The 144,179-nt window shown below is 38.7% G+C and overlaps 1 protein-coding gene and 1 long non-coding RNA gene across 3 annotated transcripts; both read left to right on the plus strand.

Moving 5' to 3' along the window:
• Nucleotides 1–6,981: 6,981 nt before the first annotated feature.
• LOC104587719 (uncharacterized) lies at nucleotides 6,982–8,342 on the plus strand. Its single transcript, XR_016077612.1, has 2 exons — nucleotides 6,982–7,432; nucleotides 7,563–8,342. It is a non-coding gene; the product is annotated as an uncharacterized LOC104587719 (long non-coding RNA).
• A 17,676-nt stretch (nucleotides 8,343–26,018) lies between these two features.
• On the plus strand, nucleotides 26,019–85,314 carry LOC104587718 (SMAD/FHA domain-containing protein). Of its 2 annotated transcripts, XR_016077542.1 has the most exons (6): nucleotides 26,019–27,103; nucleotides 36,031–36,095; nucleotides 36,199–36,259; nucleotides 36,684–36,830; nucleotides 77,512–77,641; nucleotides 84,911–85,048. XR_016077542.1 is itself a non-coding variant. In XM_010245430.3 (5 exons), the coding sequence occupies exons 1-5, from the start codon at nucleotides 26,842–26,844 to the stop codon at nucleotides 85,036–85,038; spliced, it is 663 nt and encodes a 220-aa protein (XP_010243732.1). In that variant the 5' UTR covers nucleotides 26,028–26,841; the 3' UTR covers nucleotides 85,039–85,314. The 2 variants fall into 2 exon arrangements, 1 of the variants encoding a protein (XP_010243732.1); XM_010245430.3 differs by lacking the exon at nucleotides 77,512–77,641 and having other exon boundaries at nucleotides 26,028–27,103; nucleotides 84,911–85,314.
• The last annotated feature ends 58,865 nt before the right edge of the window (nucleotides 85,315–144,179 follow it).

A 144,179-nucleotide genomic window follows, 5' to 3' on the forward strand; every position in this document is an offset into this window, starting at 1 on the left:
CAGTCCTCTCCTTGCTCCATTACCCAAACCAAGCAATTCTAGAGGGGGAGCAAGATTCCCTCTAGAAGCATTAGGAGTTGCCACCTAACATGTCTTATCTCCTTTTTTCCTCTCCTTTCTATTAGGAAACTATCCCCCACATTCTCCTAAATTATCTTTATCTCTCCTTAATTCCTATTTATCTCCTAAATTATCTCAAATTCTTATTTATCCTCTCCCCCACTTGTCATCTATATATATCTAAAGAAAGTTTCAATTAAAACATTTAACAATTATTTAAATATTATAATGAAAATATGTTAATAGCTTTAAAATATTATCAAAAACACACAATAAAATAATTAAAATAGGTTTAATAATATTCATATTATTAATAATTTTATATTTTTATGAATTTCATAATGAAATTATGTAATAACAATATAAATCACAATTTTATGGATTATTCAATTTAATAACTAAATAATATTTAAAAATATATATTTAAATAACAAATTATTAAAAATATCTAAATAATTATGTAACAAAATAGTTAAAATTACATAATAACTTTAAAGAAATAAAATTGAAATAACAAAAAAGATTAAATATTTTACATATTATTTAAATATTTAAATAATGAAATATTTTACATATTATTTTAATATTTAAATAATGAAATATTTAACATATTATTACAAATTTTATATTTTTATGAAATTCATAATGAAATTATGTAAAAACAATATAAATTATAATATTATGGATTATTCAATTTAATAACTAAATAATATTTTGAAAAGTTTATTTAAATAACAAAATATTAAAAATAGCTAAATAATTATGTATCAAAATGTTTAAAATTACATAATAACTTTAAATAAATAAAATTTAAATAACAAAAAAGATTATATATTTTACATATTATTTAAATATTTAAATAATGAAATATTTAAGATAACTAAATTTTAAATAGTTAAAATAACGAAATTATGTAATAAATTTAAAAAACTACTCTTAAGAGTAGAATAATAATTATAATAGATTTCATAACTTTTGAATTAATAATAATTTTATATTTTACAAAATTAATAACAAAATTATGTATAATAGTATAAATTATAATTTCATGTATCGATTATTAAATTTAATAAATAATTAAAAATTTTAAATTTTAAATAATGGTATTATTTAAATAATTAAATATTATTAATAACTAAATCATATCTTATATATTATTTCAAAAACAAAAAATAGATTAAATAACAAAATTATGTTATAACTTTAAAAAAATATCAAAAGCACAAAAGTAATTATAACTAGTGAGGCCCCATGCGATGCACGGGATGTGGCACCCCTCCCTGTCCCTCGCCCCCGTAGTCAAGACACTCTATCCCATCCCCGCCCTATCCCTGGTGGCGGGGCAAGTTGGAGGTAAGGCATCCATTCCCCGTTGAGGATGGGGAATCTCCAAATTTTCCCCACTTCGAGGCAACCTACTAAAAATAATCTAATTTATGGATATTTTACAAATAGAATTATTGGAATTTGGGGCATTTTAGGAATTGGATTATGAAAATTTAGGGTATTTTATAAATGAAATTGTGGGATCCTACGATTATAAGAATATGAGGAAAAACTTAGAGATATTTTACTAATTTACCATTGGGTTTGGGAAATTATATGCAAACCTTGTCCCTTCCCTGTCCCTAATTTGGAGCAAAAATATTTTCCCCATCCCCACCCTATCTCTTCCTCATTCCTATTTAAGATTCGAGAAAACTTGCCCCATTTGGAGAGGGGCAAGGTATTATTTATGTATTATTAATAACTAAATCATATCTTATATATTATTTCAAAAACAAAATTATGTTATAACTTTAAAAAAAATTATCAAAACACAAATAATTATAACTAGTGGGGGCCCATGCGATGCACGGGATGTGGCACCCCTCCATGTCCCTCGTCCCCGTAGACCGTAGTCAAGACACTCTACCCCATCCCCGTCCGTCCCTAGTGGCGGGGCGGGTTGGAGGCGAGGCACCCATTCCCTGTTGAGGATGGGGAATTCCCAAATTTTCCCCACTTAAGGCAACCACCTAAAAATAATCTAATTTGTGGATATTTTATAAATAGGATTATGGGAATTCGGGGTATTTTAGGAATTGGATTATGACAATTTGGGGGTATTTTATAAATGGAATTGTGGGATCCTAGAATTATAAGAATATGAGGAAAAACATAGAGATATTTTAAAAGTCAATATTAAATCTACTGATATTTTACTAATTTACTATCGAGTTTGGGGAATTATATGCAAACTCTGTTCCTTCTCTGTCCCTAATTTGGAGTAAAAATAATTTCCCATCCCCATCCCTATTTAAGATTCAAGAAAACTTGCCCCGCTTGGGGAGGGGCAGGGTATATTTATTAGTTATTTATTGTATTTTCATTATAAATATACTTTCAACAATTATGTATTTCCGCTATAAATTTCAATAATTATTGGAGATTAAAATATTGTTATTTGTTAAAGACTAGCGGGACCCGTGTGGTGCACAGGAAAATTTGAAAGATTTAATAATTTTATTTACTATTAATTAATATTAAATTAATAATCAAAATTTGTTGCTAATTAACTAAAAGTATTTAAAAGTTATTGTTAATATCTAAAATTTTAATAATTGTATTTTTCATTTAATGTTGATTTACAAAAAATAATTATTGTTAATTTAATATGAACAAATATTTTTTAATAAATTTAGTTTTATTAATAATTTTTAGTAATTTTAATAATTGCTTTTATTTTTTTTTTGAATAAAATTTTGATTAACTTTAAGTAAATAAAAATAATTACAAAAGCTAACATTTTTATTAATTTCACTAATAATTGACAATTATATAGGAATGACAATGGGGTGGGTTCAGGGCAGGGCACCCCATCCCTCTCCCTGCCGAATAGTCAAGACACTACCCCATACCTGCCCCGTCCCTAGTGTTAGGCGGGTTCAGGGCAAGGCAACCACTCATCAAGGATGGGGAATCCTCAAATTTCCCCGCCTCGTCCCCAGTATTGGGTGGGTTCAAGTAGAGGTGTAAATTGGGTTGTGTTGGGTCAACAAGGCACGGCCCACATGCCGTGTCGTGCTCACCCATAGGGTGTCCTAGGCCGTGCCTCCCTCCCTTGGGATAATTTGGGGGGTTGGTTCGACACAATCCATGGCCCGAGTTCACATGGGCTCGTATTGTGCTGTGGGTTGGGCTAGCATATGGGTCAAGCCTTGGGTCGGGTCAAGCCAAGCCATGGACCAAGCCAAGATATGATAGGTCCATTTAAAAAAAATGAAAAAGATGTTTAAATTTTTATTTCATATGATTTTTGGTGTATACAATTGTTTATATATACAATTAGACCTATTCATGGGCCGAGTAGCCCAACAGCCAGGCTCAGCTTGACCCATTATTTTTCAGGCTTGGATAAAATTTCAGGCCTGTGGGCACGAGCTCGGGCTTTCTTAAATAAGCCTGGCTTGGTACTATTACATATATAAAAAAGTACTTATGTTATATATAATAATTATAATATATATATGCTTCTTAAATTATTAATAAATATCAATTTACTATTAGGAAATATAAATTAGTTTATTAATTTATTAAATTATTACTAAATTAATCTAATATTAGTTTATAAACGTATACTGAAAATAAGACATTTTATGTACAGATTGGGCTTCAGGCTTTATATAAGGGTTAGGCTCGAGCTCAAGATCTAGGCCTCGATGGTTGGTCCAGGCTCAGACTCAAGCTTGCACATTTTTTGTTGATAAAGATGCCCGTGTTAATTATAAAACTATGAGTTTTTACAAATTAAAATTTTATTTAATTTTAGTGTAGTATAAAAAATATATATAACATTTCTCTATATATTAATATAAAATTTGTTATTTAAATATTATATAATAATATTTATCATATATGTATATAACTTCCAAGTTGAGCTTATTAGGGGTTGTTTAGCTTGGGCCCCATCTGCTAAAGCCATCATTGGACTCTAAAAGTTTGATACCCAATTAGACTTCAAATCTGATTATCCCTGATAATGTGTGGGCATGGTGCATATCTCAGCTAGACTTAACTCAAAAGAAAATAGTTGCTTGAGCCTGCAATTTGATAGATATAATTGGGTTAGGTTAAGTTATAAACGATTTGTTACTTTTTATTATTAATTATTAAAATATTGTACTTATTAAATTACTATATTTATTTAAAATACAGTAATTTCTGGAAATTATCATATTTTCATAAATATTGCTAATTTCTTGGCTAAACCTAATTAAATGTAACTTTCTGGTAATTAAATATATTTTTTTACTATTTATAGCTTAAATTATAATTACTATTAATTATAGTTTAAAAAAACTATTGTTAATTATATTACTATTAATAATTAAAATACATTTTCTATTTCATTATTATTCAGTATTTTTTGCAAGAAAACACAATTAAATTAATTTTCTAATTATTTTAAGTATTTTAATTAATCCTTAGGTTTTTCAGAAATTTTGGAATTTTAATTAATTTTTGGTGTTTTTTCATTATTATTCAGTAAATTTTGCATATGAGTATTTTTTTCAATAATTTTCAGTATTTTCAGCATTTATTTTGGCATATTAGTCACTACAAAATTAATTTGTATTTGCTTTTAGTAAAAATATATTGATAATGAAAAAATACAATAATTACAAAAATACAATAAGTACTAAAAATATATTAACTTGGTCAATAAATAGTATAATCTCAAATAAATATTAATTAATCAATAAGTTATGACAAAAATACAATAAATTAAATTTAAAAAATTCAATAATAGTAGTTCAATCTCCAATAATTATTGAAAGTTTTCTGTTAAATAACAAAACAAAATAAATTTATACATAATCATTGAAAATACATTTATCACAAAAAACAATGCATAATTAATGAAATACAATAAATATTAATTTTAGTATATATAATTATATAATAAATGCAGATTAAGAGTTCAAAATTATTATTAATAGAAATTAATGTTTTTGAAAGTTATTTTCTCGAATTATTACTTGATATAAGTGAAACTATTTATTTACAAAATTATGTAAAAGTATTAAATTATTATTAAATTCATATTATGTTACAATTACTTTTCTACTTTTCAGAATTTTCTTTTAAATTTATTACATAATTTCTTTATTTTAACTATTTAAAATCTAGTTATGTTAAATATTTTGTTATTTAAAATATTTAGTTATTTAAATACTTAAATAATATGTAAAATATTTAAATTTTAAAATATCAATAATTTAATGAATTTAATTATCCATAAAATCATAATTTATACTATTATTACATAATTTCATATTAATTTTGTAATATATTAAATTATTATTAATTTCTATATTATGTTATAATTATTTTTCTACTTTGAAGAAATTTTTTAAATTTATTACATAATTCTATTATTTTAACTATTTAAAATCTAGTTATGATAAATCTTTAAATAATCTATAAAATATTTATATTTTTTTGTTATTTGAACTTTATTTATTTAAAGCTATTAGATATTATTAAATATTTGAAACACATTTAAATTGATAATCTGGAAAAACATAATTTAAATTGTTAGTACATAGTTTCGTGATATACTGTGTAAAAATATAAAATTATTTTTTGTGTTTTTAATAAATATTTTAAAGTTATTATATAATTTTGTTAGAGTATTCAAATAATTGTTAAATTTTTAATCCAAAATTTCTTTAGATAGATATAGATAAAAAGTAGGGGAGAGATAATTTTGGGGATAAATAGGAATTAGAGATAATTTAGAAGATACATAGGAATTATAGATAATTTTGGAGAAAGTGGGGAGGTAGTTTAGGAGATATTTTAGGAGAAGAGATTATTTAGGTTATGGGAAAGTGCATCTCATTGGTTGTTTTATCTAATCAAGATAAGCAATGATTACTATTTTTATATTTAAAAAATAAGAAAAAATACAAAAAATGGAGAAAATAGATAAATAACTTCTCTCAAATGAGAGATATGCTGACATGGATGGACCAATTTTAATATATATATATACATATATTTATATATATATATATATATTAGGCTATTAATTTAGCTAAAATTAGGAGTGTTCACTAGGCAATTCAATTTGGTTGGAGATTGTTTCGCCGGCCAAACTGATTTGGTTGGATTAGGGAGTTGGTCACTCAAAACCGATCAACCATTAGTGAAAACTAACCATTAGTTAATTAATAAATGTTCAAATTTTTAATGTTTAACATAATTTACATTAATCATTGTAATTTAATAATTTTTCATTAAATTTTTACAACAATTATTGATTCATAAAAGATATTACTAATTGGCGTAATTTACTAATTGGCGTAATAATTACAACAATAATTATAGTTAACAATTATCAAATAATTTAGAGAAACTCTTTAACTAATAATCCATACTTTTTTAAATAAAAAATCATTAAAAATTTATGAAATTAATCTACGAAATAAATATTCTCCAAAACTATTTAAATAATAGTCCATTATTATTATTCAACTAAATAACTATTAAAAAATAGGAAAATTAAATTAGAAAATTAAAAGAAGTGAAGAAATTGTCTCTGTTTTCGAATTTTTTTTTAATACATGTTTTTATGAATTTAACCAATTAAATTCTTACACTTGAGTCAAATGGCTTTCAAAGAGCCATGTTTCATCACGGTTCTAGGAGGGTTTTTCACATCTGAAACCTCCATGGTTTTCAAAACAAGATCGGACCGGACGGTCGGACCAAAAAAACTGGTAACTGGTCACCCCCCAGGTCCGGTTTTACTAAAAACCAGAATTTGGTAAAAAACGTTGAAAATGTCAGAAGTCACTGACTCGGGCGATCAAACCGCTAAACCGTTCGACCCGGGCAGCGGTTCGTGGGTTAGTTTTTAAAATTTTTAATGTTTTAAATAAAAAAAACAAAAAAAAATAAAATTCCTATTATATTCCAACCCAGTTCGAATCCCTTATTCCCTTTAGCTTTAAGGTTAGAATTTTAACCCTTCCCGAGTTCTATCCTCAGTCCTCTCAACCCTCACACCCTATCGACCAACCACCTGCGACGGCCATCACCTCCGGCATCTGACAGCGACACACACCGACGGCGACCGGCGAGCTTGCAGCGGCGAAAAGTCACTCTCACCAGCACTTGCAGCAGCGTCCGACAGTGAAAAGATTCACCAGCACTTGCAGCGGTGGACGGCGAGCTTGTAGTGGCACTCGGCACTCGGCACTCGGCATTGGGCATTGGCGAGCAAGCCCACTGTCAACTTCTTGGAGCAGCACTTGCAGGCTTGCAGTGGCAACTTGCCTGCAACCAAGCCTGACTGCCCGAGCCCACTAGAGAACTTGATTAGGCAACTTCTTGAACTTGTTTGTAGAGCCTGCAACTCTCTTTAATTGTTTGATACAGTTACTTAGGCTACACTAGGGAACTTGATTATTTCCTCTCATGCTCCACCTGATTGTGCTTTCCTTTGAATGCAGGTTAACTTTTTGGTTGTCGAATTCAGTTGTTTTAAGGGCAATTATTAGCCTGGTTTTGGGGGAATCTCAACTATCAATTTGTGATGATCCCCAAATTGAAGCTAATGGTGGTAAAATGGGAAACGAAAAGAAATCTTCCCCATTAAAATGGAATGAAAGTTCTCTGAACAAGAAAGAGAAGTTTTTTTTTCTAATGGTTTTGATGACTGGGAGGATCTGTAGACATTTGTAACTACACTGGAAAAGGTTGAACCCTGGATTTTCTCCCGAATAATTGAATTTTCAGATTTTTCTAGATTAAGCATCCTGAATTACTGCTAGCTTTTTTACCTGGCTTTCTGTTTGTTTCTCCATACTCTAACACCATACATGCAGTCTGCCACCGGGATAGCAAATGCTAAAGTAATGGCATCAAACTCAGGGAGTTTGGGTGACCAAGAACAAGGGAACTTTTCTTTACACATTTGGAAAGAAGCTTTCAAGGATGCTTGTGAAAAGCTTTGCCCTGTTCGAGCTGGAGGCCATGAGCGTGGTTGTTTACCTGTGCTGGCTAGACTGGTAGTCTATATTTTCATTATCTGTTACTAATGTACTTGCACAAATCAAGTGCCCCAGCTGCCATTTGTAATTGGCCTTTATTATCCGGTGCTAATCTGGGTGCATAAGCATTAAGCATTGTATGGATTGACCATTGCACGGATGTTGTTAAGTGATAGTTTAAGCATGGACCCTTTTACATGTAGAGTGAACATGGAATTCCTTTATAAGTAGCCCCCTTTTTTATATGTTTCTAGAATTCGCTTCCTATATCATACTCAGGTATCAGTCTTTCTGCAATGATATTCTAGTGGCTGTTCTCCTTCGCCCTATCAATATATAGTTAGGTCTAAGCTCTAAATATGACATGGTAATCTTTTTTTCTCGATAGCCAGGTGATGGAGCAATGCATGAATAGATTAGATGTGGCCATGCTTAATGCTATTCTTCGTGAATCAGCTAATGAGATTCCAACAGATCCTATCTCTAACCCCATAGTGATTCCAAAGTTCTTCCTCTCCCAGCTGGAAAATCAAGCTTTGGTAATGGTGCACAACTGAAAAATGCTGCAAGTAATTCACATGTTGCACAAGTTCATGTTCTATGACTGGACATTACATATTCTTGCTTACATATTTTTTTTCTATATTGTTTGGAATTTTTCTATATTTTTTGGAATTTTTTTGTATTTTGTATATTTTATTATTTTATATTTAGATATTTTTATTTTTTTCATATGTTGTTTTTTCCCTGTATTTTTCTGTGTATTTTTTGTATTTCATTAAAATTTCTATGATATTTTTTATTATATAAATACTTTTTGTTTTTTTATTTGTTTATGATGTCACGGGTTGAACCGCTCGACTCGGATGGTTGAACCGCCAAACCAGAAAACGGTGCCCAGAACGGTTCCATTTCTGGGTCAGTTTTAAAAACCATGGAAACCTCTCCTAAATCGCGTCCAACTTAAACACATAAACTTTGTTCTTCTACTTTTGGAGTCAAGTTTTCCCCATTCTTTTTTCTTCCTTCTATTCTCACGATCAACACCTATATTTCTTTTTTAATTTTTGCTATGTCTTTCTTTATGTCATACATTTCACAGTGTTCTATTTTTAGAGAGAAAAAGAGAGGCGGAATGACACCAAATAGGTAAACCACTTCACCATCTCTTTTTTTCCTTCTTTATTCCGAACCCAGTTTAAATTTTGCTATTTTTATCAATAAAAACAAGGGGTGGGAGGTGCTATTTTGGACCAAAACTATGTTTTGGACAAAATAATAGGGGCAGAACTACTTTGATTCATCGCCCAACACAGGTAAAACTCCTTCCCTGCCTCCATTATTCTTTCTTTGTTACCAATCCATATTAAATATTTTTGTTTTTTTGACTGAAAATATGGGCAAAAAGACAACTGTTTTGGAGGGCGAACAATCACTTTTGTTCTTAAATCTGGGTACTTTTATCCATCTTTTTGTATTGAATATATAGTGAAAAACACTATAAGTTGATTAATAAGATCTATATAAATATATTAAGATGAAATGTGTAAGAAGGAAAGCCTAAGGATGTAAGAAATGGAATCTAACAGTAACTTTTGCCTTTTTTCCTTTGAAATTATAGGAATGTCACATAAAGACAAACCATCCTTATGTAATTTACTTGTAATTGCCTTTATGGTATTCGAAAATTATAAGACTACCTACCACATATAAGACAAACTTTTCAACTTGTAATTGCCTCTATGGAATTCAAAAATTACAAGACTATCACATATAAAACAAACCTTACAATTTAATTGGCTTTATGATATTCAAAAACTATAGGAGTTGTAAATATAATTATTTATGATTATGCCATCCAATAAAATAAAATGACATCCCTCTTCTTTCTCACCTAATTCTCTCTCTTCTCCTATTATTTATCTCAACTTTTATTTATTCATTCATTTTTTTATTATTATCTAAGCATTTATTTGTTTTAGGGAAATTGTCTAAAACTCACCATGAGTTTTTAGCAATTCTCTTAATCTCACCACAACTTTTCAAAATGTCTAAAACTCACCACGTCACTAACTTGGCGTTAAACAGACTAATAGACATTAATATATTACCATTTTAACCTTCATATATAAAATATATACAAAATAAATTAACGGGTGTTAATATATTACCAGTTTAATATTTAGGCATGAAAAAAAGGAAAATGTTCAAAAAATATTTTCAAATATAAAATACATAAAAACATAGAAATTATAAAAATATAAAAATTATAGAAATTGCAAACAAAATAAAAGAAATATTTTGAAATTATAGAAACTATAGAAATTGGAAAACAAAATCATAAAATAAAAATTGTAGAAAAAAACAAAAAATTATAGATTTTAGAAAATAGAAAAATGTAAAAAAAATAGAAATTATAACAAAACATTAAAAATGCAAAAAAACAAGAAAATTGAAAAATGAAAAAGATCATTTTTCCTCTCTCACCATTTATGGGTAATTTGGTCATGAAAGTTGTTATTTATGCTAACATGGACACCTCTGTTAAGAAGCACTAATGGTGCACTAATAGAAGGTGAGTTTTGGAAAATAAAAACTTACTGACATGGTAAACTTTAGACATTTTGAAAGTTGTGGTGAGTTTAAGAGAAATGTTGAAAACTCATGGTGAGTTTTAGATAATTTCCCTTTATTTTATTATTATTTACGATTATGCCATCCTATAAAATAAAGGGAGAATGACCAATCAGCCCAAATCATAATTTTATAGCCCCATAGTACAGGGGGAATGCATCCTGACCGTGAATTGATGCCAAATTCATGAGCAGGATGTGGTTTATAGTGGGGGAGAGGGCTAGAAGTAGGGGGGTTGGAATTCAAAATTCTGCATCGAGTGTATTCGTACTTCCCCGTAAAATAAATTGCCATCCCTCTTCTCTCTCACCTAATTCTCTCTCTCTCTCTTATTATTGATCTCAACTTTTATTTATTTTTTATTATTATCTAAGCATTAATTTATTTAATAAAATTGAATAAATTATTTATAAAACAGTAAAATAAAGGAGATTTGACATTGAGAGAAAGATTTTGATAGACATTTATTTTATTTTACTAAATTATTTATTTAATTTATTATTATTATCTCAACATTTATTTATTTAAAAAATAAATAAATTATTTATAAATTAGTAAAATAGAGGAGATTTGATATTGAAAGAAAGATTTTAAAAGATATTTATTAAAAATAATTTACTAACAAATTATTCTCTCCCCGAGCCCAATATTTATGAGGGGGGCCTAAATGTAAGTGGAATGGGGGCCCATGGCTTCCTTGGGTCCCCTTGGCTCCACCCCTGGGGTTGGGATTAAACCTATTCACAGGTCATGTCGGGCATTGCCTTTATATCAATAGAACATATTCAAGTCCAAGTTTGAGCATGACCAGACCATCGGACCTTGATCTTGAGCCCAAACCCAACCCCCATATAAAGCCCAAAGCCCAACTAAGATTGAGGAAAAAGATTTGTATTCTATTTTTAACAACAAAATTGATTTATTTATATTAAATTGACTTCAAAAGTGAAAATTTTAATTAATTAATTATTATTTTATTTTATTTAATTAAATATATTATTATCCATAAATTTTTATTTATTTAATTTGACATGTCAATGAGTCAAGTTTGGTTCTAGATAACTTGGACCAGTCATGTCCCAATAGTAAATAAATATTTCATTTTTTATTTTATTAAATTAAATAATTGGTTTATTTATTTTACAAAATTAAATAAATTATTATCCATAGATTTCTACTTATTTAATTTACTAAATTATTCAATTAATTAATAATTTATTTTACTAACAAATTATATCTCTCTCCCTGAACCTAATAATTTAGGGTTATCAATAGGTTTGGTTTGTGTTGAGCAGGGGTGGAGTTAGGAATTTTTTATGAAGGGGCTAAAATCTAAGTGATTGGTGGGTAATTTAGTGCTATCAATAGGTTAAGTTTGGGTTGGGCAGAGCAGCAGAGCTAGAAATTTTTTATGAGGGGTGCCATAATCTAAGTGGATTGGGGGGGGGGGGGGGGTAGAGGGAATAAATATGGATGGCCATTGGGGGGTGTGGTGGGGGGGGCGCAACCATTGGGGTGGGGAGTGGGGGAAGGGGGAAATATTGATGAAGAGTGGGGATTTATTGGGCCATAGGGCGGCCATGTCTCCTTAGGGTCCCCTTGTTTCTACCCCTAGGGTTGGGATTTAACTTATTCATAGGCCATGTTAAGCTTTGCTTTTTATATCAATAGAACATATTTAGGCCCAAGCTTGAGCATGACCAGACCATTGGGCCTAGATCTTGAGCCCAAGCCTAACCCTCATATAAAGCCCAAGGCCTGACTAGGAAATTGAGAAAAAATATTTGTATTCTTTACTTGACAACAAAATTGATTTATTTATATTAAATTGACTTCAAAACTAAAAAATTTATTTATTTATTATTATTTTATTTATTAAATTAAAATATATTATTATCCATAAAATATTTTAATTAAACAAATTACCTTTTGCAAATTCATTTTTTTCTATACAATAATTTAACTTTTGCAAGCACTACAACGTAGGCAAGGTTCAAAGTATTGGAAACACCAAGTGTATTGGATAGGCAATTTTAAGAGACGCATCATCAGGATACGCCTTGGATACGCATGTGTATCGGAGAAAAACTAAGATACGCATAGATACACTTGGAAACACTATAAATACTTTAACAAATCATAAAAATATAACAACAACACTAAATATAAGACCCCAACGAGGTGTATATACAATAAATTAATATATTTTAATGGTTTTATAAAGAAATATATTATAGTTAATTATAATTTCATTAAAATCCTAGGGTTAACTATAATTTATACAATATAATTCTTAAGTTTTAATGTTTATGGGATGGAAAAAACCCAACTCTCCTATCCAACCATAAAACATGCATTCCACAACTTCTAAGTGAAAATATAATTAATAATTATTTATTATTTATTTTCAAAAATTATAAAAAATAAATAAACATTATATAATACATTCAAAAAATAGTTATTAAAGAAGAAATTTCAATTGCTTTGTGGATATGATAGATCATCCATAGAATTATAATATATTCAATCATTATGATCAAATGATAAAATATAATTAATTATTTTTTTTTAATTCTAAAAATATAAAAAAAATTGTTAAAGAATAATTTCAATTGGCCTGTGGATATGATAGATAAATCCATAGATCTAAAACATATTTAGACTTTATAGGTAAAGAAAAAATTACATTTTCAAATTCTTTGTTAATTTATATTTCCCCAAATATCTTCATGAAATTTCCATAAATGTACTAATAACACAAAAAAGTTGTGATTTTGAATGTAAGAAATGTAGATCAACATAAATTTATACATTCAAGAAAAAACGAAATCACAAGATATTATAAAAAAATTGAAAAAATTTACCTACTTTTACCATGTTTTTTCAAAATTTGAAAAATGTTCAAAAAAAATCAATGATTCACACTTGTTTCTTGCAAATTTTTGCAAATCTAGCACTGTAGGAATGAGGTTTGGAGTTTTAGAGTTATTTTGGGGTAAAAGAAAGCTTATTTCAGGGAAAAGAAGCTTGCTTTTCCCTTTTATTTATTTTTTCAGTTTTTGGTCGTATCTTTTTTGTCAATATGCTATTGATGCGCCCTGATACACCCCGGTACAGGTTCGATACGCATGAAAAAAGATGAGACGCCCGATTTTTATGCATATCCCATATTTGTTTTTCAAAGATACGATACAATATGCCCCGTATCAGGCGTATCATATTGAAATTTTAAACCTTGAACGCAGGGTCCCTTTGCTAGTAAAACATTAAGAAGAAAACCATAAAAGGGGGGAGGCTGTAAAAATAACCTGTTTTCTATATTCGTGTGAAGAGGACAATCAAAAATGGGTTCGTTGACCCGTTTTCGATAAAATATGTAATGGGTTGACGATGACCTATTTTTTATCCAGTATTTTATTTACCATGTCATACATGGTTGTTAGATTTACCATGTACAACACGATTACATAATGATTAATATTATTTGTTTAACTAATATTATTTTTTGTTTAATAATAATAACAACAATAATAATAATAATAATAATAATAAACAGTTACATAATGTTTATTGTTTATTGTTCATTATATTATTTGTTTAATATAGGACGGAAGTTAATAATTACTAGTATTAACTTATCAAAAACATATAAAAAATTGTCATAAAGTACCAATATTTCCAAAAATAATATGATAATTTGTAGAAGTCAATAGAAAAAATAAAAATTTACTTTAAGAAATTGTCATAAATTAGTATAAAATAAGATAAATTAACCAAGACATAATACCAATATTATATTTAAGAAAAATATCATAATTACTAAAAATGAATTAATAATATTTCCAACAAATATGATAAATTACCATAAACTAAATTATTATAAGAGATGAACAAAAATTAATCAAGAAAATAACCAAATATGGGCTACCAATATTTCAAAAACAATGATAATTCCTATGAATTAATAAAAACAATAGAAAGTTATGATAAATTACCAAAGATCAACATAGATAATTATTAGTAATCTTCAAAAATTTTAGTAATTATAAAAAATTACTACACATAGCAAAAACTTACTACCATTAATTGTCGTAAATTATTATAGATGAACAAAAATTTACCAATAAAACAACCAAAGTTAGGTTACCAGTATTTCCAAAAATCCTATCTAAACCGGATTTGACCCTATATAAATATTTTAAATTTTTTACATCATAACTATTTTAACGAAATTACATTTAATTAGTAGAAACTTACATTACTTTACCAATATTTCTGAAAATATATTATCAATTGATTGTGTTGGTAATTGATTTTATTGTGGTTACATAGCATCTCTCTCTACATAGCATTTGTCTTCCATGTGTTCATTATTGATTTTAATGTGATTATATACCATATGATATGACTTGCATACATTGGTATTGATTTTGTTGTGATTCCATACAAAATTTGTATACATTTTTCATATTACCAAATTCAAAAAAAAATCAAAAATTGATTAATATTATTTTCAATAAACTGTCATAAATAGAAATTTACAAAAATCAGATTACCAATATTTCAAAAAATAATATGATAATTTGTAGAAGTCAATAGGAAAAAAATAAAAAAAAATTACCAATATATAGTAATAATTTAAGAAAGTGTCATAAATTAGTATAAAATAAGATAAATTAACAAAGAACATAATAAAATATTTATTAGTATTATAAGAAAATATGCTAATTTCCATAAACATTTACCAATATTTAAGAAAAATATCATAATTACCAATAATGAATTAATAATATTTCCAAAAAAATATGATAAATTACAAAAATACACAAAATAATTATCAATAAGTACATAATTACATATATTATCAGAATTTTTGATAAATTACCAAAAGTTATCAATAATAGTAATTACCATAAATGAATAATTTATCAAAGATTACCATAAATTGTTATAAATTATTATTAGAGATGAACAAAACTTAACCAAGAAAATAACCAAATATGGGCTACCAATATTTCAAAAAAAAAAAAGATAATTCCTATGAATTAATAGAAACAATAGAAAATTATCATAATTTAAAAAAATTGTAAAACATATCAACTCGGGTCGAGTTGGTTAGTTTCATCAATTTGATGAAAAAACTTAATTGAAATAAATTATTGTTATTTTTGTATTATAAAAATTATTAAAAGTAATATATAAAATATAAATAATTATTAATGATATAAAAATTAAAACATAAAACAATTGTATATTCTTATATATTTTTATTGTTTAGCTTTGGCTTAATAAATCCCGTGCACGCATCCCTATCTCCCCACTAGTAGATAATATATAATATATAAACTAGCGGGGACTCGTGCAATGCACGTGAATTGTTAAGGAAAGCTAAACAATAAAACACATAAGAGTATACAATTATTTTATATTTCTATCTTTTTAAATAATGATTAATTATTTATATTTTATAATACTTTCAATCACTTTTTACAATACAAAAATAACAATAATTTATTTTCAGCTAAGCTTGTTCATCGAACTGATGAACCCAACCAACCTGACCAACTCGACCCATATCACTCAGTTTTTAATATTTCTGGTTGAAATTGGGACCAGTTTCGTTGTGGCCATTTGTAAATTGACCAAAATTGAATGACCCAATTGCATATATATATTAATATTTTTTATATTTTAAATATAATTTTTAATACAGGAAAGTGGGGAAATTCCCATATTTCATAATCTCAAATATTTTATATTATAAATTTATTTTTTAATAATGTCAATGTAATTTTTAAAATTTAAAATAAGTTTTCAACCCATACCAATACAACCCGATTTAGTTGGTTTCCACAAATGGTCACTAGATTTCGGGTGACCAACTCCCCAACCTGACCAAGTCGATTTCGTTGGCCAAATAGCCTACAACCGAAATAAACCAGGTTGTGATCAACATTCTAATCTCATCCAAATTAATATTTTAATCTCGTAAAAGTAGTTTAATATCCAATAATTATTAAAAATTATAGTGAAAATGCACAATAATTCAAAATATATTGATAATGAAAATAAAATAAATAACTAATAGAATAAAATAATAAAAATACTAAAAAATATATTAAGTTAGTCAATAAATAGTGTAATCTCAAAAATACAATAAATACAATAAGTATAATAAATTAAATTTAAAAAGTTAAATAACAGTAGTTTAATATCTAATAATTATTCAAAATTTTATATTAAATAACAAAACAAAAATAGATTTATACATAATTATTGAAAATATATTTATAAAAAATTATAAATAATTTCTGAAAATACAATAAATATTAATTTTAATATATTAAATATATAATAATAAAGATTAAGATTTAAAAATAATTATTAATGAATATTATTTTTATGAAAGTTATTTTTCTAGAATTATTAATGGATATAAGTAAAATTGGTTATTTAAAATATTATTTAATTATTTAAATAATATCCTTATTTAAATTTTATAATTTTAATTATTAATTCAATTCAATAATCTATAAAATTATAATTTATTCTATTATTATGTAATTTCATTATTAATTTTGTAAAAATTTTAAATTATTATTGATTTTAATATTATGTATGATTTTTTTATTGTAATTGTTTTAATTTATTGCATTTTTTCGTTATTTTAACTATTTAAAATATAGTTATGTTAAATATTTCGTTATTTAAAATATTTATTTATTTGAATATTTAAATAGTATATAAGATATTTAAAAATACTCATTATTTGAATTTAAGATATTTAGTTATTGAAATATTTAAATAATATTTTATTTTCTTAATGTTAAATTTCTATTATTTGAATAACATTTAATTTGAATAATCTAAAAAATCATAATTTATATTGTTAGTACGTAATTTCGTGATGAATTTTGTAATTTGTAAAAATATTAAATTATTATTAATTTGAATATTATGTGATATTTTTTATTTTTTTTGCATAATTTTGTTATTTTAACTATTTAAAATATAGTTATGTTAAATATTTTGTTATTTAAATAGTTAAATAATATATAAATATTTAAAAATAATCATTATTTGAATTTAAGATATTTAGTTATTGAAATATTTAAATAATTAAATATTTTTTTACGTAATTATTTAGCTATTTTTAGTATTTTATTATTTAAGATATTTAGTTGTTGAATATTGAAATAATATTTTATTTTTTAATGTCACATTTCTATTATCTGAATAACATTTAATCTGAATAATCTGGAAAATCATAATTTATATTGTTAGTACATAATTTCGTGATGGAATTTGTAAAAATATAAAACTATTAATAATATGAATATTATTAAATCTATTATAATTATTTTTTGTATTTTTATTAAATAGTTTAAAGTTATTATATAATTTTTTAAAATATTTAAATAATTTTTAAAATTTTAATTTAAACTTTCTTTAAATAGAAATAGATAAAAAGTGGCAAAGAGGATAAATAGGAATTAAACATAATTTGGAGAGAAATTCTATAGTAAATTAGATATAAGTTAGGAGATAAATATGAATTGGAGATGATTTAGGAGAAAGTCGGGGAGGTAGTTTAGGATAAATTTTAGGAGAAAAGATTGTTGGGGAAGGAGAGCATCTCATTGGTTCTTTAAAAAATAACATGGAATAAAAAAATAAAAAATTCAAAAAATGAGAAGATTTCTTCACCCAAGTTTTAATATATACTAGCGGGGACCCGTGTGATGCACGAGATTATTAAGCGAAAGATAAATAATAGAAAGGGTCATATACTAAAATACTCTTATAGTTTCATGGATTTACTAAAATATACCCTATAGTTAGCATTTTACTAAAACACCACTTATAATTTGCAACAGATTTAATCAATCTTCCATTAGATGATAGTGGAAAATGACAGTGTTGACCCTAATGTTCATTTAAATAAATTTAATCAAAAGAAAATAGAAATAAAAATACCATTCTTGCCCTTAATAAGACATGAACAACAACTTTATTGGCTATATTTGGCCAATTTTGTTTTCTGTATAAAAAGTTTTAAGGGTATTTTTGGAATAAAAAATCATGGGTCTAATGGCAAAACAAACACTCCTTAATGAAAGGTTGATTAAGTAAATAAGTTGTAAAAAATATGGGATGTTTTAGTAAAATGAGAAGTATAAGGTAGCTTTAAGTAAATATGTAAAACTATAAGGTGTGTTCTAGTAAATGACCCTAATATAAACACATAAGAGTATACAATTGCTTTATATTTTTAACTTTTTAAATAATTAATAATTATTCATATTTTATATATTACTTCTAATAATTTTTTTATAATACAAAAATAACAATAATTAATTTCAGTTAGGTTTATTCATCAAACTTATGAAACCGACCAACCCGAGTTGGTCGGTTTTCTAGTATTTGAGGTTGGCTTTGGTTCAAAGTTTTCCCAATTCGACCAGGTTGGATCATTTCACTTTGGCCATTTGTAAACTGACCAAAATCGAACAACTTAACCATGGATATATATATATATATATATATATATATATATATATATATATATATATATATATATATAATATTTTATATTTTAAATATATTTTTTAATATGAAAAAGTAAGAAATTTCCCATATTTCTTAGTCTAAAATGTTTTATTTCATAAATCTAATTTTTAAATTTATTTTTTATTAATCGCACAGTAATTTTTAAAATTAAATTTAACTTTTAAATTTAAATCTTTTGAACCGACTGAACTTTTATGAAAATCGATCCAAACCGGTACAACTTGAGTGGGTCGGTTTGGTTGGCCAAATTGCCTATGACCGGATTGAACCAACTCATGAACATTCAGAATTTTAGCTAAATTAATAGTCTTATCTCTGATAAATAACAACAGTTTAATCTTCAATAATTATTAAAATTTTATAGCAGAAATACACAATTATTGAAAATATATTGATAATGAAAAATATACAATAATTACAAACATTCAATAAGTACTAAAAATATATTAACTTAGTCAATAAATAATATAATCTCAAATAATATTTTAATCTCTAATAAATATTAATCAATCAATAAGTTATAACAAAAATACAATAAATACAATAAGTACAATAAATTAAATTTAAAAAAATAAATAATAGTAGCTTAACCTCCATTAATTATTCAACGTATTCTGTTAAAATAACAAAACAAAACAAATCTATACATAATCATTGAAAATACATCTATCACAAAAAAATATTAATTTTAGTATATATAATTGTATAATAAATATAGATTAAGAGTTTAAAATTATTATTAAAAAGTATTATTTTTTTGAAAGTTATTTTCTTGAATTATTACTTGATATAAGTGAAATTAGTTATTTACAATATTATGTACAAATATTAAATTATTATTAATTTCAACATTATGTTATAATTATTTTTCTACTTTTCATAATTATTTTTTAAATTTATTACATAATTTCTTTAGTTTAACTATTTAAAATCTAGTTATGTTAAATATTTTTTTATTTAAATACTTAAATAATATGTAAAATATTTAAATTTTAAAATATTAATTATAATGATCTAATAATTACTAAACATGATTAATTAATTAAAATGATTGTTCCAAAAAAAAGAATATGATTGAATAAAATGGTTAAATAATTGGATTAATTAACTTCATTAAGTTGCCTTAGATTTATTAACCAAATAAAGCTAATAATTTAATTTAAGTTAATTAAAATGTGATAGAAAATTGAAAACAACTATTTAAGTAAAAATTAATTGGATATGTATTACATGTATAAAATGTAATTGCCTATGTTAGCACTTCCTCTTCATCCTTCTACACTATTTATCTAAACTTACTTCTTCTTCTTTTTTTTTAATTTTTTAACATTAACTATAATTCTTTACTCTCATAAAATACTCAATTATCTAATGCTTCTCTACCTAAGATATCTCCACCTTCCTAAAATACTCATATCAAACTTATCATACAAGTATTGAATCTCAAACAAAATAATAGTTGCCCTGTAGTTAGGATTTTGCCGCACCTACTATCCATAGGTTATTAAAAAGAAGAAAAAAGCATAAATTGTTAATTACAAATTAAACATGATTTAATTTTCTAAATTGAATAAGAAACCAAAATCAAATTTATCATATAAGCATAAGTTGTAAATCTCAAATGAAATAATAAATGATGTGGACCATTCCTCTAGATAAAATAAGGTGTCTCTTAAATCAAATAATAATCTATAAAAATGAAATAAAAAACTAAACTAAAATTCTAATATAGATGATTTAAAAGACTAAAATAGTTCAGATTATGACCCGTACTTAGTACGGGGTCATGCCTAGCTTGTGTCATGACCCCGTAAATGATTATAGCCGAATTAATAATTAATTTATACATTAAATGATAATTAATTATTATAATTATTAATTCGGATACGAGCAATGAATATTTATATTAATACTTGTATTTAATTAGATATTGATAATTAATTAATGATAAATATTGATAATTATTACTAATAATTAACATTAATTAAACCAGTTTGATTTTAAAACAAACCCAGTTAAATTAAACACGGATAATTAATAACATTACTAATAATAGTTATTTTATTTTCATATGAATTAATAATAATTAATTTATAATTATACAATTAATGTTAATTATTAAATGTTAATCATAATTAACATTAATTAATTTAGTTTGTTTTTAAAACTAACCCGGTTTAATTAAATACTGATAATTAATAAAGATGTTAATAATTAATATTATTATTCTTAGTTAATAATTATTAAAATATTATTAAGTGCATACATAATAAAAATAAATTAATTATTAATTCGGCTATAATCATTTAATATTTATATTAATTCATAAATATATAAGTAATGTTAATTATTAATATTGTTATTATCAATAATAATAATTAATAATAGTGTTATTATCCATTAATTAATTGATTTATAGTGAAAGTTAAATTATAAAACTTTCAATTATTCAACATTGTTAACTAAACTAATTATAAAGGCAATTATTATTTCATTAATTAACTAAAAAAATTAATTATAACAAATTTATTACTTAATATGCACATTAAGTGCTTACATAATAAGAATATATTATTACTTAATAATAATAATATTATTATTATTTCTGATTTTATAATTTTTAATATATTAATAATACTGATTTTTAATAAAATTGATGAGGGTGGATTTGGCCCTCCAATGATATTGTGACACATGGCACCTCGGAACAACTAGGTGACACCCGGAACCACTTTGGCAACAACTTGCCTTAGCCAAGTTGATGGTGTTCCACCTGGCGGCCCAGGCGCGGCCTCGTGGCCTGGCCTTGGCGCGACCTGGCCTTAGCGCAAGCTGGCAGCCTAGCACAGGCACGACCTGGTGGCCTGGCACAGGTGTCGACTTGGCGACTTGCAAGATGTGCTCGCCAACGAATTCGGCATGCATATCCAAACACTCCTACGATCCTTGGAAGTTGGCCCACGTGCCGAACGATCCGGAAGGTGGTCAATGTGCATGGCGGTTACTTCCAGGAATCTCGACCACTTAGACGACCTCGTAGAAATCTTGGATATGATGCGTGAAGCCCATGCCAAACAATGCCTATATAAAGGCACCAACCCCAATGGCAAGTAGGCGAGTAAAAAAGTAAGCAAGTAGGCAAATTCTAGCTCTCATACTTTGTGATTTTTAGCTCGCAGTCTACTATGAGAGTACTGACTTAAGCATCGGAACGACCTCGCCGAGTTAGCCACCCCAGGTCCTCTGACATTTGGTTCCTTGCAGGTCTCTAAAGAGCAATGAAGCTTATCAATCCAGTTCGTCACCAGGCAGCTCGACACCTCACAGGCAGCCCAACGCCTCACAAGCAGCTCGCCACCTGGTCAACCCTACACCTGGTGAGCTCGGCGCCTCACAGGAAGCTCGCCACCTGGTCAGCCTTGCACCTCACAGGTAGCTTGACACCTGGTCATCCCGGCACCTCACAAGCAGTTCGGCCTGGTCAACTCGGCATCCAGGTCCTCATCTAGCAAAAGTTCTCCACTTCGGCCTCTGAATCATCGACTACTTGGAAGCAGACCAAATGACAAGGTACTTAGCCAAAAAATTGGCCATCACCAAAAATCGATTCATCAAAAATGTTGGTAATAACAAACTTTATTTACTTAAAATTATTTGTTGAAATTACCCATCTTAATTCGAACTGATAATTAAATATTAATTTTAATTACTTCAAATTATTATTTACTGATAATAATGATACTTATTAATTCAGAATGATAATTAATAGCAAGTTTAATTATTATATTTATTAATTCGGATACAAGCATTGCATATTTATATTAATTAATGATAAATACTGATAATTATTACTAATAATTATCATTAATTAATTCAGTTTGGTTTTAAACCAAACTTGGTTAAATTAAATACTATAATTAATAGCACTATTAATAATAATATTTTTATGTTCATATTAATTAATAATAATTAATTTATAATCATACAAGTAATGTTAATTATTAAATGTTAATCATAATTAACATGAATTAAGTTAGTTTGTTTTTAAACCTAACCCAATTTAATTAAATACTGATAATTAGTAAAGATGTTAATAATTAATATTATTATTCTTAGTTAATAATTAATAATAATAATAATAATAATTAATAGATTATTATTATTATTACTATTATTATTATTACTACTACTAACATTAATATTATTAATTAAAATATTATTAGTATTACTACTATGATTATTATTACTAGTTTTATAATTGTTATTGTATTATTAATATATTATTGAAATTATTATCAATAATTATTATTAATAATATTATTATTATCCAATATTTATTTGTTTTAGTGAAATTCAAATTATAAAACTTTCAATTATTCAATATTGTTAAACTAAATTGATTATAAATGCAATTATTATTAATTTTCTAATGAAGACTATGAATTCATAAAACTGATATTATCAAATAGTTTCAAAATTGAAAACTTAGTCTACTCAAAAACTGTGTGTGTGTGTGTGTGTATGTATAGAGAAATGCTCTAGTAAATTAGAGATAAGAGATAAATAGGAATTGGAGATGATTTAGGAGAAAGTGGGGGAGATAGTTTAAGATAAATTTTAGGAGAGGATATTGTTGGAAACGTGTGGGTAAAAGAGGGAGAGATTTTAGATAAATTTTCATGAGAAATGAGAGCATCTAATCGGTTCTTTAAAAAATGACATTGAATAAAAAATAAAAAATGAGAAAATTTCTTCACCGCTTTGTTTTAATATATACACACACACACACTAGTGAATGATCCCGTACTAAGTACGAGGAATCAGTAATGTTAAATTTACATTATGGAATCAATAATGTTAAATTTATATTTATTATTATTTTAACTAATTATTAAAATTTCAAGAAATATTTATTTCAAAAAATAGCTTTTCAATAATTATTAAAATATGGATATTTTTCTTTTGTTATGATACGTAGAGGGTTAATGATTAATTGAAATTGATAGAATGTAAGTATAAGTGGTTATGAATAACCACTTTTGCATTTTCTGCATTTTTTAGGAAAAGTGGCGGGTTGTCGAAGCCCTCAAAATTAATGCTAGTCCCACAATAAAATTTTTGTAGTAATAGTGGTATTAGGTCGAATCCCACAAGGAGCTAGGGAATAATTTCTCAGCCGAATGAGTAATATAATGGAGTGGGAAAATTAATTAATTAAAATTTCTAAAAGAACAAGAAAGCAATAGCAAATTCAACTAACAAGATATAATCAGTCTTATCGAATTCTGATTCAAGGGTTCAGGTTAGTCAATTGGTCATCGATCATAGGTAGACTTCGGCAGTCTTGCAATTCAAGCATTTAACCTTAGATTTATTAGGATAGCCATAATAAACCTTATGTTTTCCTAAATCGGCTGACCAAACCCAACATTTGATCAACACTTATCACTAATCGACTGGGTACAATAGCGCTCCATATTAACTAGTGATAGCATTAAACTTTGTGAAAACAGTTAAACCAAAATAACAATAATTGAGATAGCTGCAGTTATCGAATCTTGTTCTATTGATTCCCTTTAGGTTAAAACATGTCAATACATTGGTCAAAGGCTGTCACGAACAATTGATCTATAAAGATATTTACCTAATTGCTACTTGTACCACTATTCATGACAATTATGGATCACTGAACCATGGATAGCAGTAGGAAAATCAACATTAATTAATTTGTCAGACTAATTAACATTAACATCCATAGAGAATAAGCACAAGAATCAACAAATACTTGAATTAAAAAGCAAGATATTGAATTAAATACAGAACTTCACGATGACACAAACGAACCTCCCCCCTTGAACTAAAAGAGAAAGCTTAGTTGCTCATGATTTTCGAATTCTCCAAGCTTTGCTTCTCAGAAAGCCGAACTGATATTTCTTGGTTGAATTGCTTGATGCTTGATTGATGGATCGTTGGATTGATGCCTAAAGCTGGTCCCCCCCTCCCCCCTTTATATAGCTTTAGGAAGAGGGGCTCTCTCCAACTCCCTTTAGGAGATTAACTTTTAAAATTAGAAAGTCCTAATCTGATCTACTTCTGTCTTATCCTATCTAGTAATCTCAATCTCTTATTTTTTTAGGATTACAATTGAAATTTAAATCTGATAGGATTCTTCATTATTGAATTCGAGTTGGGTTTTTTTAATAACTTGGGCCGCTACAAGACTCTTATGCGAATTTGGGCTTCAGTTGTGGGCTAGGCTTTACTACAAAATTGTTTCGACTTAGGGTCCGATTTTGACCTTGATGACCAAATATGTCAAAACCCAAAACATGAGAGTTGTGGGCCTTTCCCTTATATTTCCAGTGCATCTTGAATCATCCAAATCGGAGTCCGGGATCGAGAATTAAGCCCAGATTATTGAATAATGCCGAAACTGTGCAAAATCATCCAATTAGCCTTATTTTCTTCCAATCGCTTTCTTGCTTGCCCTGAATCGAAATACAAGAGTAATGAGTCCAATTGAGTGCTAAATTAATGTAAAAAAATGAATATTTGGGGATAAAAATATGATACTTTTTGTTCTCATCAAATAGATTGAAAATTGTAGTAGTGGGAATAAGAAAACACTGTTTCAAGGAGAAGAGAAGAGAAAGTGAGGGAGAAGAAAACACTGTGTCTGTGAATGTATCTACGAACCCAAAAGAAGAAGAGAGGAGAGAAAGGGAGGAAGGGAGTGTCTTCGATCTGTGTCTGCGAACCCATGGCAAAACTTAGATCTGTGTCTACGAACCCAGATATGTGTCTGCGACTGTCTGCAAACCTAGAAGACGAAAGAAAAGAAGAGAGGAGAGAGGGAGGAAGGGAGTGTCTCCGATCTGTGTCTACGAACTCAGATCTGAGTTCTACCATGGCAGAACTTAGATCTGTGTCTGCGAACCCAGAAGAAGAGATGAGAGAGGGAGGAAGGGAGTGGCTGAGAGGGGGTGCCGCCACCGTTGCTCTGTTTCTAGGTTCGAACGGGGAATGGTACCGTCGTCACTGGTTTCGCCGAAAGAGAAAATGAATGGTTTCTTACATTTTTCCATTGGGGTCGCACGGTTTTGGTGCGACTCAAAATCCATTTCTAATATCCCACACTTTTCTCACCCCATCCCCCTCTTTCTCTCAAACCAAATACGAGAAAAGAAAATATTTTTTGGGATCAAATATCCTACTTCTCAACTTTCGCACGTTATAAGTGTGAGGGGAGAGAGAGGGCAGAGTCGGAGGACAGAGGCCAGCCGTCCCGGCGTCCCCCCATGCGAACGATACCGGTTACCCCAGTGGTCATGGGTCATGGGCCAAAGCGTCTTGTCATTGTCAGCTTCTTCTGTTGTCGCATCTCAATTTCTTTTCAAGCATTAAATGTTTGCCACATGGGCTTACCACCGGAACTCCTTATCCGCTGAAATCCCATATCTCCATCCTCGAATTCCCTAATGGCTGTTTATTTCGCAATCTTGGCAGATTTTCAAAACCAAAATCTCCTTACCAAATGGCCGCAACAACCCAATCTTTTGCCAATATCATTATCACAAAGCCTCTTTGCTGTTCAACTCCTCGGGTTCACGGCTTTTTTACTTCCCAACACCCAGTCTCTACTTCATTCGCGTCTGTGAGCTTTAAGTTCTTCCCACAAAAGCTACAAAATATCCAGCTTAAAGGAATTCAATTGAGGAAGCTCAGACCTACAAATGCTTCTGCTGCTGAAACGCCTTCATCAGAAAATGCTGAAAAATGGCTTCTTGAACCTGTAGGTCCGTTTTTACTGTCCTCTTTTCTATAGAATTGCTACATGGGTATGACAGAAAAAATGCACAATCTTAAATTTGATACTTGTGGATGTGGCCGAGATGAGGAAAAAGTTTTTTGGATATGTCTGTATTTGCCACAGGCCACATGACAAATTCATCGCCACGCCATCGCCGATTCCTATGCTTTGAGATGAGGAAAAAGTTGAAACTGTAGCAAGCGTTTTTGTTTCCTATCTGGAGTTGTCTTTATATTCTGTTCTTTTCAGCAAGCAACTGAATTTTTGAAGGTTAATTTTATTCATATTCCTGTGAAACAAGTGGAAAAGAGAAAAAGGGTCAATTACTCCAGTTTAAATAGATCACAATGAGTTCTATTTGAAATTTTGTATCTTCTTGAATTTCGTTTACATTTCCACCCAATATTTTTTGAGCATTTTCTCCAGGCCCGCTTATTAGATGGAATAAAGAGATGCGCGCCATCATAATTACATATTATTGTTGTTCAATGAATATCTCCTTCAGATTTTTGTTTTCATACTCCAACATGTCTGTAGCACATTATAGCAATCGTACGATCTAGTTTTTACATGGGAGCATGGTTCTGTTTTTCTTTTTCATAGCGACTAATGTGGAACAAGTTCTGAATTTGTCATGTTTATGTGGTGCATATTTAAAAGTTGTAGTTAAGAACAATCTTTTCCTTGTAGAATCCCCTTTATAAGTTAACAATCTTTTCCTTGTAGAGCCCACCTAAATTTTGATGGATGAAGCTTGGGCAAATTGGGCCTTCAGAGATAGGATGGGTGTTGAGAGATGACCAAGAAAATTTTGTAGTAGTATTCCCTGGACCTATAGAGGTTGATACCATGATAAGAGCAAAGCTCTTAGCTTCTCTACAGGGTGGCTAGGATACTGAACTGTTTGAACTTGGTGGACTTGTTTTTGAAGAATAAAGATAAAAAATTTCATTAAAAGATAAAGAAGCATTACAATCCAGGTGGCTGTCAACTGTTAAGGTGACACCAATGTTTTAAAACGCGGAAGCGTGTTGGGAGGCGTTCCACTACCTAGAGGAGTGAGGTGTAGTTCAGAACATAAGAGGTGTAAGCCTCCCAAACACAAGGAGGCGTAAGGAGGAGGAAGGCGGATCTCATTTTTCTTTATTTTTAATAAAAATCTTTTATATTAAGAAGAATGAAGCTGCATAGCACTAGTTGAAAGGGGGGCTGGGGCCCCCATCCGAAGGGGTCTAGGGGCTCCGCCCCCTGCCCACTTTATTTCCCCTTATCTTTTCTTCCCTTCCCTTTCCTTTCATTTTCTTTATTTTTCTCCTTTTTTTCTTCTCTTTCTTTCTTTTTCTTTTCTTTTCCTTTCCTTTCCTTTTTTCTTTTTTCTTTTTTCTTTTATTCTGTCTTTTTATATGAGGTGTGCATGAGGTGCATGAGGCATACGCTTCTAGCACGCCTCATGAAAAAAGCGTATGAGGCGTACACCTCAGAGGTGTCAACGCCTCTGGCATATGCCTCAGGGCATTTTGGGGGCGAGGAGGCACACCTCCAGGTGTATGCCTCCCACGCCTTTTAAAACACTGGATGGCACACCAATAATGCTCTAATCAATGAGAACACTTTCAGCATTACATGTTTGAATTTCAAGCACATCCCAAAAGCTTTTCCCCAAATCTGCTCTATCAATTTGAGCAAAAACTGGAAGGATCCAAACCCAGTTTGTCACTAGTTTTCCAATTGAAGCAACGTGACACTCAATACTCTTGAACTTATTCTCCAATGTCCTTCTGTTTCTTTCATTCCAGATGATCCAACAAACTGCAAAAGGGATGCAGCTCCAGACTATCCTAGCCTTCTCACTTCCTCTGAATCTTGGTCAAGATGAAAAGATTTCAGCAGTGTTGCTTGGCTGAAAAACTCTAACCCCAAAAAGTGAAGCTTTCCATGCTGCCTCCTCTTCCATCTTGTACATATAATAGAAGCTTGCCATGCTGAAGCCCCTATTCTTCAAGTGGTCTGCTGTTAAGGGAAACCAGCCATGCAAAAGCTTCCACCCTTGGTGGGACTGGATTCCCCCCACACCTTCTGCCTGTACTGTGGTCATATGATCTCTAATAAGGGTCAAGTAGAAGGATTTCACTGAAAATTTTCCATCCATGCTCTCCTTCTACCATAGGCCATTCCTAGATGAGGTTGAAATGTTGGACTGCTCCAATCTTTCCAGTAATAAAATACATTCTTCCAGTTCTTGATCCCTCAGTGGCCTTCTAAATCTTGGGCACCATACCACCTGATCACCTCTGACTTCATGTCATTGATCGATCCTTAATTGGTGTTAGACAGCCTATACAACCTTGGGCACGCCTCACACAACTTCCCTACTCCATTCCACTCCCCTCCCCAAATCTAACTCTAGCACCTTTTGCCACCTTGAATCTGACCAAACTCCTAAAATCCTGATTAAACTTAATTATACCTTTCCATACACTCACCCCATAAGAATTAGACACCTCAATTGATTCCCACCCAAACCTCACCAGCCCATACTTCTCTATCACCATCCTCCTCCGAAGAGAATCCCTCTCCCTCTCCAGCCTAAACCTCCAAAGCCATTTTCTCAAAAGTGTCTTGTTGAAAATCTTCAACCTTCTATTGCTCAATCCTCCCCTTTCCTTTGGCCTGCACACCTTGTCCCATTTAACTAGATGAAACTTCTTGGTTCCCCCAACTCCTTCCCAAAGGAAATCCCTTTGAATTTTCTCTACCCTCATGGCCACCTTTGATGGGATTTTCAACAATGAAAGGTAATAATTAGGAAAGCAAGATAACACACTTCTTATCAAAGTAATTCTGCCTCCAATGAGAGGCATTTTGCTTTCCACCTCTCCAACCTTTTCTCCACTCTTTCTACTAGATGCCTCCATCTATGACATGATTAGCCCAAGTGGAGGGAGGTCCATATAAGTCATAGCAAAAATTGGCTGTATGCCCTTAATGGACACAATGGAAGCACTGATAAACCTCTATAGAGTCACCACAACCACTCTTGCCACCACCTGTCATATTACCACCATCTCCACTAGCACCTTGATTGCCTCTAAATCTATGACTAACACCTTTGGAAAAACCTGTACGGCTCTACCTTGCATACTTCTATCTCCACCTCCTCCATGAGCTACTGCTAAGGTAGATCTTTCTGACATTGTTGCATTCTCAACATGTGAGCTGGATGCTCTTCCAATACAAGAAAACGAGATGGAAGCTCACTACTAGCCAAAATCTGGGCTCGAACTACTTCAAATGCTAACATTAAGCCAGATAAATGCCTCCCTTTGTTCCTATTGTGTCTTCAAATTGGTTGTGAGTGGCTGGTACACATTTAATTCATTTGTCAAACTTTTCAAGGTTGCATAATATTCCTCCATACTTTTATTACCCTGTTGGAGGGAAAAATAATCCTAATATAACTAATAGATTTGAGTCACACTATCCTGCCCTGAATACAAGTGTCTAGCATTCTCCCAAATCTCTTTTGCAATGTCCAGGAACTAGGGCTGCAAACGGATCGGGTCGAATTGGATATAGGCATATCCGAATTTGATTTGTTAACATTCGAATCTGAATTGGATTTAATCTATTGAATATCTAGCGGATTCGAATCTAATTCAGATTATAATCAGATATTAAACAGTATAAATAAATTAGACTAAAAATAACCAAAATATTATATATTATTAATAAGATGAGCTAAAAATGACTTTAATAATATATTTTATGAACAAAATGATTTGAAAATTACTTGTATAAAACTTGAACATATGACAATTTAGTGAAAATGCAACATTACGACCAACTTCAATGATAGATATAATATACTTTTTAAGTATATATGAACATATATATTTAAATCGAATAGGATTATATCGGATTGGATAGGGGTAGATCTATATTTGATCCAATTATAAACTGATCAAATTTGAATTCGGAATCGGATACCGTTTGCACCCCTACCAGGAACATAAGATTGACACTGATATGATTTTCCATGCTATTTCACAATGAGGTCATAATTTGTGCGTTATTTTGCACCCATTCACTATACCCTTCAAACCCTACTTTTGTCTTATCCTTGGTGACATATTTCAATTTTCCTCTCCCAGTCAAGGAGACTTCAACAGATTTGGCCCATAGTACATAATTAGTACCATTGAGTTATAGTGGTTAATTGAACATTCATTAGGTCAGATCGTATCACTACAGCTGAGTTGGAACTACTTGCAGAAGCAGCCATGAGACAATTTTCTTAGTTACCAAGTAGAAATTGACTACTAAGAAGAAGAAACGAGACCTCCAACCAAATAATCACCACTAGATAGTTGCGACACCAATTTTCAGCTTGGAAATTACCAAAGAACCCGGTTTACCACTCACCTAAATCAACCACCACTGTTACTTTCTTTCCTTAACACCTCCTTGATAATAGATCTCTTTCTAGCATTTCCAGCACACAATCTTCATGATTATTCTCAATTGCTTACCCCTTTCTTATTTCCCCTAATTAACCCCTCTTCTCCTGCCCTTTCTCTGACTGAATTCCTTATCCCCCTCTATATAGCTTCAGTTAACTTCCTCTTTCTAGCCTTACCTTCTTCCTTCTTTTTTAGGAAAGCCTTCAAATCATTAGGGTTCTTGAGCTTACATCATAGTTTTTTCAAGAAATTCGGCTAATGAGTCTTCCTCAGAATTTCCACCATTTGTTTTTGAATTTTCCTTTCCCACAATGCCACTAATCCTGTCCTTCAGATCTTATTCAAATTTGCTGATCCTGCCATCTCTCTACCTTCAGTAGAGACCTCCTTCACCAATTTCTTTCTTTTTTAACTATTCCAACAAGACCTCTATTGGCTCCCAAATTCTCCTTCCTCTTTTCTCATCATCTACAGATCTTGATCCTCCCTGCTTCCTTCCACTTAGTACCCAAAACTGAACTTAAAGGGATACTTGGCACAAAAAGGGGCATCTGTTGCTTTTCCCTGTTCAGGATATTGGGGTACACTGGGCACTCCAGGAAGAGATTGTTGAGGGCCGCTTTCCTTCTTGGATTCAACCCTTTGACTACTTCCACAGATCTGTTGCTCGTCCTTGTCTAGACACTTCCTGTAAGGCCTCTGGTTATTTCTTTCCATCTCCTTACAGATGCCCTGCCAATGGTCTTGATTTGGGTTTAGATCCCCCTTCTTAAGCCTTCGAGTTTCCTCCCCATTACCAAGCGTACCCTAAGTTATCACTTCCACCTCCTGTAGGACTAAGAATAGGGGTAAGATTTGCCTGTTTCTTCCCTTCATCGAAAAGTATGGAAGTGCCAAGAAAATCCTCTCCTCCTTCTGTCCCAACCTCATCTTCCAAGCTTTCTGTCTCAGAATCGGACCCTGGATCGGAATCTTCATCATGCAACAGCTGAAGGACAACCCATCCTTCATCTTCAAGATCAACATCTTCTGAACGTGCCCTCGAGTATTTGGGATTTGGCTGATCGATCTGTCTTGTTTAGTCCCTTTATAATATTTTTTCCTAGGAACCTATTGAAGTGATTATGCACATAATTTCAAGCCTAAAGATCTTGTAGAGGAGTCAACACCTTGTTGGGATGATGATAGACAGCACTTACTGTCCCCAAAAGAGGCTACAATCAAAGGGCTTACATGACTATATAAAGAGTCACATGGACGGCGTCATCACTGGTTCAGTATTCAGCCTACCTGAGCCTGCTACAGAATTGAACTAACACTTGGTTGGTTCAGAAACCACTTGTTGATCCATAAGTTTTTTTGGGCCCCACACTGGTTCAGATAAAGAACATTTTCTAACCACTTCCACAAGAGATAGCTCTTTTACATTTTTTCTTCTGAAGTTTAAACTTTTTTGAAAACCTTGGTCTAACCATCGACTTCTTCATTTGAGGTTTAGTAGGTGATTGTTCATCTTCCTCAATTATAGCACCCACCACACCTCTCCCTTCATCCTCTCTCTTCTCGCCATGTGTGCACCATCCATCCAAGTCAATGTTGTCTTCAGCCTTGGAACCAGACCTCCACAGTGATGCTTCCAATTACGAATCTATAAAAAGATCTCTATTTATTTTGATAAGTAAAAAGTACCCATATCCCAACGGATATGGATACTCTCAACTTGTTGACTCATCTTTTATGTAATAAACTTTCAAAAGAAGGGGACATTTTTATATCCCTGGTTACAATAAGACCAAAGTAGACAAGGAAAATAGAGTACAAAAGGACTATTCTACCTTTTTTCTAAATACACTTTAACAACCTTCAACCACCAAACTAGAAAAGGAGTGAGACTTGGCAATCCTTAAGCCAGATAACAAAGCTTTAGTCCATGCTTTTGATGCATTTGCTACTGCTATAGGTCCACTAAAAGCCTGCAGTAACTGGCCTCCAAATTCCAAAAGGCACCCCAAACTCTTATGGATCCAGTGCTTTTTGGGGACCTTTTGAAGAAACCATCAAACTGCATGATGAAAGTAGTCTCCAACCCAGGAGTGATCGTATGTCTTGTGGGGGAGGGGGGTGTGAAGGGAGAGGATTGTTAGATCTATAATTAGTTTCTTTCCAAATCACCAAGTCTCAAGCCTACAAAAAGTTTGCTGGTCAGCACTTAGGAATTAACAATCATCATAATTCTCCTTTGAAGATCTTCAAAAGAACAAGCCTTCTCTTCAAATATTCTTTGTTCCTCTCTGAACTTTCCCACATAACTGCATGATGATCAACTTTCTATTAGAGTGTACCCCTTTCTTCTAGCTTGTGACCAGTCCATTGCTTAAGAAAACCACAAATAGAGTTTGGAGTTATCCAATGGAAACTACACCCTTGAATCAAATCTTGAAAATGTTGCGAGAGCCTACAAGTAGTGATGCGGGGGTAGACACAAACCTAGGAAGAAATGTACATTTGAACGATCCACTTCTTTTGATAATGTCACAACTGATAATGCGACTGCACCTCTTGAATGAAAAAAGAGATTTGAGGAGGAATTGACAAAAGCCATATCCTTCTTACTAAAATAGGGGAGAGAGGAGATCTTGCATCTAGTTGATCAAAATAGGATTTTGGTAGAGTTGTTTTTGGGCTCACAAACAACCACCCACAGGATAAAACCACAAAGTGTTTGAAATGAAAGAGCAACCAAGAGAATCCAATACAAACAAAAATTAAGAAATCTAATCAAAGATGAGAAAAGCAAGCATCACCAAGAGAACAAAGGATTTACGTGGTTTATCCTTACTACCTATGTCCACAGGATAGACGAAACTGTTTTTCACTAAGAAAGAAAATGAGAAATAGTACATGATATCTTGTGATTTGCAACAACCTAAACCAACCTTTAATCCTTTTACACATATTCTCTCTTTCCTCTCTCAATTCAAAGAATTCATATAGAGAAAAGAACCCACTCTTACAAGAGCACCCTTTTTCCTCAACTTATCTTTTTTCTTCTTCTTCCCTGAAAAAAGAGCAAACCCATCATACAAAAGAGGCCTTTTATATAGAGAACCCACCTTACCTAAAGGAGGGACCACAACTGTTGTTAGATCACAAGCTAATTCAATAGTTGAAAAGTAAGACACAAACCCAATAATCTCCACCTCGGCCTATTCTTTTAGCTACCTTGAAGATCTTCCATTTGTGCCTCCATGGCTCCACCTATTTGCAAGCATTATAAACATTAATTAGCCTTAAGAAACATCACCAGCTATACATAACACAAATACTAAATAACTCCAAGGAGGGACCTTGATCCTTACTCCCTTTTGGTAGGAATTTTCCTTTCACCATCATCTGTACCCTAGAAACATACAAACTTGTCTTTGCCCCAATTACTAAGGAGACACTTCATGTGGCCAACTACTTTGTGCATTCCATTTCCAATAATCCACCGAGGTCATGGGAACTATTGTGTTCCCAACTAGATGATACAAGTCCCTGCATTTTTCTCCCTTCATCAGGACCATATTGTTGCGTATGGTTTTCATGACTCTACTTGCAACAAAGATCTTATAACCTTTGCAGTCCAATTGGCTAGGTAATATTACATTTCTATGCATCTTTGGGACATGCCACATCAACCACAGTGTGGACCACTTCATAAAACATTTTGATCTTCACTGTCCCAATACTTGTGATGTCATAAGTAGTTGCATCATCCACGGAGACAACACTTGAAATCCAAAACCTATTCATTTGGAAAAGTAATGCACATACCTTTGGAGACTGTGAGAATATCTCCATCATTCAATGCAATTGCCACACTACTAGATTCATTCCCATTTGTTTTTCCGTATAGGACAATCTCTCTTCATGTCACTAAATTCCTTGCATCTTTAACATTGTAATTTACTCTTTTCCCTTACCTTGGATCTAGACCTACCATTCTTAGATCCCTAATCAAATGAACTTATTTTCTAAATTTGTTCCCTGTATAACTATTGCAAAATCCTGCTTATTCTCATACTTGGGCTTCCTCCTAATGTCATTGGATAGGAGAGCCATAGTAACTTTATTGTATCTCCCATACAACAATGTTGTTACCAAGTCTTTGCATGAATTAGGAAGCTATTTAAGAAATGAAAGGGCCCTGTCTTCTATGCATATGCATCACACATGCTAAAAAAAGATATTACCCAATGTCGGTCCCAGCTATCTGTGGTTTTGGGAGGGGTAGACTGGATATGAACCTAACCTTTGACACTTCTTTTGTGTAAAATGGATGCCTTAGACTTGATCCTGTATTGTTATGTATGTCATCCTAAGATGCTACCATTACACCAAGCAATGGCCCCTATGCATCATAAATGCTACCTGTTATGAGATACTCATTCTCTGGTCTAATTTAGTACAGGTGATGGTGATTCAAGGCACATTGGTTTTAAAGTTCCTATGCCAGATGCTTTTGAGATAGCTTCAGTAAGTACTTCCATTTGACAGATTCAACTGTTTTGATGAATCAATTTGAGGATGTACCATGCAAATGCCTTCTTTTCCTTTTCTGTTTTTCCTCAATCTCCAGAGTGTGGTGACGGTTGGTCGTCTTCCAGAGAAAGCAGATATGGTAATTCCTGTTGCAACAGGTATTTACAAAGTCCAAATTCTTAAGTGCTTACTGTAGCCTATTTCAAAGTTCTCCTTGCCATTCTCCTCAAGGATTACATGGTTGAGTAGGAGAGGATGCTAGAAGCTCTTCTTCTTGTTCACTTTTCCATACATGTGGAGCATGTCCCACCAATAAAGAAGTCTCAAATGGGATTATGTGAATCAGGTTTCTGGTTATAAGAACATGTTTTCTACTGCTTGAATCTTTTACATTAGACCTAAAAGATTAAAAACCATTGTTTTCATAATGATCTGCTAGATCTCCTGGGAACATGTAACTTATGGGTTCTAAATACAAAGCATGGGAAAACCATGATTTTGCCATTTTGGACGATAACATTATGACCAGTACATTCAATCGGTCATCATTAATATAATCAATTTTCTTTTATCCCTTAACAGTGTCTGGCCTACATGCCCGGATTGAGAAGAAGGAAGGGAATCTAATGGTCACAGACTTGGAGAGCACTAATGGGACATTCATTGACGATAAGAGGCTCAGACCTGGTGTAGTTGCTATTCTATCACCTGGCAGCTGTATTACATTTGGTACTCCATCTCCAACTTATTCTCAACCATTGATATTTGATTGATGCATTTGGAGGCAATGTTAATCTCATATAGTAAAAAAATTCGTGTTTTCGGCAGTGTTATGTGGACTTGGACATGGGAATCAGAATCTGACACATGTCCAGGAGTCCAACTTGGTAAACCCCAAAAAGTAGGAATTATGGACTGTCTCAAATAACCTTTTAATTTGTAAATATTATGATTTTTAATGTTATTCTTAAAATTCTCACATAAATGATATTTTAATTTGTGGAGTGGATTTTGTGTGTTGTGTCCTGGTTTTCTGGGCTTGAGTTGGTTTTTGGCCCAAATGGTGTGTCTTGGTTTCTTCTGGATTTGTTCTGTTGGATGAGCCTGGTCCTTTTTACATTCTCCTTTGCTTTTCTCTTTTCAATGCATATACCTTACCTTCTTCCAAGAAAAAAAATATAAGCATAAAAACTTAGGTAGTTAAATTATAATTTAAAATTGATGTTTAATTGACAGCCTTTGCCTATTTGCCATATGGCCAGTTGGTCACACCAGTTGTTTTTCATTGTTTTCCTAATCCCAATGTTAATTTGAAAAGATGCTATAAACAATGGATCATAAATTATGTGTCAATTTCAAGAGTCCCATATTGGATAGCTTAAATGGTTAGATCACTGTTACATAGAGGCATTTAGAATGAGCCAATGAGGATTTGTAATTTTGGAGAGTTGATATGATGTGCATTTTGGTAAATCTTCCTGATTTGTACTGTAGCTGAGTCTGACACATAGTTTGGGGAGTCAGACATGAATTGACTTGTAGACACATGTTCACTTGTGAGTCTCCTCCAAAGGTGGGGTATCTGTGCAAACACTGTCTTTAAGATCTTGAAGCCTTGCTGGATTCTGCTAGGCACCCAAAGTTGGGTTAATTACACCCAATTGATACATGGTTGAAAATTTTCTTGTATTTTTTTTTCTTTAAAAGCCTGAGTATTATCATATAAAAAAAGTCCCATGGTATGAAATGAATCTATTCATGAACTAATTCACAAAGGCTCAAGTCTCCCTTTATAGACACCAATTTCACCTTGGAAACGGTCTCAAAACAAATTCTATCTCCTAACATAACCTAAATATCCATTATTATTAAAACTAATCATAGACAATAAAAATTACTAAAAATACTAAGGTAGCGTTTGATAAAATTGAAATCTGAAACCTGAAAAACAAATAAGCTCTTTTAAAGGTCTGATATCTAGAAACAACAAATATGCTTTTTTCTAGAGCCTCTGAATATAATATACTGCTTGGATTGTTTGGATCCTATAACGTGTGATAACTGTCATTTTTACAGTTTTACCCTTAGAAACAGTCTATTTGATAAAATCTGAATTCTATTAGCACTGAACATCATTTATTTTGCATATTTTGTAATAAAAATGAATATGTACAATATATGTTTTCATGAATAATAATAGAATGTTTTCATGAATCTTTTAATAACTATTAATAAATATTAGTATTTACTTATTTTTAAAATTACAGAAAAATATTAAAAAGGTTTTTAAAATATATTAAAGATCATGGGAAATTATGGAAATAATTTTTAATTAGCAATAAAATTATGGAAATATATGTTAAAAATATATTAATGAAACCTAAAGTATTATACAAATAATATTTAATTAGTATTAAAATTATGGAAGCTATTAGCAAATTTAAAAATATATTAAGAAATTATAAACTATTATATAAATAATATTTAATTAATATTAAAATATGGAAAATATGAACATTTTTAAAAATACATTAATAATATATACTTTTCAAAATTATTATTTAATTAATATTGAAATTATGGAAAATCTTATGTATATAAGACTATCTTAAAAATTATAAAATATTTAATTATAATAATGTAAAAGTTTATAAAATAATAATAAAATATAGACAACTAGCAATACAAAATTATGGGGATATTGACTATATTTTTAGGAGGATGTGGTTCAATATGGATCGGAAGCAGTGGATAGCTGGTTGTATTTTGTATCCCATGTTCTTAGTGATTACCAATGAAGCTTTTGAGGGTTATTTCAAAGGTGAGAGGGGCTTGTGTCAAGATGATCCCATATCTCCCTTCTTATTCTCACTGGTAGTGGATTCGTTGGGGAGAATGATCAACAATGCAGTTGAGGGAGGTTACATTGAAGGGTTCATTGTTGGTGATGGTCGTATCTTTGTTACAGTTTGCTAATGACACCCTTATCTTTTCTAGGGAAAGCCAGGCTGATTTGATGTTCCTTAGGTGCCTGTTGATTTGTATTGAAGTTGTTTTTGGCTTTTTGGGTTGAAAGTTAATCTCCTAAAAAGCTAGATTATCCTAGTGGGGAGATTCCACATCTTGCCGAGTTTGCTAGCACTCTTTTCTGCTGGGTGGGTGCTTTGTCAACTAAGTATTTTGGACTTCTTCTTGGAGCCAAAATAAGCCTAGATTGACCTAGCTGGGTGGGTGCTTTCTAGGGGTGCAACTTGGCTGGGACCAACATAAGCCTAGATTGACCTAGCCTACAATTTTACATAGGTTGGGCTTGGATTTTATCCTCTGGCTAGGCCTGGGCCCAAGACTTTGGGCTTTTTATTTTTCTAGCCCAAACTTGGCCTGACCTTATCCTTATGTGAACCCAACCCGAGCCTGGCTTGATTCTATATATTCGTACATAAATGGATACATTCACACGTGGACATGAATGTTAAATTTTATAGTAGGCTCATTGACCAACTTGAGCCCAGCTTGGGCCTAAGCCCAACCCAAGTGCACTAAATTTCAATGCGGGTTGGGAAGGTCAGGCTTGACCTCGGTCTCAGACCTTGGGTAATCTTAGGACTGGGCATGAGTTGACCATAAACCTGGCCCAGTTTGCCAGACTTGCACACCTATATATTGCCCTATGGAACCCAGTCATAGAGAAGTGCAAGATAACTAGAGAAGTCTCTCAGGTTGGAAGGGACAATTTTTGTCAAAAGATGGAAGATTGACCTTAATTCAAAGTGTCCTTTCAAGCTTTCCAACTTACTTTCTCTTTTCTCCTTACCAGCCTCAGTTGCTAACACTATAAGAGAAATTGAGAAGGGATTGCTATGAGAAGGCCCTAATGATTTTCAATGACAACTGCCCTCTACTTTTTCCTTCCTCCATGGCTAGCTTTTTTGCTTCAATCATTGGCTCCTCTCACCATCTTATCACTGGAACGAAAGCTTCTTCTCTCCCCTCTCGCCATCTTTTCTCCCCTCTCTCCCTATGTTGTAACACCTTCTTGCCAAGGATAGCTCTAATTTTCCAGTCTCTTAGTAAATCGAATATACTTCCTTTGGGAAATAAGGATTCCCTTATTAGACTGAGCAACTTCCATACCAAGGAAATACTTAAGAGGGCCAAGATCCTTCACCTCAAATTGTGAAGTTCGAAATTCTTTCAACTTATGAATCTCTTCTTCCCAATATCCGGTAATCACAATGTCATCCACATACACAATCATAATGGCAACAAGATATCCCCTTCTTTTTACAAACAATGTGAGGTCAGTGTGACATTGCACAAATCCAACCATCATCCACCTCATCCATTGTCATCTGAATGGCTTCTGGCTTACCTTGTTGATCTACTTTGTGAAAAGGAAAATCAACTCTTTTATTAATTGGGGGATATGAATTTCTACAATGCCTACTCAATTAACATGTAGGACACACCAATGATGACAAAGAAATTGACTTAAACAAATGCGAAAACAAGACCTTCAAAGAAGGAAAGGATAAATGACCAAAATGACAATGCCAGAGGTAAATTTGGTCTTTATTACACTGACCTTGACTCTGACTCAAAAAACTGGTTCCCTTCAAAGAATCTGAAGCTATAGAATCCAAAATAGTAGCCATCTATCATATGTCCTCTAGCAATCATTCTCCCCAAAGTCAGTAGAAGTCTGCTGAATTGAAAAATATAAAAGAAAAGTAGTTTCTTGAAGAGAGAAGGAAGAGAGAAGGAGAAGAAGAGAAGAAGAGAAGTTGAAAAGAAAAGAGAGCAATAATCTGGCCGCCCCCTTCACTTATCATTTATACTAAAATAATAGAACAGTACAAAGACAACTATGCCCTTTTTTTTTGATCAATAACAACACTTTTATTAAAAGAGATAAGTAAGATACAACCAGGAAGGAGGGGTAAAATGTCTTAACCCTCCCTTTCAAACCCGAAAAAACATATTACAGAAACCCAAAACAAATTAGATCTTCCCACCCCCTGTTTAGCCAAGGTGTCAGCCATGGAGTTGGTACTCCTCTTAGCCCATTGAAACCTTATGGTCATGTTCTGAGTTAGTTGCTTGATTTTCTTTCTTTCATTTGAGAACTTCCACATGCTGGACTCTTCCATCTACAACCATCTAACAGTCAGTTGGGAGTCACCTTCCACTAGAAACTTGCTAATATTCAACTGCTTAGCCCTTTTGACTCCTTCTACAACTGCTAGGATTTCAGCTCTCAGAGAATCCCCCCCAGCCTATAGGTCCTGAGAACATAGCAATAATTTGCCTTTCTTCGTTCCTGAAAATACCACCAATGCCTAAAGGGCCTGGATTTCCTTCACTACTACCATCAAAGTTCAATTTGATGAAACCCAAGTCTGGTAGAGTCCACACAGGTCTGATATCACTAGACATAGGAGCTGACCGAGCCACTTCTTCCCAGCTTCTAATGATGTCTCCTACTGAATAGGCTTCAAAAAACTTCAAAGACTTGACCCAATGAGCCACCCTGACATATACAAGTTCTACGAGGGCTTCCCTACTTTTCTCTTTTTCATGAAATAATCTTTGATTTCTTTCTTCCCAGACCGTCCAGCAAACAACAACTCTAGCGCATCTCCACAAAATTTTACCTCTCTTCTTTAGACCCCTCATTGGAGTGGAGCTAAACAAGCTTTGCACACTTGAAGGGGAGGGCCGCCTGCAACCAAATAAAGAAAAGAACCAACACCAAATATCTGAAACAAAAGGGAAAGAGACAAGCAAGTGATAGCAGCTTTCACCATTCTTCTTAGATAAGATGCACCAGTGGGGATAAACACCAATTAGGCCTTTTCTTTTGAAGTAGGTCACAAGTGTTACACTTTTCTAGGATTGCTTCCCAGCAAAAAGCACCTACCCTAGGAGGGATGGGGCTACCCCAAACTTCCCGAACTGGAAAAGGAGGCCCAGGTACCGGACTAGACTGTGTCAATGCTTTGAAGAAGGAGCAGGAGAAGATACCCGAGGGAACAAGAGACCACACCCTGGAGTCCACAATGGAAGGTTCAAGGACTACTTCATCCAAGATTTTAAGTAGATTCGAAATGGGTTCCAACTCAGAATCTTTGAGAGCCCTTCTAAGACCCAAGTTCCAACCAGTAGCGGAATTAGACAAGTTAGCAAATGTTGCTACTAGTTCATTTTTAAACCTAGACAGAGCAAACAAAGAGGGAAACTGCTCTTTCAAGGGAAAATCCCCCCACCCAAGTGTGTTCCCCAAAAAGTACAGACAAACCAGAACCAAGACCGTACTTGATAAATGGAATAAAAGACTGTAGGACAGCATGAATCGACTTCCAAGGGGAGGCTCTTGAATCCCTAGATGATAGTCCCGGATCCCAGCCATCTGCCTCTTGCCCATGAATACTTAGGATTATTTTAGCCCACAAATTTTCTTTTTCTTTTGACCATCTCCATAACCATTTCCCTAAAAGAGCTTCGTTCTTCTTCCGTAGATTTCCCAGCCCCAGTCCCCCTTTACTTTTAGGTCTTGTAACTAGATCCCACCTAACTCTATGGTCCTTTCTCTCCTCCCCAGGTTCCCATAAAAAGTCCCTCATTAATTTTTCCAACTCCCTACAAACTCCTTCTGGGATTTTGAACACCGACAAGAAATATACTGGAAGGTTTGCCAAAGTTGACTTAATCAGTGCTATCCTGCCCCCTAGAGACAAGTAGTTCTTCTTCCAGGAAGCTAGCCTTTTAGTGAACCTATCAATCACCGGATTCCAAAAGCTCCTTTTTCTGGGATTGTCTCCCAAAGGAAGCCCTAAGTACTTCAGTGGCCAATGAGCTATCTCACATCCAAACACTCTGTTAGGAACTTGCCTAACTCAGGGCTCTTTGAGGGGCCAACCTCTTGAATTCTTGGAAGGAGAGAGAGAGAGAGAGTTTAATGCTGAAAGAGTCATTCCCTTATTCCTTTTCTGCTCTACTACTTATAGTTTTACAATCTTGATTGTTACAGTTGTTACAAGTGGATGGCAGTTGTTGTTACAAGTGGATGGCCGTTACAAGTGGATGGTTAGTTGTGCTGATGTGACCTCCTCTTGTAAAACTGATTAATTGCTGTTCCTCTTGTAAACTGATTAACTGCCTTCTGTTGGTCTGTTCTAGCAGTCTTGACACACTCGAGCCCTTTCCTCCACCTCTCCCTCACTCATATTAATACCAATCACACAACTCTTACCCAAATTTACCTTGAGGTTGGTCATTTGTTCAAACACCCTAATTGCCATCTTCATATTGCACACCCAGCTAATCTTCTCTCCATCACAAAACAGAATTGTGTCATCTGCAAATTGTAGGTGAGTGACTGGAACCCTATCCCTCCCCACTCTCCAACCACTTATCAGATTTCTGGAGTCTGCCCTCTCAATAAGCCTCTCTAGCACTTCAGCAATTAGGGAAAAAAGAAAAGGGGAGAGAGGGTCCCCTTGCCTAATACCCTGCATAGCTGGAAAGTGATTCACCACCTTGCCATTTACTAACACAGAATAATGGCAAGTCCTAATGCACCCTTCAATCCACTTACACCACCTCTACCCAAAACCACAAGACTCTAGCACTTCCAACAACAGAGATCAATCAACCAGATCATATGCCTTCTCCAAGTCCAACTTACACACTAGCCCTTTCTCACCTCTACTTCTGTAGTCTTCCACACTCTCATTTGCAATTAAGATTTGGTCCACAATTTGTCTATTCGTCACGAAGGCACCTTGGTTATGGGAGATGATCGAGGGGAGCACCTCTCTAATTCTTTTGGATAACACCTTAGCAATGATCTTGTAGAGGCTGTTAACCAAACTGATGGGTCTGAACTCTTTAGGATGAGAAGCCCCAACCTTCTTCAGTATTAAAGCAATAAAAGTAGAATTCAGGCCTGGGTTTATCACACCTCTTTCAAAGAATCCAAGAACACTGCTTGAATGTCAGCCTTAATTATCTCCCAACAATCTTGATAAAAGGCCATCGTAAAGCCATCAGGGCCCGGGGCTTTGGATCTATCCATAGAGAAAATGGTTTCTCTGATTTCTTCCAAGTCAAACTCTCTTTCCAGCCACAACATCAACTCATTAGGGAGCTTAGGCCAATCTAACCCTTCAATCCTTAATCTCTTCTGCAAAGGCTTTCTAAAGATGGATTTAAAGTGTTCCACAAAAGCCCCAACAATCTCTTGCTGTTGTGTTAAAACTGTCCCATCAACAACCAACTTAGATATGGTGTTCTTCTTTCTTTTGCCATTGGCTATTGCATGGAAAAATTTTGTATTCCTATCTCCTTCCTTCACCCATTTGTGTCTAGATTTTTGTCTCCAACTTACTTCTTCTTTGAAGATTATGTCCTCCAGGCTCTTCTTTAACTCCCACCTCATTTCTTTATCTCGGTCCCCAAAACATCCTCTTTCTTCCTTAGCATCTAACTCCTCTATTTTACTTATCAATTGCTGCTTCTTCTCTTCTAGCCTACCAAAGTGGAGAGAATTCCACTCCTTAATTTTGACCTTGAGCTCTTTCAGCTTCCAATGGAATTTCATCCCTTCCCAATTGACTTTCGGGTTACTTTCATTCCACCAAGTTTTCACTTTGTCTTTGAATTCAGGGTGAAATAGCCAACATATTTTCAAACCTGAAGGGAGATGGCCCACTACCACCAACATCAGACTTACCAATCATTATTGGCCAATGATCAGAAGTAACTCTAAGTAGAGGCCTTGACACCAGATCTCCCCAATGCTCCTCCCAGTCTATGGTGAACAAGAATCTATCTAATTTGGAGTAGATGGGTTCAGCTTGGAGATTAGACCAAGTGAAGCTATTATGAGAAAGGTTCAATTTCTTTAACTCAAAAGCATTAATGAACTCATTGAACTTCCTCATACTGGTACTGCTCCTTTGTCTCACCTTATTGCTCTCTTCAATGAGCCTTATCACATTAAATCCCCTCCCACACACCACGGTCCCTCCCACAGACCTCTAATATCTCCTAGTTCCTTCCAAAGCTCCTTCCTTTGTTTGTAATCATTTGGACCATATACATTGGTAAGGACCCACTCAAATCCATCTGGCACTTGCTTAAATTTGACAGAAATTGAGAACCTTCCCACTAATTCTTCCACTCCCTCCACTACTTCATCCTTCCACAAAGTAATTAACCCTCTAGATGAGCCCCAGGAGGGGCTCATAACCCACCTCAGTCCATTCACTCTCCACACACTTCTAGCCCACCTTTTGTCAAAAGTCATAAGTTTAGATTCCCGAATTAAAACAATGTCTGGATTTTCGTTCTTTAAAACTTCCTTTATTAAGGCTCTTTTTCTTACACCCCCAATCCTCTCACATTCCAGCTTATAATCTTCATTCATTCCACAGCTCTGCCTAGCCCCACTCCCTTTCCTTCTAGTAGCCTCCTTTTCTTCCCCTTCCTTTCCTCACTCTAGCCTCTGTGCTCACGTCCACTTCCAACTTTAATTTCTCAGCTTCACCTAACCTTCTCTTCCTCCTATTCCCACCATCTTTTTCAGCTCGTAAATACCCTTTCAACTCGTTTAGGTTTTTCACCTTACAACCTAACTTTTCTACAAATTTAGCTAATGGCTCCACTTCTTCCTCTCCCTTTTCCCCCCTACCTCACTCCTCCTATTCCTCTCCTCCTCCATCTTACCACTGTCCTCCTTAGTTTCCCCTTTGGTTATAGGGCGGCAAAACATAAAACAACATATATAACACTCAAAAACATAATAGCAGTTGGACTCACATAACTACTATGGTCCCCACCTCCTATCTAACAACTAACATAAAACATCTACTCAGAAAAACATCATAAAACTAATTAATCTTCAACACTCCTCCTCAAGTTGGGAGTAAATGTCACACATTCCCAACTTGCGTAGATTATGTTCAAGCTTGTTCTTTGCCACCCCTTTAGTGAGAACATTAGCCAACTGCAACTTCGAAGAGACATAAGGCAAACAAACTTCTCCGTTTGTTACCCTTTCTCTTATAAAATGTCTATCAACTTCAATGTGTTTTGCCCTATCATGTTGAATCGGATTGTGGGCAATATTGATTGCAGCCTGATTGTCACAGTATAACATCATAGGTTCCTTTGCTTTCACCTCAATCCCACTCAAAAGAGATCTAACCCAAAGAAGTTCTGAGACACCATGAGCCATGGATCTATACTCAGCCTCTGCACTTGACCTTGTCACAACCGCTTGCTTCTTACTCTTCCAGGAGATCAAGTTTCCACCTACAAAGGTACACACTCCTAATGTAGACCTCCTGTAATCTAAGCATCCTACCTAGTCTGCATTTGTATAGGATTCTAGCTTCAGATTCTCATGATTTGAGAAAAGAATGCCTCTGCTAGGGTGCTTTTTCAGATATGCAAGTATTCTCTCAATAGCTTCCTAGTGTTGAACCCGAGGTGCATGCATGTACTGACTCACAACACTGACAACATAAGAAATATCTAGTCGTGTCATACACAAATACAGCAGTCGGCCCACCATTCTTTGATATCTCCCCACATCCTTTACCAACTCACCATCTACACCATTAATTCTGTGATTTGGATCAATAGGAGTGTCTGCTGGTTTGGTCCCCAGCTTCCTAGTCTCCCACAGTAGATCAAGTACATACTTTCTTTGTGAAATGAAGATCCCATGATTGGATCTTGCAACTTCAATCCCTAAGAAGTATTTGAGCTCACCAAGATCTTTGATCTTAAATTCTGCTGCAATGATTTTTTGAGATCATCACTCTCCTCCAGATCATTTCTTGTCACTACTATATCATCCACATACACAATCAGAATTGACACCAGAGCATCTCTCCTCTTCACAAAGAGGGTGTAATCAGACTGTGTCTGTGTGTATCCAAAACGGATGATTGCCCCTCTGAACCTGTCGAACCAAGCCCTAGGTGACTGTTTCAGTCCATGTAGAGATTTTCTGAGTCTGCACACCTTTCCTTTACCAACATTTTCATAAAAGCCTGCTGGAATGTCCATATATACCTCCTCCTGTAAATCACCATTGAGGAAAGCATTTTTGACATCAAGCTGGAACAAGGGCCATGAATATGTGGCTGCTAGAGATAAAAAGATACGAACTGAACTCATCTTAGCTACTGGTGCAAAGGTTTCCAGATAATCAACACCATAGGTCTGAGTATACCCTTTTGCTACCAACCTTGCCTTGTACCTCTTTATCTTGCCATCAGCCTTATACTTCACTGTGAATACCCATCTACATCCGACTGTCTCCTTGTCTGGGGGGAGATCAACTATTTCCTAAGTTTGGTTTTTGACCAAAGCATCCGTTTCATCTTGCATGGCTGTTTTCCACTCAGGTTTGGAGAGAGCCTCAGTAACATTCCTGGGTATAGACACAAAATCCAGGGAAGAAAGAAAAGCACGGTATGAGGGTGATAAGGCACTGTTGGAAAGATGGTGTGAAATGTAGTGGGCTGTACACTTTTTCTTCCCCTTACGAAGTGCAATGGGAAGATCAAGGTCAGTGGGATCAGCTGCAACAATGGTGTTAGGGACAAAAACATTATCATCAAAAAACATAACAAGCTCAGGCTCAAGAGGAATACCTGGAACTGTATCTGTCGAATCTGGAGTTTCAGAAGGACTGACAGAGAGATGTGGGTTGAGGATGTGTGGAGTCAACCATCATCAGCTGGCGCTGATATTTCTGTGAGGCTGCCCTTAGTGGCTTAGGTAATGAAACTGGAGGTGCAGGTGCTGGCTGAATTGATGGAGGCACCACAGAAACAGGAAGAGGAACAGATTGTGAGTTCTCCCCAAAACTCTCCCCCTGAGGAGAACCACTCGAGAAGAAGAATGTGGATTCAAAGAAGGTAACATCCATAGTGACAAATTTGCTCCTCGACATTGGGTCATAACAGCAATATCCCTTTTGGTTCTAAGCATACCCAAGAAAAACACATTTCTTGGCCTTAGGATCCAATTTCTTGCGATCAGGGCCAAGAATGTGAACAAAAGAAACACAACCAAAAACCCTTAGAGGTATATGAAATATCTGTCCATCTGGAAAAAGAAGGCTAAATGGCACCTTAAACCCCAAAGTCCGTGAAGGAACACGGTTAATCAAATGCACATCTGTAAGAACTGCACAGGAATTGAAGCACACACCATAAGACTCCTTGCCACCTCCACAATGTGTCTGTTTTTCCTCTCAGCAACTCCATTCTGTTGCGGTGTATATGCACAACTGCTCTGATGAACTACACCGTGTTCTAAGAGATACGTGGTCGGGTCCTTCTCAAAGTACTCTCTGGCATTATCTGATCTAAAAGCCTTAGTTCTCACTCCAAATTGTGTGAGAACCATCTGGTGGAACTGTCGTACCAAGTTAGGAACCTCATCACGTGATCTCATCAAATATATCCAAGAATATCGTGTATAGTCATCCACAAACAAGAGAAAGTAACGGAATCCTCCCATGGAAGGGATATGATATGGCCCCCATACATCAGTGTGAACAATATTAAAAGCAGAAGTACTTTTATTACTTGGTTTAAAAGACTGTCTACAATGCTTTCCTAACTAACAACTCTCACACTCCAAAGTAGATAACTGAACAGATTCAAACAACTTTGGGAAAAGACATTTCAAAGAACTAAAAGAAAGATATCCCAAGCGATTGTGCCAAAGCATAATCTGGTTCACTGACTCTGACCCATCACTACTGCTGCTGCTAACATGATGGCCCTGATGTCTCAGAATCTCATCCAGAAGGTAGACTCCATTCACCTCATGACCACTCCCAATCATTTTCTTTGACTCCAGATCTTGCAAAACACAATTTTACCAGGAAGAAAGGTCACGGAACAATTCAAGTTTTTTGCAAAAGAACTAACAAACAGTAGGTTGGTATGAAGTCTAGGGACATGTAAAACAGAAGACAGAGTTATATCATTGGTCACTCTAACTGTTCCCTTCCTAGCAATGGGCATATGTGAACCATCTACTGTAGAGACTCTGTCTCTACTAGAGCACAACTAATATGAACTGAAAAATGGTAGGGGCATGCTCAAATGCTCCCGAGTCTATAATCCAGGGAGGTCTCTCCTTACCTGAAGTGGATGCAAGATTTGCAGTTGCATATGAACTACCTGTATGTGCAAAGGAAGTGGTGTAGTTGGCTCCTGCATTCTGCTGTCCATCTGGGAAGCTAGAGGTAGGTGAATATTTCTTACTCATAAGCTGTCCAAACCTCTCCAATTTTGTTCTCACTGCTGCTATTGCAATGGATTCCCAATTAGTTTGGGAGAGAGGGGCTGAAGAGTCTCCTGTAGTGGCTACATTTGCATTTCCCTTCTTGTTTCTTATCTGAGCAGGCATAAGATTTGGATGAAGCTTCCAACAAGTGTCCCCGGTATGCTTAGGATTCTTGCAATAATCACACATCAAGTCCTTCTTATCTTCCCTTCTAGTCTCACTACTCCCCCTGTCTCCATTCGGCTTAGGTTTTGTTGTACCAACCATAGCCAACTGGTCAATCCTAGACCGTCTCATCATTAAATTCCTCCTACTCTCCTCTCCAGAGACAAAGGCATAGGCCTGAGAGAGTGTCACACCCTCCCTAGAAAGAATATGCTGCCTAGCAATGTCAAATTCAGGGTTCAACCCTGCCAAGAACTCAAAAACCCTATTCCTCTCTACCGGTCTACGATAAGTTGCTGCATCATTTACACTTTCCCATACCACAATTTCTAAGTGATTTATTTCTTGCCATAGGGTTTTCAGCATGGAGAAATACATGGCAAGAGGTTTTTTTCCCTATTTCATACTTATCACCTGATTTCTTAATTGATAGGCTCTGGCTTCATTTTGCTTATGAGAGTAGGTTTCGGTCACTCAATCCCAAATCTCCTTAGCAGTATTAGCTCATAGGAATTTTTTTGCAATATGAGGTAACATAGAATTATATAGCTAGGACATTACCATGCAATTCTCCTGCACCCATTGGGAAGAGTCTGTATCAGGTTTCTTCTCCTCCCCAATGAGATACCCTAATTTTCCACGGGCACCAATAGCCATCTTAGTCGATTGTGCCCACTCCAAATAATTTGTGCCATCAAGTTTTATTGTAGTAATGATCCCAGACCCAAAAAAATCACTACTACCTCCAACACCCAGTCCCACAGTACCGGTAGATTTCATCTCGGTATTCTAACTCTCCATCTTACTTCAAACAGTTCAACAATAAGAGAGAAACCAACCCTTCCGGAAGAAGAAAACCCTACCGGTAGATTTCATCTTGGTATTCCAACTCTCCGGTAGATTTAATATCACACACATAGAAACCAACCCTTCCGGAAGAAGAAAACCCTAGCTGGAGGGAAATCTCTCTCCTTCCCATGCCTCCCAACAGAGAGAAAAGTGAATTGATCACTCCGGGAGGCCCAGAAAATTCCAAAAGCCAAACCGCCCTCTTTAGAAAATCAAAAGAAAACTAACAATACCTGGGCGCCCAAGATCAGATCAAAAACAAAGAGTCCAACTTTTCTGGGACTCTTCCCTGTACTCCAGTTCTTCCTGATTTTGATGCCGAACAGTAGATCACCCTCCTGATGACTAGATCCCACCAAAAACTCCAAGAACTGTGCAATCTATAGCAGATCGATCAGCTCTTTACTACTTCATGCAGTCGGTTGATCTAGGGCTGCATGAGAATGCTTCAAGAAACCCTAGCCGATGCTCCGATACCAAGTAGAAGTCTGCTGAATTGAAAAATATAAAAGAAAAGTAGTTTCTTGAAGAGAGAAGGAAGAGAGAAGGAGAAGAAGAGAAGAAGAGAAGTTGAAAAGAAAAGAGCAATAATCTGGCCACCCCCTTCACTTATTATTTATACTAAAATAATAGAACAATACAAAGACAACTATGCCCTCATAGGACGGCAAAACATAAAACAACATATATAACACTCAAAAACATAATAAAAGTTGGACTCACATAACTAATGTGGTCCCCACCTCCTATCTAACAACTAACATAAAACATCTACTTAGAAAAACATCATAAAAGTAATTAATCTTCAACAAAGTCAAATCTTGGAAAACACAAGAATCAGGGAAAAAGGTTATTGAACAATTCACAGACTTTGTTATACAACTAATAGAAAGAATTTTGAAGGCATTTTGGGAATATGATAAACATCAGGAAAATAAAGGATCCACCAGCAAGTTTAACCTTATCCTTACCAGATAAAACACAATAAGATGAAAAAAGTGAAAACTTACCAGTCATATGGTTTGTGGCCCTTGAATCGATGATCCTAGGTGACAGAGGGGAAGGATGAAGCGTGGAGGGCATGGGCTTGGTTACCTGAATTTATTGTGTAATAAGTGGAGGGAGTAATAGAAGTTTCCTTCAATTGCCTAAGGACACACCCAAATTGCTCAATCTGATCACGCATAGTACTCAGAAGACCTTCCTTGGGTACAGATGCCACTAGCTGAACTGGAGAAGTGTTACCCTGAGTCAATAGTTGTCCATCTTGGATAGGTGTGGAGGAAGCAATATTATTTGCATTAGATAATCTATTCTGCTTCCCCTAAAACTTCTTAGGTTACCATGCAAGTCCCAACAAAACTCTTTTGTGTGACTGGATCTCCTGCAATTATTGCACCATAACTTATCCTTATCACATCTGCTCCCCCTCAATGGGATTCATAGCTGCCCTCCTAGTTTCTTCAGACTGAACTAGAGCGAAAACTTCTTCAAGGCCTGGAAGCTCTTTACCACCTAAAATCTGAACTCCAATTGGTTCATACACTGGATTCTGACTTGCCAAGAAAGCATACACCCTTTATTGACAGAGTAACTTCATATAGGCTGCTGATGCATCCCCATCACTCTTCCAATCAATAGTCTTGTAATGATGCAGCTCCTTCCACATAGAAGTAAGAGCTCAGTAATATGCTGGTAGAGACTTTTCACCTTGTTTCAGGGCTGAGATAATACTCTGATACCATGTAATCTGTTCAGAAAACCTTAGTGAAGAGAGAAGAGAAGAGAGGAGAGAAGTCAATGCAGGAGAAAGAAACCTCATGGGTCAGTGGCAGTGCCCACTGTACCCTATTATATTATTAAATAAAATATTTACAGGGAGGTCTCTGAAGTAAAAGAAAATACAAGAAACCCTCCTTTCTCATTGACACTTACAAAAACATCCCTCAATTTAGTGGTGTTAGTATAAATGATTGTTGGAAAACGTGGGGTTACTGGTGCAGATCTATATTTGGTAGTTGTGTAAAAATAGAATTGTATATATTCCTAGGATTGTGGAAGGATTGATTTAGAAAGTTTTCTTTCTATTTCTTTCTTTCTATTCTTGTAATTTCTATTTTCTTTTCTTTCTATTTTTCTACTTTCTATTTTCTTTTCTTTCTATTTTTTCTTCTTTCTATTTATTGCAGCAGCTTACTGTATAAATATGCCGATTGGCAATAGAATGAAATACATCAGTATTCTACCATTCCAAAACATGGTATCAGAGCTCTAGGTTTGTCAACCTTGAGTTTTTTTCGGCCTTCAATGCTAGTTTTTCGTGTCTTTCTCTTCTGGCCTTCAGTGTTGATCTGTAACCAGATAACCAGAAGTGTTCCTTTATTCTCCTTTATTCCGGCCAGTTCTTCCCTCCGTTATTCTCCTTTCCTGTTGGCCTTATTTTTCCTCCATTAACAATGTCCGACATGACTGCAACAAGTGCTCCTGTCCAAACCGATGAAGGAGCAACAAATTCTCATCCTCACACTAGTGATTTGCAGAATATTCAGACAACATATAGACTGAATGGCCAAAACTACTTGAAGTGGTCACAACTAGTGGGTACCTATTTGAAGGGAAAAGGAAAAATTAGTCACCTTCTTGGAACAGGGCCAAAGTTGGGCGAGCCAAATTTTGATGCTTGGGACGAAGAGGACTCCATGATTATGTCATGGTTGTGGAGTTCAATGACACCCGAGATCAGTGATACTTGTATGTTTCTTCCCTCTGCAAAGGCTATTTGGGATGCTGCCCGACAAACCTACTCCAAAGTCCATGACTCTGCTCGTGTCTATGAGGTCAAAGTGAAGACAGTGGCGGCTAAACAAGGGAGCAGAAGTGTTACAGAGTATGCAAATCTGCTGCAAAATTTATGGCATGAGCTTGATCATTATCGGATTCTTGAGACAAAGTGCCCTGATGATGTTGTGATCTTGAAGACTTTTATTGAAAGAGATAGGGTGTATGATTTTTTTGGTTGGACTGAATGCTGAATTTGATCAGGTCCGAATACAAATTCTTGGCAAAGAAGAAGTGCCTCCATTGAATGAAGTCATAGCCCTTGTCAGAGCTGAGGAAAGCTGCCGTGGAATCATGCTTGAGCCTAAAGATCCCGAAGGCTCAGCCATGGTGGCAAGGGGAGGAAGTTACAGTGGTTCAAAGGGTGAGAACAATCACAACTTGGCTCGTGATACAACTACCCGTGACTCTAACGGTAACCTCTGGTGCACCTATTGCAAGAAGCCCAGACACACAAAAGATCGATGCTGGAAACTTCATGGGAAACCTCCCACATCCAGCAAGGAATGGGGAAATCGAGGAGTTTCAAAAGGAGTTCAACAGGCCCATAATGTCTCCACAACCCCACAACAAGAACACTCAAGTCAGGGACCATTTAATGATGAAGAAATTGAAAGGCTAAGGAGCTTCCTGAAATCCTTGAAACCAGGAAGTGGTTCTACCTCTCTTGCTCTCTCAGGTGAGTCTTTATCTCTAGGATTACATGCCTCGGCTAGTGTTTTTCCATGGATTCTTGATTCTGGAGCTACTGACCACATGACACCCTCTTCACTACATTTTCTCACCTATACACCCTGCCCTAGTAATAGAAAATTTTTTGTTGCTGATGGTTCTTTCACCACAGTGGCAGGATTAGGAATATTCAAATTACTCCATCCATATTGCTTAAAAATGTGCTTCATGTTCCTAAGTTATCCACTAGCCTTATCTCTATACATAAACTCACCCAGGATGTGAACTGCAATGTTGTGTTCTTCCCTTCTTACTGTGTATTTCAGGACCAGGTTTCGGGGAAGAAGATTGGACTTGCTAAGGAAAGAGATGGACTCTACTACCTTGAAGCAACCAGCAAATCATCTCACACTGTTATGCATGTCACACACGAGTCATTCTTATCTACCTCCAATAAAGATTTAATTTGGCGTCATCATTTCCGTTTTGGTCATCATTCATTTCCTATTTTAAAAACAATGCTTCCTTCCTTGTTTAAAGGAATTGATGTTGAAACCTTTCATTGTGATGTTTGTGAACTTGCTAAGCACAAAAGGGTTTCTTTCCCAATCAGCAATAAAAGATCTTCAACTCCTTTTTATTTGATTCATTCGGATATATGGGGCCCTTCTCAAATTCCCAACATTACTGGTTATAGATGGTTCGTCACCTTTATTGGTGATTGCACTATGGTCACATGGATTTTTTTTCTTAAGTCTAAATCTGAGGGGGAGTGTTGGAAAACGTGGGGTTACTGGTGCAGATCTATATTTGGTAGTTGTGTAAAAATAGAATTGTATATATTCCTAGGATTGTGGAAGGATTGATTTAGAAAGTTTTCTTTCTATTTCTTTCTTTCTATTCTTGTACTTTCTATTTTCTTTTCTTTCTATTTTTCTACTTTCTATTTTCTTTTCTTTCTATTTATTGCAGCAACTTACTGTATAAATATGCCGATCGGCAATAGAATGAAATACATCAGTATTCTACCATTCCAAAACAATGATATGTTTGAGAGAGTAAAAGATCATAGCAAGCTTTCAACCCAGGCTACCTCAAAGAGTGGAGTGGCAACCTCCAGGGGCAGGGAGATGTAAGCTAAATTTTGATGGGTGCTGTTTAGGGAATCCTAGATCCTCTGGTGTGAGGGGAATGGTGAGGGATAGTGAAGGTGTTATTGTTCTCAGTTACTTGGGCACAATGGGGTTTGGAAATTCCTTAAGAGCTGAACTATTCGCCTTGTTACAAGGACTAAATTATGTTTGCAACAAGGTTTGAGGTTTTTAGAAGTTGAAGAAGATTGTCAAACTGTTATTCAGTGGCTGAATTCCCAAGACTGCTCCCTGGCAGTTTAGATATTTGGTGAGATTGGTTCACTCTTTAGGTGTCTCATTGAATGCTTCATTCAAGAGTCTAATTCTTTAGTCTAGAATACTATAGAGTAGGAAGTACCAACTTCTGCCCACTTTCTGTCTAGGTGTTCTAACTAATTAGAAACTTTCTTAGGAGTGCTAATAACCAAGCCATGAGCTACTTTTTGAAACCAAACTAGTACCATTGGTTTTTGGAAAGCCTTGAATCGAAACCAAACTGAAACCAATCGATTAACTGGTTGATTGGTTCAGTTCTTCGATTTCTCAGTTTTTTATATTTTCAATATATATAAATAATATATAAGAAGTAAGTAGTCGATCAAGACTACAATCAATCTTGAATTCAAAAGAAAAGAAAGAAGAAATTTCAGAAGAGAAGAAGAGAAGAAGAGAGGGAGAAAAGAAGAAGCACACGAAGAGATTTTGAAAAGAGAGAGAGGGTTGATCAGTTGATCTGCCGACCCACTCTTAATATTTATATATGTTGACTAATTGTAAAAGGGCTAAATTGCCCTTATTGCTTACATGGCAAATAAACTAATAATAAAGCTGAAATAACAAGCTGTAATAACAAACTGAAATAATTACCAACTAACACTGACATAACTAACAAAAAATATGCTGCCATACGAACACAGTGGGGACCACAGCAGTGGGGTCCACATCAGTGTTCTCTACACTTCTCCTCAAGTTGGGAATATATATTTGTCATTCCCAACTTGCATAGGTCTGCCTCTAACTTCTTCCTTGGAACAACCTTGGTGAGAAGATTTTGGAGCTGCATGCTGGAGGTGACATACGGGAGACACTTATTGAGACGAAACCCTTTCTCTGACAAAATGTCGGTCGACTTCGATATGCTTAGTTCTGTCATGTTGTACCAGATTATGAGCTATATTAATAGCAGCCTGATTATCACAATACAACATTAAGGGCTTCTCATAAGCAATACCCAACTCCTCAAATAATGACTTCAGCCATAGGATTTTAGCCACACCATTAGCCATAGATCTATATTCAGCTTTAGCACTAGAACGAGAAACAACACTTTGTTTCTTATTCCTCTAGGAGACAAGGTTGCCTCCTACAAAGGCACAATATCCAGAGGTAGACCTTCTGTCATCAACACTCCCAGTCCAATCAACATTTGTATAAACCTCTATCTTCACGTGATCATTATTCTTGAATAATATACCTCTACCTGGACATCTCTTCAAGTATGCTAATATCCTCTCAACTGCAAGGAGGTAAGTAGTTCTAGGAGAGTGCATATATTGACTGACAACGCTGACTGCATAACTGATGCCGGTCGTGTGAGACAAAGATAGAGGAGTTTTCCAACTAACCGTTGGAACATAGCTTTGTCTTCAAGTGGCTTTCCACCCTCTGCACTGATCTTGTGATTCTATCCAATAGGTGTATCTGTAGGCTTAACACCCAACTTTTCAGTTTCTTTCAATAGATCTAGAACATACTTCCTTTGAGAAATAAAAATCCCATGTTTAGATCTAGCAACCTCAATACCCAAGAAGTATCGTAGCTCTCCTAGATTTTTCACCTCAAACTCTTGATGAAGGAGTTGTTTAAGAGACTCAATCTCATTGTTATCATTCCCTATCACTACAATATCATCCACATAAACAACAAGCAAAATCAAGGAAGAGTCCACTCTTTTAATGAACAATGTATGGTCTGACTGGGACTATACATAGCCAAATTTTTAAAGGGCTTGTCTGAATCTATCAAACCAAGCTCTGGGGGACTGCTTTAGTCCAAACAAGGCTTTATTCAACCGGCAAACCTTCTTTCCTATCTCTGCATCATAAAATCCAAGAGGTAACTGCATGTAGACTTCTTCCTGTAAGTCTCCATTGAGGAAGGCATTTTTAACATCCATCTGGAACAAGGGCCAAGAGTAACTGGCTGCAAGGGATAACAAAATTCTAATAGTGGTCATCTTTGCTACTGGAGCAAAAGTCTCCAAGTAGTCTATACCATAAGTCTGAGTAAATCCCTTTGCAACTAACCGGGCCTTATACCCACCTTTCAATGAAACCATCAGCATTATGTTTCATAGTAAATACCCATCTACATCCAACCGGTTTCTTTCCTTTAGGCTGGTCAACTAGCTCCCAAGTATTATTCCTCAGAAGAGCATCCATTTCAACCTTCATTGCATCTTTCCACTCAGGAACTGGCAAGGCTTCTTGCACTGTTTTGGGAATAGGAATATCAGCAATGGATGTGAGAAAGGACCTGTAAGAGGAGGACAGGCGATCATAGGATAGGAACTGGGAAATGCAATGAGTTATGGATGTGGTGCAACACCGTTTGCCTTTACCGACTGCAATGGGGAGGTCAAGGCCATCCAAAGGAGGTAAAGTAGCAATAGTGGAAGGTATCTCAATGGGACTTGGATCTGATAAAGGGACTGTGGTACCTGGATCTGGATCCGCAGAAGGAACTAGGGCTGGCCTGGACTACTGATGACTGAAATCAACCTGCCTCCACCGCTTGTGATAGACTCTCAAATCCTGACACCTCTGACAACCCTCCCTATTACATCCCTTATCACTCAATGGAACAGGTAAAGGAACTTCTGATGAGTTAACCCCACTCTCACTACTCTCTCCCTGAGGAGAAACCCTATGGTAATAGGGCACCTTCTCAAAGAAAGTAACATCCATCGAGACAAATCTCCTCCCAGAAGTAGGTTCATAGCAGCAATAACCCTTTTGAGTTTGTGCATAACCGAGAAAAATACATTTGGAGGCCTTAGGATCAAATTTGGAACGATGAGATCCAAGAATCTGAACAAAGCAAGTGCAACCAAAGGTTTTAAGGGGAACAATAAACAATTCTTTATCGGGGTATAGAAGGGTAAATGGAGGCTTTATGTCAAGAACCCATGAAGGAACTCGATTAATGAGATACACTACTGTAAGAATAGCATCTGCCCAGAAATGAATAGGCACATTGGAGTTAAACATAATGCTTCTAGCCACCTTCAATATGTGCCTATTCTTCCTCTCAGCAACCCCATTCTGCTGTGGTGTATAAGGACAAGTACTCTGGTGAATAATCCCATGATTAAGCAAATAAGAGGCTAATGGGTTGGTAAAGTATTCTTTCGCATTATCGGATCTGAAGATTTTGATTTTGACCCCAAACTGGGTTAAAATCATCTGATGAAAGATCTGGGTCAAAGCAGGGACCTCATCTCGAGAACGCATAAGGTAAACCCAAGAAAAACGGGTATAGTCATCAACAAACAACAAGAAATATCTGTACCCCCCCCCCCCATAGAAGTGATGTGATACGGGCCCCAAACATCGGTATGCACAATATCAAAAGAATTGCTACTTCTTTTATTACTCAAGGAATAAGATGTTCTACAATGCTTTGCAAGCTCACAACTCTCACATCTCAAATTTGACATCTGAACAGACTCAAACAAATTTGGAAACAAACTCTTCAAAGACTGAAAGGATAAATGATCCAACCGATTATGCCAAAGCATAACCTGACTAACAGACTGAGAAACAAAAGACTTCCTATCTTCACGATCTTCCCAATGAGAACTCTCTCCAAGCAGATAGATCCCATTCGCCTCACGGCCAGTCCCAATCACCTTCCTTGTCTCCAAGTCCTGAAAAACACATCGGTCAGGGAAAAAAGTTACTGAACAATTCTGATGTTTTGTAATACTACTGATTGAAAGCAAGTTAGTATCAAGCTTAGGAACATGCAGAACTGAAGATAAGGAAATGGTATTAGACAACTTGATGTCTCCCTTGCTAGAAATGGGAACAAGGGAACCATCAGCAATGGACACTTTATCTCTACCAGAAGATAAGTGATAGGTAGTGAACAGTGATGGCAAGCTAGTCATATGGTCAGATGCACATGATTCTATTACCCAACAATGTTCAGTGTTACCTGGAGCTGAAGCATGGTAAGCTGAGGCCCGAGTACTTGAATGAGAAAAGGCTGATGTGGGAGGAGCTGATGGTGGCTGAGATGATTGAGCTGAATTCCCAACTTCCTTTTCCAACTGAGTTAGGGCAGCCCAAACAGCAGCTAGGGTGTCTAGAGGCGTGCCTTTTGTGCCCGATGAGAATGCAGAATTGGTATTAACAGCCATATGAGCATTACCCCTTTTGTTCCTCAGTTTTGCTGGAACTAGATGAGGGTGCAGCTTCCAACATGTGTCTTTAGTATGCTTAGGTTTCTTGCAATGTTCACACTAGATCCCGTTTATCTTCCTTCTTTATATCCCTCTTCGTATCACCCCCAGACTTAGGTTTAACTGCTGCCAAGGCTGGTGGGAAGGGTTGATGCTACATCATAACCTTTCTCCTAGTCTCTTCACTATGCACCAAGGAGTAGGCTTGAGATAAGGTCACACTGTCCCTTGTTAGTATTTGCTGTCTCACAATATCATAGTCAGGATTCAGACCAGCTAGGAATTCAAAAACCCTATTAGTTTCAACTTGCTTTCTATGAGTCTGTGCATGCTTCTGACTTTCCCACTCAAGTGTTTCTAGGTGGTCAATTTCATGCCACAAAGATTTCAAGGTAGAGAAGTAAACCGGACTGGTTTCTCTCATTGCTTAAGGTTGTTAACCTCACACTTTAATTCATAATCCCTAGCAACATTAAGGGGTTGGGAGTAAGTCTCTTTCATGACATCCCAGATTTCCTTGGCTGTTTTTGCCCACAAATAGTTCCGGATAATATGTGGCTGCCTAGAGTTGCAAAGCCATGTCATAACCAAATAGTTCTCCTGAACCCATTTGGTATAAGTTTGGTCCTCCTTAGTTGGTTCTTTCACATCTCCCAACAAGTAGCTGAGTTTTCCTCTACCCCCAATGGCCATCATGGCCGATTGAGCCCATTCTAAGTAGTTTGATCCATCAAACTTCACAGTTGTAATCTGAAAGGCATTCTCAAACATGTTACCAGAATTGCTAGTCCCAAAAACACCTCCCCCCTAGTTCTTGAACTCCATTCTTGATCAAGAATTAATAATAAAAAACCTTTTAAGCTACTGTAATAGAAAACAACACCCAAACAACTGATAACAGCTGGCCTAGGTCTTCCAAAGAACAAAGAAAACATAATTCTGTATGAAACCAGTTCAAAATCTTATCTGAAACCAACAACAGTTCTGAATTTTAGGATTTTCTCTCAAAACCCTAAAGGAAAAAACAGATTTTCCAGCCGCACCTCTCAGAATAGACCAAGATGATTTTTTCAAGGTTATTCTCAAGAAAAAACTTACTTTATGAAAGAAAATCTCTGGCCGCTACCTTCTGTCTGATGCAAAACCCTAGTCTTGAGGATCCAAAGCCTTTTCTAATTCTTTCTGACTACTGGAATTCTCCCAGCTTTTACAATCTTCTTAGTAGTAGCCGCACACTACCAGTAACCTCCAAGAATCACCCAATCCTCATTCTTTGTTGAAAAACTTCTAAACCTAGGAAATTCTCATGTAGTCAATCTAAATAGACTAACATAAGAGCTCCTAGGTCGGCTCTGATACCAAGTAGTCGATCAAGACTACAATCAGTCTCGAATTCAAAAGAAAAGAAAGAAGAAATTTCAGAAGAGAAGAAGAGAGGGAGAAAAGAAGAAGCACACGAAGAGATTTTGAAAAGAGAGAGAGGGTTGATCAGTTGATCTGCCGACCCACTCTTAATATTTATATATGTTGACTAATTGTAAAAGGGCTGAATTGCCCTTATTGCTTACATGGCAAATAAACTAATAATAAAGCTGAAATAACAAGCTATAATAACAAACTGAAATAACTACTAACTAACACTGACATAATTAACAAAAATATGCTGCCATACGAACACAGTGGGGTCCACATCAGTGTTTTGTACAAGTAGTTAAAATGGTCCCGAACTCATCTGTGTGTGTGTGTTTCTATAGGGGGTAATCCCCTCAAAGAGACTCTTCAAGTGAGAGCATCATGCTGACCTTATGGCTTGCTGACGTTAGGGCATCTTGCCCCAACACCAATTCTAATGCTAACAGGCCAAGGTCAGCTTGATGCCCTAAAGGAGAGGGAAGAGCAAGGGATGCTCAAAAAGGTGGGGGGTGGGGGGTGGGGGGGAGGAGAAATAAGACAATAGAGAACATGAAAAAGTTTTCAGGTGGGGCCTACATTAAATTGAAAGGTCAAAGGTCACAAGAGATAAAAATAGGTTGGAGGGGACGGGGATTTTAAGAGGGAGGGGCATAATTGGAAAAAAGACAAAATTGTTGGGTTTTTTAAGTAACTTGACCAAAAAAATTGTAGTAGTTCGGAGATAGAAATCTAGGAGCCTAGGAACCCAAAAGAGGACTCTGTTTGGGTGGTGACAATGTTCGAGAGTGGTAAGAAAGATTCGAAGGTGTTGAGAGAAGGGAGACTGGTTCGGGAGCTTGAGAGAGATTGATTGTTACAGCAGAAAGAGGCCAAGGATGAACCGACGAAGACAAGGGCCCTGAGGTTTGTTATGACTGTGATTTGCCTTGGCCTATCGAAGCAGGAGGTCTGATTGGGGGAGAGTATTTAGCATCAGCCAATTCAGCAAGAGGTTGTTGACAGTCCTAATTCCTTAGAGATTGCGATAGAGGAGAAAGAAAAAGGAACAGGGGAAGAAGGGGGGGTGCTCCAAAGGAGTCATCTACCTGTGGTTTGCTCGTTAATGAGGTAAGTCTATCTAATTCTGATTCTCTGGATGCCTTGGACAAGCAAAGGGAGGAAAGGACGAAAGGAAATAAGAAGGTAGGAGAAGGAAAGAGTGAAGGAAGTGGAAAGAGAAAGGCGTTGTTTGAGGTTGAAGGGAGTGGTTCTCAATGTAGGGTTTATAACAGGAAAAGGAAATTTGTGGGTTTAGCGAGTGGTGAAACTGGAGAGTGAAGGGGGGAAGGGTGAGAGAGGGGGAGAAGGAGGGAGGAGCAAGGAAGAAGAAGAGGTGATAGAAGTCAAAGACCAAGATAGCACTGAAGTTATTACAAATGGAGAAGTGGTGGTTAATATGAAAGAATGGTAGGATCCATCTAATGGACGCCATAAAGATTGCGGAATGGGTGGGCGAATTTCAGAAATTTTCCTACCTTCTCCCAACTGGGAATCGTATTCCCTAAATTTAGAATACAATATTCAAGGATCCTACTTGAACCATAATCGAACCAGATCTGAACCAAAAGGGAAGGGAGGAATTATACCTGATCCAGAGAAGCAGTATCTCCCAAAGTTGGTGTTCACGCCCAAAGAGGACACCAAGATCCGCTCCTACTGAAGATGACACAGCTGTATGTGGAACGGAACCAGCAGAGTGCGTCCTACACACTGGATCCTTTTCAAGAATCCTCTGGAAACTCTGAGCACCAAATCTTTTTCAGTCTTCCCTGCAAGACTGATGTCAAGAACTGATTTCTTGACTTCTTTCTTCTTCAAAGATCGAATCTTGTCAAAAAGAGTGGTGACGGCTGGAGGAGAACTCCTGGGACGAAGATGGCTGAATTGCTTCTCTTCTCTCTGGAGTGTGAATGAGATCTAATCTCAGTTCACAGGATGCTTTCTTGCTTTTCTTACAACCCTTGGTTCGAAATTTGGTATATTTCTCTTAGGGTTTCTCCTCATTTGTTCTTGATTAAGAAACCTCCTAATTAGGAGTTAACCCAATCCAAATCAGTATTTGGATAGGGGATGATCTTAATCCTTTCTGCAGATTAAGTTAGCTTACTCCTGATCTTATCAGGAGGTTACCAGATTCAAATCTGATTTGTATTTGGTCTCCCAGAGTGGATAAGGTTAAAGGTCCAATCCTTTTACTAACATTAATCTCAGATCCGCCCCATAGATGGGTGATCATATCAGCCCAGATCGAAATGGGCTTTTGGCCCATCAAGTGTTCAGTACTTAACTAGTTTCCAATTTGCTGCCCAGTTGGGCTTCTTTGTATGGCGTGGGAGCCAAGCATTGTGGGCAGGTGCAAGATTAGCCCATCAGGTACTATCCTAAATGGTCTTACACTTAACCTCTCAGCCCTTAATGATCAAGCACTGCCCGACAAGAGAGGACCTCTCCCTCGGTTACAAGGAACAGTGCCGCACTCTCTACTCACATGGATCCCGGGAATTAAAACCATTTGCAAACATTTTGAAACCGTACATGTATATATCATATATAAATTTTGCAAAACAAAATTCCAACGATTGAAATCAACTACTGGCAGTTTGGTTTCCATCAGAGAGAGTGCATTCCCGATCATTACCTTTGTCCGACAAAGGGGCTGATCCTGTCACTATGATCACCCACTCGGATGAATTCTCAGACTGCCCCAACATGCCCAGGTTTTGACCCCCGCTAAGGATCTCACTGATTGGCATATCAAAGACAGCCTGATCCCACCTAGTGAAGTATCATAATCGAGTCTAGGGGTCAGGTGTAACTTTCCAGTTTTGCCCATCTGTCTCCAAGGTCCAGGGCAACACTGGAAATCTGGTCCGGTTCAAGGATTCGAGTAATCCCATACTACATGTGCCTTGGGTCTTACCCTGGTGGCCGAGACAGGCCATCCCAACACTTCGTGGCACACCAATATCAGCCTTGGCAGGATAAATCTCCCCAGACTTATCCAATGGCTGTGAACATTTAAAACTAACACGAGTCTCTATAAGTGTCCAGTTTTAGGGTCTTACACAGAATTATACCAAACAACATGAATCAAACATGCACTTTATTTATTTACACTAAATGTCAAAAGTACATCAAATCGGATTGAAGATACAAAACTGTCTAACATAATAAACTAGTGGAAAGGGAGGTGACAATGGGGAACTCCTTGGGTTTATTCTTCTGGGGAGGGGAAGGTTTTCCAATGGCTGCTTTTGAGCAGTTTGAAAAGAAGAGATGAGAGAACAAGAATAGTGAAAAGGAGAGGGTAGAGAAGGAGAAGGGTTGGGATGAAGAGGGAGGTGAAGAGGAGTTCTTAGAAGGAGAGGAGTGAGGGGCTGAAAAGCTGAAATCATGGCAGCTGTTAGAAGGTAGGGGGCAAGAATGAAGTTATTAAGTTGGACTGTGAGGGGGCTAAGGGAGAGAGCAGAAGGGCAGGGGGGGGTGGAATTTGATTAGAAAAGACAGACTGGAGATAGTGTTGGCTGCAACAAACAAAATTGGAAAATTTTGATGTGTGCATGAAGGAAGAAGTCTGGGGAGTGAACAGTGGAGAGTAGTTAGATTTATAGGAGGAAGGGTTTCAAGGGGGCTGGTCATACTGTGGGATCCAGGGGTGTTTAGGAAGGCAAGAATCGTTAGGAGTTGCATTCCATTTGCAGTGATCTGGATCATTTGAAATAAGAGGAACAATTGAGAATAAGTCCAAATCATTGAGTTGTTAGTGGATTTGGCTAGTAAATTAGTGTCTGATTGGTTCTTGGTCCCTCCAGATTTTGCTGAGGTCATTTCAGAAGCTTGGGGGAACAGTTTGTGGGGCATTCTGGAGCTTCAAAGATGTAATGTTGTTTAATTCTGTTAAGATTTGTTTTTTGGGGTGTCTCCTTGGCACCTATTTAGATTGCACTATCTTTTTATTTATTCTTCGAAAAAAAAAGATGATATGGGTAGTAGGTCGCACACAGTAGAAGATCAAGACTAATCAGTCTTGAATCCTAATAGGTTTTAGGTTTGCAAAACAGAAGAAAAGTGAGAGAAAGGAGAGAGAATAGAAGAGAAACAAGAGAACACAAGTTGTTGAAAGGAGGGACAGATTCTAAACTGATCTGCCGCCGCCACTCTCTTAATATTTATAGGTTATGTTTAGTACATAATGGAAAGGACACATCTGCCCTTAGTACTTACATAATAAATAAAGTAAATAAAAGCTGAAATAAATAACAACTGAATTAACAAACTGACTCAAACTGACACTACTATAACTGAAACAAATAACTACATTGCTGTCCTACGAACACAGTGGGGCCCACATCAATGTTCTCTACACTCCCCCTCAAGTTGGGAATAGATATCTATCATTCCCAACTTGGATAGGTCTGTCTCTAACTTCTTCCTTGGTACAGCCTTGGTGAGGATATCTGCAAGCTGCATATTAGATGTGATGTACGGAAGACACACTTCTTGTGATGTGACCCTTTCTCGCACAAAATGTCGATCAACTTCGATATGTTTAGTTCTGTCATGCTGCACTGGGTTGTGGGCTATATTAATAGTTGCCTGATTATCACAATACAGCATTAAGGGCTTTTCATAGTCAATACCCAATTCTTCAAGTAGTGACCTCAGCCATAAGATTTCAGCCACTCCATTAGCCATTGACCTGTATTCCACTTCAGCACTGGAGCGGGAAACAACACTCTGCTTCTTACTCCTCCAAGAGACAAGGTTACCTCCCACCAGGGCACAATATCCAGAGGTAGACTTTCTGTCATCAACACTTCCAACCCAATCGGCATCTGTATAGATTTCCACCCTCATGTGATTATTGTTCTTGAGCAATATACCTCTACCTGGGCATCTCTTCAAGTATGCTAATATTCTCTCTGCCGCAAGAAGATGAGAAGTTCTAGGGGAGTGCATGTACTGGCTAACAACACTAACTGCATAGCTGATATCCAGCCGAGTGAGGCAGAGATATAGAAACTTTCCAACCAACCGTTGGAACATAGCTTTGTCTTCAAGAGGCTCCCCACCCTCTGCACTAATCTTGTGATTTTGTTCGATGGGTGTATCAGCCGGCTTAACACCCAACTTTCCAGTTTCTGCCAACAGATCTAGAACATATTTTCTCTGAAAGATAAAAATCCCCTGCTTGGATCTAGCAACCTCAATACCCAAAAAGTACCGTAGTGCACCAAGGTCTTTCACCTCAAACTCTTGATGAAGGAGCTGTTTGAGGGACTCAATCTCATGACTGCCATTTCCTGTCACCACAATATCATCAACATATACTGCTAGTAGTGTCAGAGAGGACTCCACCCTCTTGATGAATAGTGTATGATCTGACTGGGCCTGTACATAACCAAACTTTCCAAGGGCTAATCTGAACCTATCAAACCAGGCTCTAGGTGACTGCTTCAAACCATACAATGCCTTGTTCAGTCGGCAAACCTTCTTACCTGTCTCTGTATCATAGAATCCAGGAGGCAACTGCATGTAAACCTGTTCTTGTAAGTCTCCATTCAGAAAGGCATTTTTAACATCTATCTGAAACAGGGGCCAAGAATGATTTGCTGCAAGGGATAACAGAACTCGGATGGTGGTCATCTTGGCTACAGGGGCAAAGGTCTCCAAGTAGTTTATACCATAAGTCTGAGTGAACCCCTTTGCAACCAGCCGGGCTTTGTACCTTTCAATAGAGCCATCAGCATTATGCTTCACAGTGAACACCCATCTGCATCCCACTGGTTTCTTTCCTTTTGGTGGGTCAACCAATGCCCAAGTATTATTCTTCAACAGGGCGTCCATTTTGACTTGCATTGCATCTTTCCATTCTGGAACTGATAAGGCTTCTTGCATTGTTCTTGGAATAGGGACATTGACAATGGAAGTGAGATAGGACCGGTAAGATGGTGACAGACGATCATAGGATAAGAACTGTGAGATGCTGTGAGCTGTAGAAGTGGTGCAATGTCGTTTCCCTTTGCGAATGGCAATAGGGAGATCAAGGTCATCCACAGGAGGGGAAGTGGGAACAGTGAGAGGTATCTCAGTGGGCTCTGGATTTGGATCCGCAGAAGGAACTGGAGCTGGCCGGGATTGCCGAAGACTAGGATCAACCTGCCTGCATCGCCTGTGATAGACTCTCAACTCCGGCTCCCTCTGACCACCCTCACCACTACAACCTTCATTACCTAGTGGAATAGGTAAAGGAACAGCCCCACTTCTACCAGCCCCACTTCCACTCTCACTGCTCTCCCCCTGAGGAAAGAAACTCAAAACAGCCCCACTCTCACTGCTCTCCCCCTGAGGAGAAACCCTAGGATAATAGGGTGTCTCCTCAAAGAAGGTGACATCCATGGAGACAAAACGTTTCCCTAAAACCGGATCATAGCAACAATAACCCTTTTGAGTTTGTGCATAACCAAGGAAAATGCATTTGGAGGCCCTAGGTTCAAACTTGGAATGATGAGACCCGAGAAGCTGAACGAAACAGGTACAACCAATGGTTTTAAGGGGAACAATGAACAACTCCTCGTCTGGGTATAGAAGGGAAAAGGGGGTTCTCATATCAAGGACCCGGGAAGGAACTCGATTAATGAGATAAATTGCCGTGAGGATAGCATCACCCCAGAAGCGAATAGGTACATTGGAGGTAAACATAATGCTTCTAGCCACCTCCAAGATATGCCTATTCTTCCTTTCGGCAACGCCGTTCTGCTGTGGTGTATAAGGGCAAGTGCTCTGGTGAATAACTCCATGGCTAAGAAGGTAGGAGGTCAATGGCTGAGCAAAGTATTCCTTTGCATTATCAGATCTAAGGACTTTGATTTTGGTCCCAAACTGAGTGAGAACCATCTGATGGAAGTTTTGGGTCAGAGCAGGAACCTCATCCTGAGAACGCATAAGATAGACCCAAGAAAAACAGGTATGGTCATCAACAAACAGTAGAAAATATCTGTACCCACCCATAGAAGAGATATGATATGGCCCCCAAACATCAGTATGCACAATATCAAAAGAGGAATTACTCCTTTTATTACTTAAAGAATAAGAGTTTCTACAATGTTTGGCAAATTCACAACTCTCACACCTCAACTTTGATAACTCAACAGACTCAAATAAAGCAGGAAACAGACTCTTCAAAGACTTAAAAGACAAATGACCTAATCGGTTATGCCAAAGCATAACCGAACTCACAGACTGGGAAACAAAAGACTTCTTATCCATTGACTCCTCCCGACGAGAACTCTCTCCAAGCAGATAGATCCCGTTCGTCTCACGGCCAGTACCAATCACCTTCCTCGTCTCCAAATCTTGAAAAACACATCGGTCAGGGAAAAAGGTTACTGAACAGTTCATGTGTTTGGTAATACTACTAACTGAAAGCAGGTTAGTATCAAGCTTAGGAACATGCAAGGCAGAAGATAAAGAGATAGTATCCGATAGCTTGATGTCCCCCTTGCCCGAAATGGGAACAAGAGAGCCATCAGCAATGGATACTCTATCTCTGCCAGAGGACAAGTGATAAGAAGTGAACAAAGATGGCAAGCTAGTCATATGGTCAGATGCACCTGAATCTATTACCCAACAGTGATTAGTATTACCTGGAGCTGAAGCATGGTAAGCTGAGGCTCGAATACCTGAATGTGCAAATGCAGATGTGGCAGGAGCTGATGGTGACTGAGATGGCTGAGCTGAACTCCCAACTTCCTTTTCCAACTGTATGAGGGCAGCCCGAACAACAGCTAAAGTCTCTAGGGATGTGCCTGATGAAGATGTTGAATCAGTGTTCACTGCCATATGAGCATTACCCTTCTTATTTCTTAGTTTTGCTGGGACCAAGTGAGGATGTAGCTTCCAACAAGTATTTTTTGTGTGCTTGGGTTTCTTGCAATGTTCACATACCAGATCCGGTTTATCTTCCTTCTTCCGGTCCCTTTCTGAGTCACCCCCTGGCTTAGGTTTAATAGCTGTCAAGGCTGGGAAAGAGGGATGAGGCTGCATCATGACTTTCCTCCTGGTCTCTTCACTATGCACCAGGGAGTATGCTTGAGAAAGGGTCACACTATCTCTTGTCAATATCTGTTGTCGCACAATGTCATATTCTGAATTCAAACCAGCCAGAAACTCAAATACCCTATTCGTCTCGACTTGCTTTCTGTGAGTCTGTGCATCTTTGGGACTCTCCACTCAAGGGTCTCTAGATGGTCAATCTCATGCCACAAGGATTTTAAGGTAGAGAAGTAGACAGAAACTGGCTTCTCTCCTTGTTTAAGGCTGTTCACCTCACACTTCAGTTCATAGGCTCTGGCAACATTAAGGGGTTGGGAATATGTTTCTTTCACAACATCCCATATCTCTTTGGCTGTCTTTGCCCACAAGTAATTTCGGCTGATATGTGGCTGCATAGAATTACACAGCCATGCTATAACCAAATAGTTCTCTTGAACCCACTTGGTGTATGTTGGGTCCTCCTTGGAAGGTTCTTTCACATCTCTCAAGAGGTAACCCAGTTTTCCCCTTCCTCCAATAGCCATCATGGCTGATTGAGCCCACTCCAAATAATTTGACCCATCAAATCTCATAGTTGTAATCTGAAACCCGGTTTCAGATACACTACCATAACTGTGGTTTCCAAAACTACTTTCTCCCTGACCCTTAAACTCCATCTTTGATCAAGATTCAGTGGCTACAAACTGTTAGAGCCACTATACCAGAAAACAGAGTCAAACAAGCAAGTCTGGAATCTGATCCGAAACCAACACAAATCTGATCTGATCTGAAACCAACCCAAATCTGATCTGAAATCAATCGCCTATCACAGTATATGCAAGAAATCAACTCAAATCTGATCTGAAATCAATCGGCATGCACAGTACCAGGCAGCCTATCGATCTGAGGTGCTATTTTCTGAAATCACTACTGTGGGGCCCACTGCTGCGAGAGCAAAATTAGGGTTTCAACTGTAGGTCTGAAGTAAGTGCTCAGCTGCACTCTCCAAGCAGTCCGCACAAGTGGGACTTGTCGTAGGGCAATATGAAACCCTAAAAATTAATCACCTTTAAAGAGGGGGGTTCGGCCCAACAATCAAACCCTAGAAACAAACTTAAACACAGTTCGGCAAGCCAAACCTTAGAAACAAACTTGAACACAGTTCGGCAAGCCAAACCCTAGAAACAAACTTGAACATAGTTCGGCCCCTCTTTCTAGATAGGTCCAACCTATCTTGACTGATTGCTGTCTCTGAAACTCAGTAAAAAAAAAACTTACTTATGTACTTCGGTTTACTGTCTTCTAGGGTTACCTGAACCCTAACCTTCGCTGCCTCTTCTTGATTACCAACTCTCTGCAAGTCGCGACAAGTCTTCAACTGCTGCGAACTTCTTCTGGTAATCTCCAAGATTCAGCCACCGAAAACTTCTTCAAAGCTTCCAGCCCTAGCTAGTCCTCATGTGGTCGGCTGGACTAGACACACATGAGAAGCCCTAGATAGGCTCTGATACCAAGTAGAAGATCAAGCCTGTAATCAGTCTTGAATCCTAATAGGTTTTAGGTTTGCAAAACAGAAGAAAAGTGAGAGAAAGGAGAGAGAATAGAAGAGAAACAAGAGAACACAAGTTGTTGAAAGGAGGGACAGATTCTAAACTGATCTGCCGCCGCCACTCTCTTAATATTTATAGGTTATGTTTAGTACATAATGGAAAGGACACATCTGCCCTTAGTACTTACATAATAAATAAAGTAAATAAAATCTGAAATAAATAACAACTGAATTAACAAACTGACTCAAACTGACACTACTATAACTGAAACAAATAACTACACTGCTGTCCTACGAACACAGTGGGGACCACTGCAGTGGGGCCCACATCAGTGTTCTCTACACACACCATTTAGCGTGGCGATATGAATTAGTTTTGTGGTAGAAAGAAAATGAAATATGAAAGATTAGGAACAAAGTTGGAAAAGGAAAAGAGTGGAGAAAGAATAAGGTTGTGTCTAATAAATGTAATAGTTCTTGCAATATAAGCTCATTAGTATATGCATGATGATTTACAATTACAAATACGCCCTTGATTAGTAGAAATCATTACATTGATAAAATTACCCTTGTACAACACATATATCGTCCCTCATGGCTGCATTGGTGTAAATGAGAGGAAATTATTATGAATGTTTCTACAGAGTTGATCCATAAAACTTTTTTCTTCTTTTTTAAAAGTATATAATACATTTTGCTTTTCCTAAATGAAAATCAAAGTAGTTACATTGTAAGAGCAATTTGTTGACCTTCGTGCTTTTGACCGTTTTTACAAGGAGTAGAATTGTCTTTGTTAAGGATAATTATTATGTTATTTATATTCTGCCAACGAATTTGTCCTAATGGTGCTTCCATGAAATAATAAAAATAAATAAAACTTGAAAGTAGAAAAGGAGAAATGAATTCACCCCTTGCTTAACGATCTTTGGAACACTTACTTGTTAGTCAATAGCTCTCCATCACCAACTGGGATCTTATGATTCATAACAATAAGAGTGGAGGCAGGTTTAGCACTAAGCTTCCCAATCTAAGTGAGAAGGTCTGGCACATACTTCAATTGGGAAATGAAGATTCCTTCGTTGGACCTAACAACTTCAATGCCCAAGATGATGGCAGAACTGGATAAAATGCTTGTCCACTTCAATGTGTTTCGTCCTATCATGCAGAACTGGATTAGCAACAATATTGATGGCAGCTTTATTGTCACAGTAGAGTGACGTAGGATTGCTTACTGTGAAACCCAGTTCACCTAACAGATTTCTTATCCACATGATTTCCGTAACCTCATGAGCCATCGCTCTATACTCTGCTTCAGCACTGGATCTAGCCACCACACTTTGTTTTTTGCTTCTCCATGTGACAAGGTTTCCCCCTACAAAGGCACAATAACCACTGGTAGACTTTCGGTCATTGACTGCTCCTGCCCAATCTGCATCAGTATATACTTCCACTTTTAAGTGACTGTGTTTCTGGAACAACAAACCAGCTCTAGGAAACTTCTTGAGATATCTCAAGATCCTCTCTGCAGCCTCAAAGTGAGTTGTTCTCGGGCTGTGCATGAATTGACTAAGGACACCCACTGCATAGGCAATATCAGGCCTGGTCATAGACAAATACAGAAGTCTCCCCACGAGTCTCTGGAACATCTTTACATCTTTCAAAAACTCTCCCTAACTGTCTCCCAGATGGTGATTAGGTTCAATAGGTGAATCAGATGGTTTTACCCCCAACTTGCCTGTATCTTCTAGTAGATCTAGTACATACTTCCGTTGGGAAATAAAGATGCCCTTGTGAGAGCGGACAACTTCAATTCCAAGAAAGTATCGTAAGGGGCCTAGATCCTTCACCTCAAATTTAGTGGCTAAGAATTTTTTTAGTCTCTGGATTTCAGCCTCCCAATCTCCTGTGATCACTATGTCATCCACATACACAATAAGAGCTGCAATTTTACCTTCACCTCTTTTTACAAACAGGGTATGATTTGACTGGCATTGTTTGAATCCCATCTGTTGGACTGCTAAATGGAACTTACTAAACCAAGCCCGAGGTGATTGTTTCAACTCATATAGGAACTTTTTTAACCTGCACACCTTTTGTTCACTGCCTTTGGCACAGAACCCTGGGGGTTGGGTCATGTACACTTCCTCTTCCAAGTCACCATTCAAGAAGGCATTCTTGATGTCCAATTGGTGAAGATCCCAGTCAAGATTTGCTGCCAAGGAAAGGAGAATCCGGATAGAGTTCATCTTCGCTACTGGAGCAAAAGTCTCTACATAGTCCACTCCATATACCTGTGTGAAGCCTCTTGCTACCAGTTTAGCCTTGTACCTTTCAACAGTTCCATCAGCTTTGTGTTTCACTATGAACACCCACTTGCACCCCACTGGTTCCTTTCCCTCAGGAAGATCTACCAACTCCCACGTATCATTTTTGTGTAAGGCATCAATTTCTTCCTGCATTGCATCTGTCCATTCAGGTTTTGACAAAGCTTCTGCCACGGTCTTAGGGATGGGGACACTATCCACAGAAGAGAGAAAGGCACGATACGAAGGTGAAACATGCTCATAGGACACAAAGTTAGAGATAGGATGATTAGTGGTACAAGATCTAACACCCTTTCTCTTAGTAATAGGAATATTAAGATCATTGGGGATAGGTGAATCAACATTTAAAGGAGCAATGGGAGCAAGTGTACCTGGCTGATGAGACGGATCTGCCTCGGGTGAATCCGATGATGTTGGTTGCATAGTGTCCGGCTCCACGGCTCTTGAACTCTGCTAGCTCTTATGGCGATGATGAAAAACCCGGAACGGAGGAGGATTGGGTAAAGGAGGTAGTTGAATCTGAGTCATCGCCTGTTTCTCCTCAACCCTACTCTCCCCCTGAGGAGAAACCGAGAAGAACGGTTGACTCTCAAAGAATGAGACATCAATGGAAACATAGTATTTGCGGGCAATGGGATCATAGCAACGATACCCCTTTTGAGATGAAGGGTAACCAAGAAAAACACAAGGAATAGCCCGAGGGTCAAGTTTACCACGAGTAGGTGATAGGTTGTGGACAAAACAACGACACCCAAAAACACGCATCGGAATGGTGGACAGCGGGGTTGTAGGGAACAAGAGCTCATGTGGGGCCTTATACTCTAGTAGCCGAGAGGGCATGCGATTGATGATTTATGTCGCACACAATACTGCATCCATCCAGAACTGTTTTGGCACATTCATATGAATCAGCAAGCCACGAGCAACTTCGAGAAGGTGACGGTTTTTTCGTTCAGCCACACCATTTTGTTGGGGTGTCCTGGCACAAGAGCTTCGTTGAAGTGACCCACTCGAAGCAAAGAACTTCGTGAGATCACTATGGAAATATTCCTTTGCATTGTCCGACTGGAAAATATGAATTTCCGTTTGGAACTGAGTGAACACCACGCGTTGAAAATCTTTCACAATTTGTGGCACTTCATCTCGAGATCGCATAGGGTAAACTCAAGTGTATCGAGAATAATCATCAATCAAAGTAACAAAATACTTATAGCTAGCCGCAGTAGGTAGAGTAACAGGGCCCCAAACATCAGAATAAACAATATGAAATGGAAATTCAGATCTTTTATTTCTTAAAGGTAAAGAACTTCTACAATGCTTACTCAACTGACAAGTTTGACATTGTAACTGACTCACTGACAAGGACTCAAACAACTTTGGGAACATAACTTTTAACGACTCAAAAGAAAGATGACCTAAACGACTATGCCATAAATAGGCCTGACTCTCACTCGACGAACTTGTGGACTCAGTCGCCACTAGACCAACATTATTCTCCAGCACGTAGAGACCATCCACCATGCTTCCTCTACCAATCGTCTTCCCCGAGGTCAAATCCTGAAACACACACGAAGACGGAAAAAAGGTGACTAAGCAGTTCAAAGAGTGAGTAATACTACTAATGGACAGCAAATTAATAGGTAATTTCGGAACATGCAGGACATTAGGAAGAGTAAGGCCAAGTGGGAGAGATATGGTGCCTCGGCCAGCTATGGTAGAAAAAGAACCATCAGCCAGTCTTACCTTATCTCTCCCAGAGAGAAGGTTATATGTCTGGAACAAATTTGACTTACCGGTCATGTGATTTGAGGCTCCGGAGTCAATAATCCAAGGTGAATCAGTAGTATGAGATGACACATGGAAGGCTGTGGCATTACCTGATGTAGACGCAAATGAGGTAGAAGGAGTAGGCCCAGAATCCACCTGGCGGAGAGTCCTACCATACAATTCCAAATGTTCACGGAAGGAGTTGATAATATCTTCCTTAGGGTCAGAACCGGGATGTCTCTCCTGAGTTACGGAAGGACTAGTCTCTGTCGATGCCATATTAGCTGAGTTATACCTTTTTTGATTCTGCTGGCCTGGTTTCTTGCCCTGATCCGGTGCTGACTTCTTACCTAAATCCTGTGCCCATTTAGGTTTTCCATGGAGATCCCAGCATGTATCTTTAGTGTGTCGTGTCTTCTGGCAGTGAGTGCACCAAAGCTTGCTTTTATCTTCTGATTTTTTCTGAGTGTCACCCCTTTTAAAGCCACCTCCGACATTTGTATCTGAATTTCCCCAGACCGCTAGGGCAACTGACTCCCCTTCTACACCATTCATCACACTTCTTCTGCTTTCTTCTGATTGCACCAAGGCATACACCTCCTGGACTGATGGCAAGTCTTTACTACCCAAGATCTGTACCCTGATGGACTCATATGACGAATTCAGCCCTAGGAGGAAGGCAAACACGCGTTGCTGTGATACAAGTGACTTGTAGGCCTTTGCATCTTCATCACACTTCCAATTCACATTCTGATAGTGATCAAGTTCTTTCCATATTGATGTCAAATCAGAATAATACATCGAGAGACTCCTCTCCCCCTGTTTGCAAGTAGAAGATTCAGCTTGTAGTTGATATATCTTGGCATAGTGTCTCTGTTCTGAATAAGTGGACTTCGCTTGTTCCCATATCTCACAAGCAGTTTCAGCCCACATAAAAGTCTTCCTTACTCGTGGCAGCATTGAAACCAAGAGCCAAGACATCACCATACTTTGGTTCCTTTACTCTCCCATTGATGTATCCTATTCGCCCCCTAGCAGTGATGTAGAGTTTTATCCCCCTAGACCACTCAAGGTAATTCAGACCATCAAAGGGAATGACAACCATGGGAAAGCTCATATCCGTTCCCAAACACCGGACTTAGGACCCCTCCTTACTCCACAAAACAATGCTCCACTCAGTTCACACCCACACACTCGGGTTTACCAACCAGATTGAGCACAAACAGTACCAAATTCCGGACAAAAACTGAGGTAATATTCGGCAGATTTCAGGCCTGTATAGTTTTATCAGTCCCCACCTACTAGAATTCCAGAATGTCTAACAGCCACTAATCAGTAGGAGAGATCCTTCTTACTTATAGTCAACTCAAACCATTGAGAAGACGGGTCAGCATTGACCTACAGTTGTCTTAACACATGAACAGGATCACACGGTCCAAGAAAACTAGGGTTACACAGGTTCGACAGCATTCAGCCGCCCCAGATTCATAGGGTTTTCACTCGGCACATGACCAAGGAGAGTAAAGAAGAGAAAAAAATAGGGAGAACTGTACCAGTTGTAGCTATTCTGTAGTCCAGAATCAGATTTCTTTTCTGCTAGTCTGTTCGATTTGTTCTTTGGGTTGATCGATCTTCTCTTGACAGTAGGGTTGATTGATCTGCTCTCTTTTAATCAGCATTCCCGCTCTGATACCATCTTAACAGTGTAGCCGGCCAGAGAATAGTGGAAGAGGAGAGAAGAGAAGAGAAGAAGAAGAGAAGAGAAGAGAGGAGAGAAGAGAGAAGGTTTGCAATGTAACAGTATTGGCGGCGCCAGTGTTTATTTTACTATATATAGGGCGACAGAAATAACAAGGGAAAAGACCCTTGTGCCCCTGAGTACAATAACAGACATAACAGAAATAAAAAAACGAAATAAAAAAACACTTTAATTAGCCAAACAGGCCCTAACATCTGCAACTAAGTTATTTTAACATTATTCCAACAATATTCATGGAACTTCTGCACAAGTGTAGGCACCTCAACATGAGAGAGCATAAGATAGATCCAAGTACACCATGAAAAATCATCAATAATCAAAATGAAATATTTATAGGCAACCCAGGAAGGGCAGGTATAGGGAGTGTTATTAGAAATCATCTAGGTGAAGTTGTGGCACTCTTCTTAGGATCAATAGGTATCGGTGACTCAATACAGGCTGAATCATTGGCTCTACTTCAAGGCTTAAAGATGGCTGAGCAGATTGGGACAACAGATTTTGAAATAGGAGACTCACTGCTGGTCATTTCTTGGGCTAAAAACATTACATCAGCACCTTGGAAGCTCAAATTTATATACAGAGAAATTGACATAATTGCAAGGAGGGTCAACTCTCAGTTTGGTTGGGCCAAAAGGACTGCAAATGGGTTGGCAGACACTCTAGCAAAACAGGGGGCAAATAGATCTACCTTGTACTGGGCAGAACTGTAAATGCTTTGTAGTGTTTGCAGATTGGGTTAATGCTTTCTGCAACCTATAACTATTGTATTTCAATATTTCTCTGTTATTAATAAAATCTTTTTGCTGATAAAAAAAAAACAAAATGAAATATTTATAACCACTCATACAAGGCAAATGGTAAGACCCCCACACATTAGTGTACAATATTAAAAGGAACAATAGATCTTTTATTACTTGTAGGATAAAGACTAATAATGTAGAATTGACAGACTTATTTCTTTAAATAGTGCTGGAAATAATAGATTCAATGAAAAAATGACAAATGACCCAAACGATAATGATATGTGCATTCCTACCTTTCCCACTCTCATTCTTTTTACCATTGTTTCCATTCTTGAATCAGGTAGGCATGAGCTTTGGGTGTAACTTCAACAGGTGTCCTTGGTGTGCTTGGGCTTATTCACACACAACATCCTTCTTTCTAGTATTAACCTTTGGCTTCATCCCAACATTAGCATGGTGATCAACTTGAGGTTTCACAAACTGAACCTATCTTTTACTCTCCTCACTACTAACTATTAGGCTTAAGATAGGGTCATCTCATCTTTTGCTAAAACATTATGTCTCACAATATCATATTCAGGATTGAATCCAGTGAAGAACTAAAAAACTTGATTTCTCTCCACCAACTTCCTATGTGTCTCGACATCCCTTTGTACACCCCCACACAACAGTCTCTATCAGGTCAATCTCCTGCCAAAAAGATTTCAGCATGATGAAGTAAACAACTAAGGGCTTCTCCCCATGTCTTAGATTGTTCACATTACTCTTTATTTTGTAGGCCCTGGCACAACTTTTGGAAATAGGTCTCCATGACATTATCCCACACCTCCTTCGCAAAATCCATCCACAGGTAGTGCTGGCTAATATGAAGTTGCATGGACTTTAGTAATTTTCTTGCATCCACCTCTCATAGGTAGAGTCATCTTTCGTAGGTTTCTTCTTGCTCCTGATGATATACCCCCACTTCTCTCTACTAGACATGAATCTTTATAGATTGAGACTATGCCAAACAATTGGTTCTATCTAACTTTACTGTACTTACTGCCCCTAAAAGTCTCCACAAACTTCCCATGGCTAAACCCAAAGTCCGTGGAGTATTTTGTTTCACCTCCAGTTTGCTCCATCGATTGAACGAACAAAAATCAAAATAGGACACTACTAATTAAGAATCACTGGTTTGAAGCCAAAACTGCTCAATCACCCAAAACTAGGGTTTCACAAACCCGACAACTTGGGAGGAGGAGAGAAAGTCCAGATGCTCCTACCAGAGATTGCAAGACCCTTTCCAACCTGGATCAGTCTCAAAGAGGGTCAAAAAGCTTCCCTTCAAGCCCGAAATGCTAGATTCGAAGTGTCTCTAGAACCCCTAACTCAATTTCTCTAGTTATCTAGGTCTTCGAGAAAATCTCCAACATCCTATCTTGGGCCTCAAACAAGAATAAATTCCTCTCTAAAAACCCTCCAATACTAGGCTGTATAAGCTGCCAATCAATTAAACGAATAGTTCTCCATACACACTATGTATGGGCCTAAAAGAAGAAATTGTAGAAGGTGGGAACCTGCTCTAATACCAAGTTGTAAATCACACCAACAATAATTCTGAAAAATAAAATAAAGAAGATTGAAAAGAAGAAGAAAGAGATCCACTTAAGGGTAGCACATTGGCTGAAATTCATGGATCTGTTTATAGATTTTTTTGTGGATGATTTGTTGAGAAGTTGGAAAGAAATAGCAAACTCAGCCCAAGTTAAAAGGGTCACAAGTCCTTGGATCCCCCTCCTGCTGGTCATATAAAGTTGAATTTTGATGACAGTAGCATTGGGAATCTAGGGCAATCAGGTATTGGGGGGATTTTCAGAAATGAGGAAGGGAATGCTCTAGCCCTATTCTTTGGCCCAATTGGAGAGGGTGAATCTCTTAGGGCTGAGATATCAGCACCCTTGGAAGGGCTTCAAAGAGCAAGAGACCTGAATATTAGGAGGTTGGTTATTGAAGGGGGTTCAGAGGTGGTGGTAAGCTGGTTAAAGGAAGATAAGCCTGCAATGTGGAAATACAACAATGAGAAGAAAAAATTTAAATGGTTGGCAAAGGATATTGAAATGAAGTACAGTTGGGTTAAAAGAACTGCAAATTCTTTTGTCGACAGTCTAGCTAAGCAAGGGGTGAAGAGGGATTCTGTCAACACTCTTGGCCCAATAGAGAAAAGAACAAGAATAATCTTAGAGGTGTCAAGAATGAATTGACCCCCACCTCAAAGAGTCTTTTATATATTAAAAGATATATACAACTACAAGAATGCCCATATAGGGCTGAAAGAGAGAAGAAGAATAAGATGTATATGTAATATACAACAGGAACTATACTAATAAGATACATCAAGTTACAGAGTCTCCACACTCCCCCTCAAACTGATGCCTAGACATAAGCATCAGTTTGTCTATAAGGAAGAGATGTCGAACTCTAGTCCTAGCTTTGGTGAAGATATCATCAATTTGCATATTTGAAGCTACATGAGGAAGCAGTATAGACCCAATAGTGAAAAGATCTCGGATAAAGTGGTAGTCAACCTCGATGTGCTTGGTCCTCTCATGGAAGACAGGGTTAGATGCAATGTTGATAGCACTCGTATTGTCTGCATAGAGAGGAATAGGAGTAGGAAGCTGAATGCCAAGATCCATAAAGAAAGATCGTAACCAAACAATCTCACTGCAAACCAAAGACATGGCCCTATACTCTGCTTCAGTGGAAGACTTGGAGACTGTTTATTGTTTCTTACACTTCCAATAGATGAGTGAATCATCCGTAAAAGCATACCACCCAAAAGTGGACCTATGAGTGTCTGGACAACCTTCCTATCCGCATCAGCATATGCTCTCAACTAAATTGGAGAGGAAGAGGAGAAGAACAGTTCCTGAGAAGTTGTGCTTCTAACATATCCAATGATGCGATGAACATCAGTCATATGAGGCTGACGAGGAGCAGAAACAAATTGACTAACAACCTGAACAACATGAGAAATATCAGGCTGAGTCATAGTTAGATAAATGAGGGACCCCACAAGCTGGCGATAAAAGGCAACATCGGAAAGTAATGGACCTTCAGATTTAGATAGCTTAAGATTTAGCTCCATAGGTGTATCAACATGCTTTTCATCATTGAGACCAGCAAGTTTAACAAGGTCAGAGGCATACTTATGCTGACAAACAAAATACCCTTGATCACTACGATGCACTTCTAGTCCCGGAAAATAGGTGAGAGGCCCCAAGTCCTTCATGTGAAAGGAATTATGAAGTAATAGGTTCAATTCACGAATGCCCTCAACATCATTCCCAGTCAACAACATGTCATCAATATATAGTAGGAGAATGGTAATACCCTGAGGTCATCGCCTAACAAAAGTGATCAGAAGAACTCTGGCTATATTTAGCAGCAACTACAACATCGCGAAAGCGTTCAAACCATGCCCGGGGAGCTTGTTTTAGACCATATAGAGATTTTTTGAGGCAACATACTAAAGAAGGATCACTGTAGTATCCAGGAGGAGGCTTTATGTCATCGCCTAATAATTATGAATAATTATTAATGAAATATGACTATGGTACCTAGGGAACTACCCTAGGATCTATGTTTTCTATATAAAAAAAATTGCCTAGGCGACAAGGCGCCCCCCCTGACGCCCAGCCTCGCCTTGGCGCCTTGAAAACTATGATTTGTGGAGGATAGGACAGCAGACAAAGAGCTATGGTTTAAAGGAAAGCCATACCGGTCAGGAGGTCTAGATATACGAGTAGAACGACGAAGAGGAACAAAAGTATGAAGAGTGTTTGAAGTAGAGGTATCACTTACGGGAGCAATGGTAAGATGATGATCTGAACCAGGAGGAAGGAGAGTCGCAAGCGCAGGGGCTGGATCACGTAACCGCTTGTGAGAGAAGACGAGAAGGTCCTTCTCAGCAAGAGATGGAGCATCCTGTGAATCAAAGTTTAGCAAAATAGAAACAAACAGTCTAGCAATTCCAGCAAAAAAGGAAATGTGCTCAAGGACAACAATATTACGTGACATACGAATGCGACGAATAAAGGGATCATAACAAAGAAATCTTTTGTAGTCAGGACTGCAACCTACAAAGGCACTGTAACCTACAAAGGCACACATGACAGACTGTGCAGACAATTTAGAGCGTTCACAAGAGGGAAGATGAACAAAGCACACACATCCAAAAACATGAAGCGTAGATAAATTTGGAGAACAACCAAACAACTTTTGAAAGGGAGACATATTACCAAGAACAGAGGAAGGAATATAGTTGATCAAAAACATAGTTATATTGGCTGCCTCTACCCAAAAAGAAGGTGGAGTATGGGACTCCTGCAATAATGTCCTCACACCACTAAGGATATGTCCATTCTTGCGCTCGGCCACACCATTCTGCTTTGGAATATCTGGACAACTTTTTTGCACTTGTATTCCCTGATTCTTCAAATAGGATAAAAAATCTCCATCAGTGTTTTCTCCCCCTGAATCCAAACAGAGAATACACACTTGTAATTGAAACCAAACCCATACCATAGCATGAAACAACTTAAATGTTGGGAACACCTCAGACTTGTGGCGAAGAAAGTATATCCATGTGTACCTGGTACAATCATCAATTAACGACATAAAATATTTGTATCCAAGCCGAGAAGTGACAGATGCAGTCCAAGCATCACTATGTATAAGCTTGAAGGGAAAGGTAGCATGCTCAGATATGTGAGGAAAAGGTAAGGTATGACTCTTACTTAAGCAACAAGAAACACAAGAAGTATCAAATGTGTGTAAGGAAGGAACTCTATTCTTAATAAGGCTTGAACCAAACAAAAATTTTATTTTTTCAACATGTAAATGACCCAAATGTTTATGCCATAAGTCCCAAACATTATTTCTATGACTCAGAAAGGAATTAGAAGTGGAGGAACTGAAATAAGTTGATGATGTTGTTGTTTGAGACTTCTCGAACTCTAATGCAAATAGACGGCCCAACCTATGCCCCTTCCCTTTCACCTTCCTAGTGTTTCAGTCTTGAATCAAACATCCATCCTGAGAGAAGATGAGCATGTTACCTTCATCAACTAATTGGCCAACAAAAATCAAATTTGTAGTGAGATTAGGAACAAGAAGGTTCTTGGTAAGAGGGAAAGATGGAGTGGGTGAAAGCTTAAGAGACAAATCACTACTACCAATGATGTTTAACTTTTCACCATTGGCAGCAACAATATGTTTGTGATGGGTTTTAGTAAGGTTACTTGGTTGGTTAGGGTAGGCTCCTGTCATGTGGTTGGTAGCTCCATAGTCGATGACCCAAATATGAGAAGGAGAAGCACAATAATCGGAAAACTCATCAGGTAAGCCAATAGCAGAAAGAGCAGAAGAAGTAGTAGATGTTACCAGTTGTTGAATGTTTTCCTCTACCATAGATGCTAGAAAATCACCTTTAACAAAAGAATCACCACCAGTAGTAGATTTCTTACTCCCATGTGCTACAGCAGCAGTGTCAATTCCATAGGTAGATCCTCCCAATTTTATAGAAATAATATGATCTCTATTGAAGGCCATTTAAGCAAGAAAACAGCAGTCCAGGCACAAGGATATAAGAGAACCAAATTCAGCAATTAAGAACTCAAGAAGACAGTCCAAAAAAGGCAAGTTTTTAAGACTGTCGAGTCTAAAATATGAATCTGAAGTCTGAATCAAATAAATGGGAAGCAAGAAAACCCTAGGACGCACCAGATCTAGGGTTATTGGTTGATCGAGTCATCCGATTGAGAGAAAACTGTGATTTGCCAACACATTAGGCATCTTCTTCAAGAACAAGGAGGTATCTTGTGCTGATCGAAACAGTCCTTAAAAATCTCTAAACCAGAAACTGAGTGTAGGGTTAAGAAGAGCTTGAGAGAACCCTTCAATTTGGAGAGAAAAACTCAAATCGTAGGTTGATGTAGAAGGCCTGAAGTCCAAAAAGGAAACTGTACAGTGTTGCCACCCCAAGAAGATCAGAACTCCTTCGAAAATTTCACCAAATCAGATGTTGTTTGTAGGTAGAATAGATCAAGTCTAGGCGACACAAGATCTAAAGTCCAAAGCTGTTGCAGTCTAAAAAAGGAAACTGTACAGTGTTGTCGCCCCAAGAAGAAGATCAGAACTCCTTCGAAAACTTCACCAAATCAGATGCTGTTTGTAGGGAGAATAGATCAGGTTTAGGTGACACCAGATCTGAAGTTTGGCCTCGAATCATTGTCTCCCAAGAGACATCTAATGAAATCTCTCCTGCTGGTTGCGCAAAGAACACTGAACAGAAAAGGGTTGATCAAAACAGCCCTAATACAACAAGATTACTGCTTCTAGTGAGGTTCAAGAGAGAAAAAATAGATCAGAGATCAACCTGCTTTGATACCATGTCAACACTCTTGGCCTAATAAAGAAAAGAACAAGAATAATCTTAGAGGTGTCAAGAATGAATTGACCCCCACCTCAAAGAGTCTTTTATATATTAAAAGATATATACAACTACAAGAATGCTCATATAGGGCTGAAAGAGAGAAGAAGAATAAGATGTATATGTAATATACAACAGGGACTATACTAATAAGATACATCAAGTTACAGAGTCTCCACATATTCTTTGTTTTGGGGGGAGTTAAGACAGTTTACTTCCCTCTAATTGTATGTAATCTTTTCTTAATTGAATTCAATGAAGTTTTTGTTATCGATCAAAAAAAAAAGAAGAAAGAGAAGTTCAGAAAAGGATTTAGAAGGAAGAGAAGAGAATGGGAGAAAAGAGAAGAGGAAGAGAGCTGTTTGATCCTCTCTGTCCCTCAATTTGATTATATATGTACTGAATATTAAAATATTGTAAAGTTACATGAGTGCCCCTAGTTGGGCAGCTAACTTGAAAAAAAAAACATAAAAAGAATAAGTATTAAGGCCCATAAAGAAGGCCCATTACAGCAGAAATAAAGCTACTAAAAAATAAATGAAACTAAGGCCCACTCGGCTCATTCTCTCTACAACGAGGTAGGGACAGATCGAAAAAGGAATTAATTGTAGTAAGAAATTATTTAAGCACTTAAAATTTAACAATGGGTATGGCACTAAACAGAACAGAAAGGCAAAACAGGATTCATGTGACCAACCCTATATGGTGTGTACAAGGCTTAGATGATGGTGATGATACTAAATTTGGATTGGTAACCTGCTACAATTCCTTTCAAACAGATAAAATAAGGAGGGTGGTGGTTGGGGGGTGGGGGTGGGGGTGTTGATCCTCGTGCATTGGCCATATTGGTCAATGTAGAGCTCTAACAATGCTCCCAACCCCACAAACAATAACTAAATGAAAATAAAACAGAGAAGAAAAAGACCATTTAGGATATCTTCATCAATCCATAGTTGGGCCATGCCCGGACTGTATTGTACATAGGATGAATTGTCTCTCAATGATGCAAAACGAATTCACACCTGTGCCCCACATGCACATCTCAGCGTGCATTGGGAACATCTTCCATAGTTGTCATTCGGAGATGTTCTCAATACACAAGTTGGGATGTGCTGTGGGACACTCGAGGGGTGCACTCTGTGGGGCACAGATGTGAACTCATGCAAAACACGTTTAAATTTGCAATTATTATGATAAAACTGGCTGAAAAAATAGAGCTTCCATAATGCAAAATGTGTCAATGCTTTCTCTTTGGTGATTTTAGGGGACACCCATCTGGCAATGTTTCGTGTTTCAAAGCTGGAAAATAAGGACCTTCCAAATAAGCCAGAAGATTCTGAGGTCAACCTTGAGACTGTTACTCCAGCTGATATTCCAGAAGCCACAAGTTAAAAGCCAGAATAATATCTTAAGAAATTTGAAGTAACACGAGGTATTCATAATCTTTTATTTTGGGAAAATTAGTCATATTTACTTGGATAATTCAAGGTATCAGTTTTGTCAATTTTGTTCTCATTGTAATGTTATACTTATTCTGAAATTAACTATTCTCGTATAAAAAGGAAACAAGTGACTTCGGTAGAGAAAAATCCACTGCTAGACATTGTCCTTGAATTGCCTTTAATAGAAGTTGCCAAGATGAATAGATTTTAGAAGTTTCTCTTTCAATTCCACTATTGATTCCGAATTTTCTTTGAATATTTCATGCATCTTTGGTTTCTTTGTAATGTGTAAAGTAATTTCTACATCCATTATAATGGGGGAATTTATTTGTCCATTGTAGAGTAAACCTCTGATGCTGAAATAAGCATCTTTAAGCAAGACATGGCGAACCTAATTGGCTTTTAGGCTCAGTTTGGGAGGACTACAAATACAAATATGTACAGTACAAATACATACAAAATAATATAAAATAGAAGGTTTGTGCTCTACATATTTGTATTTGTACTCCTTCCAAATGGAGCCTTAGTTTCACAAGAGAGAAAATTGGCCTTTGCAAGTATTTTAACCTGATAATTTTAACAGGAAGTTCAACCTTCAATTGCTCAAAAACTCAACTATTTGATATAATTAATTCTTAACTTCCAGCAGAGAGCATCGAATCCTTGTACAAAAATCACCTAAGCATAATTGCTATTGCTTGGGTAAGGGACAAATATAAATGTTTTTTCCTATAGTCCCCACCCAAGAAAATGCGGAAGACAGTTCCATCAGTTTTTGAATTTCCCTTGTCCAGCTTTAGCTGATTTCAAAAAAGTAGCTGGGCATCCTCATATGGTCTATGGAGCAACAACACCTAACCTGAATTTTTTATTGTCAAAAGAACACTGGTCAAATAAAAAAATGGATGTTGGGAGCTAGCCACCCTTTCCATGCAGTATCACCTTTTTAAGCATACACCATCTGTTTTTGCTGAGGGCAAGTGAAGATCATGAAACTAACTGTTTAACCATTCAGATAAAGACTCTTATTTAGCTTCTCTCAGGAACAGGCCACATCAAACTAAACATGCAAAAACAGGTGGTGTAAACCTATAGTTGATTAGAGGTCTGTGGAATCCGAAGGTTGGGAGACTGGACGCTAAGAGGGTGTTGAGCGTTCGAATTTTCTGCTCGGAGTGTATGGAGGTGTATATGTATGCTCCTTGAGGCTTGAGGGGGATAAACTGTTCAGTGATTTGCTGCTCTAGTGAGTTATTAGATCCCATGTTTGTAGGGGAAAAATTGATCAGGTAGGTACGTGTAACCTTTTGTGATATTCTTCCGCCATTTTAGGTTGTTTCGGTGGGTACATGCATGGAGTGGGGGAGTCCAGATCTGCTTCTCACAGAAGGCACTTCACATCAACCTCACAGCATGTCTTGACCGTACATTGGGAGCATTTTCCGTACTCGTTTTTATTATTCATGGGGAGATGTTTCCCATACACGGTAGGATGTGGCTATGGTATCGGTGTGAGGCACACTCTGAGGACCAAATCCCAATTTGGAGTGGGGGACCAAATACTCGCTTGTGTTGGCTTTACTTGACCACATGGCACAACCCCAGGACAGGGAGTCTACTCGAGCGTATACGCGTTGTCTCTTGCTATTGCAAGTCATGCTTTGGCAAGGTTGGGATCAAAGGGGAGAGTGAGGTCTCGAGGGAGGCCATTAGTTGAAGCTGAGGGTTGGCGAGTTCAAGTCTTCCTCTTTGCCCGTCTGGGGAAGAAAGGAAGTAGCGAGTTCAAGGCTCGTGCTTTTGGGTGTGCAGGCAAAGCTAGGAGTTAGTAGATTTGTGGTTTCGAGTCATCAACTCTGACTTTCTATCTTCTCTACCTGCACCTTACCCACTGCACTGCAACCGCACATCTCACAATACAAGATGGTGATCTGTGGCTGCAATTCAGGGTGGATAGAGAGTAGTGGGCAGGAATGTTCTAGTTGAGTCTGGTTTGAAGTAAAAAGTAGGAAAAGGTAGAGAAATTTTACAAACTTATATATGTTGTGTTATGTGTCTTAGGAAAACTCACTCCTAAAAGCTAACTGTTAGAGGGAGGGAATCCAAGCACATATAGACCCTACAATAGCATCCCATACTACCAACGTGAGATAAATAGATCAGAATATTCCACCACGTTCCATAGTCCCGGCACCCACGTAGGCTATCTTTGCACTAGTCCACCTAGTCTTGGTCGAACACTACGTCATCACCTGTGCCACACGATTGCAACTAGAAAGCATAGTGTAGGCTTTAATACCATTTGTTATGTGTCTTAGGAGAACTTACCCCTAAAAGCTAGTTAAAAGAGGGAACTCAAAATACATATATACTCCACAATATCATCTCATACTATGGATATAGGATACCTCAGATTAGCATCCCATACTATAAATGTGAGACAAATGGATTGTAACAGATTGCCCTACCTTTTCCTTCAAATCAAACATTACCTAAGAAGCGTCAGCTTCACCTGTGGGCCTTGAGCTTTGAGTTTGTAAGTATCTATGCGTGCGGGGTCGAGATTCGTGGTGCTCGATTGAGGTACTGTAGCCAAAGTGTACGCTCGTGCTTACAGGTGGAAGGAGTGATGTCAGGAAATACCCCTACATATCTGAGCTGTTATGGCTATTGCATCAATTAAGACCTGGCACGGAAAAAAGGTTGACATCCATCTAATATAAACTACTAGATATTGGTTAGGTTCTATGTTTACTTTTTCTATGCCGATTCATGTCAGTTTTCAGTATGGTAACTAAGTTTTTAATACGATTTAGTTAAGAAATTGATATTGAACTGACTATAAAAAACAAAAAGAAAAGAAAAGAAATAATATCAAGCACACTACAGCAAACATTGGATGGTCAGGATTGTGGTGTTATAATTTCGTATGGAAGCCGAGTTATGGTCAATGGGGCAGAACAATGGGCAATGAAGAAATGACAGTCTAAATTTGAGCATAGTTTCTAAGGATTGGTGATTGCACAGGCCAAGGTCATCATTGTGCAATAAATTTTGGCCTTCTAGCAGATTAGGGCAACTTTTTGCCTTGAATATCAATAAAAAATAATATTTTATAAAATAATTAAAATATGGTAACTTTTAAAAAAAAATACCATAAAAAGGGCATTAATACTGTTCATTGTCTTCTCCACTGCTCTCTCAAGAGGAAGACGATGGAATGATATTTTTGCCTTGATTAAGGGCAGTGGTTGAAGGCTTTCTTGCAAAAGTGATGCGAAAAATAGGTGTAGCCGATGAGTATCTGCATGGGAGTCGGTATCCAATACTGGGTACCCACACCTACAACAATATTTCTGTCTCCCACCATATCGTTTGGTTTCGTGTACGTGGAGCAACTCGAACTATTAGGCAACCCAATGTGTAAGTGTAACGCTACAGTGACGCCATTCCCATCTTCATTGTCGGCCGTGTCATGATTTTCATCTCTTGCTGGTGTGGCCAGCCGAAGCAAGCAGCTGAGTAATGGTAGAGGCTCCACAGAGTTTTGGGTTGTATTATTTGTGTCTGGACAGAGAGCACAAGATTCATTATCCTTAGCAAAAGAGTTAGCCACGGGATTTGAGTCATCACGACAATCTACAGAAGACTCCATGTTTAATACTTTAATTCTGATCTGATGTATCTCTATCTACACTACTCTTCATAGACTACACTTGTCTCGAAATCTCGGCATATATATGTTTGTATAAATTAAAGATCACAGTGAAAGTACAAGAAAAATTGCAGCATTTCAATATTATTACAGAGCCCTCAAACGAATACAAGATCAACGGCCCACTGCTCTCAAACGAATTGGGATTGCTATAAAATATTTTCTTGGGTGAAAAAAGAAAAGGAAGACGATGAAGACAAAACCACTGCCTTTATTCAGGGCAAAAATATCATTCTATTGTCTTCCTCTTGAGAGAGCAGCAGAGGAAAACAATGAACAGTATTAATGCCCTTTTTTGGTATTTTTCTAAAAAAATACCCTATTTTAATTATTTTATAAAAATATTACTTTTTATTAATATTCAGGGCAAAAAATTGCCCTTATCTGCTAGAAACCCATAAATAATTTTTGAGGGATTTGATAAGCATTATGCAAGTTGGAGGCTTTAAAAGGACATGAATTTGGTGGGTGAAAAAATATTTGAGGACTTATTCTTCAGAATATATGCTTTCAGATAGAGACATAGAGTGCAATGGACGAATATGTTTCATATAACTGAACTACAGGTTTAGCCTATACTTAAGAAGATAAGTGTCAACTATGATGACACTAGAGTCTAGAAAACAGTGCCTATTTGTGCGCATATGAATAGTGTATGCTGTGAATGTTATTTTTCAACGGCATCAGTTTCACGTTTGTTCTTTGTTTCTTCTTAATCACAAAATGGATATTCTTACTAATATTTATGGTGGCCTCAAGTATGTAAGATCTTTGTTGCCATAAGCTCTAATCATCTTCTAAAGTCTTCCAACTACACGGCTTCTCTGAAATCTAATCTGTACAAAACTCCTTACAACTGACTTTGCATCCATGGGTCCATCTCTATTTTCATGTATCAGAAAGACTCTTCTCATTCATTTATCCAGTTTCCTAATGTTTTCTATATATTTTAATGTTAGCATTTCTTCAGGCTTATTGCAAGATTGAAATCCTCTTAATAGTCTGGGAGATTTGGAAAAAGCGCTGCTCTAGAAGAATGGAAGGTAAGGCTCATATTCGGGGCTAATCATAAATAAAATTATTGAGTGGCTCCAAGAACTCTAGTGGTCTCTACCACTACGGAATCCAATATTTAATTATGAGATCTTACTCCTTAATTTGAATGTGAATATAATCAGACCGAAAACTAAAAAATCCCAGCTAGTTACGTTGATAATTTCAGAACATAATTGGTGTCAGCACTTAATTTTTACTTGGTCCACTGTTGGAAACCCAAATTCATCCCAAATTCCTGATCAGACCCTTCCAATCTATCTGAAACACATAAAAGCCCCCAAAACCTAAATTTTAGCCCAAAAGCCCTTAAATCCACCATCAAATCTATCTGATACTAACCCGAGGGTCCCGATTAACCCCCATCTATCCATTGACCACTAGATCATACACCACCATTAGACCCAAAACCTTCTAAAACAATCACCCATGAAATTTCAACCCAAGTTCCTCTTTTTACCCTTCCATCGCACTAAGATTTTATTTCGAAGCCCTAGATTGACTGAACCACTACCTTTCTAGATTTGTTTGATCCAGGCCTATTTGGTCCAATCCAACCTTACAAATCAACCCAGAATTCTCAGAAACCCTACCTGTGAAATTTCAACCAAAAAAATACCCTTGTTTGTCTCTCCATCACACAAAGATTCTATTTTGAGGCTTCGGATCAATCGAATCATACCCTTTTTCCAAATCTATCCGATTTGGGCCTAATTAGCCCAATCTGACCCCACCAATCAAATTAGCATGTCCGAAACCCCCGCCTTGCCAAATTTTAGCCAAAATACCCTCATTTACCCTTTTATCTAAAAAGATTTCAAGCCAATCTTACTAACCCGTACATGTAAAACCCCTCTCTATACCTAGAACCCATGTTTGACCCCTTAGACCTGGTTGAACCAAAGTCTCACTCGATTTGGAAAAAAATATGAAATTGCCCCTTGGACCCCCAAATTTACAAAAAGTGCCTTATACCATAATATATAAGCAAACCTAATTCTCATTCCAAAGGGGGATTCTAATTCGAAAAAGACATTGTTCATCGTCTTTGAGCTCCCAACAACTAACCAATAGCAACGAATTGAAGGAACCCGATCCCTTCTCCTTCTTTCTCATTGATTTTCTCTCCCTTCTTCTTCTTCTTCTTCTTCTTCTTCTTCTTCTTCTTCTTCTTCTTCTTCTTTCTCGTCGATTTCCCGATCCCTTCTCCTCTTTCTCGTCGATTTTCTCTCCCTCCTTGAGACGAGGAATAGAGCAACAACAACAAGAACTTCCTCCCCTTCTGACTCCTTTGTGTTCCTTCACATCATCCATAGTTTTTGAAGGTGTGCGATTTGACTACTCCTAGCTGGAGGACGATCCAGACTCCAGGTGGACGGTGAGGTAGATCGGTTCGCAAAACAATCTATCAAAGAACCCGAGGTGGCTAACCCGACGAGGTTGCTCCGATGCTTAAGTTAGTATGTTGTAAATGCGAGCTGAGTGCTTGAGAATTTGAGAGCTTGAGTGCTATAGAGTAGAGTAATCATGTGTACCTTTGCCTTGAGGTTCCCGTCTTTATATACTGGAGTAGTCGTGGGTCTCACGAAAGAGCTCCAGGATCTCCGAGGTGTGAAGATAGATTCGTTCCGCTTCTGAAGGAGTAGTACGTAGATAAGGCTTATCACTACACTTCTGACTCTGGCGGAGCCGGGATGAGTCCTTATTGTGATTTCAGAAAAGTCGGGAGTCTGTTAGCTCATCGTGATCCCGAGTAACTTGGGATCCGTTGGAGAGACCTCTAGAGTCAGTTACGTGGCGATTCAGGTTGTCAGCCGCGAGCTGATACTTCGATTCTTTAGTTTTGAAATGGATTGGATACCGAAGTGCCTCAATCCGTTGGAGAGACCTCAAATGTTGCAAACTAGGCTTGCCAGGCTGAGCTGTCATTCCTTAATTAGGTCCCGCCCACGTATCCCCTTCTCGCTAAGTCCGGCCAAATCACCCTTCATCAATTGCCCCCCACTCCCTGAGCCAGGGGTCTCAACCTGGAGCGGGGAGTTCATGACGAGTCCAGGTGGATTTGGCACGAGGTCTAGGCGGCTTGACGGGAAAATCGTTGGTCGGACCTGTTCAACCGCCCGACTCAACTCGAGAATAACCTAGGTCGAGTCTGAGTTACGCGCGGACGTCACACCATTCTATAAACTCCGTGGACGTCAAAACACGTGCTAAATCAATTTCAACCACAGGGGTCGTGCATCCGGTTTCCCTAGGAGTCGTTGGATCATGTTGATCTTGACCGTTGATCCCCGGGTATAGTGGCTATAAATAGGGGCCAAGGGACTCATTTTCCTCGCCACAAGTTCGCAAATCCACAATCTTTGAGGTCACGTTCAAGTCTTTCCGAGGTCACTTTTCTTTCTTCGGTCTTCCTTTTGGTGAGTCTTCCTTTGTTTTTTTATTCGATTTCGTGTCTTTTTAGTATGTCTACCTTTAGTTTTGATAGTCTCTTAAACGGGAGTGGTGAATCCGCTGGAGCCGAGGTGGGTACCTCGGCTCTAGGCCGTGGATCCTCATCCTACCGAGGAGGTTACTTCAGGCCAGGATGCGGTCCACGGTCCTCCCGAGGTGAAATCACCTCGGCGGGAGCGAGAGGCCTCAAGTAACCTGGCTTCCACCTCACACCGAGGTCGGCTGCCAAATAACTTTGGCCCGTCGACAATGACGGCGGACAGGCTCCTAACCCTAGTAGCTCGGTACAGACTTCCCAACAACTTTGTTTATAGCATCCCCTTAGGTAACTTCCATAGGGATCACGGTCACAATGAGATCATGATCTTCAAGGAGCAACTCACAGTTGGTCTTCGCCTTCCACTTCACCCTCTCATAGTCGAGATCGTAAAATTTTTCAACATCATCATAGATCAATTACATCCGAACTCTATCCGCAACGTTGTAGGGACCATTTCACTTTTCCACGATTACAATCTTCCCCCTGACCTCGACATTTTTTCTTCTATTCTTTCCATAAAAAAGAATTCGTCTTGTGTTCTGCCCAAGCACAGGCAAACTTACTATCTGTCACCTCATCCCGGTTTCAAACTTTTGCACGAGCTCCCTAACAATGTCCCGGCCTGGAAGAGGCGCTATGTCGTGGTCTGCAACACTGAGGGGTGGCCTTTCCCGACTCATTGGAGGGCAGCCATCCAGGACCCCGATGTTAGGTTGGACCTGAAGACAAGGGAGGCGCTCCGATCTTGGGCGGAGCTCGGCCTGAAGTTTGAAGACTTCGTGACCGAGGAGAAGCTCGTGCAGGTCCTGGTAGGTCACTTTTTGATGTACTTTCCCTATCAGTTTTACTTCGGTATTGTAATTGACAGCTCATTTTTTGTCGCAAAAGGGCCAAGGATGTCAATTCCCCACTACGCGAAGGGCCATAGGCTAGTGAGGTATTTCAAATCAGCAACAGGTCGATGGTGAATGTTGGTGTGCCTCTGACACCTGTCGCACTTCTTGCCACAAGGCTTTCTGTGCGAGAGCTCTGCCCCCCAAGTGTCCGCCGCACAAGCCTTCATGGGTGTCGCAGAGTACATGCTCGGCCTTTGAGGGTCGCAAGAAGCGCAGGTAGGGGAGCGTGAAAAATCTTTTGTACAACTGTTCGTCTATAAGGACGTACTTAGCTAACTGGCGCTCTACCCTTCGGGCCACATTGCATTCTGCATGTAGGGTCCCGTGAAGCAGATAACTTACGAGTGGGTCAATCCAGCACGGTTCCACTTGTGATATGGGAGCGACCTCTTCTGCCCCCCCCCCCCCCCGAGAATGCTAGGTCGATGTAAATCCTCAATGTACACAGTTTGCATGGTGTTACTGCTTGTACTGGCTAGTCGAGACAAGGCGTCAGCCTCAGCGTTCTCGGACCTTGGGATTTGTCTGATGAACTAGGAGATGAAGCTGCGCAGGATCTCTCTGACTTTGGCCAAATAAGCTGCCATGGTGGAGTCATAGGCTTTGTAGTCACCAATAACTTGGTTGACCACCAGTTGCGAGTCACTGCATATGACGAGATGTTTTGCCTTCATTTCCCTTGCTAGGGTCAACCCGACGACCAATGCTTTGTATTCTGGTTCGTTGTTTGATGCTGCAAATCCGAACCGGAGTGTGTATTCCAACTTCACCTCGCTTGGACTGTACAGAATCAGTCCTGCACCGCTTCCCTACTGGCTGGACGAGCTGTCAACGTGGAGAATCCAAGACTCCACATCCCAGGTCGGTCCTGCTCTGACCGGAACCGGGGTCGCACTGGTTGAAGCTCTTGTCTTGTGTTTGAGCTCGGCCGGCTCGGGGGTCACAGTACTGAACGTGAATTTTTCTACAAAATCAGCCAAGGCTTGGGCTTTGAACACCGTTTGAGGCTTATACCGGATATCGTACTCGCTTAGTTCAATAGACCACTTCGTCAATCTGCCAGACACCTCGGGTTTGAGCAGAATCTGCCTCAAAGGTTTGTTGGTGAGGACGACAATAGTATGGGCCTAGAAGTACGGGCAAAGCTTGCGAGCTGCTATGATTAGCGTGTACGCTAATTTCTCGATCTCCAAGTACCTGGTTTCTACGTCCTGCAAAATTTTACTAACATAGTAGATGGGTCGTTGGACCCGATCTACTTCTTTGATTAGTACCGAGCTGACCACCTTGCCGCTCGCAGAGAGGTGCAGCTTTAATACATCCCCTTCCTCGGGTCAAGTTAAAACTGGGGCGGTACCCAAGTATCTTTTCAGCTCGTCGAAGGCGAGCTGACACTCTGCAGTCCATTCAAAGTCCTTATTCTTTTTTATGGCTTTGAAAAATGGTAGGCATCTATCTGCCGACTTAGACATGAAGCGGCTCAGGGCGGCTATCCAGCCAGCCAACCTCTGAACCTCTTTCATTTTGCGGGGTGGTCTCATATCTAGGATGGCTTTTATTTTATCCGAGTTGGCTTCGATGCCACGTTGGTTGACTATATAACCTAGGAATTTTCCCGAGGTGACTCCGAAGATGTACTTGTTTGGATTTAACTTCATGTTATATTTTTGCAAAATTTGAAAAACACTTTTTAAATCATTCAACAAGAAATTCGAAAACTGGGTCTTCACGACCATGTCATCAACATAACACTCTATGCGATCAACGGCTCAAAAATTTTATTTACAAGGCGCTGAAAAGTTGCCCCGACATTTTTTAGTCCGAAGGGCATGACCTTGTAACATCATAACCCGAGCTTGGTTATGAAGGCGGTCTTCTCTTCGTCAGCAGGGTCCATCCTAATCTAGTTGTAATTAGAATAGGCGTCCAGAAAGCTCAGCAACTCATGCCTTGAGGTCGCATCCACTAGGCAGTCGATCTTGGGCAGCGGGAAGCAATCTTTTGGGCATATTCAGTTCAGTGTAATTGACGCACATGCGCCGCTTGTCATTGGCCTTTTTTACCAGAACTGGGTTAGCCACCCAGCTCGAGTAATTGACTTCCTTGATGAAGTTTGCTGCTAGGAGCTTCCTGACCTCTTCATCGACTACCCTCCAACATTTTGGGGCGAGGTTGCGCTTCTTTTTCCTTACTAGCCTGACTAAAGGGTCGGGGTTCAATTTGTGAGTTATAACTTTTGAATCAATTCCGACCATCTCTACCGCGGACCAAGCAAAAATGTCTAAATTTTCAAGTACAAAACTTACTAGCTGGGAGTGGAGTGGTTCGTTGATCGAGGCACCGATCTAGAGAATCTTGGTCTGTTCGTCAATAGTGACCGGTATGTGGACCGTCTCCTCTGTCGGGGCAGCTTGCTCATCGGTATACTCCGCAGGCCGCTCGAGTTCGACATCTTCTGCTAGCTTCACCTTCCCTTTAAGAGCATCTATGTAGCATTTGTGCGATTCGAGTTGGTCACCTCACACGACTCCCACCCCATAACCAGTCGGGAACTTCATCGCCAGATAGTAAGTGGATACTATGGCATTGTAGGGAGAGGGAGTTGCGACTACTAGGAAGGTGTGCTCAAATCGCACGATGTTCGGCCACGTGCCAGCTACTACAGGTATTGTGACTCGCCCAAGAGGTCTGACCTCCTTGCTGTTGAGCCCTACTAAAAGGGTGTCTGCTGGTTTCAGGTCACTCTGCTATAGCTGTAATTTGTCGAATGTCTCCTTGAAGAGAATGTCAGCCAAGCTGCCCAAGTCTACCAGTATCCGCTTTACTTCAAAGTCATTAATCCACAACTTTACTATCAGGGCATCGTCGTGAGGATACTAGATCCCGCGTGCATCGTCTTCAGTAAAGTATATCGGTCCTTTAAGCCGAGGTCGTTTTGGCGGGTTTTCTTCTTCGTTTTCTAGCCCGCACACCGAGTTCCTCCCGGATGCCGAGGTACACCCCGCGATAATGGACCCACTGGTAATCATGTTAATTACCCTGCAGATCGGTCTCTCTTCTAGCAATTCTCGTGGCGGTTGCTCGTTTTTCCTACTGGCTTCAGGGGCATTTCTTTGATCTCCCTGTTGGTTTGCCTTCCGATCTATCTGTCTTCTATCTTCGCGCAAGATAAAATTCTTTAGGTATCCTCGTCAGATGAGTTCCTCGATCTCATCGCGAAGGTTCCTGCAGTTCTCTGTATTGTGCCCGTGATCTCGATGAAAGTGGCAATAAACGTTCGGGTTTCTTGTTGCTGGGTCCCCTCTTAACCTGGGAGGCCATTTGACAAAGGAGGAATCATTAATGGCCACTAGGATCTCTCATCTTTTAGCATTCAGGGGTGTGTAGTTCGTTCTCTCCACAGGAGGGGTCCTAGAGTGCCGTCCTGATTTACGAGATCGCGAAGGGGACCGACTTCTGGAGTTGTTTCTTCCCCTGGTTGGTGACTTGCTTTTCTTCCTCTTCTGTCCGCCACTGCTCGTTTCTTCACCTTCTCTCTTCCTCTTCTCCGAGGGTGGGTTATCGACCTTATGATTGATCTCCTCCTCGGTGCCAATGAACTGGTCTGCGAGCTTTAGGAACTCGGTAATGTCCTTCGGTTTGTTTGCTAAAACATGTCATTTTAACTCCATGTGGGTAATTCCCTTCTTGGTAGTGAGCCTCACTGTCGGGTCAAGGTCCGGTATCTACAGGCAAGTGTCATTGAAGCGTTTGATGTAGCTCCTAATTGATTCTCCTTCCCTCTAAACCACATTAAGAAGGCTTTCCTGGGACTTCGGACACTTTTTGCTAGTGATGAAATGTGCAAAGAACAAGTCAGCGAACTGCGAGCAGCTTTTGATCGACCCCGACACGAGGTTTCGATACCAGGTTCGAACTACCCCTTTAAAGGTAGTAGATAATGCTACACACAAGCCAGACTCATCAGCCCCAGCAAGGCGCATCGTTGGCTTGGCTTTGTTAGCTGGCTATTCTAAGCCGAGGTATGGCGTGTCTTGCGACGTCTTCGTTGTTGTTTCTTCACTGGCTCGACATTGGTGCTACTGACTTCAGTTCGATTTAGTACTATGGCCCTGTCACGAGGTGGATCCTGGTTTCTCAAGGGATCCTGTCTTGAGTTCGCACCCCGAACTCTAAATTGGTTATCCGCTCGCGAGTCATCATTCTCTTGTTGTAAGTGCCAAGGCGGATTCAGTTAACTATCTCTAGACCTATTCTAGAGATTTCCTTGCGAGGCCGGTTAAGTGTGTTGACTGTCTCTCCTCCCTCAGGGTGAGACCTGACTCCTGAGAGGAATCAGTGCTTATGAGGTCTCTTCGCCCCAATGGGGGGATCAATTGATGTTCTGGTTAACTCCGAGGAGATTCAGGTTCTGACCATGATAGGGCCCTGGGTGCCGAGGTGGAACCGGTTGTTGGTTTGGCTGCAGTGGAGGGAACTGGGGTTGATATTGCTAGTAAAGGTAATAATGTTGATACTACTGAAACTGCTGGACCTGTTGCATCTGGATCTGAATGGCCCAGATGCACTAAATGAGGTTGTGAAACTGGAAACTCCCCACTTTGGGAGGAACCATGGAGGGCTCAGAGAAAGTTGCGCCTACCACCAGGGGAAGCGGGGCGCTCACCTGTGTGGTGCTTGGTAGTGCAGTTAATGATGAGACTCCAAATGTTGTGAGCGGAACCGTGAACTGTCCGATACACACCATAGGAGCTTGGGGAAAGGTTGGCTGCTGGGCTTGCCCCCTGGTGGTGTTCATCTCGACGCTTTTCCCGGTGTGGCTGGAGGATGCCATTGAGGTTTGAAGTTGCAAAGAGGTAGGAATGACCTTTCGATCGAATTCCCACAAACGGTGCCAATTGATGGTGCGTGATTTGACTACTCCTAGATGGAGGATGATCCGAACTTCAGGTGGATGGGAAGCTGGATCGATCTGCAAAACAATCTATTAGAGAACGTGGGGTGGCTAACCCGACAAGGTCGCTCCGATGCTTAAGTTAGTATGTTGTAAATGTGAGTTGAGTGCTTGAGAATTTGAGAGCTTGAGTGCTAGAGAGTAGAGTAATCACGCATACCTTTGCCTTGACGTTCCCGTCTTTATATACTGGAGTAGTCGTGGGTCTCACGAAAGAGCTCCGGGGTCTGGAGAGTAGAGTAATCATTCCGCTTCCGAAGGAGCAGTACGTAGATAAGGCTTATCATTCCCGTCTTCATCAGTTTTCTTTTTTCTCTTTCTTCATTTCCATCTTCTTCCTTGATCATTGGTCCCTTGTTCGTCATCCCTACCGGCTAGAATGAAAGAATCGTAGCAGTGCCACTATTCGCCATCTTCTTGATTCCTTCCTTTTCTTGATTTCTAGCAAAGTTCACACTCAGGCAACCATTTCTACCCATCAAGCTTCCACTCTTCCAGATACGATTGTCGATTAAGGAAGAATATTAGGTATAGAATTTCTCGGTATCCCTTGTTGTAGCTTTGAAACTCTAGCCAAAATCTAACCAGGTAAATTCTGTCCATGTTATATTTGTTTTTGGTTATTGAATACGCATACCGATGGAGATCCATTGTTGCTTAGTTGAAGACTCCCATCCCTTTGGAATAAATGATTGAGTTGTTGTAAGGACCTTAGAGCCACCTTTCTCTATGATCATGAAATATTAGATTTCAAGGATTTCAAGAGCATAGTCACTACCAGGAAGAGAATTGAGCATGACTTTCGATCGAGAAGCCATAGCTCAACTATAGGCCCTCCACCATCTCAAGAAGTGAATGAAGTACAAGCTACTAATCAATGAGTTGGACCTTTTGGTCGTAAGTGTCTTGCTTCTCCTTCTCAATTGGATAGAAGGGTTATGAGAGAGCTTGCTCTGCTCTCGGTGCCACTTTCTTAGTTACTTCCTCGACTGATACAAGAAGGGCATTTGATTCCACTTGAACCAAAGCCAATTCCAATCCACTTCCTCGAGGTTTCAGATCGAGTACATTTTGTGATTATCATTAGATGCCAGGACATCCTACCAATCATTGCGTTCCTCTCCAGCTTGCAGAACAAAATCTTATCGATAGTGGAATCTTTCATCCTTAGTGGCATACCATGAGTTTTGATCATTTGGTTTTCTTTTTCATCTTGCTTATAGTCAAAGTTGTAAATAACTCAAACTACGCTTGGTTTGATCCCTCACGAAGGGTACGTAGGCAACTTGGGCAATGGTGCTTAGGTTTGACCCGGATAATAAAATAAAAATAAAGTTTCATAATCAAGTGAATTTCCGTGATTAATCATCATTTCATTCAAATAATTTAATCCTTTAATTTAAGCTCCTTTAAATATGTTAAACGGCTTTAGGTTACCACCCTAATAGGTCCTGTCCTACCCTAGCCTGTTATTTATTGCAACATTTTCTTACATTTCATTCACTCCACCAACGGCACACACAGATACATAGGTTTTCCCTTTATGTTGTTTCATGCATATGTTATCTATTGTTTAACGTTTGATGCTCCCTTAGGATGAAAAAGAAAAAAACAAACAAAACAAAAGAGAAGATAAAAAGGGTAAGAACCGAGTGAGGTTGATCCGAAGGTTCTGGACTTACTGTTAATGCTCTCTAATGATAATAGCAAAAGTGACATAATTCTTGAGTTACTCAATTTTTCTTAATGAAGACTTTGTTATGAAATCATCTTATCACCATCCCTTCTTTCCATCCATTTTGCATTTTGCATAATAAGTTCAACTTCTTTGGTTGGGTGTTTTGTTCAGAGAAATGTTTGCTCTTGTGGATAATCAATTTGTGACCTGCCAAGAGTTTAATGAACTCAAGCAGGTGGTGAGTGTGCTTGTCTCTAAGGTCAAATGGCTAATATCCCAAACTAGGGCAACTTGCAACATTTGCACTCGTACTCACAACTTCCAAGCCATTGCCATGAATTCATGGATTTTCACCTGATGCACCTATAATGGCCAAGAAACCATTTGTCATATCAATCCCACCTTCGATGACTCCACTTTGTATATCTCCAATACCCATACTTGCACCCACAATCTCCAAACCACTACCACAAATAATATCCCCATACCATAAACCATTGATTCACGAATGTTCGCTTGGTGCATCTATAATTTCCAAGAAACCATTGGTTATATCAATCCCGCATCCAACAACTTCACTCAATGCATCTTCATCCTCCAAACCAGCACCGCAAGCTTTACCACTTGCTCCAATCCAAACAACTCGGAATAACCCCCCCCCCCCCCCCTAGAAGAAAGAAAGAAGGGTACTCACCCAATTGTTGTGCTATCATGCTCAATTGTTACATTTTATTGTTTCAAAGGGATATCTATGGCCATTGACATGGAAACCACCCCTAGAACCGAAGCTGAGTAAGTACGATTGAAGTGCATTCTAGGCTTATCACCAGGGGGCTGGGCATATTACCAATCATTGTTGGCCATTGAAGTTTTCTATTCAAGATCTCACCGACAGGGGTGAATTCGATCCCACTAGGGAAATTCCAAACATGGCACCACCAATGCCTAAGAAGTTGATTCATTAGAAGATCTCATCAGTTTTGTCTTATTGCATTAAGACCTTCTTTCCAGTTATTCCTAACTTTTGTGCTTCCGATAAAGCAATAAGTGTTAATAAGAAGGGGACTCCTCAAATGCGGAAAGGAGATAAAGTTACCACTTCCCTTAAGAGGATGGTACAAACATGATTGTCCTAGATTCCAAACTTGGAATAAGCCTCAAAGGCATGGCTTTGTCAAATAATAATTGTTGATTAAAGGGACACAGCTAGAAACACCTTAAGGGAAAGGGGGTAATCCTATTAGTCCAAACCAGCAATATCCATTCCTAATTGTATTCACAAATGAATCCATCATTAATAGGTCAAATTGGGGTAGTCATAAGGTTGAAGTCATTGCAATATTTACTCCTTTGGATTCATTTCCTAAGCCAACATGGAATGAGGACATCATATTAACGTAGTGCTTTGCTAATTTATCGAGATAGGACTAGAAGCCATTATCGGCCATTTTTACTCCCCTAAATCCCTTACCACTGCCAACACTACTAGTTATCTCATTGAGCATATTCGTTGGACCTTCTGAAGGGATGAGAGATTCATCCTATGGACACCCAAAAGATTGCGGAATAAGGGGCGAATTTCAAAAATTTTTTTTTCTCCCTTCAACTGGGAATCGTATTCCCCATTTAGAAAATCATATTTTCAAGGATCAATTCTGAACCATAAACTGAACCAGATCGAACCAAAAAGAAGTGGGAAGGATTATACCTGATACGGAGAAGTAATATCTCCCAACGAAGGTGTTCACGCCCAAGGAAGGATCCAAAGACTGCTCCCACTGAAAATGGCACAGTGCAGGTGGAGCAGAATCAACAGTGTTCTTCTCCAAGAACTCTGTCCTTCGCAAGAATTAGCAAGATGGCACGTGAGCACAGCTTCCTTTCAATCCTTTCTCAAAGGACTGATGTCAAGATCCAATCTTGACTTCTCCCACCAGTGGAGATCGAACTGGAAAGCAGGGCGGCAAGAACAGGGAGGCGGCAAAAGAGTATTTGCAGGGAGCAGAATTCTCTCTTCTAGATTTCAGCACCAAAGAAACCTGATGATCTGTGTGTATTGTGTCTCTAAAGGCTGCCGCCCCCTTCTTCTTTTATAGTCTTAAAGGGATCAGCTCCTAATCAGATTAGGAGTTGCTAATCCAAATCATATTTGGTTTAGAAGTCCCTTTAAGTGATAAGGGATAATCCTTATCTTATCTGGAGATCAGATCAGCCATCTCCTAATCTGATTAGGAGGTTTCCAGATCTAAATCTTATTTAGATCTTGGACTCTCTAAGTGGATAGGGTCTAATCCCAATCCTATTAGCTGATCCACTTCAGATTTCACCCCTTTATTAACTAAATAAGCAGCCCAGTTCGAAATGGGCTTTAGGCCCATTAAGCTTATGTGCTCACTTAACCCTCTTAACTGCTGCCTAGTTGGCTTCCTTGTATGGCGTGGGACCCAAGCATTGATCTACACATCAGCCACATGGGTTCGGCCCAGCCTTTGTTACAAGGCCTGGCCGAATACACTGTTAAAGACAGTGCACCCCCTGAAACCCATCAAATGGGCTCTACGGGCCCAACACTTACCCTAAGAGGTCCCTGGGCCAAGCCACCTTGTAACACCCAGGGACTGTGGGCAGATGCAAGATTAGCCCATCAGGTATTAACCTCAATGGTCTTATACTTAACCTCTCAGCCCATAATGATCATACACTGCCCGACAAGAGAGGACCTCTCCCTCGGCTGCAAGGAATAGTGTTGCACTCTCCACTTATATGGATCCCGGGAATTAAAACCTTCTTGCAAACAATTTAGAAACCATACATATATACTTTTATATCTTATATAAAATATATTTTGCAAAACAAATCTCAACGGTAGAAATCGGCTGCCGACAGTCTTGGTTTCCATCAGTGAGAGTGCATCCCCGATCATTACCTTTGTCCGACAAAGGGGCTGATCCTGTCACTATGATCACCCACTCAGATGAATTCTCGGACTGTCCCAACATACCCAGGTTTTGACCCCCGCTAAGGATCTCATTGATTGGTACATCAAAGACAGCCCAATCCGACACCTAGTGTAGTATCATAATCGAGTCTAGGGGTCGGGTGTAACTTTCCAGTTTTGCCCATCAATCTCCAAGGTCTAGGGCAATACTGGAAATCTGGTCCAGTTCAAAGATTCAATTAATCCTACACTGTATGTGCCTATGGTCTCACCCTGGCAGCTGAGACAAGCCACCCCAACCGACTTGGTGGCACTACAGTGTCAGCCTTGTCAAGATAGGTCTCCCCAGACTGACCCACTGGCTGTGAACATTCTAAACTAACACGAGTCTCATTAAGTGTCCAGTTTAAGGGTATTACACAGAAACATACCAAGGGAACATGAATCAAATATGTATCTTTATTCATTTACAATAAACTCATAAAGTACATCATTCTGATTGAAGCTAAGGGCATACAAAACTGTCTAACACCTTCTTTGTTAAATCAATTAAATTCTCAGGATGCTTCTTCCCAAAGGGTTAGAAAAAGGTTTTATAAAAATAAAAAGAAAGAAAGAAAAAAGGAAAATTAAAAAGAAGAAAAAAAGTGGAGGAAAAAGAGAAAAGAATCACTCGCTCGGGTAACCTTAAACTTTTCAAGTACAGAAGTTGCCAAATGACATAAATACCCTTCAGTTAGTTAAACTCGAATTGTGCTTGGCATGTAAATTTTCCCTATGTGTTATGCATTTAATGGAAAAATGAGGGGAGGCCCTCTTTTGGCCATTTGCTTTATCCCTTTTCATCAAACCCTCTTTATTGATCGTTCCACTAGTTATCCCTTTAAGGTTTTGTAGTAACCATTCCTTCAAATAAACCCTCCTAAGAGGTGGATGTCAAATGTTCAATTCTATGTGTGAACCTCACTCAATTAAGAAGAAAAAGAAAGAAAGAAATGAATATGAAAATTAGGGAAAATGCATAAATTAACAAAAAAATGAGGGGAAAGAAAAAGAAACGAAGCAAAAAAGGAAGAACGTTGTAGAGATAAAATGGGGTAGCTAACTTTTGGGAAAAAGAAGAGAAGAGCAAGTATGAGCAACTGGGGAGATATGATGATCAAATCAATAAGATATTGCCCAACAGTGACATCCGTTCTATGTTTTTTTTTTTAACCTTACCTATCTACATTTCGTCCTACAATAAAGTCCTCCTTGATCACCTGAGTACATAACCCATAGTACTCAAAGACATGAAAAGCACTTTTTTATGATTGTGAGAGTGTTTAATTGGGGGAAAATAAGAGTACATGAGCATAATCTTAAGTAAAGCCCAAAATTGATTCAAGTGTCTGATACCCGTTATGATTTAAGTTTATTGAACCTCTTATTCTTTGCTTCAAAACCCTTGTCCTAGGCTAAGTTTTATCTTAATCAGAAGTCCTCTATCCTTGATACATTGGCAATTATCAATGCATAGACCTAAGTGAGCTAGCAAGGAAAGAATTGAAAAAAAAAATGAGAGAAGAAAAAAGAAAAGAAAAAAAATTGATCATGGTGATCTTTTAAAATTAGGGGAAAATGGTCTAAAAGAAAAATCTTCTCGTAAAAAGTACCATGCTTCAGAAAGTTGAGAAATCAAGCAAGTGAAGTGATCAATCACTTGAAGCATGAAAGGATTACCAATTAACCTAGTTTGAGCAAATTTAGCTTCATCCCTCAATTGCAACTTGCAATAAGCACCCCTTTTGATGAATCATAATATTCTTTATGCAAAATTGAGTAATTATCCCTTTTGTAAGTGATTCTTTTTAATTGATCCAAACTGGGGCAACCCCCTTCTAATGGGTGTTTCTTGATGTGAATATTTGATCGACAATCATTGCATATCCAATGTTTATGTCTTTGAGATTTGAAATATGTTGATTATTCATTTCCAATGAGGAAGTAGCTACTTTTATCTCTCATTCAATCCTGAAAAAAAATCCCCAATGAAACTCTGCCTTTGAATATCCATTACTTTGAATCATCTAAATGTGGCATTTTTCATATTATCTCTATTGTATTTGTGTTTTTAATAATACATCATTTTTTTACAAGAAAAAAATATGCATTATATATTCTTAATCATAAATTAAAAAATCTCATTTGAAAGTCATTCATTATATGATGAATTGTGTTTTTCAGATAACCATATCATGTTTTTTAAAATCATCCATCATCCAAATAGTCATATCACTTCCCCACCCTATGAAATAGAAATCATTGTTTAGTCATGATAATTATATACTATTTTAAAGCCTGTTACGGCATTAAAGTCCTTCATGGTACCAAAGTCCACTGCAGAAAAATATCAATGTTTTGTTCATAATTGCATCATGACATAGCAAGATTTTTACATATTTGCATCGTGATATAACACATTTAAGATATAGAAATCATAAATGATTTAAAGATTCATTAGTGCTTTATCTTAATTAGTATTTCAATATAACAAGTAAAATAATCATTTTAAAGTCAATTATGACACAGTCTCTCATGGCAGCAAAGTCCGTTACGACATTAAAGTCCTTCACGACACCAAAGTCCCTTGCGGAAAAATATTAATGCTTTGTTCAGAATTGCATCATGGCACAACATGATTTTTACTAATTTGCATCGTGGCATAACACATCTAAGATATAGAAACCATAAATAATTTAAAGATTCATTAGTGCTTCATTTTAATTAGTGCTTCAGTTAAACAAATAAAAAATAATTAATCTCTCATCTGAATTATTTCATTTCCCTTATGGTAGCAAAGTCCGTTATGACATTAAAGTTCTTCATGGCACTAAAATCCCTTGCAGCAAAAAATTAATGTTTTGTAGATAATTACATCATGGCATAGTATGATTTTTGTTTATTTGCTTTGTAGCAGAACACATCCTAGATGTAGAAATCACCATTATTTCAACTAAAGATCATTACCCCATCAATTTTTAATAAAACATTAGTCATCTGAATTAAATTTGTTTCAAAGTCCCTCACGGTATAAAAGTCCCTTGTGGCATCAAAGTTCGTTATGACATTAAAGTCCTTTATGGCACCAAATTCCATTACGACAACATACCAATGTTTGGTTGATGATTGCATCAGGACATGGCATTTGCTTTGCGGAATAACGCATCAAAAATTTTAAAATCATTAGTGTTTTAAAAGATTCATCAATATCTCACTTTTATCAATGTTTCACTTAAAAAAAAATCATCAAAAGTTATTGATGGAGGGTGATTTGGCCCCACCTCGCAGCACGGGTACACATGGGCGTGATCTTGCTCAAATAGTGACTCAGCGTAACAGAGCAACTGACATGACCACAACTCGGGGGGAGGGTCCCATCGAGTTGAGCTCGGCAACTGGATGGATAAACTACTCACCAGAAGCCGTCTTGCCTGCGTTTCCTCCCAGGGTAAAGGCACTTCGGGATACCCTGAGGTCGGGGTACCCTAACCTTTCTCGATACCCGAGCTCCTCCCGCTGGACTTCGGACCACTCCCCGACGGGAGCTCACCGACCCACCTCTAGACACCCTGGGGTGAAAACACCTCGGGCGAGGTAGCTCGGCATAGCTTGCCACAGGCAGCTCGCCGCCTATGGGATAGCCCGGCACAGGGTAACTCGCAAAAGGGTAGTTCGGTGCACCGCCGAAAGATCTCCTGCCCGACCACCGTACCCGACAAATCTGGGGACAGCAGTCATGTCCCTCGTTAGACAGTGTCGCGCCTGTCACCTTTAGAAGGTGTCTTACACCTGACAGGCACATACCCTGCAACAACGGCCCCGCACGTGCCCCCTCAGCCTTGCTTGTAACGGCTGTGGTAGACTAACAGTGGCGGTTATACCTGCCCTTTAGGCCAGAGGGCCTAAAGCAATGGAATTCTATTATAAGAAGTTGATTCTTAAGGAACAAGGTATCTTCAAACCACCTACGCAATCTTCACTCTTAGCCTTCGTTTTCCCTTTGCTTCTCGCACAGAATACTGACTTAATCATCGGAGTGTTCCCGCCGGGTAAACACCCCCGGGAGTTCTTCTTCTTCCTTCTCGTCTCAAGTACCTCTCAGGAGCCACGTGAGTGCCAGCTAGGAGTGACCGGATCGCGCTACATCATTTGGCGCCATCTGTGGGAAACGCTTCGAAAAGCCTTTCTCCAAACTTTCACATCTCTTTACTCTCCAAAAACCCAACACTCATGGCTTCCTCTAGCAACGTCGAATGAAGCACGGAAATGGATAACTCCAAGGAACAACCCCAGTTCCCTAATGTCTGCATCGGACAGTTCACCATCCCCCTCTCGGTGGACGAAATCCCCAGCTTGAATGTGCGTCTTGCAGTGGCACCCGTCGTCGCGCCACTCCCTGCTACAGTCGGAGCGACGTTCACCGAACCTTTGGTCGTGCTCCAAGCGGCCAGCCCTAACCAACTAGAGGACTTGATGCAGTGCATGCGGGCCATGCAGGCCCAAATGCAACAGTTCCAACAATTTCAGCTCTATTAACAACAGGTGCTGCACCAGGTCTCCCAGTATCAGTATCAGCAGCAGTTTCCCCAGTTACCTCAACCTCGGCTTCAGCAGCCGCAGATCCCACCTTGGCACCCAGCCTCGCAGCAAGCTAGGTCTCGTCGCCAGGACGAGTGCCCCTCTGGCCAAGGAGAGGCCCCCCAAAACCCTCCTAAAAGCTAGGCATCCTCCCGCGGCAGACAAGAGAGACCGGCTACCCCAGTCTCGCCGCGGGCGGTAAGGTCGGGAGGACCCCAGCTCGCCAGGTCCACATCACCTCGGCAGTCGAAGTTTGAAACCCCGCTCCTTGAGAACCGGTTTGAGATCCTAGCTACAGACTCCAAGCAGGATTCCTCTGTCCGCAGCCATCACCAGCGGCCTGAGCTACTTCCCGCACAAACCATTCCGGACAGCACAGAGGTGAGCAGCACAAACGCCGAGCCCACCAAGAAGCAGAGACGTCGCCGCCAATCTAGTCGATCTGTCACCCGCGATTTGCCCGAGCTCGGGGGCAAAGAAGAGGTAAGCTCGGCCGAAGTCAAAGCTCCCCTCCTTTTAGTTCAATCCCCCCTATCTTCCGAGCTCCTGGCAGTCCTGATGCCTAAAGACTTCAAGCTCCCCCCCTTGACAAGTATGATGGGTCATTCAACCCGAGTGATCACGTAGATGCCTTCCAGTCGCAGATGCACCTGGCAAGAGCCAGTGAGTCGTGCATGTGTGTGGCCATCTCCACCAGTTTCAGGGGAGTATCCCGTACATGGTACCGGAACTTGGCACCTGGATCGATAAGAAGTTGGGCGCAGTTCGCGCAAGCTTTCACGTCCCACTTTGTTACCAGTAAGCGGTGCCCGTGAACTGAAGAGAGCCTCCTCAACATAGTGTAGAGAAAAGGAGAATCCATCTGGGGCTACGACAAGCGGTTCAACGATGCTTGCATGCAGATATCGCGCCTGGACCCTGCCGTGTGCCTCGCAGCAGCTAAGAAAGGCGTGACGCACACATGGTCGTCAACCAACCAGCGACCATAACTGAATTTCTTAAGCTCGCGGACAAGTTCATAGCCACCGAAGAGGAGATCAACCAGAAGGGCGAGAGCACGCCCGAGAAGAGGAAAAGGGAAGGAGAGCCTTCCAGCCAAGGGAACAGCCGAAAGACAAAAGATGCAACTCGAGGGGCAAAGTCGGGTCAGTCGTTCCGAGCTCCTGTAGCGGACCGAGCTGATTACACCCCACTGAACGCAAAGCGGGCCGAAATCCTAATGGCGATCAAGGACGCTTTGTATGTGAAGTGGCCACCCCGTTTGAGGGGAAATCCCAATGAGAGGAATAAGAATCTATATTGTAGCTTTCACAAAGATCACGGTCATAGCATCGAAAATTGTAAAAATCTTCGTGACGAAATTGAAGAACTCATCCATCGCGGATATTTAAGAAACTTTTTACAAAACAGCAATAATAAAAATAAAGCAGGTCGGCAAGGGGAGCACGGTAAGGACGCTCTTGAGTCCAACAGCAGGTCGGCCGAGCAGTCGCAGAGGCAGCCTACGGAAGAGAGGTCGGTCCGGGGCACTATCCACGTCATAGTGGGAGGATCGATCGTCGCGGGCTGCACTTCAGCCGCAACTCGGACGTCAGTTCGCAAAGCCGCCCAGGAAGAATAAAATCCTCCAAAGCGGCCAAGGACAGAAAAGCCAATTTTCTTTACGAAAGATGATGCACGAGGGGTCCATTACCCCCACGACGACGCACTTGTGATAAAGCTGAGGATCCACGACTTCGAGGTCAGGCGCGTACTCATTGACTCGGGCAGTTCGGCCGACATCCTCTTCAAAGCTGCATTCGACCAGCTTCAGTTGCAGAGAAGTGACTTGAAGCCCGCAGACACTCTTTTGGTGGGCTTTAGCGGAGAAGAAGTCCGGCCCCTTGGGAAAATAACAGTACCTGTGGAAGTCGGCACATGGCCTTGCGTAGCCAGATTCAACCACGACTTCCTGGTGGTCGTGACCCCCTCCCCATACAATGCCATAATAGGCCGGCCGATCACGCATGTCCTACGGGCGGTGGTTTCCACCTATCATTTGGCTATGAAGTTCCCAACAGACTTCGGTGTGGGAGTAGCGTGGGGCAACCAACTCGAGTCCCGCAAGTGCTATGTTGCCACCTTGAAGGGAAAGACCAAGGTGGCCGACGACCTTGAACTGGAGCGGCCTACGGAGCAAGGCAAAGAACGAGCCGCGCCTATAGAAGAAACAGTCGTAGTCCCAACCTCGGCAGCCGACCTAGCTTGGACGCCTCAGATCGGTGCTTCCATCCAGGAATCTCTACAATCCGAACTGGTAAGCTACTTACTTCAAAATTTAGATATTTTTGCATGGTCCGCGGCAAAGATGCCAGGTATAGACCCCGACCTTATAACTCACAAGCTGAATACAGATCCGAACTGTTATGCCCGTTAGACAGAAGAAACGCAATCTAGCCCTTGAGCGATGGAAAGCGGTCGACGAGGAGGTCGAGAAGCTCCTCGCAGCTGACTTCGTAAGAGAAGTCCACTACCCTAGCTAGGTATCTAACCCCGTCCTGGTAAGGAAGGCCAACAGCAAGTGGCGCATGTGCGCCGACTACACCGACCTAAACCGGGCTTGCCCAAAAGACTGCTTCCCGCTCCCCAGAATTGACCGCTTGGTGGACGTGACCTCAGGGCACGAGTTGCTAAGTTTCTTGGACACCTATTCGGGCTATAAACCAAATCAAGATGGACCCAGCGGACGAAGAAAAGACTGCCTTCATCACGGAGTTCGGTTTGTACTGTTTCAAGGTTATGCCCTCCGGGTTGAAAAACACAGGGGCAACCTTTCAAAGGTTTGTAAATAAATTGTTTGCGCCATTAATCGGCAGAAAAGTAGAAATCTATGTAGACGACATGGTCGTCAAAATCCAATTCGCACATGAGTTAATACAAGATTTGCATTCTGTTTTCGAAATTTTGCGTAAGTTTAATATGAGACTGAACCCAAACAAGTGTGTCTTCGTGTGACCTCGGGCAAGTTCCTAGGGTACATCGTTAACCGGCGCGGCATTGAGGCCAACCCAGACAAAGTTAAGGCCATTTTAGATATGAGACCACCCCGGAAGTTGAAGGAGGTTCATAGGTTGAATGGCCGCATAACCGCCCTGAGCCGCTTCATGTCCAAATCGGCGGACCGCTGTCTGTCGTTCTTTAAGGCAATCAAGAGCAAAGGGTTCGAATGGACCCAAGACTGCCAACTCGCGTTTGACGAGCTCAAGAGATACCTCTCTAGTGTGCCGACCTTAACCCGGCCCGAGGAGGGCGATATTTTAGAATTGTACCTCTCGGCAAGTGACGCAGTGGTCAGTTCGGTACTAATAAAAGAAGTAGATCGGGTTCAACGATCCATCTATTATGATAGTAAAGTATTGCAGGGAGCAGAGACGAGATACCCGGAGATAGAAAAGCTAGCATACGCACTGGTAATCGCAGCTCGGAAGCTCCGCCCATACTTCCAAGCTCACACTGTTATCGTTCTCACCGACAAACCTCTGAGGCAAGTCTTGCTTAAGCCCGAGGTCTCTGGCCGGATGACGAAGTGGGCCATTGAGCTCAGCAAGTACGACCTCCAATATAAGCCGCGAATTGCCATTAATGTCCAAGCCTTAGCAGATTTCATCACTAAGTGCACATTCAGCTCCGAAGTCCCCAGGCCGGTTGAGCATGAGGCTCCCAGCTCGGGTGAGCCCGAAGCTCCCAGGCTGGTCGAGTCCGAGCCCTGTGAGGTAGCAACCAGTGTGGCATCTCTCCTAGTTCAGTCGAGCGTGAGCTGGGATGAGGATCCCTAGATCCTTCACGTAGATGGCTCATCGAACCAACAGTGTAGTGCAGCCGGAATAGTTCTGCACGGCCCAAGTGGCACGAAACTGGAGTATGCGCTACGATTCGAGTTCGCGGCATCTGACAATGAAGCGGAGTACGAGGCGTTGATAGCTGAACTAGCTCCAGCCAGAGAAGTAAAAGCCAAGCACATTGTTATCTGCAGCGACTCCCAGCTCGTGGTCAACCAGGTAATTGGCGAGTACAAAGCTCGCGAGCCAATCATGATTGTCTACTTGATCAAAGTCAGAGAGGCCCTGCTCAACTTCTAGTCACACTTCATCAGACAAATCCCAAGGTTGGAGAACGCTGAGGCCGACGCCCTGTCCAGACTAGCCAGCGCCAACGACATCACCATGAGAACCGTGTACATAGAGGACTTGTCTCGGCCTAGCATTCTCGGGGGGGCAGAGGAGGTCTCTCCCGTCATTCAAGCAGAGTCGAGCTGGATTGACCCACTCACGAGCTTCCTACTACACGGGACCCTCCCTACAGACCGCAATGCAGCCAGAAGGGTGCAGCGCCAGGCAGCCAAATACGTCATGATAGACGAACGGCTGTACAGAAGATCCTACACACTCCCCTATCTACGTTGCTTGCGACCTATCGAAGCCGAGCTCGTACTCTGCGACACTCATGAGGGGTTGTGCGGCGGGCACTTGGGGGGCAGGGCCCTTGCCCAGAAAGCACTTTGACAGGGGTATTATTGGCCAACAATGAAGGCAGATGCTATTGAGCTCGTTAGAAAATGTGACAAATGCCAGAGACATGCCAATATTCACCACCAACCCGCTGCCAACCTCAAATATCTCACCAGCCCGTGGCCCTTTGCGCAATGGGGCATCGATCTACTCGGGCCATTCCCACCAGCAATGGGTGGGAGGAAGTTCTTAGTAGTAGCAGTGGACTACTTCACCAAGTGGGTAGAACCTGAACCCCTTGTAATGATCACAACCTGGAATGTCCAAAACTTCTTTTGGAAGAACATCGTGTGCCGCTTCGAATTACCTCGGGTATTGATTTCTGACAACGGCAAGCAGTTCGAGGATATCAAATTCCAAGACTGGTGCCAAGACATGGGAATCTGACAGAATTTTACTTCGGTCGCACACCCCCAAGCAAACGGTCAGATAGAAGTCACGAACAGAGCCATCCTCTGTGGACTGAAGGCACAGCTGGACCGAGCTAAAGGGTTGTGGGCAAATGAGCTACCCAGCGTTCTATGGGCCTACCAGACAATGGAGAAGACCACCACGGGAGAAACACCCTTCAACCTCACCTACGGCACCGAAGGAGTCATCCCTGCAGAGATCGAAGTCCCTACGTTGCGACTAGAAGCATACAGTGACCAGACGAATGAAGACGAGCTCTGTACCAACCTCGATCTGCTCGACGAAGTGAGGGACCTCGCGTACATCAGGACCACAGCCTACCAGCAGAGAGTAGCTCGGTAATATAACGCCAGGGTCAAGAAGCGGAACCTCCGCTTTGGCGACCTGGTTCTTCGTAAGGTTATGGTACCTGAGCACGGCGTTGGCAAGCTTGGGTCTAACTGAGAAGGTCCTTACCGAGTGAAACGAGTACTCGGGGAAGGAACGTACAAGCTCGAGACCCTCGAAGGGAAACAAGTACCTCGGGCGTGGAATATTGTCAACCTAAGACAATACTATCTGTAAGAAGTGAGTAGGCCATGAGCCACTCCCAAAGCCTAAGGGCCAGAATACCGAACTAACATGACCTCGGCACAACAGGACCCAGTCGCCTCTATGGCATGGGCAGACTCTGAGAGTGGACCACGAGCCACTCCTCCAGCCTAAGGGCTGAAACGCCGAGCTAATAAAGAAACCACGGCAGCGTACAAGACTTAGTCGATCCTTCAGCATAAACTAGGTACTTGCAGCACCCAAGGTGCAAGCGGCCCGGGCACGAACCTTGTAACGAAAAGCCCACCCCAGCACGCAACGAGTTGAACCTGTTGAGGACAACCGATGGAAACCTACCCCAGGTACAGACAGGTCGGGCATATACCCTACTATGTCGCTCACCTCGGTGTACACAAGGCTACCCCTACTAAGTAATGGAGTACATTTCGGGAACACAGCGATTGAGGAACTCTCGCTTTGCGCAATTAGCCTAATAGCCTAACGGTTCGGAACAAAGCAATCACTTCGGCAAACAAACGAAAGACTTGCTCAGATACTCAACAAAGCAAAGTTTTTATTACGTAAATGTTGTTACAAAAGTCTGTTACGAGAAAAACAGAGAGAAGACTAAGCATGCAAGTACAGAGCCCGAGCTATTTTGGAGGCTCGCTGTCTTTGCTAGAGACCTCATTGGGGGCAGTAACTGGGCCAGCATCCTCTGCTTCATCTTCAGAGCCTTCATCCTCAAAATCTAGATCATCCTTTGACTGGTGCACGATGTTGTCAGTGATCCGCGAAGTGGTGATGGTGCTCGTATCCAGGTCGGGGTAGAGGTGCCTGATCAGCCACTGACTGAGCTTGAAGCCTAGCGGTAGGCCTCGGTCATCACATCGTTAAACCTCAAAGAGCTGACATAGTCGATGATAGCCTGAGCTTTGGCCTCCTTGAGAGCATCCTCGAAGATCGCAGTCTTCTCTTTAAAATCTTCTTGGAGGCACTCCACCTCACGCTCTAGCTTCCCCTTTGCCTCCTTGAGGCCCTGCATTTCGAGCTTCAGGGCGTCCTGCTCAGCCTTGAGGCTGTCCACCTCAAGCCCCAAAGCCTCTTGGCCGACCTTAAGCCCATTCACCTCGGCCCTCAACCTGTCCTTGTCTCGGGCCAGCTCGCCCTTCTCTGCCATTAGCACCTCGATGAAGCCCTTCTGAGCCAAGGCATTACTCTCCAGGCGGTGGACCTGGCAGCGAGCTGCCCTCAACTCAGTATGGGCAGCGCGAGATGACTTCTCAGCCTCCAGAGCCCGCCTCAGGTGCCGATCTGATTGAAGGGTCAGGGCACGAATGGCGGTGTTCACATGCAAAAGGGAAACCGGTCAAGAGGGAAACAAAAAAAAAGAGAAGGGAGACTCACCACCATAGTATGAGTGGCAGCTCGGGCACCGAGCTGACAGGAGTGAGTCAGCTCACTCGTTGACCTCCCCCGGGTATGCAGCCAGCTTGCTCTTATCCAGGCTGCACTGAGGATCCAAGATGGTTTGGCTCCCTTGACCCTCCGAGCTGGACGCCGTCATCTCTACATTGCGAGTGGACTCCTCAGAAGCCTCGGCAGTAGCTTCAGTAGGATGAGCCCCGGTAGAAGCCTCTGTAGCACAAGCCTCGGCGGCACTCTCAGCAGTAGGTTTGGTGGGCTTAGCAGAGGGCTCCGCTACCACCTCGGGCCCTTGAGGCACCGCGTCTCCTTCCAGGTCAATGACAGGTGGAGTGCCTGGGAGCTCGGACTCCGGAGCTGAAGCCTGCGGAGGCTGAATCTCAGTTGAGGCAAGGAGACTCAACGCGCGCCTTCTTGGCCACGCGCTTCTTCCTCTTCATCTGGCGGAAGAGTCTCTGGTTGTCAATCTTCTCTGCCTCCATGGGACCTGCAGTGAAGTTCAACATTAACAATCCCGAAGTAAACATACAAACAAAGGGTCAAAGTAAGGAAAAACCTACCCGAGCTCAAGCCGGCCTGGATGAGCTTCTCCTCAGATGTGAACTCCTTATAATTTAACCCGAGCTGGGCCAGCGACTAGAGCTCCTTCTTGGTCTTCCCATCTAGCATGACATCGGTGTCTTGGACGGCCACCCTCCAATCAATAGGGAAGGGCCACCCCGTGCTAGTCCGAACTACGAAGTAGTCCCGCTTCCAGGCTGGGACTTTGCTCGGGAGTCTGTGCATAAGCTTGAAACCCGGGCGGGGAGACAGGTAATAAGACCGTTTGTGCCCGGGGAGAGCGTCCGAAGCACTCTTCTTTATAGCCAAAATTGTGCTAAGAATATCTAAATCTATGGAGAGAGAGCGGTCAAAGCAAAGAGAAATGGACCCCACCACATTCCGTATGGAGTTTAGGTGGAGTTGGTCCAGGGTGATGTTAAAGTGTACCAACACTTCAACGATCAAAGGGTGAAGAGAAGTCGAAGCCCGGCTATCAGTTGCTCCCTAAAGATCACAATCTTGTCAGGACCATGCTCCCATGGAAAGTTGCCGGTGGGAAGGCTATATGAGTATTCCTTAGGGAGGTTGAACCTCTGTATGAGGTCCTGAAGCCTCTCCGAAGTCATTATAGAAGGGCCGAACTGATCTGGCTCCCAACCTCGGTGGGAGGTGGACGCCAGATGACCCGAAGCCACCCATACTTTGGATGGCTGAGCAGCAGAGGAGCCACCCCAAGCAGAGGTACCCACCTCGGGCTCGTCGATAAGGCTGTCTACACTAGATGACATAGTGAACTGAAGGGTAGAAACAAATTAAAAGGGAAAAGGAAGCTCGAGAGGACTCACCAAAGAAACGCAACCGGACTAGGAGAACAGGACGAACTTGAAAACCCGAGCTAAGAGACCTCTGACGCAAGCTCAAATGCTAAAGAGCTTTGTGGTGAAGAAAATGGCCAAGGGCCCCCCTATTTATAGCCACAGCTACGGGTTCCTCAAGGCGAAAACAATTTAGCACGTTTTTAACATCCATGAAGTCCAAATCGCATGACAAAGCGGCATGAATATCGACGCCAAATCCACCCGGCGCGTCATAACCTCCCCGCGCTGGGTCATCGCCGCCAGCGCAGAGAGTCGGGGGCAATTGATGGAGAGTGATTTGGCCCGACCTCACAGCATGGGTACACATGGGCGTGATCTTGCTCAAACAGTGACTCAGCATGACAGCGCAACTGACATGACCTCAACTCGGGGGGAGGGTCCCATCGAGTTGAGCTCGGCAACTGGATGGATAAACTACTCGCCAGAAGTCGTCTTGCCTGCGTCTCCTCCCCGAGCTTAAGGCACTTCGGGATACCCTGAGGACGGGGTACCCTGACCTTTCTCGATACCCGAGCTCCTCCCGCTGGACTTCGGACCACTCCCCGACGGGAGCTCACCGACCCACCTCTAGACACCTCGGGGTAAAAACACCTCGGGCCAGGTAGCTCGGCATAGCTTGCCACAGGCAGCTCGCTGCCTATGGGATAGCCCGGCACAAGGAAACTCGCGAAAGGGTAGTTCGGCGCACCGCCGAAAGATCTCCTGCCCGATCACCGTACCCGACAAATCTGGGGACAGCAGTCATGTCCCTCGTCAGACAACATCGCGCTTGTCACCTTTAGAAGGTGTCTTACACCTGACAGGCACTTACCCTGCAACGACGGCCCCGCGCGTGCCACCTCAGCCTTGCCTGTAACGGCTGAGGCTGACTAACAGTGGCGGTTATACCTGCCCTGTCAGAAGCCAGAGGGCCTGAAGCAACGGAATTCTGTTATAAGAAACTGATTCTCAAGGAACAAGGTATCTTCGAACCACCTGCGCAATCTGCACTCTTAGCCTTCGTTTTCCCTTTGCTTCTCGCACAGAATACTGACTTAATCATCGGAGTGTTCTTGCCGGGTAAACCCCCCCGGGAGTTCTTCTTCTTCCTTTTCGTCTCATGTACCTCTCAGGAGCCACGTGAGTGCCAGCTAGGAGTGACCGGATCGCGCTACATCAGTTATTAATCTCTTATATGAATTATATCTATCTTAAAGTCTATTGTAGTACTAAAGTCCTTCATGGCAATAAAGGCCGTCATGGCATTAAAATCCATTGTAGCATTAAAGTCTGTTATGGCATTAAAGTCCTTTATGGCATCAAAATCTCTCGCGAAAAAATATCAATGTATTTTTACTAGTTGCATCATATTATAGCATTTGCTTTGTGGCACAACGCATCTCAGGTATTGAAATCATTAATGTTGTAAAATAATCTTTTATAATTAATGTTTCAGTTTAAAAAATTCATCAAAACTCATTAATCTCTCATTTGATTTGTTTTATTTTAAAGTCCATTGCGGCAACGAAGTCCCTCGAGGCAAAAAAGTTAACATCGTTTTATACAAATACATAATGTAATCTTTGTAATTTCCTGACTTACAGTGGATTGTTATTTGTTTCATGGCATAATGCACATTTTTCATCACTAATGTCTATTTCAAATTGTAGCATAACATATCATGATAAATATAAAAAAATGGAAAAAAAGAAAATTAAAGATAAAAATGATGATAATGGAAGCTTGATAATAGGTTTACCACCTTTTTCTAAGAATGTGGCTGCATGTCCAGAATTTGTAGATTCCCCATCGTCCCCCCAAGGAGCATAAGCAAGATTACTAACTTGAGGAATCGTGTTTGATCATGCATTATTATCTTAATGAATATTGTTGCACACATGAAAGCATAAAACTTTAGAATTTTTATTGGATTTATCAAATGTTTTGTCGAAGTTTTTGAGTGTGGACTACTCTTGCATGGAAGGATGACTCTCACTTGACAGAAGAGCAATTATTCCATATCAACCACAGGATCTCTATCGAGTTTTCAAAATGTTTTACTAAAGCTGATAAGATGTTTTCTGAAGAATATTTGTGTTTGTGTTTGTGATTGTGCTTTGCGATAAGCTTAAATATCCTATTTTAAGTTGCTTTCAATGTTGTGCTTTGCTTGCTTTTAATGGTTTCCTTTACGACAAATGTACCATGATTTTGTAAGGCTTCTGATACATAGGAGGGGCCACCATGCCAAAAGTAATCAGTTTTCACATGATAAGTTGCTTTCATCGTTGTTTTCTATTTGTTTGTTTCTTTTACAACAAATGTACTTTGATTTTGAATGTTCTTGATACCTAGGAGGGGTCAGTTTACCAAGAATAAAATGACCTATACATGTTGGATTGATGTTGCACGGGAACTCTTCTTCTTCGCCTTAATCCTGCTTCCACGTCTCGCACCACTTCCAAACCTACCATTCGCAAAATTCTCTGTGTGCTTCTTTTTTGTCTTTGTTATTTTGTAGTTTCATACCTTACAACAAAGAGGGGCAGCTGCAAGCACCCAATTTTTGCTTGATCCACTGCCTAAACCCTCAATTCACCCCAAATTCCCGATCAGACCCTTCCAATCTCTCCAAACACCTAAAAGCCCCCAAAACCCAACTTTTAGCCCAAAAGTAGTCAATCCACCGTTAAATCTACCGAATACTAATTTGATGGCCCCGATTAACCCCTGTCTACACCATTGACCACTAGATTAGACACTACCATTAGACCCAAAACCTTCTAAAACAATTACCCATGAAATTTCAACGCAAGATTCTTCCTTTTACCTTTCCATCATACCAAGATTTCATTTCAAAGCCCCAGATTGACTGAACCACTACATTTCTATATTTGCTTGATCTGGGCCCATTTGGGCCAATCGAACCCTGCAAATCAACGTAGAATGCTCAAAAACCCTACCCTATGAAATTTCAATAAAAAAAACACCCTTGTTCGCCTCTTTGTCACACAAAGATTTTGTTTTGAGGCTCCAGATCAATCGAATCAAGACCTTTTCCAAATCTGCCCAATCTAGGCCTAATTGGCCCAATCCAACCCCAACAATCAAATCAACAAGTCCAAAAGCCCCACCCTTCCAAATTTCAGCCAAAAATACCCTCATTTACCCTTTCTTCTAAAAAGATTCTATTTCGGTTAATCTCACTAGCCCATACATGTAAAACCCTTCTCTATACTCATCTCAACCCTCTAATCATTGACTCAAACCACATCACCGAACCAGAAGCCCAATTAGATCCCTTAGACCCGGTTGAACCAAAGTCTCACTCAAGGATTGAAATATTGATACGATACGCCTGATACGGGGCGTATTGTATCGGTATCAGACCTGATCGACACAGGATACGTCACTAGATACATACTTTGCCAGTCGTGTGTACTGGTCTGATACTCTATTGTATCAATGTGTACCGTATAGTATTGAGCGATACAATCCAATATGCACCGATACAACAGCGCGTCCGCGTCCATGCCATCGTATAAACTGCATCTCACTTAAAAAGGTTGAGAGCCGCATGATTCGATCATAGAACTAACCTTACGAAAGTAACCAGGAGCATGTCTCTTCAACCACCAAGCCACTTACAACTTTTTGATAAAAAAGAAACACATTAATTTTTATTACATTAACGTCTAGTAGTTTACATACAACCCAAATAAATCACATATATCAACAATTCCAACAATAAATTAAAAAGAATAATTTCTAAAATTAGTATTTTATGAACAATGGAATAAATAATTTATCAAATCTACATATATACCAAAATTTGAGTTTTAATTTCAAGAAATTTATACAAATAAAATTATTATTAGAAGAATGATTATTTTAATACTTGAAATTTATAAATTTGCACATTATATATATATATATATTCAATTTTTTATAAATTAGTAATTAATATTTTAATTTGCATTAAATAATAATGTCTTTACTATTTAAAAAAATAAAAATATTATTTACAAAATATTTGAGAATATAACATAAATTGAATTGCCCAATTCCACTAGTCTACATTTATATAAAAGTAAAATAATTTTGTATTTTAGAAATTTTATAAAATAAAATATTAATAATGGAATAATTATTTTAGTAAATAAAATTTATGAATTTTAATATGATATATATCTTTAAAATTTTAATAGATTTGGTATATTTTAAGTTAAGATTATATATTTTTATAAATTATTAATTAATACTTTACTTGACATTTTATAATAAAATATTTATTTTTAAAAATGAAAATAACAGATTTATTTTTTATAATAACATATATATTTGAGAATTATTTTTTTGTTGATTTTTGTTAATATTAAAAAATAAAATTAGTAAGATAGAAATATTGATATATTAATTCAAATAGAATAGTTGCATATGTTTTGTGCATTGGACTTTAATGGAAAATAAAATAATAATGACTTTGTGCATGTATTAATTTCTAAGCATATATATAGTATGTCTTAGATTCTTGATTGATGCACTATCAATAAAATTGCATAATATCTATGCATCTCTCTACATTAGTTGTATTATATTTCTTCATATATACCATTAAAATAAAAAGCTCATATGTATTTATATATTATTTATAATTATTTTGACATTAAACTTAATATTATTAATATATTTATGGAATTTCTGCGCATTTTCCTAGCGTATCCAAATGTTTCTATATTTTTCATCCGTATCCAAGTTGTTCGATACGATACCCGACACCGATACTTTGATCCTTGGTCTCACTTAATTCGAAAGGGGGATTCTAAGTCAAAAAAGACACTATTCATCATCTTTGAGCTCTTGACAGCTAACCAGTGACAGCGGGGAAAAGGAACCTGATCCCTCCTTGAGATGAGCTAACCAGTGATGCCTAGGTCATTGTTCACCATCTCCCTCCTTGAGACGAGGAGCAGAGCAGCAAAAACAAGAACCTCCTCCCCTCCAACTCCTATGTGTTCCTTCACATCATCCATCGTTTTCTTTTTGCTCTTTCTTCTTTTCCATCGGTCTGCTATTTTCCATCCCTGCTGGCTAAAACAAAGAATCAAAATAGTGCCATTATTCATCAATTCCTCTCTCTCTTGATTTTCGGAAAATTACCTACTCAGACGACCATTTCTATTCATCAAGCTTTCAAATACGATTGTCGATCAAGGAAGAAAATTAGGTATAAAATTTCTTGGCATCCCCTGTTGCAGCTTTGAACCTCTGGCCAAAACCCGAGCAGGTAAATTCAGTTCATGTTATATTTGTTTTTGGTTTGTCTATTCTCTATTATCGTCCTTTTCCTTATCATTGAATAACCTAGATCAAAGGTAGTTAACAATGCCGGTGATGAAGTTCCGGCCAAACCAGCTCCAATATCCTCTTCACATCCACCTTACCCGACCATAGTTCTTTTTTCTGTTTTTTTCCTTTTCTAACTTACTCATAGATTCGATTTGAGTTTGGATCATATATAGGTTGAATTTTGTTACCTTGAATTCTTTTCCTTATTGTTTAGCAACCTTTTCTTTTTATCTATCATTGCTTTTCATTTTCCTCTAATATTAAATTCCAATACCTTCGATCGTGATGTAGGCACATTCGGCTAGCCCAATGGTGGGCCTACACGTGTCTGTCAGTGCCTCTCAGGGCGGAGCCAATCAGAGCACAGGCAAAGCTGATCTCGGTGGGCCTCATGGGACCAATCACGACGCGCTCAGGGATGAGTTCGACGGGCCTCGCGGAATCACCTGGCGGCCTTAGATGGCTGCGCTCCCTGTGTACGGACTTCATCTCGACAGCTCGAGCTTTGCCATGAACCGACGACCTCAAGTATAAATAGGGGCTGCCCCCCACCATGGTAAAGGATCTAGAACTTAAGACTCTCATATTCTCCTTGAGATCTCTTACCCTCCTTCGTGGCCTCATCTGAGTCCTCGTATCTCAGGCCTCGGCCACCTTGTACAGATGTACTAACTTGACCATCAGAGTCTCCGCCTCGGATGTCAACCCAAGGCCTCTGACGTGCTCTCTCGCTTCACATGATCAATCTACCTGCCCTCGACTATCACTGACATCTCGGGCCTTGGGCACCTCGCACCTCCAACCCCTCGGCTGGACACCTCTTTTTAGGAGCGAACTAACAGAGTTGACCTCATCCAATCCGAGCATCAACAATTGGTGTTGTCTATTGGAACTTCGCTAAGACTTCCCTCAATTCAACTTAAAACTAAAAGAACCTTCTCTTAAGCCTCAGACGATATGGTGAGGAACACTAGGAACACCCAGAACCTGGTCACAACTGAACAGCTCCAAGCGGTCCTCAAACAGACGAACCACCTCGCTCGATAGGTCAACGAGGCATACCCCCAGGAAGGATGCCGTCCTTAGGGCAGCCGCCTACCGGCTCCCGTCGGGGAGACCCTTTAGAGTTCGACAGCAGCCGGTGCGCCAACCAGCCGCCAAGAACCTCAAGACCCCCCAACCGAAGAGGGGAAGAGTCGGCAATCTCATGATAGTTGCTAGGACTTCGAACAACATCACCACCACTGAAGAAGAGAGAACTCCCAGGATGAAAGCAGGCACCCCGGCCGCCGTAGCCCTCTCTCGAGATCCGAGGGCTGGCACTACGCCTCTCCCTCACAGGTCTCGGAACTTCGAGACCTCCTGAACAACCGACAGGCCAGAAAGAACAGACATGGCCCAACATTCGAACACTTCGGGGTCAAGGTCGAACCTCGTCGAGCCCAAGAGGACCAGGGTGGGACCCAAGCACCCCTCGACCAAAAAATCGTCGACCTATAAGCCCAGCTCAGGGCCGTCAAGGACGAGCTCCGCCAAGTCAAAGAGAGCCAAGCTGAAGCCTTGGCCAGTCAAAGCTATCCATTCAGAAGGATGGACGCCTTCACCTCGGACATTATCTCTAAGCCCCTTCCTCTGCACTTCAAAGCAACCACGCTGGAGAAGTACGATGGGACAACCGACCCTAATGACCACCTGGAAAGTTTTAAGACGCTCATGCTTCTTTATTGATACTCCGACACCCTGACGTGCCGGACTTTCCAGGTAACCTTCAAGGGGGCAGCTCGACGCTGGTTCTCTGGGCTCCCTCCTCAATCCATCAGCTTGCGGGAGCAGTTCACCAACCTCTTCCTCGCCCACTTCATCAACACTAGGCGGTGCAAGAAGAGTGTTATCTCCCTAATGGTCGTCAAGCAGAACCGCAATGAGAGCCTGCGGTCCTACATTGACCGCTTCAAGAAAGAGGAGCTCGAGGTCCAGACCTCGACTCCATGGTCTCCATGCACATCGCCATCAACGGCCTCCTACCTAGCTCGGCCCTCAAGTGCTCAGTCACCAAGACCCCGCTGAATTTCAAGGCGGAATTCCTCAAGAAGGCACAAAAGTACATTGCCAACGAGGAGCCCTTGGTTGGCGATCGCCAGGAGGGAGAGGCCAACTGCCACCACGGAGGCTCAGAGAAGAAGAGAAGAAAGGGAGATAACCCCAACAACAACAAAAACAACCAGGACCACAAAAAGCCATCGGCCTTGGCTGTGGCTTACAATCAGTACACGCCGCTCAACTTAACACGTACGCAACTCAACCCCAATTTTTTCTCTTAATTTTCTTTTTCTCTTTCTCTCTCATTTTTTTAACTACTCCTTTATGTTTATTTTTATTATATTTTTCTCCCCCTTTTTTTATTTATGATTATATATTTTTTTACTTTATTTGATTTATGACTTTTTGGTAATTTTGATTATTTTATATATTTTATTTTTCTTTCCTTTTTTATCCCTTTTTATTTCCCTCTTTCAAATTTTCTTCTTCTTGTTTCCCTTTTTTTTCTCATTCAGTTTTCATTAATTTTATTATTTTCATTACTTTTAAATTTTTATGATTTTTTTAATATTTAATTATTCCTTATTTATTATCTTTTTATTTTAAATTCTTGATTAACTTGATCTGATTTTTTTATATTATTTATTATTTTTTTACTTTTGGATTTATGATTTTTTAATGAATTTTTGATTGATTTTTTATTTTACTTATTTTGTTATAATTAGTTTTTTTTTGCCTTCTAATTAATCATCCAAAATGAACAAAGTTAATCTTTCCTACGAAAAAAGTTTTTATTTATTTGTAATGGATTTGTACCCTTTTTTATGAATTTTTTTTATTTTTTATTTATATTTATACTACGATTTTTCTTAATAATCCAAAGAAAATACATAGAATTTTAAATGATTTTGTTTGTTTTTTTTTATTTTTTTTCTTCCTCCATTTTTTTTATTTTTCCTTACTTATTTTGTTATTATTCCATTTTATTTCGTTTTTCTTCCTTCATAGCTTTTCTTCTCATTTCTCCTTCTTTTTATTTCATTTTTGTTTTGTTTTTATTCTGAAATTTCTTTTATCCATCTTTTTTCTTTTTTTGTTTTAGTTCTTTGTTTTCCTTTCTCCTTTCTTTTATATTTTTCTTTGATTTTTTTAATTTGATCTAGTGATGTTTTTTTTTTGTGATCATCATCATCATCATCATCATCATCATCATCATTATTATTATTATTATTATTATTATTATTATTATTATTATTATTATTATTATTATTATTATTATTATTATTATTATTGGACCTCTTCATCTCTTCCACACATTCATTGGCAATCTGAATCTGATCAATTATCTGATGCCCTTGGATGAAAGCCCCTTGAGCCTAACTAATAATGGAGGGGAGGATTTCTTTAATCCTTAAAGACAAGACCTTGGCCAGGATTTAATAAATACTAGTCACCAAACTAATTGGCCTAAAATCTTTAGGATGGAGAGCATCAGCTTTCTTTGGAACTAGGGTCAAGAATGTGGAATTAATGCCTCGACTGACTATATGCTTCCCTGTGAACTCATTAAAAACCTCACAAAGATCATCTTTTATCACCTCCCAACAATCCTGAAAAAAAGCCATTGTAAAACCATCTGGTCCTAGAGCTTTGGACCTATCCATTAAAAACACCGCCTTCCTAATTTCTTCTTCCTCAAAGTTTCTTTCCAACCACCTAACCTGATCTTCCTCCAACCTTGACCAATCAATCCCTTCAATTTCCCTCCTCTCTTCCAAGGGTCTTCTGTAAATCGATTTGAAATGTTCCACAAACTTCCTAGCAATATCATCCTGTTTAGTGAATTCCTCCCCCCTACCTCTAACTTAGACACAAAATTTTTTCTCCTCCTCCCATTTGCTACATCATGAAAAAACTTAGTATTCCCATCACCTTCCTTAATCCATCTATGCCTCGATTTCTGCCTCCAGCAAATTTCTTCCCTCAGTGGGACCTCTTCTAGGTCCTTCTTCAATTGTCCCCTCAGAACTCTCTCCCCCTCCTCCATTCTAGATTGAGCCTCTCTTTCATCCAACTCTTCTATCCTAGAGATTAGATTCACTTTTTGCTCATCAAGTCTTCCAAAATGTTCCTTATTCCAAACCTTTATTTTGGCTCTTATCCTCTGTAGATTCTTGTAAAGTCCGGGTGGCTCCCCCTCAATTCCTCATTCCACCAAAATTTTACTTTATTCACAAAATCCGGGTGGGTTAGCCACATGTTTTCAAACCTAAAGGGTCTAGGTCCACTAACAAAATCTTCCACACCTATTATTATAGGACAATGATCCGAGGTCACCCTAGGCAAAGCTCTAGACACCAAATTTCCCCAATAGTTCTCCCAGTCAACATTAAAGATAAATCTATCCAACTTCGACCACAAGGGCACTTTCTGCAAGTTAGACCAAGTAAATCGAGCTCGCACTAGTGGGATTTCCTTTAACTCACAATCAGCAATAAAGCTATTAAACTTCCTCATACTAGTTGTGATGGTTTGTTGGGAGTTATTAGTTTCTTCAAAATCTTATCACATTAAAATCCCCTCCCAAACACCATGGACCTTCCCATAAACCTTGAATTGCAAACAGTTCGCCCCACATGTCATTCCTTTCTCTATAATTATTGGGACCGTAGACATTAGTTAACACCCAAGTGAAGTCATCCTCTACATTCTTAAATTTGATGGAAATTGAGAATCTCCCTATTAACTCCTCCACTACCTCTACTACATCATCTTTCCAAAGTGTGACAATCCCCCCTGAGTTTCCCCAAGATGGGGCAGAAATCCATCCTACTCTTCTAGACCTCCACACACTCCTCACCCATCTTCTATCCAGATCTAACAACTTTGTTTCTTGCAACATAACAATGTCAGGCCTTTCCCTTTTAAGTAAGTCCTTAATCACCCTCCTTTTCCTTGCACTCCCTAAACCCCTAACATTCCAACTAACTATCCTCATAGGCACAAACCAATAGAACACCCTCAACCTTAAGCCACAACTCCTTACTTCAATCCCTTTCTCCTATCTCCTCTACCACTAAACTCTAAGTTCCCTTTTATGTCACAAATTAATCTTTCCATCTCTGACCTTTTTTTCTTTTCTTTTTTCTCTTTTTCCTCCCTCCTCTTATTGAATGTTTCCACCTGTTCACTCCTTTCAGCCTGACCCCCCTCACCAAAAACCTCCACTAATGAGGTCTAAAGTTCTCCTCAAACAAGGTCATCCCCTTCCTTTCCCCTACCCATGACCACTTCATTGAACCCATCCATATATTCTTCATTTTGCTTGAGTAACTCAAACTCTGTGCAAATCAGTCTCCAAGCTTCATCCAATTCTTTACTCTTTTCTTCGATATTGCCTTCCGCAACTCTCCCTTCTTCCACCTCTAAGCATACTTTTGTCATACATTCTGGATGGGATGCCGATACATCTATTTCAGGCATATCACACTATTTAGTATCCACAAATAAACTAAAAATCATACCTAATTGGTTAGGGAGAGCATTCAAGAAGCTAGGACTGGACTGTTTGCCAAAGACGACCGAGTCTGGTGTCATTTCCTTACAAGGGAACTTTTGTAAAGTGTTCAAGGTAAAGTTAACAGCAACATCTAACTTAATCCCTTAAAGACCTGACTCCAGTACTCCCCTTTCTGGTTCATCCTTATCCAAGTTCAATAGAGAGGGTTGAGCTTTTCCATTTAAATCCTAAGAGCCCTGAGAGATTACATTGACTTCCTCAGCTTGAGATAGAAGGAGTTGTCTAGCATTTGCAGTGCCTCCTGTACTTCTTTCTTCCTTGGAATAGTCTGCAATAGTCCCCTCTTCTTCTAAGAACATAACCTCTGTATTCAAGCTTCCTGTTTCTATCAAGTTGTCTTGTGCACGGATCAGGACTACCTAGACTTGAGGCTCCATCTGACTCAAAGTCCTCATCACTACTGCTTTCTTCTCTAGGCCAGACACCATATTCTAGCCTTTCTAACACAGACCGCTTGACGCTTCTTGGATTCCGCCTTTCAGGAGATAGCCAATTCAGGTTCTTCATTGGGATCCACTGCAAGGAACAACTTGAGTGTTGACTCTGCCCTCCCTTTCGAGAACGAGCAGAAGAACTCAAGGATGAAGATGATAGACAGTTAACATCGTCTATTAGAGGTTCCCTCCCACTGTTCACGTGCTCCATTAAGTGATCATGTGACCTCCCTGTGGTCATGTGTGGACTTAAGTGACCATGTGACCTCCTTGTGGTCACGTGTGGACTTAAGTGATCATGTGACCTTGGCTTCTTAGAAATGGGCTCAAAACTAGGCCCAACTGAAAAAGATTTTCTCTCCCTTGGCCCAGGAGAAATAAGAGGGTCCACAGGCTTAGCATTCTTGTCCGACCCCACCTGAATATTAGGTCGACCATTTTGACCCACCCCCAGTTCACCCAGTTTCTTTGTTGGCCCAAAAGCTGGCTTCTTAAAACTTGCCTCTTCTTTATTCCCCTCCCCAACCTTAAAACTTTTTGTGGCATTGTTCCCAATCACCTGTGAAAAAGACTTGTTGCATGTTAGAGGGGTTACTTGTGCTTTAAGCCTCTGACTTTCCAAAAAACCCTTGTTTTTATGACTCCCCAAAAGTTGTTGGCCCATTTTAGTGTAAGACCCAGATTCTTTTGAGACTTTCAATCTGCTTCCTCCACCAGTTCTCCTCCCTCCATTCTTGCTTCCTTCCACAAGCTTGCTTCAATGGAGGAAGCCAACCAGATTGACACGAAAACTCGCTCCACTCTAATCTCCACCTTTCTTGGTATATCTTTAGGCCTCACTCCATTGAGAAGAATAGCCGCAGAGTGGAGGTCCCCCCAGTAAGCACCATCCAATCTCCCTTCACACATTACTGCAATGGCCTCTGCAACTTCTTGCCTCCACAAATGGAATGGCAGCCCTATTATCCTTATCAAAACCCCATCTTCAATCGAGAAGTTCTTGGCATTAGAGAGGGGATTCCATTTGAATGCTGTGACAATCCCCAGATCAGTCGGGAAGTTGACAGCCGAGAGGTCTACTCTATTCTCCCCAAAATCAACTACAACTTTACATTTATCAAAGGGAGTCACAATAAATGCATGCTTCAATTTCAGGTTCAATATTAAATAATCTGCAACTCTCCTCCATTCAATATTAAATAATATGTGACGCCCTTCTTATTTACTTTAATAGCTGATGTGTTTGTAGATTGATTTCAAAAACTGACAGGGAGGGTGTAGTAAGAGGGTAGAGAATAGGTGGTGTCTTTATGGAAAGTTCCCTCATAAAATGGTCTCCAAGTCATCTATAGAAGTGGAATAGAGGGCTTTGTCATTTGTTTGTAGTGAGATTGTCTGGTTACAATCTCTTTTTAAGGATCTTGGTGTTCATCTTCCTACTTCTATTCCTCTCTATTATAACAACACCAATGCTATCAAGATTGTTTCTAATCTAGCTTTCCACAAGAGTAATTCACTGAAATCTGTCTTTTGAAAGATTGGAATAATTCACTGAATTGTGGTGGAATTAAGTGAAAATGATATATTAAATTGTTTTATTGTTGATATGGCCTCTTCTAGGAGTGAGGTGAAGTCGAGTATTTTGTTACAGCCGGATTTCATGGCTGTCCAAATGGTTTCAGTTAAGCTCAATGTTATAAACTATGTACCATGGGTAAAATCAGTTGAAGTGAACTTGACTGCTAGAGGCAAACTAAAATATATCAAGGAACAACACCATAATTTAAGGGGTTTTTAGGAGATGTTCTGGGGGGAATTGTAATATGGACTTGATTGTAAATTAGAGGGAGACCAGAATGCTATCCAGCACTGAATTTTATTGTTAACATGATCTACTTAAATGAAATTTCTGTTGCTGATCCACAAAAAGAAAGGCAATCCAGCATAAAGTTGTAACCCCCTATTGGCTACCAACCAAGTAGGGGTGACTTAGTGCCCCCCCTCCCACTCAAGCCTTGCTATGGTAATACTTCTCTAATGGAAGAACCTGCCATGGAATTAGCATCTAAGGTTCCACAAAACTATTTGTTTAGGTAAGAAGCTAATGCCTTTATTTCTCTCAAAAGAAACCTAAAAACAATGCAACTCTTTTAACCATCACTCTATTCCATCCAGAAGACAAGGCCAGTTTAAGCCCCTGAAAATAAGCAACAAATTCTTCTCTGAGGGAATTCCTAAATGATTTCTGTAAACACATATAATCCCTGAAAGTCCCAGGTTGCCTCAGGAGAAACCATTGTTAAATTTTATCAACCTTCGCCCTGGATATCTCCAATTATTAGATGATTATCTTCTTTGAGGAGCATAACCAGATTTCGAGCCCCAAGATGAAAGCATTTCTTTCACCCTCCTAACAATCTCTTTCTTCAACCACCTAATTCCTCCACTTGACCAGCACCTTCCATTAAGAAAAAGAATTTTCTTGCCAAAATCCATTAATGCCCATGGTTTAAAATGTATATATATTTTCCAATATTTCCACAACATATTTCCAGCTCTATGGGGACTAACATGAAATATTAACAAATATATCTCAAAATATTCTCCAATGCTTTAAAATCTTTCTATTTTTTCTCAACAAGGCTTACTTTGTGATTATATCAAATGTAATGTTTTCAATTTACATGTACATTGATATCATTCAAATAATTTGTTATAAAATGAATTTGTTCTTTCCAAATCACTTATATTTGCAAGTTTATCTTATCATTATTGATGATTCTCTCATTCTTATTTTCCTTTATAAAATATTTTTAATTAACATAATTTAATAAAAGGTAGTCGAGGTAATTGACATTTTAGTATTAACACTCTTATGAAAGGATAAACAAATCATATTCAATATGAATTATAACTTTTATTAAAAAAATAATATAATACAACAAAAAATCCAAAATATCAATAGCTGATACCATATAATAATTATTTAAAAGTATAACTGTTATCATTTTCTAATGATGAAGGATTTAAAAGAGTATTCATTTTATAATTTTAAAAATATTAACAAATATCATGTATTAATATTTACAATTTTATAATTTTTTTGAAAAAAAAAAACAGAAATTAAGGTAAACTCCATTGAGCTTATGCAGCTATGGACTAGGTCCTACCAATGAGAATTGAAACCCAATTTATCCAATACTTTAATAATATACGGCCATTCTAATCAATCATAAGCCTTATTAAGATCGATTTGTTTTGGGTCTAACAGTCTTACCAATTCAATAGCCATGCATTAGCCCGTAACATTTTAAAGAATTTTAAAAGAAATTAGCACCCAAAGTTTTGAAGTAATTCCTCAAGAAATTAGCACTCAAGTTTTCTAAAAATTTTAAGCAAAACAACCTCCAATTTTTTTTTGAACAATTTAAGTAAATCAGACCTCAATTATTTTTTAAAAGTTTAAGTGAATCAAACCCCAACTATTTTCTGAAAATTTTAAGCCAATCAGCCCCCAACCAATTTGGGAAAGGCTAGCCCCTAATGGTGGCAAAGTTGAACTAGTAATACAAAGTTGTTATATATATATCGATAACCACAGATTTCATTAATAAGGGAATAAAGTTAAAAAGAAAGGGAGCTAAAAATTCTTAGCTCCCCAAGGTATGGGAATACATATGACTTAAAAACACAAAAAACTTACAATTGAGCCCAAAACCGAGAAGCCCTATTAACCCCTTGTCTAGCTAATCCATCAGCAAAGGAATTAGCATTTCTTTTTACCCAAGTACATTGGACTTCCATATCCTTGATCAGCCATTTAAACTTTCTCTTCTCATTGTTGTAGTTCCACATCTTAGAAGTGTCTTCTTTCAACCAGTCCACTACAATTGCATAATCTCCCTCTATAATCAGTTTCTTAGCATTAATTTCTTTGGCCCTTTGAACCCCTTCCAAGGGTGCTAACACCTCAGCCCTCAAGGAGTCTCCCACTCCAATTGGGCCAGAAAACAAAGCTATTACATGACCTCCCTCATCTCTTAGTACCCCCACAATACTCGAAGGCCCTGGATTCCCCATGCTACTACCATCAAAATTTAGTTTGATAAAACCATGAAGTGGAGGGTTCCAATTGAAATTTGAAGTCTTCTTTCTTGAAATTGAGGTAGCAACCTTTCCAATTTCTTAACATATCATTTGTTGAAAAATCGGTGAACTCATTCATTGTCTTCAGTCAACGTATTACCCTTATAAGAATCAGTTCTACCATTGTTTGCAAGCCTTTCTCCTGTTCCGAAAAGATCCTTGCATTTCTTTCTTCCCATAATGTCCAACAAACAGCAACTCTCACGCATCTCCACATAATTCTTGATCTTTTTGTTGGGCATTCAATAGAGAAAAAGGAAAACAAGCTTTGCACACTAGTTGGGGATATCCACCTACACCCAAACAAAGAAGCAAATCAATCTCAAATATTTTTTGCCAAAACACAAGATATAAGTAAGTGGTAATCGGACTCACCAGCAGCTTTGCATAAAACACACTAGTGTGGAGATAAACAACTATTGGGTCTTTTTCTTTGAAGTAAATCGCCTGTGTTGATTCTTTTTAGGAAAGCTTCCCAAGAAAAACTCCCAACCCTTGGAAGTATAGATTTACACCACACTTCCTTGACAGAGAGTGACAAACCAATAGAAATTTCCGGTTGTATTAAGGCTTTAAAGAAGGAGGCACAAGTGAAGGATACGGAGGGAGACAAAGTCCAAATCCTACTATCTGTCTTTGTAGGCTCCAGAAAAAATCCCATCAAGAATGGACAAAAGAATTGAAATATTATTTAGTTCTGTGTCCCTAAGTGTTGTTCTCAAACCTAAGTTCCATCCAAACCCAGAATTTGAATTTGAGGAAACAAGGAAAGTAGCATTTGGTTCATTTTTGAAGGTGGATATTGCAAATAAAGCCGGAAATTGGTCTTTCAAAGATGTCTCCCCAACCCAAACATGTTTCCAAAACTTTATTACCCGAGTGCAAATCATACCTGATCTAGGGAGAGAAAAGAGGCAAAACAGCTTGGGTGGATTTCCAAGGTGATGCTCTTGTAGCCATGGCCAGAATCCCAGAGTCCCAACCATTCTTTACAAGCCCGTGAATACTACAAATTATCTTAGCCGATAATTTCTCCCTCCAATGAAAACCTCAACAACCATTTCCCTAGCAAAGCCAAATTCCTCTTAAATTTTCAATACCTAGCCCTCCATCCTGCTTACTCCTACACACCATCTCCCATCTAACCCTATGATATTTTTTTTTTCCTCCCCTGGCTTCCACAGGAAATCCCTCATTAGTTTTTCCAACTTGCTAGCCACCCCTGCAGGCACCTTAAAAACTGAAAGGTAATAAATGGACATATTAGCTAAAGTAGACCTAATTAAGGTGATTCTTCCTCCAAGAGATAAGTAGTTTCTCTTCCAAGAAGCAAGTCTCTTTTCAAACCTCTCCACAACTGGAATCCAGAAACTTCCTTTTTGAGGATTATCTCCTAGGGGAAGACCAAGATAAATTAAAGGGCAACTCGATACTTCACAACCCAAAATACTTGCACACTCAAAAATCTCACTCTCCCCCATATTCACACCTACAACACAACTTTTGTCAAAATTTATTTTCAAGTTCGACATTTGCTCAAATAGTTGTACTGTAAGTTTCACATTCCTGACCTCATTCATGCCCCCCACACAAAAAAGAATCGTATCATTTGCAAACTACAAATGTGTGAGTGTTATATTCTCCCTACCAACTCTCCACCCCTTGATAAGCCCTCTAGAATCTACCTTAGAGATCAGTCTCCCTAAAACTTCAGCAACCAAGGTGAACAAGAAAGGAGAAAGGGGGTCTCCTTGTCTTATTCCCCTCAATGCTAGGAAGAAGTCTACCACCATTCCGTTCACCAAAATAGAGTAGTGGCAAGTCCGAATACACCCCAAAACCCAGCTGCACCATCTATCTCCGAACCCAAAATTGGTCATCACCTCCAGCAAAAAGGGCCAATCTACCAAACCATAAGCTTTTTCCATATCTAGATTACAAACCACACCCTTCTTCCCAAATTTCTTAAAGTCCTCCACACTCTCATTTGCTATAAGGATTTGATTAGTTATTTGCCTTCCTCTCACAAAAGCTCATTGGTTATTTGAGATAATGGTATTGAGCACTTGTCTAATCCTAAGGGACAAGACTTTCGCAATAATCTTATATAAACTGTTAACTAGACTGATAGGTCTATAATCCCTTGGATGTGTTGCCTCTCTCTTCTTCGGAACCAAAGCAATAAATGTGGAATTCAACCCCCGATTAATCACTCCTCTTCGGTGAAACTCTTCAAAGACCATCATTAGCTCTTCTTTCAAGACCTCCCAACATTCCTGATAAAATGCCATCGTAAAACCATCTAGGCCTGGAGCCCTTGATCTATCCATGGAGAATACTGCCTCCTTTACCTCCTCTACCTCAAATCTTCTCTCCAACCACTCCCTATCTTCTGAGCTTAATATTGGCTATTCCATCCCCTCAATCCATACCCTATTACTTAAGCGTTTTCTATATATGGATCTAAAGTGGTTTGCAAACTCCCTATCAATCTCACCCTGATTAGATAAGGGTATCCCCTCCACTTCCAAGCTTGAGATAAAATTTTTCTTTCTTCTCCCACTTGCCAAAACATGAAAGAACTTTGTATTCCTATCCCCCTCCTTTAGCCACTTACACTTTGACTTCAGTTTCCAACTGATTTCCTCCTTAATCAATTCATCCTCCAATTGTTTCTGCAATTTCCACCTTTGTTCTTTATCTTCCTGTGTAATATCTCCCCTCCCCTCCTTCACGTCCAACTCTTCCAATCGAGCAATCATTGCTTGCTTTCTTTTTTCCAACCTCCCAAATTCTAAGTTATTCCATTCCTTGATCTTGCCTTTCAAAAATTGTAACTTCTTATGGAACCTCATTCCCTGCCATTCTACTACAGGGTCACTCTCTAACCACCAATCCTTGATTTTATCAACAAAACCCGGGTGGAGTAGCCACATGTTCTCAAATTTGAATGGGGCAGGCCCTGTGTTTCCCAACTCTTCCTCCCCAATCGTAATAGGCCAATAGTCTGAGGTTACTTTTGGAAGTGCTCTAGATGACAAGCTCTCCCAATGTTCCTCCCAGTCCACTATAAATAGAAACCTAACCAACTTAGAACAAATGGGGCTCACTTGTAAGTTGGACCAAGTATAGCTACTATGGGCCAACAGAATCTCTTTGAGTTCAAAGTTTTCCACAAATTGATTAAATTTCCTCATGCTCATAGTCACCCTCTGTCTAAGATTATTTGTTTCTTCCAAAAACCTAATTACATTGAAATTACCTCCTAAACACCATGGTCCTTCCCACAATCCCCAACTCTTCCTAGAGAATCCTCCTCTCTCTATAATCATTAGGTCCATAAACATTTGTTAACACCCATTCAAAGCCATCCGTCACTTGCTTAAATTTCAACAAAACTGAAAATTGGCCTATCAATTCCTCCATTGCTATGCACACCTCATTCTTCTATAAAGTTATTAATCCCCCTACAGACCCCCACGAAGGTGAGGTAGCCCAACTAACCCCCTTAGCTCTCCAAATGCTCCTAACCCACCTAGTAGCAAAGTCTGCTCTCTTGAATTCCTAAAGCATAATTACATCCGGGTTTATCCTTTTAATTGCCTCTTTAATTACTGCCCTCTTCCTAGCACTACCCAACCCTCTAACATTCCAACTGAGAATTTTCATTTTGCTCTCTTCTTCATTTTCCCCTCAAGCCCAGAGACTCATTACTTAACCCCCTTCCTCCTATCCCCTTTAACACTTGCATTCTTATCCCCTCCAATATCCCCCATCAATCTTTCAACCTCATTCAATTTCCTCTTCCTCCCTTACCCACCTCCTTTTGCAAAAAAAAAAAAATTGAGATCATTTGGATTTTTCAAGTTGCACCCTAGTTTCCCCACAAAGGTTGCCACAGTGTCCTCACTATTCACCTCCTTAACCTCTTGCTCTTCATAGCCTCCTTCCACATTTATTCCTTCACATCCTCCTGCATCTGTAACCTCATTTCCTACATTTAATTCACCTGCCCTCTCCTTTTGTATATTATTTTCCCCAAGATAATCCACTAATCTCCTAAAGATTTCCCAAAGTCTTGCATTTCTTTCATGGCCCTCCTCTGCCCCTTCACCTTTTCCCCCAGCCTCACCACTTCTCTTCCTCTCCTTCGCTTCCCCTTCTCCACCATAGGCTTCACCCTCTGGAATGGGAATGGGATCTGGCATAGCATGCAAGAGACAATCAATAGTAACACAAAACGAATAGACATAGATACCTGAGTTTTTCTAAATCTGGGGAGGGTTACAAGGACTAAAAGAGGAATTCGTTACTCCTTGTATTGGCTTCTAAGTGTGTTCTATTTTCTCGAGTTGGATTTGGGCTGGTAACTTTCCTTTCAATTGTACACCACAGGGATTACTTTTTGTACCCTTGTGTTTACTCCTTGCTAAGGTGTTCCTGTTTTTTCATTGAGAAGCCTCATAACCTTCCTTACAAACATCCTGCCTAGTAAACTGATTTGGTAAAGGAGCTTTTGGTTGTGAGAACATATTTCCTTCCCCAGGTATCTGTCTGTACTCTGTTATGTTAACCTCCTCTCCTCCATCATCAGATCTTCTCACCAACATTGGTTCTGTTTCCTGCCTATTCTGTAAAGAGCCGCTCTAGATTTAACGTGACTTCCACTTCCTCTAACTGCTAGACCTCTTCCCGTATACTGTCTAAACTGGTCGAGTCATCAGAATCGTCTTCTCCGTCAACCCCCTTCTCACTGATGAGAGTAGAATTTATCACATTTTTATCTCCAAATATTCCGTCTTGCATACTTAATTAGTACTTAGTTGGACTCATATTTCTTGTATTTCAGTTCAGGGCATGAAAGAATGCATTAGGAGCAAAGAAAGGCAAATCGGATGATTTTTCACAATTTCTGCACAGTTCAGTAATCTGGGCCTAACTTGCGTATCCGAACTCTGATTGGGCTGAATCAAGGCCCATTAGATAGATAAGAGAAAAAGCCACAACTTTCATGTTTTGGGCTTTCGCACATTCGGCATGCATCGAAGTCAAATCTGGGCCCGAAGTTGGGGAAAATTCGTAGGAAGCCCCAATCCACAACTTAAGCCCAACTTGCAGAAAAGCCTGGCAGCAACTCAATTCGCAGAGGAGGTCTAATACGAATCCAAGAACAAGAAACTGAGAAAAGTCTTATCAGATCTACATTTATGATGTAATCCCATAAAGATAAAGAGATTGAGTTCATTAGATAAAGAGATAAGAGTAGGATTAGACTAGGACTTTCTATTTTTGAGAGATTAACTTCAAGAAAGAGTAGGAGACCACCCCCTCCCCTTAAGCTATATAAAGGGGTATGGGGCGGACTAGAGAGGCATCAAGAAGCAGAGGAGTAATCCAGCTATCAAGCAAGAAGTCTGCAAGAAGCAGAGGAGTAATCCAACTCCAAGGGCGAAACCATGAGTTCTTTCTTTCCTCTTGTTTGTTTTATTTTTGCTAGTATGAACTAATTTATCTGTAGTTAGGGTTGTGGAAAGCCTAATCATATCAATGAATATATTTTCATTCTGATTTATTCAAGATCGTGATTTCCATATAGTCTATGAATTATCTTGCTTAATGTTATTAGGAGTGACCATCTCTTAATTGATCAGGCGTATGTGAATGAATCGAGAGAGGAATTCACATAGCTAACCACATAATTCATGGTGTGAATTGAATGGTATATAGGGGTATATACACATGATTCATTTGAATGTAATAATTTTTCCTTGGACTTAATGCGCTTCTATCTTGAGAACTCTAGTCGAGAGATCGAGGGGTTATCTGATAGAAGTAGTTTTAGTATATCTCGAGAGAGAATATTAAATAAAATTGGAAAAACTTCAGCTTATGGGAATGACAAATTATCTTGGATAATCTCATCCATTAATATTCATTGGAATGGTTAGGTGCATCGAAAGCCTTAGCGAATTCAACTAATCATTACATACTTCAGCATTGTTACTTTTGCTCTTGTTTTCCTTTTTCTACTTTTCATTAGTTTTTATCTTCAAATCTGAAATTCGATTGTCCAAATAATTAAGGAAGGTTGTAGTTCTAATACTTATTTTGTTAAATTCTCGTGGGAACGATATTTTTATACTACTTGATAACTAATGCACTTGCTAGGGTTATATTTATAGCTATCAACTGCAAGCCACCCAACCAACTTCTGCTTCCTCCCCTGCATACGCACAAACTTATACACAACTTGGGAGTCACCGGCTTGAAGAGGACTACGTCACACATTGCGACTCCACGTCTGTGTGCACAACCCAATGTAAAGGCCATCTGAAACCAATCTTCGAGAACTGATCGAAACCAACCCTACCAATCTTCGTTGGAGAAGAAGATAGACAGATTTTTCTGTCTATATGCGTGCGACTCTTGCCCCTACCCACGTGATCACTTAAGAAATCACGTGGGCAGGTTTTAACCCCCAATAGTGAACCGGGCCTATTCTGGTTTGGTTCAGAGACACCGGTTCGCACCTTGAGATTGACCGACCCACCTCCTCTTTCAGCCACGTCAGCATAGGAAGCCCGGCCCCCTTTCACTCCTACTAATTTGAAGATTTTTGAATTATTTGCCTTAAATAGATTACTTAAGGCTTGGTTTTCCTCTGCCAAGTCTTCAGCTTCCCCAGAGGGACTGCTCTGCACGCCCCTGTTGCTCGCCACCGAATGTGCGCCACATGTGTCCCAACCCGCCACATCATCGTCTTCAACCTTGGAACTTCTCCCCCAAAGAGAGACTTCCACTTCCGAAACCAGCCAGACACGATACCAAAATCCTTCTGAGAGCACTTCAACTGATCTAGGTAACATTTCTGGTTTTACCCCTGCAATCTTGACCTCAGCAGCGAAAAAATCTTGAAGGTTAAACTCCACCACAGCTCCTCCCAACAACCTCACCATTTTCTCCAAGTTCGGCTCGTTCCAAAGGTGAAATGGAAGACAAAACAGTTTAAGCGAGAAACTACCAGTAGAATGTTCCAGTTCGTTACAAAGCGGCTTCCATTTTTGGAGCTGAAGCAAGCCCAGTTCAAACTTGAAGGTGGTGAAATCCCACTCTCCTTCACCAACATCGATTATAGCCTTCCAATCAGAGAACATCTTCAAAGCTATATCAGTTGAATTGCCTAATTTACAAGCCAATGTATCCAGCAAATTTCTCCAGTTCTTCACCTCTTTAGTAGCTGTTAAGACCATTCTCCTTTCCCAACTATTTTTCTCCGCATCAATTAGGAGTCTTAACCTCCATCGAGCTACCAAAAACTTCTCCACAATGAGACGAGCTTTGTTTTGTAGCTTCTTGTACTTCACCGCTTCTGTCAACTACCAGCTGATTCGAGGGCTTATGTTCACAAGAATCTTCCATGTTTGCATCCTGCACCTTTGTCACTCCACCCTCAACATGTAAGATATATTGCTGTAACTTATCTGCAACAGCCAGCCAGCCCTGTCCCTCCTTCCCTTCCGGAAGACACACCATTTGCCTCCTATTATCAAAGAGTTCAATGATGCTAATGAACTGGCCTTTTCCATTCCTTCTTAGCTCCACTTCATATCTCTTCCTGTGAACTTTTAAGGCATTCCTCCATCCTTTTTTCCTAATAGAAAAGGTAACTCCATAAATAAAACCTTTCAACCACAACACTGTTGCATCAGTTAGGATTATTGTCGCCCTTCTATCTTCTCTAATTTTCAACATATTACTACCTCCAGCCCTTCCAAGTTCGAACAAAAAACTCTTAGCCTCGACCTTCAGCTCGGTTTTTCACCTGTTCACCCCCTAGAAAACTTCTACACTTCGGCCTCTCTCCATCTCACCCAAGGAAATGTTCTAATTAATTTTTGTTCTAGAGAGAATTACTTCTAGAGAGAATCACCCAAGGATATATATTGTTGTTGGAAGATGTCAGCTATGGTGTAAAGTCGTTAAGTTTGCAATATTTCATGTGATGTATAAGTTCTATGCTAATTAATGATGGATTTGTGAATGTGATTGGCACTATATAAGATAATTAATTCTGTATGATTAAGATAGAAAGCTCAAATTAATATGAGAGCAGTTAACGAAGTTTGAGAGGCAAAGTTTGCATGGAGACCAAGACTAGTCTCTTATTCCACTAGCCTTGAGCACCCAAATCCAAGGTATGGAAGAAAAAAGGACGATGAAAATGACTTGTGAGGAGGAGAAAAGTGACGATAAAGATTACAGAGACTCTAGAATAGGAAGTGTTGAGAGCAGATCTTGTAACCAAGTCATGGTGGAAGGGAACCTGTGCACAAATCTATTGTTTGGTAGTTCTTCGCCAACCTTAGTTCAAAAATCTTTGGGACCTCTGAATAAGTGCTCTAATCTGGAAGTTTCTACCTCCGGTGAGGTGAAAATCTCAACTTTAGATAGAGAAAATCATACTCCTATTATGACACAAAGCCAGAGGGTCCGTAGTTTGGTTTTCCATTTCCCCTCTTCTAGTCAATAAGGCTATAGACATTTCCCTTTCCTCTAGAAGCTTGGCAATGGTTGGTTTGGAGGACGGAGTTCCCAACTCAAACCTTCCTGGTTGCACCATTGTTGGTTCTGATAGTCTTACAATTTCCCATGTTCCTGGTATGTTATGTCAAGATTTTTCATTTCCTATTTCTCTTCCAACTAACAACCACCCTTCCCCAGATGCTCTTGTTGTTCGGCCTACAGGTGAGTCTACATCTTGTCTAGAAGCTTCCATTTCTATTGGTTCTATGTCGGGAACTGAAGTGTTAGGGGATGTTGAGACTTTAGAAAGCTCTTAGAAGGAGAGAGAATCTAGGAAGTGATAATACTTTTGTTTGATTAGCTAGTGGAGGAGGAGCTAGGGGTCGGGTTTCAAGTAGTTGAGGAGGGTAACACTTCATTTTCTATTTCCCGAAGAAAGCCAAGGAGGAAAAAGAGGTTGTTGAGGGGGAAAAGAAGTCAAAAGGGAGTAGAAGGAAATGATGGAAAAAAGAGAAAGCCTCAACTCATAAAATTCCTAATAAGAATGAAAAAGAGATGTCAAAGAGGAGAAAGAAGAAGTTGAGTGAGGTAGAGAGACTTAGGTGTGAAGTTGGATTATGAGAAAGGGTCTGCAATGAGGAAGGAGAGGAAATTAGGTTAATAAAGGGAATTATCTTAGATTTGCTTTAGTTGTTCCTTGTGAAGTTCATCAATTGGAATGTAAGAGGATTGGGGTGTTTAAGGAAAACAATTTTGATTAGGGAAGTTTTTAGGAAAGAGAAGAAGGATATTGTTTTAATATAGAAGTCCAAATTAGAAGAAATAGATAGGAGGTGGATAAAAAGTGTGGTCAGCAAGAGGATTAAGTTGGGATTATACACAATCTTAGGGGGGATTTATGAGGAATTATTATAATTTGGAAAGATGAAGAGATGGATCCGGGGGTGTTCTGTAGCGTAGATGAGAAATTAGGTGGTGTGTTTTCAGACACCCCAACAAGGTAGTTGTTCTACACTGTGGACCAATCCACACCACACCCCTATGGGCGCTCTACAAGGTGTGGTACATTTTAGTCCACACCTTGTGTTTGATTCCATGCTTTTCAGCTACAACATTCAAGATAACCTATGTCATTAATCATTAAAAAACAATATTTTATTTTTTAGTAATATACATAATATAATAATAATAGTAAATTGCTAAGAATTTTAATAATTAATAAAATTAATATTAACAATATTAAATAACACATAACATTAATATTTATAATAAATGAGTAGTAAAATTAATGATATTTTATAATATTAATAACCTTTAATAAAAAGTAATAATATCAGTAACAATTAATATTAATTATTAATATTAATAAAAGTAATATTCAAAACTTAATAATTATATAATAATATTAACATTAAATAATATTATTTAATAATAAATAATAATTTTAATAATGATAAAAAAGTAATAATATTCAAAATTTAATAATTAATAAAATAGTAATAATAATAATTAATAAAATAATATTTGAACCTTAATATTTTATTAATAAAATAAAATAATATTTTTATTAATAAAATAATATATAAAACTTTATTATTAATAAAATATACATTTATTTGATTAAATGTAATTAAAATTTTCATGCAACATAAAAGTCAAGCATAAGACCGGTACAATTGATATTGCTCCCACATCCTATCAACTATGTTATCACTAACATTAGTTGGTCTAAAGTCCATTTGTTCACTATCATCATCTGTATCATCGTCATAATTTTCACCTTCATCCCTAACTGTCATGTCCTCCCTTGACCATGTATCAATATCTTTATCGTGAATAGTTTCTCTCTTAATGAAATTGTATGTGATGAAACAAGCCATAACAATGTAACATTGCATCCGTAAGTCAAAAGATGGCATGTTTTGTAAGATAAGAAACTTCCCTTTCAATATACCGAAACATCTCTCTATAATGTTCCTTACTGAAAAATGCTTGTAATTGAATAATTCCTTCTTCGATCTAAACCTTTGATGTCCCCTAAAAATCATTTAAATGATATTGCTCCAGAAAAAAGTGTTATGTAACCATCACCAAAGGGAAATCCATAATCTACAACATAGTATTTTCCTATATAAAACCACATGCAAACATATACTTTAGTTAGGCCTAAACTTGTTTCTAAACCAACAAATAGGTTGTATTATATTACCTAGAAGAGGGTGGGGGAATTCTAAGTGGGGACGCAATACAACTTCTGCAAACACTCTAGAGTCATGTGCTGATCCTTCCCAATCTACATGAACAAATGTAAACTGCATATCGAATGAGCACACTGCTAACACCTTTGTAGTGCACCGCGATTTTCTTCCTCTATATGGAATTTGTTCTTCCCGATGAACCCATGCACTCATATGGGTACCGTTAATTGCACCAATGCAATCCTATTTAGACAAACACATGGTCAAAACATAGAAAATACACTAAATATGTAGACTTGTTATGAAATGTCATTGAATTACTTGAAACCATGGATAATATTTTTCCAAATGCCTAATGTGAGGATGCACCTCTTCAAACAAGGGTGGATAGATCAATTATCTCCCAAATCTACATATTGCTTTGCAAGTTCTCCTAAAGTGAACACCAATAGTGCTCTTAGAATGCTGGAACCTGTTGGCCATAATATGATATTGCTCATTATGGCCAACAGTTAAGAGAAAATTTGTCAAAGATTCTTATACTTTGTTAGGGTGTTCTAGGTCATCTAAATATTCATGGACAAAAACATGCCCACTCAGCTTTGATGTGCAATAAGGTTACTTAAGGAAACATGTGTTATGACATTTCATCATTTTATTCATAAGGATGAATTCAATAAATTCATTATCACATTTTTCCCATTCACCAAATAGAAGTGTATCTACTACACTTGAGCTATCCATTGAATTCCTGTCAATGAGACATAACATTTAAGTACCAATATTTAATATATACAAATATAACATGATAAATTGCAAACCAAAATTCATTATATTCCCTACCTAGATTCATTAAAAAATTATAATCTATGTTCTTAAAAGTTCATCGCCAAATTGAAAATCACGGTCATTATAATACTTCAACTAATCATAATAAAAAAAGATAGTGTGTTTATCCAAAAAAAATCCAAATAATATAACCCTGTAATCCATCCTAACATGTTTAAAATTTCAAAATGCCACATCACATATCCAAAAAACAAACCAATGAGCTAATAACTTCGTGTCTATAGGCTCTTCAACCACTCAATTTGGTAGTTTGTAGTAGATGTCAAGAATGCATGCCTCCATACTCATCCTTGAAGGCTTGAGCTGCCTTCAAGATTTGTCCAACATTGATGACTCCCATCATCAAGAATTCATTCACAACTTCCATACTTTTAGAGATTGGGTTCTCCTTACTCCGTTCTTCCATTTCTTTATCTTTTCTAATCTGCCTCTCCATTTGAAACTCAATCATGGACATCCTACGTTTGGATATCTCATACCATATCTCCATAGTAGGCATAAGATCACCTCCTTGCTTAGCTCTCTTCCCTTTCTTGAGAGATGATGGTAGGGAACCCCTTCTTGTTAACATGTTTGTAGTTGGCTGAATCTCTATGTCAATGTCACCTTTTGGGGTGTCTAGAGTGGAGGCATAAGGTGTTTGTATGTCATTGAGGGAGTTGTTACCAATCAACTCTTGTGTTAGTGGTATTTGATCATTTTCTTCCTCTGAAGGGGTCTCCACATTGCCCATAGAGCTGAAACTAGTTGCACTAGACCCAGAATATATGATCTCCAACTCCTCATAGTACGGGCAACCCTTTTTCCTTATCTGCTTAGCACACTTATACTTCTTCATGAAGTATATTTGGTGTTAGCATACTAATAATTTAAAACCGATAAAAAACAATAATCTATATATGCTCATAATATTCTTACCGAAATAAATTAGTCCCATACACTCTCACTAGCACTTGGTTTCTTTGTGATTAGATCTATGGTGACCCTTGTATGGTTGCAAATTTTTTGATAATCATTGAACTTTTTCTTTAGATGGTGAAATTTATTCTTGAATTGATCTTGACTATATGACTTGTGGTGCCTCTGGTTGAATTTCTCCACAATATTTCTCCAACCTTCGGTATTAAAAGTTGATGTTGGCCTATTATGTTCTTTTACTTGTTCAACCATCGACTCTATGAATGTCCTTTCCTCGACCTCACACCATGTTGCAGATTCGTCTGCTATTTCCTCTTGCATTGTATTTGCTTGGGTGGCCATATATTTCCGTACAATTTGAGTGGGTGGAGTGAATGTCCTTTCCTCGACTTCAA

The sequence above is a fragment of the Nelumbo nucifera genome, chromosome 6, assembly GCF_055504915.1.
Source record: "Nelumbo nucifera cultivar China Antique chromosome 6, China Antique-T2T, whole genome shotgun sequence".
Classification (NCBI taxonomy): domain Eukaryota; kingdom Viridiplantae; phylum Streptophyta; class Magnoliopsida; order Proteales; family Nelumbonaceae; genus Nelumbo; species Nelumbo nucifera.

Excerpts from the sequence above, each read along its gene's own strand:
- LOC104587718 (XM_010245430.3), top strand. The coding sequence starts at position 26,842 with ATGGCCGCAACAACCCAATCTTTTGCCAATATCATTATCACAAAGCCT. Across the intron at positions 36,096-36,198 it reads ATGCTTTTGAGATAGCTTCA|AGTGTGGTGACGGTTGGTCG; the intron begins GTAAGTACTTCC and ends CTCAATCTCCAG. Across the intron at positions 36,260-36,683 it reads GGTAATTCCTGTTGCAACAG|TGTCTGGCCTACATGCCCGG; the intron begins GTATTTACAAAG and ends ATCCCTTAACAG.